General features: G+C 39.1%; 4 protein-coding genes across 7 annotated transcripts in view; 1 reads left to right on the top strand and 3 right to left on the bottom strand.

Annotated features, from left to right (window-relative positions):
* Positions 1-14,968, top strand: part of LOC133450946 (golgin subfamily A member 7-like) — a 24,763-nt gene extending 9,795 nt beyond the window's left edge. The window contains exons 3-6 of the mRNA XM_061729847.1: positions 3,080-3,232; positions 4,586-4,687; positions 6,145-6,197; positions 13,290-14,968. Coding sequence (XP_061585831.1) covers positions 3,080-3,232; positions 4,586-4,687; positions 6,145-6,186 — 297 coding nt within the window. The 3' untranslated portion in view covers positions 6,187-6,197; positions 13,290-14,968. The remainder of the gene's footprint in view (positions 1-3,079; positions 3,233-4,585; positions 4,688-6,144; positions 6,198-13,289) is intronic.
* A 14,830-nt stretch (positions 14,969-29,798) lies between these two features.
* On the bottom strand, positions 29,799-82,194 carry loxl2b (lysyl oxidase-like 2b). The gene is made up of 14 exons (XM_061730508.1): positions 82,107-82,194; positions 77,458-77,814; positions 74,784-74,959; positions 56,154-56,365; positions 50,501-50,717; positions 46,158-46,341; positions 42,579-42,730; positions 40,086-40,253; positions 38,893-39,058; positions 37,606-37,846; positions 36,026-36,141; positions 34,397-34,533; positions 34,194-34,305; positions 29,799-32,026 (listed from the first exon to the last, which is right to left on the bottom strand). Exons 2-14 carry the CDS (start codon positions 77,801-77,803, stop codon positions 31,956-31,958), a joined length of 2,298 nt encoding a protein of 765 aa, XP_061586492.1. The 5' UTR covers positions 77,804-77,814; positions 82,107-82,194; the 3' UTR covers positions 29,799-31,955.
* Positions 82,195-91,066: 8,872 nt separating this feature from the next.
* LOC133450947 (lysosomal membrane ascorbate-dependent ferrireductase CYB561A3) lies at positions 91,067-101,046 on the bottom strand. Of its 2 annotated transcripts, XM_061729848.1 has the most exons (7): positions 100,935-101,046; positions 99,322-99,412; positions 98,761-98,968; positions 92,418-92,626; positions 91,617-91,771; positions 91,369-91,525; positions 91,067-91,279 (listed from the first exon to the last, which is right to left on the bottom strand). In XM_061729848.1, the coding sequence occupies exons 1-7, from the start codon at positions 100,937-100,939 to the stop codon at positions 91,256-91,258; spliced, it is 849 nt and encodes a 282-aa protein (XP_061585832.1). In that variant the 5' UTR covers positions 100,940-101,046; the 3' UTR covers positions 91,067-91,255. The 2 variants fall into 2 exon arrangements, with proteins under 2 accessions (XP_061585832.1, XP_061585833.1); XM_061729849.1 differs by lacking the exons at positions 99,322-99,412; positions 100,935-101,046 and adding an exon at positions 99,171-99,278.
* A 21,745-nt stretch (positions 101,047-122,791) lies between these two features.
* On the bottom strand, positions 122,792-133,410 carry hdr (hematopoietic death receptor). Of its 3 annotated transcripts, none has more exons than XM_061730510.1 (9): positions 133,177-133,404; positions 131,911-132,039; positions 128,002-128,113; positions 127,788-127,873; positions 127,544-127,639; positions 126,036-126,076; positions 125,550-125,705; positions 124,513-124,549; positions 122,793-124,402 (listed from the first exon to the last, which is right to left on the bottom strand). In XM_061730510.1, exons 1-9 carry the CDS (start codon positions 133,295-133,297, stop codon positions 124,113-124,115), a joined length of 1,068 nt encoding a protein of 355 aa, XP_061586494.1. In that variant the 5' UTR covers positions 133,298-133,404; the 3' UTR covers positions 122,793-124,112. The 3 variants fall into 3 exon arrangements, with proteins under 3 accessions (XP_061586495.1, XP_061586494.1, XP_061586493.1); XM_061730509.1 differs by having other exon boundaries at positions 125,550-125,708; XM_061730511.1 differs by lacking the exon at positions 125,550-125,705 and having other exon boundaries at positions 122,792-124,402; positions 133,177-133,410.
* Between the last annotated feature and the right edge of the window lie 10,769 nt (positions 133,411-144,179).

Below are 144,179 nucleotides of genomic sequence, written 5' to 3' on the forward strand. Positions count from 1 at the left end.
TATTCAATAAATAATTCAGTTAGGCAGATTTGTGCATCATTTGTCATCTGTTTGGGAAGGGTTGACTCAAGATATCAGGCAATAAAATCAGCGTCAGTTGTTGGCCATCAGCTGCCCAGGCAATAAAAGACTTGTATTGGTCAGTGACCAGTCAGTTCCCAAATATTGTCCTTTTAAAATTCCTTATGACATCCTTGAATGTCTAACAAAGAAAATGGTAGCATGAGCAAGCTGAACAGTAAATGGAGGTAAATTCTACTCTCGTTAAGGTTTTGTAAAAGTTCTCGATAATGCTGTGGAGGTACATTCACCCTAGCAAAAATATTCTCATATGAAAAGAGATGGGCTCTATTTTGGCGATTAAAAACAAACAAAAAGGAAATTCCTAATTTAAACTGGTGACAACATGGAGCTAACAGTAAAACCCAGTGAGAGCATCTGCAGAGGAACCCTGCTGGCTGGACTTGTCCTGATCTGAGTCCTGACCTGAAAGGGAGGAAGAGCAGGTTACTGGGACGGAACAGACTCCACGCCACATTAAAGCCAGTGTCAGCCAAACAATTCGAGTTTTCAGGACAGAGCTGTGATTTTGAAATGCTCACACCACATGAAAAGAGCTGCTTCAGAACGTTTTAAGTGCTCAGTGGTGGTTTATTGGCACTTCCCTCTTTTATTGGGTGGTCTTCGTGTTTTTCCGGTAGGATGCAGTTCATGCACAGTCAGGGACGCAGAACTGCTTTACAAAGTACAAAGACATAAATGTTCGTAGCATGTCGTAAAAAAAAATTTCCCAACACACTTTTTAGCGTAGAGCTACAGTGATTTTTTTTTTTTTTTTTTTTTCCTTGAATAAATAATGTTAACAGAACTTAGTTATTTTCTTTATTTGTTTATTTTATTGTGAGAGCCAACTGTTATTTGTCCACAGTTGATTTTTGTGCCATACAGCTGGGTTTGTTTTGCAGGTCTGAGTATTGTAATATTCCATTCCTGTAGATTAGTTTTCTACGGCTGCAGAATGTTGTTTTTCTTTTTCTTTTAAATCTTCTGCAGATATAAAGTTGCTTTATGTTTCAAATGTATTTTGTCGGTCTCTTGTCAAATCAGTAAATGGGGTTTCATTAACTGACTGCTTTCTCCAAAATGTATCTTAATTTAGCAAAATTCACGCCATACAGTTTATATGAAAAAGTGTGAATTAACTAGTGAACTTAATCTGACAGCAGACACTAATTTCTTACATCTTTATCAAACACACTTTTCCACATTAATAGAGCTGGAGGGAAAAGTAAGTGAATTCGTAGACTATTTACTAAAGCTAAAGCTAATTGGGGTCCGTTTTTGACACTCCTGGAGTCCTACTTTTGAAATGAGTTTGGAAGTGTAATTTAGAGCTTCTCTAATTGATAAATGGTACTCAAATGTGTTAAGTTTGTTTTTCATGAGAAGTATTTGCTAATGTACAGCATGCGCCACAAAAATATAATTGAAGACATGGGATGACCTACATGGCAGTGGGAAGGGATATAAAGCCATCTCTAAGAGTTTAGGCATTCATCATCCTCAGCTAGACAAAATATCTGTGACTGGAGACAGTTTATTACTGTGGCTACTCATTATGGGAGTGAGTGGTGAGCCAAGATAACTCCAAAGACCTGCAGAATCCTCAGTGAGGCGAAGAAGAATCCACAACCAACAGCTAAAGACCTAGAGACTTCATTGGAACCGCAAAACATCTCTATTCATGAGTTTATCTACCGTACATCATACTGCGAATCAATAGATGAAGTGTGATGGATAAGTCATGGAGGTGTGAGATGCAGCAGGGCAGTGACCCAAAGCATCAACATAAATCCCCAGCATAATTACTTCAGAAAAATAAAATCCACAAAATGAATCTTTTGGAGCGACACAGAGTCCAGACCTGAACCCCATGATGATGTTGCAGATTGATCTCAAGAGAGCTGTTCACACCAGCCATCCTTCACACGTGTCTGAGCTGAAGCAGAGCTGTAAAAAGAAATGATTCCTCCTGAACAGTCTGCATTTCAGATGCACAGCTACATAGAGCACTTTTTTAAAGTATTTGCCTCCACAGGAGGATCAGTTATCAAACACATGGGTGAATGGGTAATAGCTCTGATCAATAAAAACAAGAAATAGTTTATCAGCTTAAGAACATTGTCATTGTGACTTGAAGTGAAGACCAGATAACATTTTATGGCAAATTAATGAAGCAAATCAGTACATTCCAAAGGGTTCACATGCTTTTTTTGCCACTATATTTAGTATCTGTTAAATTTAGGGAATGTTGTCTTTAAAGAGTCTCTTTGTAAGCCTGCACTCTCATTTAATTTTTAAAAATGTCTGCGTCAGATGCAATGTCAAGACACTCAGGTGATGTGTTTTGAATTGCAGCCACAGAAAGGGAAAATTAGAGGGAGCACAAAGGGTCTTGATGTCAAGTGCCAAATATGTCTAAGACCACTGGAGCTTTTTGTTGCATTCCTCGGACACAAGGGAGCAGAACTTTGGAGCGTTTTCAATTAGGCATTAGGCCGCTGGCAAGCAACCCGTATCCTCTGCTTGGAGACTCATTCTTTTTCCCCTACTCCCTCACAGATCATCTGAAATGTTCTAAACACCAGTGTGGGGCTACTGTCGACACTCCAGTCTAAATAACCCAGAACCTAATCCTCCTCCACCTCCCGTTAAAATCCCAAAAGCCGAGGCACATCTTTACAGAAAACAAAAGTGCATTTGTGCTTTTGGAGAAGCAGAAAAACCATCCAGGTTGCCAATGTGCGTGTCCAACTTTCACCGTGTCCTGGCGGTTAAGTGCATCCTAATCATTTAGAGAGGAGTGACCAAAGTACGGGAAAGATTCCCAGTATTCCCTTGATATATGACCAGTACAAGAAAACCCAGACTTGAATTTATCTAGAGGGGGAGGGGAATTGCTAAAGAGACAGCATTTCCACTCAGAAATCCTGCAGACACACTGCTGTTCCAGCATACACCTGTCTCCATGGCCTGGTGTTCACTGTGTGGCGTTTCCTTTTGTTTCTATGTTTGTTAGATCGACAAACAGCAATTCGAGGAGACGGTGCGGACACTGAACAACCTTTATGCCGAGGCAGAGAAGCTGGGAAGCCAGTCCTACATTGAAGGATGTCTGGCGTGCCTCACAGCTTACACCATCTTCCTGTGTATGGAGACTCACTACGAGAAGGTGGGGCATCATTTTAGCTGTGCAGAATAATAAATGGATGAGTTTTAAACCTTTTACCATCTTGGTAGCATAAAAAAAAACAATGCTCTTGATTGACTTTGTGAACTGTTTTTTGATTTTTACTCATTTTGAAATCAGACATGAAAGCTGCGTGTTTTAACCAATATATTGAATTATTTATATTTTTATCTATTTCAATTGAAGAAATCTGTCCTAACTTAATTTTGTTTTGCATTTTAATTGAACGTTGGTACAAACTCTAGCCATGAAATCTCATCTAAAAACCGAATGCAGCTTACAACTTGAGCTGCGCGAGGGACAGTGATGCACGGGCTGATGCAAACTGAGCGGTCAGCTGGGGTCGACTGGGGTCAGCCGCGGTGGAGAGTCAGGCAGAAATGTGCATAATGATATGTTGGGGTTGGGGTTTGGTCGGGCTGGTCGGAATCATTATTGCACTTTGGAAATTAATGTTTAAACATCATTTTACAAAAGGAGGCCTCGCTCACAAGTGCAAAGGCAATATATGACTGGGAGGCCCAGGCAGTGTTCGCTAACAAACGCGTGTCTGGATATCTGAATATTTGGGTCAAACTAGTTTGAAATAATGGTGGGAAGTGTCATACTCTGGGAGTATGACACTTAATTTTCACACAGAGATTTGGCTACCACAGAGTCCAGACCAACTCTCCCATCAGTATATGTAAAAATAAAGGCAGTTCTGGACCAAAAGGTATACAGGACTGTCTCAGAAAATTAGAATATTGTGATTTTCTGTAATGCAATTACAAAAACAAAAATGTCATACATTCTGGATTCATTACAAATCAACTGAAATATTGCAAGCCTTTTATTATTTTAATATTCCTGATCATGGCTTACAGCTTAAGAAAACTAAAATATCCTATCTCAAAAAATTTGAATATTCTGGGAATCTTAATCTTAAACTGTAAACCATAATCGGCAATATTAAAATAATAAAAGGCTTGCAATATTTCAGTTGATTTGTAATGAATCCAGAATGTTTGATATTTTTGTTTTTTTTTAATTGCATTACAGAAAATAAAGAACTTTATCACAATATTCAAATTTTCTGAGACAGTACTGTAGATGCACTGACATAAAGGTGTTGCGACTTCTTTTCGATGAGTCTGTATTTCGCAACAGTGACATCAACTAAAATAGAAATGCAGTTTCATTTCCACAGATATATTTGAGATGTTCTGAGGTTTCTATTGATGCCTGTTGCATTCTCATACTGGATGTATTTATGACGGGCTCTTTATACAAAAGTCAAAACGGTGCGTGTTGAGAAAGAAAATGTGAAACGTGATGGCTCTTCCCTTGTCTTAGGTTTTGAAGAAGATTGCAAAGTATATACAGGAACAGAATGACAAGATCTACGCACCACGAGGCCTCCTGCTGACCGACCCCATCGAGAGAGGCCTGCGAGTCGTATCCTTCCTTCCACAAGCCTTTATCCAGCGTTGTTCTCTGCAGCAGAGCAGTATTGTAATCAGGCAGAGCGAACGCCGCAATGTTTTTAAATTGAACAACCAGCTTGTCAGACAAGAAGATGTATGGAAAACAGGAAGTGGTATTTTGGTGAACTTATTAAACTTAGCAAGAGACCAGGAAATGTAAACGTAACTGGGTGCTAGTTTTCAGTAGAAACAAGGTTTCACAATGACCTAATGGCTGTAGGGATTTACTGGCCTGCTGCCCCCACTAACTGCTGGTGCATGAATATGTCAATATTGGAGGCAGCAGTTTCTGCAGTTTACAGGAAATCTGAATCTATGAAGGGAAACTGTAGAAAAAGAAAGAAAAGTTAAAAGTTGTATGTAATCCATAGCATCTGCATAAAATCAGCGGGTGAACTTGCAGTCTGGTTTTCTCAGTATGCAAAGGGGGGTGACTTAAAGTACGTCCCAATAAATTTCAACTGGGTGGCAATAGGAGATTAGGGCTAACAAAATATGACTGAAATTGTTCACAGCTGAGCTTTGTTCCCGCTCCGCCTTTGATTTTATAGAACTGACAGAGATCTGGATTATTTCTCCGACACTGTGGAGCAGCCGGGTTTGGCACAGGAGCCCTGCCCCCGGGGGAGGGGGGGTGCCACCTGAACTGTTACCATGCATTTGAGCCAAGAAAAACTGATCTTATTTGTTTTTGTCTGATCACGTAGATGCTCTCTATTTGGTGCAAATAAATAAGATGTGGACTAGATGCTCCCATCTTCACTAATGCACTCTTTTTGTCTTATTATTGTTATTAAGGTGAACTCCCCACAAGGAAACGTTTTACTGTTGTAGAACAACTTTATTTCACTTTCTGGGAAAATTGTTAGTGTCAACATGCTGTTTCCATCAACTTTTTTTTTTAATCTATGTAGTTTTAAGATCAGCTTCACTTCTGTGGGACACCTAGATCCAGGAATGGTTCATCCAAGCCAGACGTCCTGATTTTGGTGAAGTCTGAGGATGTTCTTTATGGTTACTAGCTTCCATAGATAGATAGATGTTGGTCCACAAATCCCTCATGGGTGGGCGTGGCCGTGCTGGACAGATACTTGATAGAATAGTGAGATTTCATCACAGGAATTCGTCGATGAAATGCCATCCATCCCTTCATCACTAATAAGGTAGAGGTCTTGGGTTTTTACAATGATTTGTAGCTTTGTGGTTTTCTTTTGTTTCAGACAAGGATCCAAGTTCTTACCTTCAAACTTTTGTGACAGTTTCGGCAGAACTTCCGCCTTCTTCAGAGAGTGATTTGTAGTTTGTATGATTTGTAGTTTTGCACTTTCACATTAGCATTTGTTCTGATAATGTTGAAAAAAGAGAACTAAAGAGTGCTTGAATTGAATTTGAACCTTTCTGTAGCTGCCTTTCCTTGACTTCTACAAGATTGAGGTGACCATCTTTGAAGACAGAAGCCTGACGAGATAAAAGCTCACGAGGTGAGTCCCACAATTGATATTTAAAACTAAGTAAACATTTAAATGCAGCATCCACATTCGTTTTCTTTTTGGATTGGGAGGCTGCTCAAAGAAATGGGGTTGAGATAAAGAGTAGCAATGAAAGCAGCTTCTCTCTCGGCTGTTCTCAGGCAGAAGGCCCCCCCCCCCCCCCCCTGCTATAAAGACAAATCCCACATCAAAGTTTTAAGCTTTTTTTTCCTTCCTTTTTATCTGTGAATAATATCAGCCAGTTGCCTTCCCACCAGGGGGGCTGTTTCATAAAGCTTTTAAAGGATTATTTAACTTTATTTTTAACTTCACGTGGTACGATTCCCAGCATTTTGACACGTATTCAAGGACATTTATGCAAATAGTTTGCTGTGTCTTACCCACACAACAAGCACTCGGTCTGTTTATCACAGTAGCACTTTTCACTTCGTTTTACTTGAGGAACTCAAGTAAATTCTACATCACATGTATTTGTGTAGCTGTTTCCTTACTGACTTTGATGAGAACCGGGTCATTTGATGTTGAAGATGCAATAGAGATTTAAAGCTTCAGTTTGACAATGTTGCTGGTCCATCAACGATCTAGTCATGTGACTAAGAATCAGTGGTGGACAGTAACGGAGTAAATTTACTTGAGTACTGTACTTAAGTACATATCCAGAGGATTTGTACTTTACTTGAGTATTAGATTTCTTTGGTACTTATTACTCTTACTTGAATACATTTCCAAGACAAATATTTTTACTTTTACTCGAGTAAATTTCTAGGAAGGCTGAAAAGTACTCGTTACTTTCAGGTCTGCTCTTTTTTCTTCTTCCCTAAAATTCTATTTTTAGACGGATATTGGGAGACAGGCACAGAGACAGACAAGACAGCCATGGGGAGACAGTTTGTTATGCTCTATATTGCTATATTGTACTGGTACATGTCCTTCCTGTAAAGTTAAGTGACTTCAACATTGAGTTATTGAAAGCAGAGATGTAGTTTTTTGTAAAGCAGTATCTTTGAGGGGGATCCAGACTTAGTTGGATGGTGCAGGTTCATTTTGTTTCAGTTCATGATTGTTAATAAACTCTGCATCATCTGCTGTCCTCTTATGATCCCATTTAATTGATTTGTTTTTGGTGTTTCTGCAGGTTTTATATAACATTGTGGTTCTAAAAGCAGCTCATCAGTGCAGCTGGTTTCAAAGAGTTAATTCTCAGAAACAAGAGTTAAAAGATCCTTACATTAATTAAGAAAAAATATAGTAATTTACTGATTTGGAAAATAAGAAATTTACTCTTACTCTTACTTTTACTTAAAGTAAATTTAAAAGCATTTACTTTTGGATACTTAAGTACCTTCAAAAGCAAGTACTTTTCTACTCTTACTCGAGTAATATTTTGACTGAGCTACTTTTACTTGTAACGGAGTAAATTTTGACCAGTAGTATTTGTACTCTTACTCAAGTACTGGGGTCGAGTACTCTGTCCACCTCTGCTAAGAATGGAACAAACCATTAACGCATAGAGCAGGAATACGAAACAGTTTCAGGAAAAATAGCCACAGTGACTTATTTTAGCCCAGTTCACTTGAGGGTGTGCAAATATATCTTTAATCTATTAATTTATTTTATTCATGTATGTATTCTTACCAGAGAGATTTGTTAACTTGCACTGACACACACTGTGTTCCCATGTGTTTCCACGTTATACAACAACATCTTACCAGTGGCTGCATGCGCTCAGTTTCAAACGAGCCTGAAGCCTTTCTTTTCTTTTCTTTTCTTTTCTTTTTTTGAGCTTTTTATTTCAAGTACAGTTGCTGTCTGTCAGCAGCAGCTCTGTGCTGCTTCACTTGCTTTTTCATGCATAACAAAAAGTAAGGAATGCTCATTATGATTATCTTTGATCCATAAATGGACTGTATCTTCATTTTGATTAGCTGTGAAAGAGGGAAACATAACAGGTCTAAAAAACCGAGAGCGTGACTGGTTGCTGAACGGCCTCCAGTACGCGTTGGGAGGACTGATGAAAGCCAGCTTCACTTACAAGTACAAAGAAATGGAATTCAGGATTTAAGAAATTCTGGCATAAATGCAGAAACACATCCTGCATCAGCTCATCTTTGTTCTTATGAGTTGAAAGATGTATGAAATGAAAGTGATTGAAAATCATATATGATATTCTTGTGAGTAGATTTGCGTGGGTGGGGGGCATCTTTCAGCACTTTGCTTTTATGCTTTTATTTAGCACGCTATAGAAAAAGGCATCTGCTCCTCATGAAGTCTTAAATTGTGCCTATTCATCCTCTGATAACAAAGATCCATCATGCATTACTGACTTCTAATTGATCAGAAAAGCAGCATGTAAAAACTCGGTTGCCCTTTTTCTGCTTTCATAGGAATTAAAGGGCAGCAGCCAAGAGCTGGGAATTAAATGCACTTGATTAACTGATCACCAGCAGGTCTCGCCACATCTGGAGAGGCTGAGATGTGCCAAGGAGGGAAGATGAGGGCAATGATCTTAGAGAAGCAGTGGTTGCTGTCATCCATTTAGAAAATGATAATGGTTTGGGACATTTCCAATCTGAAGTTTAAAGTTATATTGAGAAATATTGTTCGCAAGAGGAAATCTCTGAAGAAATTTGCCAACATTCAATACAAGGAGGGAATGACCATCAACTTTACTCCAAGCTCAGACCATATAGTGCCCAAAAGAAGAAAAACAAAGCACCGTACTGGCCTTTTTGAGTTAAAAATCCATTAAAGCACATTTAGACGTCCAGTTTAAAAGAAATACATTTGTCTTTCTCAAAAGTAGAAAACAGTGGGGTCTCCTTGGGTGAGGAAACAGGACGACGATGCAAACACCAGCAAATCCATATCAGCGTCTCCACAGAGAGAAGATTCAAATCAATGCAGCGAACTGACTGAAATGCTATAGCAGGACAAAAAACAGACCTGTGGATGAACAAATGCTCCAAAAAGCAGACGTGTGGGGTAAAATTAGTCCGAGATGTGAGCGGTTGACCAGATCATACAGAAAATCTAGGGCTGTTGAATCATGAGACGCATTAAGGTTTTCACACACACGCTACTTTCCCTTAGTTTCTACAATCTTTATCTTATTTGCCTAGATTTAAAGTTGGGGGTTCGCCAGCTGTTTTTTTTTTTAATGTATATGTCTGTTCTTTGAAAAGAGATGAACTCTTGAAGGAGAAGTTACTTCCTTTATAGAAAGGTCCTGACAGCTCGATGCTTCCAGAGGAAAGGAGACATATATTCAAGGAAACGTGTTCCAAAAGACACGTTTTTCTCATGACAAACCATAATCAAACGCGTCCTCAGTGACATCCCAGAGAACCATATATTTCCTTAAAATTCTGGAAAGCCTTTGAGACGGCGTAGATCGTAAGCCACAGATGGCTTTTAAATAGCCATTCATCTTCCACACTTGCAGAAGCCTCCAGCGCACAACTAATCCCATAAGTTGTTTCCTTCTCCGTTACAATAAATCACATTCTTTTCCTCTTGTGTCCGTAATAAGACAAGGAGGCTCGTTCAGGATGTGCTGGGTCCAGATCTTACTGAAAAGCACTTTGTGCAGAACCTGGACCGAACCTGGAGTTCAGTGAAAAATAAAGACACCCATCAGGCAGACTAAGACATTCCCTATAAACATACGAGCTGGAGTGTGTTGTGTTTGGCAGCATTGTTAGTCTGCAGACCCCGCGGATGCGTATACCATGTGCCTGCCGCCACGCAGACGCACTCGGAGATGCATGCGTTCATTGGAAATGGCTGCTGAGGACCTCGACACGTATACATGTTGTGCTGAGGAATGTAGAGCCGGAACTTTTCTAATGACGCTTTTCCACTAGTACCTACTCAGCCCGACTCCACTCGCCTCAGTTTTGCGCTTTTCCACTAGCGGTCGAGGCGTGTCGAGTAGATACTTTCCTGTAACTACTCTGCCGAGGTTCTAAGCGTACTGAGTCAGCTGTATCTGACATCATCACACTACAGGCCGACGATTGGTCGGGGGGCGGGGCCGTCAACGTCTGAGTCAGGAGGTGGAAATCAGCGAAAGAGCGACTCGCTGCCAGAGGTGTCAAGTAACGAATTACAAATACTTTGTTACCTTACTTAAGTAGAAATTTTGGTTATCTATACTTCACTGGAGTAATTATTTTTCAGATGACTTTTTACTTTTACTCCTTACATTTTCACACAATTATCTGTACTTTTTACTCCTTACATTTTAAAAACAGCCTTGTTACTCTATTTCATTTCGGCCTTTAAAAAAGAATATCCAGTTAAATTGCTCCATCCGGATAGAGTGGATTTGGTTGTGGTTGTTTCAGATGTTCTTGTCCAGTTTTGTTCTTACATCCGTTCCCTCAGATTCCTGACACTAAACTTGGATGTACATTCCAATAAAGGTTAGGATAAATGATAACATGCCTCTGAAGTTTGACATTTTTCACCATTACAATACTTATAGGCAACTAGTCATCATATCTCCTGCTCTCTGAAACACATGGCCCAGCAGCACATCTATCATCTCCTCCAGGTTCTACATCTTTAGTGTTGTTGTCGTCTTCGTTTAGATCACACAATCAAATACGTCACAGCAGCTTCACTCCAACCTCCCACTTCTGCTCTAGCTGCTGAATAGTTATGGAAAAGAAACTTGGCCGAGTTGAATAGAGCCGAGTAGGTACTAGTGGAAAAGCGCCATAAGTGGCTGCTGATAGAAGAGCGATTTGGATGCTCACCATCGCCCACAATCCGATGTAGAGGACATGTGGAACGTTCTTCCTCCATAGTTTGTAAGTCTCTCTAATCCGGCCAGCATCTCTCCTCTTCTGTCTCCTGCAGGCCTTCACTGATACATTCATGTACGATGTGGAGACTATTAGCCGCTCTAATGCAGTGTTTATAACTCTGCCAGGAGATCACCTTAAATGTTCCACACTTGAGCATTTGTAGATTTAACTAGATAAATGTATTATTGGTCTGCGACTGCTCCAGAACACATAGAGCTTTCCACTCCATCTTCCTGGCGGCTGAAGGCCCAGCAGGCCGCAGACAGGGTTTTTGGTTGCAGAGCATCTGCCAGGCGAAGGGGTGAACGATGTTGATGGATCGGTCTTTGGAGGGTGACTATGCAGTAGAGAAAAACACAAAGTCTGACTGCCCAGCATCTATTCAGGGCAGATGACACCGAGTCGGTGTCCTGGCATCTCTGCCCTTCATATGGTGTTATATGACTCCCTGCACAAACCGGCTCCCTGCACTGTTCCCCAGTAACCCGGTCACATTATGCTGCACACATGAGAAGAGAACGCTGAGCTAGCTGAGGCCAGAAATGATTTCCATCCTTCGTCTGGAGTTGCTTTCTTTGACTTCTTTTTTTTTTTTTTTTTTTTAACTTCTCAACTGTCAGGATTGTTTTTTTTACACACCAATCTAAAAGATGAATTTCACCTTCAAGTGTCACTTTTCTGATTCCTATTATTACAGAGGATTGTAAATCATCCTGAAAACCATTTGCTCAGCACTTTGTTCAAAACATCTTTAAGTATACGCTTTTACTTGCATAAAATACCGAGGTATTTGAGATTTGCTTAACTAAATATTTGTGTTGGCTGTTCCAACTCACTAAACACCTACTGGTGAATCAACAAACAGAGGTGTCAAGTCAGGTCAGGCCTGGCGCAGAGATTACACCAGGTATGGTATTTGTAAAATAACTGAGTAAACTAATCAAACTAAAGCTGTTAGAATGTGTTTTTAAGAAGTGTGAATAGCTGCACGTAGCTTGTACAAGCTAGTGCTTTGGGCTGATCTGTTCACTACATTCATAGACCTTCATGAACCAACCAACATTTCAGATATTTATTTTTTATTTATTTCAGGTCATATTAAAAATGATCAGCGTTAGCAACATATTGTGTTTTATTGATTCATTGATTTATACCATGAGTGGCCACTCACCTGACTGAACCGACAAGCCCACAGCTGCTCCCTCAAGTCAGCAGTTTTTCTTTGTTGCCACCGTGTAAAATTGACATTGGCAGTTTCTCATCCCTCTGAAAAGATCCAACTAGAAATTCTCATTAATTTTTTTTAATTTTTCATATGAAATGATTTATCAGAGTAAATGGAGCTGTTGTGAAGGTGACTGATGGGTTCTGTACCGTTTCCTTGGGCCGTGACTAATCCACCCGATGCAGTTTTGAGCCCATGAAGAGAAGGGTGCACTTGTAGACTGTAGTCGTCCTGGAAACGGGGAAACTGTGTTGTGATGCTGTTGGTCTTTAAGTGCAACTCCTAAATTGGGACGCAGCATTTGTGCACAATGTTTTTTCAGATGATTGGCTAGAACAGGGGTCGGCAACCCGTGGCTCCAGAGCCGCATGCGGCTCTTTAGCGCCGCCCTAGTGGCTCCTGGAGCTTTTTCAAAAATGTTTGACTTTTTTTTTCCTTTTTTTTGTCTTTTTTCCATTTTCTCTCTTTTCCTTTTTTTCTTCTTTTTTCTTCTTTTCTTCTTTTTTTTCTTCCTTTTTCCTTTCCTTTTTAATCTCGAAATTTTGACTTTTTTTCTCGAAATTTTGACTTTTTTTCTCAAAATTTTGACTTTTTTCTCAACATTTCGACTTTTTTCACGAAATGTTGACTTTTTTCTCAACATTACGACTTTCTCCTCGACATTTCGACTTTTTCCTCGACATTTCAACTTTTTTCTCGGAGTGCATAATGAAAAAAACAATCTTCCCCCAGTTATAACTAATATAGATACATGCAGCATGTTTTGCCTTCATTCTAAGGCATTCTAAGACTTCATTTTTGGCGGCTCGAGACATATTTGTTTTTTGTGTTTTTGGTCCAATATGGCTCTTTCAACATTTTGGGTTACCGACCCCTGGGCTAGAAGGTTCAGTCCAGTATAACTGTATTTACCTTGTAGCGACATACTGAAGGCAGTTGCAACGTTTTTAGTTTTCCTCATTTTTGTCATTAGTTCACTTTTCTCACCAGGACTGGGCCACTGCTTGTCTGTCATGTCACTGACTGGTCTCCCTGCTTCTCCTGCAGCGCTAGAGTTTCCCTCCCCGAGGACCCGCCGGACCCGCCGGACCTGCGACCTTAACACTGCGTCTCTACAATCGATCCCTTTCCAGCTCCTGCTGCATCATGTGCATGTCTCCTTCACATCATCCTTTATGACCAAGTTTCAGGTTCCGTTCGTGACTCCACAACATGTTGGAACATTATTTGTGATTTTATTTTTTATTTTTGTGCCCATTTGACTTGGGGGGTGGGGGGGGGGTCATACAGTATATTTATATTTAGCCAAAACATATGTAGAATGACCTGGAAGGTTTTTCTCAGAGTTAATACGTATTGTTAAAGCCATTTTCTTTCAGAGTAAAAAGAAACCTTTTGAATAGTAGAATTTGTGGATTTATGTGAACTTTTATATATTTCTTTGAGTACTAAAGCTGAGGCCCAGGTCAGCTTGGTGAGGTGTAATGTTGATGTGACAGAGGAATAGATTCAGTCATGTAAAGAAGCCACTGGTTTTGAGCAGCATTAGTTGCATATACTGTAACGTCACATTTTCTTAAATGTATTGATCTGTTTTTCACAAAGGTGCTCGGACATTTGTAACTTCTCTTAAAGTTTCACTGTGAAGGTTTAACCTCATGTCTACAGTTCCCAAGAGCCCCGGCATGGATTTTATCGTTGATGTACATATTGATTTGAAATATTGAGTTAGTGTTTATTTTTGGCATGTCATACTGTAAAATACGGCACCTTAAGTATTTGTTATTATTGGAACTCACTATATCTAATATTTGGTGACTAATGTTGATTTTTCTTTCGGACTCATGTCTCATAGTCATTTATTCTTTTATTGTGAGATTGCCTTTGAGTGAAGTGTTATAAGTGCTCTTTAGCTGACAGTGCCTGGAGTGTCCTTGAATGTTGCCTTTATGTAAGTGTGAAGGCCCGGTCACACCGCCGTTAAAAAACGAATACATCGAACTGTGATTATCGCCGCGTCAGCGCAGACGTTTCACACCAGGTCCAACCTCAGCTGTCTCCAAAAGTTTGACATGAAATTATTCAAAACAGTTGCCTGGTCTGGAAAGTATCAGGACTCAAAAGTCTGAAGAATGATAGCGTGCCTCATCCAGAAGTCTGGACGGATCCTGGGAGATGTTCGCAATTTGGCTGTTGTAAAAATGTTCAATGAAACCTGAAGTTTGCTGGCGAACGATGCGAGATTACTGCAGCCGTACTCCCTGCAGTGTTTGCTGACGGTGTCAATGCTGTGAACCGTCCGTGATCCGTGGAGTTTACTATCGAGACTCAGACTCCCAGCGTGTCCAGAGACGTGGCGTTTGTCCCGGCACACGTAGCAGGACCAACGGTGTGACTGGGCTGAGGCGCAGAGATCACGTCAGATTTATTCTGTTGGGTTTTATTCCACAGTAAAGCTTCAGGTTGTCATGGTAAAGCTGCTAACGCCAGCTGTGTTCAGTGTCCTGAATGTGGTCAGAACGAAGCATCTTCAAATGTTTCATGTTGAGGTCTGAATTTTAGAATTTGCAGTTAAAGAAGCAACAATGATCTTACTGTGTAAATAAAGTATTGTTTAATATTTTGGATGTACTCACTAACTGTACATTGTTTATCTTGAGTCCAGCTAATTGAATGTTTCTGTTATTTGTAATGTATTGTTACACTTAAAGGTTGTATGCTAATAAAACATGTACATGTTTGAGACGGTGCCGTGGAGGTGTTTGCCCCAGGTCTCCACAGGGAGCACCTGCAGAAAACTGGACTTTATTTATTAATCAATTTTGTGATACATTTTTTATTAAGAACCTCATGGAAACAGGATGATCATAGTACTGTCATAAATGGCATAGAGCAGTGGTTCCCAAACTTTCTGTGCCCAAGGCACACCAAAGGACAAATAAAAATTTCAAGGCACACCTATTGTGCAAAATAGCCTTATAACACGTGTTATCACTAATATCATCTGTTTATCTGTTAAGTTTATTATTTACTAATGCCAAATAAGATATGACAAAGACAACTATTCTACTCATGAAATATTTATTAACAAAATACTTCACAAAAATATTTAAACTTTATCAAATTGGGCTTCATCAAACACACCCATTTCAGGAGGATTTTTTAAAATAGTTTTTAGATAAAGAGTTTGCCTCTGTATTATGGAATGAGTGCATTCAAAGTAGTATATAGTAAATTAAAACAATTTTTTTTGTCTAGTTGTATACTATATTGCAGTAGGCTATGGTTGTCACAAAATCCCACGGCACACTTGGACTTGCCTCAAGGCACACAGTTTGGGAACCACTGACATAGAGAATGGAAGGAGTGCGGCCAGAGATTCTCTCTTTTTCCTCATACTAAAGAAAACAAAAAAAAAAGAAATAAAAAATAAAACAGAAGAACTGCAACAACATTACTAAAACAGGAAAAAAAACTAAACAGCAAAAACAAAACACAGCAGAAGAGAATTTATGACTAGCCCAACCCTTCCCCCGATTACCCAGGAATCCCAGTATCTCTGCAAACCATCAACATTAAGATATCCAATGACACATAACAATACTAATTTTCTCCACCATTTACGATGATATCCACAGAAAGTATATGTATCCACTAGAGGATAAACAAAGAGTACTCATAATGTATATACAAAGTATTCCAAACATACAAGCGAAATAAAAAAAACACCTAGAACCAGAGGCAAAAGACAGTTGATGAGGGATGGTTATGATAATGCACTGATTTTCTTCAGTAAATTGGATCAACAAATATAATCAGACTAGACTTTCGAGGGCCCTGTTTGTCTCAAAGAGCCGTCATGGACCTCAGTCTTTGCTGTGGAGCGTTTCAGCTCTTTCACTTACTTCTAGCCTTTTTTTTCCTGAAAGGCAGCTGGCTTTATTAAAAAAAAAAAAGGAAAAACACTTAAGTGAGGGAATACGTAGGGGACTATAAAACACCATAACACTCATATTAGATGGGACAGCAGTAGTTTGGGAGCGTCGGGGCTAATGCGGCCCCCCAGTCTTCCTCCAGAGGAAACCTTTAGCGCTCTGGAGATCCAACTGTGCTCTTACAGTAACTGAATTTCTCCTGATCTTGGCACTTGTACATCCCTTTCCACCGTTTGTTCCTCGCTTCCTTGTTTTTTTAACATGAGCAGAAAAAAGAGAAAAAAAAAAGGTCAAACTCCCAGACCCTGAACCTGGAGATGCATTTTTCTGGATGTGAGGGATTCTGAGCGTTCGTGTTTCAGAAGAGGTTCCATCCGTGTCAAAGACGGACACAAATCAAACTTTCCACTGTGCTTAAATATTGCCAGACTATGAATCCACAAAGTTCACATGGTCCCCCGAGGGTTCTCATGGGAAAATATAACCATCTGATAAATCATCCTGCAAAAGATTTATATCACAATGAATACACAATATGGATTTTCTGCAATAAACTGTGGTTTCTCAGCTGTTTACATCCACACAAACACTGACTTAGAACACGAGGTACATTTGTTACTTTGCAGAGATTGACATACATTTAGGGCTCAGACTGGACACAGAGATATGTGAGCCGCCCCCATTTGTTTTCTGTTGAACAGAAACAATATAAGAGATAATCGCAGGTCCCAAAAAACTTGACCTTAAATCATCTGGTCTGACATTTTTCTTTTGTAACACAAAAAACTGACTTTTTAATTTCATGAATCAAGATACACATAAATATCAACATTTGTTAGCTTGCTAACACATGCGATAAATGTACCATCATTGATTTACTTTACAAAACTGAAATGTAGTTACCTACAAGAAAAGAATAAGCCTACATAACTTCAGGGAATGTGTGATTTGTCTTTTCAGGCTGAAACAGTCGCAGTTCTTCGGTAAAAATAGGTAGCGTTAGCTAAAAGTACTGGATAAACTATTTAAACTGCTTTTTAAAAAGTAAGAAATGGCTAAACAACTGAAAGATGTTCATTGAAAATTAGATGATGAATGCTAATTTAATTATTAGCTGCAGCTTTTGTTACAATTTTTGTTACAATTGTTACAATTCAATTTGTAGCATCTATGACAACACAAGTTGTCTTGCCAGAGACCCAGAACATGCAACAACCTCGAGCAATTATTACATAAACATTATGCTATTCTAGTGTGCTAAAAGGAGTGAGGTAGCAAAAGAGAAGAAAACTATTTGCTGTCTTAAATAAGTAAGTATGCAAATATCTCCTGATTAATAAAAACAAAATTTTCTGAAAAGCAGAGGTGTCAAGTAATGAAGTACAAATACTTAGTTACCTTACTTAAGTAGAAATTTTGGTTATCTATACTTCACTGGAGTAATTATTTTTCAGACGACTTTTTACTTTTACTCCTTACATTTTCACGCAATTATCTGTACTTTTTACTCCTTACATTTTAAAAACAGCCTTGTTACTCTATTTCATTTCGGCCTTTAAAAAAAAACTATCCAGTTAAATTGCTCCATCCGGATAGAGTGAATTTGGTTGTGGTTGTTTCAGATGTTCTTGTCCAGTTTTGTTCTTACATCCGTTCCCTCAGATTCCTGCAGCTAAACTTGGATGTACATTCCAATAAAGGTTAGGATAAATGATAACATGCCTCTGAAGTTTGACTTTTTGAACCATTACAATACTTATAGGCAACTAGTCATCATATCTGCTGCTCTCTGAAACACATGTTAATGCTCAATAGTACACATATATGGTTCTTTAATATATTTGCATTATACAAAGATGCATTCATTTTCAATGGCTTTTGTCCTTAGTGGCTTTTTTCCCCTTACATTACATTTACTTTTATACTTTAAGCAGTTTTGAAACCAGTACTTTTATACTTTTACTTGAGTAAAAAACTTGAGTTGATACTTCAACTTCTACAGGAGTATTTTTAAACTCTAGTATCTATACTTCTACCTGAGTAATGAATGTGAATACTTTTGACACCTTTGCTGAAAAGTCAATTGAAGAAGCAGCAGGTTGAAAGAAATGTGATGTTAAACGAATCAGTGGCCCCGTGTGGTTGGAAAAGGACAGTGCTGACAGTTAGGTGAACTGAACTGTTCAAAATGTACAATACATGTAATAGACATCGTCCATGACAGCTTGAAAAATAAGTGCTTGATTTAAAAAAAAAAAAAAAAAAGCATTGTCCTGTTTAACATCTCAATCGGCTTGTTTCTTTAAATAATGATACATTTGCTGCTCATCCCATCAGTATCTCCTGGGAAATGTGATCATTTCTCACAGTAACCTCTTGTTGCAGTCCGAAGCTCATGAAAACGTATAAATGCAGCGTAGCCGACCATGTGACTGTGGCCGGCTTTGCTTACACAAACCTACTCGAAAATAAACACACACGACCGCAGAAGGGTATACTGTACATCAGCCGTGCCTGCATTCATCCCAGTTCAGCCTTTGCAGGCGACTGAGCATTTGAATAAATCTGTTATATACGCTCTGCGGCCATTCCTCCGTGTTTAAGATGCAGCTCCACAAACAGAAATGTCTGGCTTCGCTCCATCATGTGCAGTTTGTACACTCCTGCACACAAAACAGCCCCTAGTTTACAAAGTTTACAGCCTCAACTCCAAATGACTGTACTTATGACAGCTCTAATTCGTCGGCTTTGTGGTTTTATTCCACACTCTGGCAGAGAAAGAATAATTGTTGCTTAAAGTAAATATCCCTCCCCTTTGCCCACGGGCTTTGAAATGAGATCTGTCTGTGACAGACGGAGAAACGAGATTGTTTGGTATGTAGATGCTCCATCCCATTGTTTCAGCGAGCAGCCTGGCTCAGTGTTTGGGCCTCCCAGCCCACTGCACAGACATCAACATCCTCAAATCTAAAAATATGAAAATGCATTACAAAAATCAATCAATAAATAAAAATGAACTGCAGAGAGTTTGAAGTCAGCACTTGACGACCAGTGTTTATTCATTAGATTTTTCACATTGGGATGGAATGAACTGTAATATCCTTCATACCAAACACCCCTCGTCAGAGCTAATGTACTTTCCTGTGATTGCAACATTAAAACAGACATGCACACTGAGGCAGAGCAATAAATGTTAACTTAAGGACAACATCTTTACAACAAGATTCTTAACACTTTATAAAAAGCAAAACTGGGGGGAAAATAGTACTAAAATAACGTGTTTGTAGTCTTAAACTGTCTCCATCACGGGTTGTTGAAAATTTATAAGTTAGACGTTTCACAGTTTGGCACAGCGAGATTTATTTGCAGTAAAAAAATAAAAAAAAAGAGAGAGAAAACAACAGTTGAGACGTTTTTTTAGTGTGTGTGAGAGTGTTGTGAGACAGAAGTGCATAACAGAGGTTTAAAAGCTTTTCTGTAACATCGGTTTGTTCTTCTTCAGGCAAATAAAATGCAGGATTAGATTATTTAAAAAATTGGTGAAGTAAAATAGTAAATATATTGTAGGTTCATGTTACTTAAAAAAGAATCATTAATTTTTTTAGAAACCACATGTGAGCAAAGCTCTGAAATGAATGATGTAAACATGGATTTGTGGGACTCATTCAGACCATCAGTGACTGGTGACTGTTACTGGATGAACTAGTAGTGTCAGCTTCAGGCCACCAGAGGGCAGTGTTGCTCCTGTTGTCCAGTTTGACTGGGTTTCCTGGGACGTCTTGCGTCTGCGTGTGATTGTAGTTTATCCACCACTGTTTAAACTCTTCTCCATCCATAGAAAATGTTAATCTCAAACATGTTTAATCTTCATTAATTATGCTTTTGGGAACAGCTCATAGATGACTTATTGTTTTTTTTACGCTGAAAATAACTTTCTGTGTTGATTTCCCCCTCTTTGCGTCATTGAATTATAATATGTTGGATATTATCAGCTAAGCGAGTGTCATTTATTCATCAGTAAGTACTTGTTTCTAAGACTGAACTACTTTGAGCTGACATTTTAGTCACCCCACCCCATGGCACAGCCATGTATCTTTAATAAATAAATGAATAAGACAAATAAATGAAATACAGTGTGTATAAAAAACCTGTGTGTAAATTACACTAATCCTTCACACATTCAAATGTATAACTAATGAATAAAATAAAATGAATAACTAAAAAAAAAATACAATTATGCTTATTCACCTAATCTGAATTGAGTGCTCAGACTGTAGCAGATTTTTTAACCTGGCTCTTTCACCCTTTCACAACAGGTGTAAAGTGGTAAAGTGCAATCTAGAACTTGACTTTTCTAGCCTTCTTTGCAGCAAAATCATCAATTACATTATCATACGAAATCTGTTGTGCAACTGTATGATTGATGCTGATGATGGCAAGTCCAGAGAGACGCTCCTGTGACATAGTGGACCTCAAGTATGTTTTAATAAGCTTCAGCTTGGAAAACTCCTTTCTGCTTCCACTACTGTCACTGGAAGGTCAGACCAATTCTGAGTGCAGTCCACAGATTGGGGTAGATTTCTGCGAGCTCTTTCTCATGGATGAAAGTAAGCAGCTCAAGCAGAGTAATGGACTTGGATGGGAGGTCAGGGAAGTTCTTCTACATCCACTCCAACGTAGTGGGTGCACTGTCCGTTTTTTATTTTTTTTTTTATTTGTGTAAATGTTTCGCATAACCCATTTCATTACATGTGGTTAGATATTATAATTTTTATGAATGAAATGCAATTTATTTGGAAGCAGTTGTGTGTGGCCTTGGAATCATCCCTCACCCCCCGCCTCTCTCTCGCCTGGAGGAGGGGGTTAAAGTGATAACGAGACTTTTGTCTTCAGTTAACTTGGTTTTAATAGTAGTATAACAGGTTTATTGTGTGAGTAAGAAAATAAACAAATCTATTGGCATAATAAGGAAAGTTAGACACCTCGTTTCTAAGCAGTGTCTACTTAACTCTTTATTATAGTCTAATCTATCCTCACCTTTCATATCGTAATATTGTTTGGGGGAGTACATTTACAACTACTCTCCATAAAATCTTAATTCTCCAGAACCGTTTTGTAAGACTTGCATCTCGATCTGTCTGGGATGCTACTGCTGCTCCTTTATTTAAAAATCTACAGATCCTTACTATTTATGACATCAACAGTTACCAAATATGCATTTTTCTTTACAAGATATTTTCCTCAGAAGGAAATGTTCCTGAGCACTTTAGGTCATACTTTGCCACAAACTCTCAATTTCATTCTTACTCAACTCGGCAGGCCCTCGCCCTACATCCGCCGAAATGTCTGGAATCTAGAAGCCAATTTTTGTTTAGGTTTAGAGGTGTCAAAGTCTGGAATAGTTGGTACCATATTGAAAACAATTGTAGGTCTCTATCCATTTTCAAAAGTCGCTCAAGAGAGCATTTAATTCAACAATGTAGTCAAGAAAGCTCTTGCTTTTCCCACTGTTAATGTTCTTTTGCACTTCATATTCTGTGTTGCCATTTGTTCAGCATAATATTCATATTTTTCATGATCATGTCTACAGTAATTTTTTATTTTCTTTTTTTTATTTTATTTTCATTCATGTTCTGCATGCAATTTTTATGATATATTATTTATTTTTATTTTTAGGATTTTGTATCCTCATAACTATTTTGTTAAATGTTATTAGGTGGGGGCTCCTCATAAGCCTACTGGCTTGCTCGCTCCTCCCTGCACAGTTTCTTTTAACTGCACTTCTTTGTGTAATGTTATTTTTTTATGTTATGTGCTAAATAAACTAAACTAAAACTAAAAAATAGTCATATTAATATTTGATGTTACAATAACAGCCCATTGAATAGATTTGAGATGGAATTGTCAGAGCAATTTTTTTTTTTTTTTTTTTTTTTTGAGAGCGCTCGTGCGCCCCCATCCGGATTGCGCCCTGGGCAGTCGCCCATATTGCCCATAGCAAAAACCGGCCCTGCACTCTTAGGAGGATTTTGCTCTGCTAGTAAAATACACTCCTTGATGGCCAGCGCTCAGTCATCTCTGATCCTCTCCTCAATCCTGTTCAGGGACTTGGGGGTCTGGAAACTACCACCGCTATCACAGTTTCTGCTGCAGCGTCTCCTCACCAGGGAGCCTAACATGCAAGTTTTTAAACTGTGGGAGGAAGTAATCAGAGAGAAGACCCACAGCGCCAGGGAAAGAAGGTTGAAAGTAGCCAGCACTGATCTGGACCAGGACACCATGTTGCCATGGGCAGCAGCGTTTGTGATTATCTGTTAAAAGAGAGTGTTACTTTCAGCAATATTGTAGTGATTACTGTGCCATAATTACATTAGTTGAAATGGATGAGGCGTGGGCCATAGAAAAGTCCCACTGCTCTGTTCACAGCTGAGGGGACTTTTAGCAACGCACGCGTCTCTCAAGTCACTATATCAGACGTTCCACCTGCTGTAGGTGTGGAAAACTGCAGGCTCAGGTAGATAAACATGATTGTTTTGCGTTCTTTTGGAAGTAAAAGGTCTGTTCACCACAGATATTCAGACCTGCTTTCCATAACCTAAGCATGACATTACATTACATTACATTTAGCAGATATTTTTCACCGAAGCGACTGACAACAAAGGAAAACTATGAGCTACAGTAAGCACGGTAAATTGCAGAGCAATTGCAGTTAAGAGAGCATTCGGGTGTGGGTTAAGAAGTCAGGAAGATAAAGCAGTTTAGGACAAGAGATGCTCTGGTAACAACTGGTAACAACTGAGATCTCCTTGTGTGAAGGGAGGAAAAGACCCGTCCATGATTTTCTGAAGAGCAGGACCAGGAACACAAGCCGTAACAATTAAGCCTAAATAAGCAGAACACGTAAAACATGTCATGCCTTTTGCACATTTTTTGTTGTTTAAGTTATGTGTTTAAGTTAATGTTTAAGTTTATATATTTAGGTCGGTACTTGCAACATTTCCATTGTTGCTAGACTTGCTGCAGACTCCTAAGGGGTGGATGATGCTGACATCTGTCTGCTGGAGAGCAGAGAGCAGCTGTTGACTCCAGATGGAGGGCCCTGGCGAGCCCATCACCATCATGGATGAGGAGGTTGAGATAGTCGAGTACTACCAGGTACTCAGGTGTACACTTGAACAACAGAACCAACACCAATGTTGTCTTGCAGAACAGGAAGACCACACCCACCATGGTGAGTGCGGTGAAGTGAACATTGAGTTATTTCCAATCCAATAATATCTGGCCCGCCAGATGACATTGAAAATCTGATATATATATTATAATTTACAATCACAAAAACGACAATTTCATAGAGAATTCAAAGCCTTTATTTAGAAAATATAAAATAAAATAAAAGTAGAATCTTCATGATTCCGGATGCACACAATTCTGTATAGTTCCCTGTCACCTGTAGCATAGGGGGGGCTTAATTAGAGGTGCACACAAATATTCAGGAGTGACGTAGGCACAGACTCCCGGCAAAACTCCTGAAGCTGTTGAAATGGTAAGACGTGTGTGTCGGTGCTCTTCGTTTTATGCAAGCTAGCTTGCTTTAAAGTGATTTGTTGTGGTTTAAACTATGAAAAATACAACTGATAACTTACCTTGAGTTTTGATGTTGGTCTTTTAAATGGTAAAATGTCCATGTGTAAAAATACGTCGGAAAATCTGCCTCATTTGCATATCCTCTCACTCGCTTCAGGAGACACAGAGAGCTGCTGCTCCGTGTGCAGGTGCTGACTGTCCCCTGTGCTACTGTTCATAGGTGCGTCATGGGTTTTTCATGTTTAATGTCGTTCTGTGTATTTTAAAGAAGGACTGCATTTGTTAGTAGCTTGTCAGAAAATAATATTATCACCAAGTTACTTATAAGCGGTTTCATAACGCAGCGCAGTGCTAAAGCAGTAATAACACACTAATAACAGTCTGTAGCAAATTCAAGTTACTTTATTTAAACTAATGACTTTCTTAAATTACTTTTTTGTACAAGATATAATAGTATAATAATACTAGTAGCCTATAGATAAAGGGAAAAAAAAGTTTTGTTTAGTAGAAAAAAAAACATGTTTCGCCTGATTGATGTGATGTTCTGCTCCACCATTCAGTTGCTCCGAATAAATTTGGCCCGAGGCCAAACTTACTTGCCGACCCCTGATCTAAAACGTGCAGTAGACTGGCCCTCGAGTACCGGCTTGTGTGCACCCCTGTTAATACATCACTCAAGCACCTGTAAACTTTCACTTTCCTATTGTTTTGTTTGTTTATTTTCTTTTTCTTCTCACCGCAAACACTAACCATTTATATTTTTTGCCTTTTGGACTTCTCCTCGTTCTCATGCTTTTATGGATGGACCATCACACGGATATACACATACTGTTGTGAGATGGAATCAATATGACCGATCATTTTTGGAGGAAATGGGCACCATGAGCTTCAGATTAAGCGTGACCCTTAATATGAAAAGGACCTGGTCAGCATGCAGCTCCTAAAGCTCTGGCCTGCAAACATGCACAAAAGAGAAAAAGAGGGGGCAGCACAACAAACTACAAGAACAATGGAGAACAATGATGCTATGAGATACTTTCTAATATTGTTGTTCTAATGTAGTAACAGTAACAATTCCTAAATCAAAGATCTGGGATGGGGTTGTATGGCAGCTTTGATGGAAAAAATACACTGCCTTCGTGACTATAGACCCGTTACTTGAAATCTTTGTCCATTGGAGAGTAAATTTATAGGGGGAATAAAGGAATAAAAACATTTTAAACTCAGTAAAAGAGGTAACCTTGGCGCAGGCCGAGAAAGAGACAACTTAAATTTCAGGACTGTGGAGAATGTGTACGCCTCTTAATACCTGATTTTTTTTTAAGATGGACACAAGTGTGGGATAACATGACTTTTACTAATTTGGTTGGGTTTGAAGAAAAGTCACATTTTGAACTGCTTCCATATAATAGTGTTCTGCAAGTTTGGAACACTATTATTAGTTGAATAAAGAGACTTGGGTATTATACCTCAATGCAACAGACGGATATCATTAAAAGGAACCTTGGCTATTAAGACATGTAGGTCTTAAAAGATAAATGTTGGTATCAATTATAACAATGTGATATAAAAAACCTTGTTGATGTCTTCGTTTTTATAAAATTTGAAAATATAATTTAACATGTAGGTCGCCTTTGTTGTTTACATTCTGGGTAGTGACGTCAGACGGTGGCTCCTGCTGGCCCCCGTACACTGTTTTGACACCCAGAAACAGGTGAAAACACACCTAAACAGGTGATGGCACACCAGAAACACAGATCAAAACACAGCTTTATTAAAGGGAACCCTGCATATTAAGACATGTAGTCCCTAATTAGCCACAATTGTTCTCTTGTACTAAAATATGTTGTTAGAAACACATAAAATAATCTAATTGCTTTAAAAATCTACAATGTTTATTACATATTTTGACCTGCGGGAGGCGCCATGTTTTACCTGCGCAATGTATTCTGGGGGCGATGACGTACGACGGTGGCTCTGGGAAGATAAGCCGCGTTAGTTTAACTGGGACAGGTATCTAAAACATAGATGAGCAGCTCTCTCCCGGCCGTGGAGGCTGACGAGGGAGCCCATAAGACGTCTCGGTTCAGGCAAACTGGATCAAAGTTCTGTGATGCACGGGAGATCTGCAAAAATGATCAATGTTGTGCGCATCTTACCAGTGCATTAGGCTCCTGCGTAGACGCCGTAGCCTGCGTAGGCTACGCCGTAGCCTGCGTAGCCGGGGCTCTACAGCCCGCAGCGCTCCGCCACCCGCTCTCCGCTCTCGCTGCCGCCGCCGGGATGGAGACGCCGGTGGGCAATATGCACGTTTGAGTGGGCATAGCCCCCCCCTCTCCCCCCTAAAACCGGCCTCGGTGCTGTGTGATGACAGACCGGAGGCTGAGGGGACTGGCCCGGGACTTTGACGAAACGGGAGGCGCAGACTTCGCTTCAAATAGGCAAGAACATCTTTATTTAATTTAATGACGCCAGATCTGGCTGGGGTTTTTATTGTAGCATCGGTTATCTGCTAATTGAAACGTGTGGTCTGTTAGTCTATCTGAGTTTTATGGTGTTTTTATAGTTCATGCTGTATGGGGCTGCACTTTTTTTTTATTTTATTTAACTTTTTTGTAGGTGTGCCGTCACCTTAATGTTCAGCTGTGTTTTCATCTGTGTTTCTGGTGCGCCGTCATCTGTTTAGCTGTGTTTTCATCTGTTTCTGGGTGTCAGAACAGTGGACGGGGGCCAGCAGGTGCCACCGTGTGACGTACTACCCAGAATGTAAAAAACAATGGCGACCTACATGTTAAATTATATTTTCAAATTTTATAAAAACGAAGACATCAACAAGGTTTTTTATATCACATTGTTATAATTGATACCAACATTTATCTTTTAAGACCTACATGTCTTAATATGCAGGGTTCCTTTTAAGGTGATGGCGCACCTACAAAAAAGTAAAAAAAAAAAAAAAAGTACAGCACCATAAAGCATGAACTATAAAAACACCATAAAACTCAGACAGACTAACAGACCACACGTTTCAACTAGCAGATAGCCGATGCTACAATAAAAACCCCAGCCAGATCTGGCGTCATTAAATTAAATAAAGATGTTCTTGCCTATTTGACGCGAAGTCTGCGCCTCCCGTTTCGTCAAAGTCCCGGGCCAGTCCCCTCAGCCTCTGGTCTGTCATCAAACGGTGGACCCAGCCCCGAGGCCGGTTTTAGGGGGGGGCAGGGGTGGGCTATGCCCACCCAAACGTGCCTGCCGACCGGCGTCTCCATCCCGGCGGCGGCGAGAGCAGATGGCGGAGCGCTGCGAGCTCTAGAGCCACAGCTACGCCGGCTACGCAGGAGCCCACGCCGTAGACGGCGTAGCTGGGTCCAGCGTTTGATGACAGACCAGAGGCTGAGGGGACTGGCCCGGGACTTTGATGAAACGGGAGGCGCAGACTTCGCGTCAAATAGGCAAGAACATCTTTATTTAATTTAATGACGCCAGATCTGGCTGGGGTTTTTATTGTAGCATCGGCTATCTGCTAGTTAAAACGTGTGGTCTGTTAGTCTATCTGAGTTTTATGGTGTTTTTATAGTTCATGCTTTATGGTGCTGTACTTTTTTTTTTTTTTTTACTTTTTTGTAGGTGCGCCGTCACCTTAATGTTTAGCTGTGTTTTGATCTGTGTTTCTGTTGCGCCGTCACCTGTTTAGGTGTGTTTTCACCTGTTTCTGGGTGTCAAAACAGTGTACGGGGGCCAGCAGGAGCCACCGTCTGACGTCACTACCCAGAATGTAAACAACAATGGCGACCTACATGTTAAATTATATTTTCAAATTTTATAAAAACGAAGACATCAACAAGGTTTTTTATATCACATTGTTATAATTGATACCAACATTTATCTTTTAAGACCTACATGTCTTAATAGCCAGGGTTCCTTTTAACACATCAAGGCTTCTGTTGGGAGACATGGGAAAAAGAAAATCCCTATTTTCATATAAAAGCAATACTTTTTCATGATGGTGAGTAGGGAGGTGTTGGTGTAATTAAAGATGCTTTCAAAATAATGTTTTAAAGCACAAGACCTGAAGGTAGACACCTGTGTGAGGGAAATGTGGACAAAGAAGACACATGTTCTGTTGCTTCATAACTCTGACCTTTATTATAGTTTAACACACAAAGCACATTGTTTTGTACGCTCAGTTCAAGTATACTGTTAGTATACATAATGTAGCTGTTCAACATGTACTGTGCCCTCAGAAAATAGAGGACCAGTTTGATAGCACCATTACAAATAGTACAATAAAATTCACACATTAAGATACAAAAGAATAAATCAGAGAATAAAACTGTAAAAACCTAACATTAAAAGATGAATACTGACGTGCTAATTTTATAGCTGTTGAAAAAAGAAAAACACTGAGAGGACGTGTCCTCTGTGAAGCTCTGAGAGGATGGGATCTGGGCTACAAGATGGAAACTAGTTCTTCAACCAGCCGGTGAATTTATCTCAAGATCATGTGGGCGGGCAAATGGGCCATGGATGTGGGATGGTCTCCAGGTCCCACGATGCCCCGGTAATTCATCTCATTTCAGTTACTTAACCCAACTGAGGTCCATTTGCCACTTCAGGCCAAGGTCCACATTTAAGAGTTGTGATCCAGCTGGGACTCAGATGAAGTACCGTATTTTCCGCACTATAAGGCGCACCGCAAGTATTTAATTGAAGTGTATTTTATTTGTGTTAGTTCTTTAATATTTTAGTTCTAAATTGGAAGATTATTGTGATCTTGACATATTAGAATAAATATATTTTATTGTTTTTCGTCCCTCAAAATAAACGTCATACTCGCGAAAGCCGGTATACCCGCCAAAACGCCATCCATTCGTCGCGACTTTCAACCCCAGCAAGGCATGGAGAAATGTAAGAAAAGAAAAATATCTGAAGAAAATCGAACATTCAATGATGCCTGGGCAGATTCATTTGCATTTACCTCTGATGAGAGCGGCCTACCACTATGCCTAATTTGTGGAGAAAAACTGTCTAACAATAAACAGTCAAATGTCGCAATGACATTTCAACAATACACGCAGAGCCTTTGCTGGAAAATATCCAGAGGGAGAAGAGAAAAAAAGCTGTTTCGGAACTGATGCGGAAGGCTGATCTGATGAAAAATCACTTCAAGAAGTGGGTGAAGTTGCGGCTCAATATTGATCCATATATAAGGCGCACCGGATTATAAGGCGCATGGTCAGCTTTTGAAAAAATTGAAGGCTTTTAGGTGCGCCTTATAGTGCGGAAAATACGGTACCCTTCGTGGGTGTGTCCAAGTGGGCCACAGAAAACGTACATTTCGGACCCCCTGTTGACGTACCTGAGCATTAGCCATGTGTGGCTAACTTAAACACGCTAACTGGTGGTGAGGGCAACGTGAAGGAGGGAGGTGACCTTTACTTCTGCACTTTAACCCAATCAAACGTCTAAAAGCAAATCTTCAAGTGGTCTTTTTTTAATTTGAGCCTGAACTCAATATTTTTGCTCTAAATAAAAATCAGATGTGTATATTAGCCTAAAGGGCAGAGAAAAGGTGGTCAGCATATTCTAAGCAGTGCTGTTTAATCTGAGAACGTGTGCTGCAGCCGTAGCTTGCAGATAAACATGCCGCCGGAATAGTCTTGTAACTGTCTGAAAGCCATCTTGCTGGGGAGTTTTATGTTTATCAGAGGAAGTTAAATGTAAAACGGGTGGGTTTTTGCAGCTAATTAGCAATAATTGCTTCCTCCATTTTAAGACCCAGCACTTCAGTCTCTCAACTAAAATAATCAACAGACATGTCGAGAACTCCCAGTTCTCCGTTTATTGCAACGTTCAGTTTGCTGTCAAATTGAGTGACATCACCGAATCTCCGGGGATTAAATGTGGCGTGACCGAGACTTTATCCGTTTTAAAATAACATCGGTCATGATTATATAGGGAGGAAAACACAAAGCACAATGTTCATGCTTCCTTGTTTGTCTCCCCCTCCTGAAAATCATTCCCGTGGGCATCCTTGAGGACTTACATATCACTTTATTATCATTACATATCAAGGAGGGAGGTGAGAGGAAGCTTGTGGAGGAGCTCGGACTGAGGAAATTTATGTATGTCCTACGGAAAAGTCTTAATAAGTGGTCATTAAGTGGCATAACATCAGTCCTACAACCATCCATCTAGTGCTGGGCGGTATACCGGTTCATAACGAATACCGGTGTTTATTTTTCTTATGATATGAATTTTTCATATACCGTCATACCGGTGAGTATGTAAAGTAGCGTACACAACGTTGGGAACGTTGGGAAAGCCGTTCCGCCGCCCGCCGCTGGACACTGTTTGTGAGGGGACTGTTTATTAGTAGTGATTCACCGATTGTTCGGTAACCAAAATTGTTCGGTCGAAAATGGCAAAAAATACACTTTCGGTGTTTGGTGGAATAAGTGGGAAAAAAACCGAACACTTAATAACGGCGTTGTAATATAAGGAAATAGACTGGCCGCTCCCGTACCGGTTGCGCACCACAAACATAAATCGTTGGCCAACCAAAAAGAAACCGCATAAGAATTTTACCTAACATTCACCAGGAAGTGGAACCAAAACAACATAATGCTGGAAATTAAAAAATGTTCAGTTTTTTATGTTCAATAAATATTTTCTACCTTGTAATTTTGTAAAAGATTTTTTTCTTTGAAAAGCATGCCTAAATCAAATGTATTTGATTTATGCATCCTCCTCATGACAGTAAAATAGGCCATTCTAAGGCAATTTACTGCAGCAATTCCTTTCCAAATAATTAAAAAATGTGGTTAACACCCAGTTTTGCATGAAAAAAAAAAATACCGTGATATACCGTGAAACCGATATCATTTTGAAAAATACCGTGATATATATTTTTGGTCTTACCACCCAGCACTACAACCATCCATCCATCCATCCATTTTTCTATACCCACATTATCCTGAAACAGGGCCCCAGAGGTCTCAGCTCATCACCCAAACATGGTTCAATCATTACAACCTAAACATGTTAAACACATTTTCTTGTCAATAAAACTAAGACTATTCATTCTCGGCTCTTCCATCCTCACATCTCTCATATTATAGAGTATCTATTATAGAGTTAAAGAGGCCAGGCAGCACATAAGTATGATGAAAAGCACTGTACGATGTTTCAAGGTTCAGCTCTCCCTGCAGCGCGGTAGGAAGTCACACCACTAGAGAGCAGCAGAGCCAGCCTTTTCAAAGAGCGTTCAGTCGCTCTTATCAGGAGTATCTTTAAAGAAATGAGGCCATTTCCAACAACACTTTGATGAAACTGACCCACCAACAGGAAAATAGTGCAATTCTTCTTTGAAATGTCCCTAAAGACTATTCCTTTGGTGTGCGGAGCAGATCGGAGGATAAATGCTGCAGTATTTTCGGCACAGGTCTCTCGTTAAGACGCTTTATCACATCACATTTTAGCTGCAGGAGATCAGATCAGTCTTATGGCTGAAGCTGGGAGTCATCGCTTACGACTGGTGACAAATCTTCTTTTTGAGGGACCTGCTTCTACTGCAGCTTAATCGCATCACACTCCTAAAAAGCAATTCAGAGGATTCTGACGTGCCCCTGAAATGCTTTTTTAATGCAGTCTGGGTTTATATGGCCTTGTGTTACAACTCTGGCGCTGGTGAAAAGGGAGGAAACACAAGCAGCCATCATTTCCCAACGCAGGCTGCTATTATCAGTGATTTTTTTCTGTCTTAAAGTGATCTAGCAGAGACATTCCGACTCAGGAACACAGGAAAAGCTTTCAAAAGGGGGGGAGGGTTCTTTTAAAATGCTGCATTTCTGTGACTTGACATTCATAATGCTACATGTAGATTAGAAACGTTGATGCATTCCAGAGAAAGGCGGCCTCTCAGTCGCAGGGCTGGTATAGAGCTTCACCGTTCCCTTGGTTTTCATAGGGACTTGGATGTGTGGGTAGAGCTGCCTCAGCTCGGCCAGAGGGAATCAGATATGCTTTCAGCTGGAGGGGGAGAAGGGCGTGGAGGGACGAAGGAGGCGGATGCTTTTGGTCAGGGCCGGGCTGGAAACCCAGCTCAGATGGAATGATGTAGTGGTCGCTTCAGATTGGTCTTCCTACGTGAGAGGGAATGGCCAGTTGACTCCACTCCTCTTCTTTGAATTTACCTGTGGGTCACCTGGTTGTTGAGGAGACCCGGGAACGTCTCCTCCGTTTCACTGCTTAATGAGCCGCCTGGAAACGGAAAAAACAGACTTTTAGAACCTTCGCTTCACATGAGACATCAGTAGTTGCAGTCAGATAGACAGTTAAAAAAGAGAGGCCTGCACGATACGTAGGTGGTTATGTGTGCAGAGATAAGCTAGCAGGGATTCCTCTCCGGGTTTAAATGAGACCCAGTTTTCTTGCCGTTTGTGGAGAGATTAATCCAACTCTTTTCAAAAATAGTCTGACAACAAAAGTCATTTTAATAGTTGAATAATCTGCATTTCAGTCAGAGTTTGAAAATAATCTTTGCTTAATTTGCTTTAATGACCTAAAATCAACTGTTAGCTGAACGCAATAGCGTGTATTACTATTTAACCCTTATGCTGTCTTCGGGTCAAGGAAGGAGGAAGGGAAGAAGGGAGGAAGGAAGGAAGAATGAAAAGAAGGAAGGAAGGGAAAAAAGAAGGAAGGAAGGGAGAAAAGAAGGAAGGAAGGAAGAAAAGAAGGAAGGAAGGAAGGAAGGAAGGAAGGAAGAAAAGAAGGAAGGAAGGAAGGAAGGAAGGAAGGAAGGAAGGAAGAAAAGAAGGAAGGAAGGGAGAAAAGAAGGAAGGAAGGAAGGAAGGAAGAAAAGAAGGAAGGAAGGGAGAAAAGAAGGAAGGAAGGGAGAAAAGAAGGAAGGAAGGAAGGAAGGAAGGAAGGAAGGAAGGAAGGAAGGAAGGAAGGAAGGAAGGAAGGAAGGAAGGAAGGAAGGGAGAAAAGAAGGAAGGGAGAAAAGAAGAAAGGAAGGAAAGAAGGGAGGAAGGAAGGAAGAATGAAAAGAAGGAAGGAAGGGAAAAAAGAAGGAAGGAAGGGAGAAAAGAAGGAAGGAAGGAAGAAAAGAAGGAAGGAAGGAAGGAAGGAAGGAAGGAAGGAAGAAAAGAAGGAAGGAAGGAAGGAAGGAAGGAAGGAAGGAAGGAAGGAAGGAAGGAAGGAAGGAAGGAAGAAAAGAAGGAAGGAAGGGAGAAAAGAAGGAAGGAAGGAAGGAAGGAAGAAAAGAAGGAAGGAAGGGAGAAAAGAAGGAAGGAAGGGAGAAAAGAAGGAAGGAAGGAAGGAAGGAAGGAAGGAAGGAAGGAAGGAAGGAAGGAAGGGAGGAAGGAAGGGAGAAAAGAAGGAAGGGAGAAAAGAAGAAAGGAAGGAAAGAAGGGAGGAAGGAAGGAAGAAAGAAAAGAAGGAAGGAAGGAAGGAGGGAAGGAAGGAAGGAAAGAAGGGATGAAAGAAGGGAGGAAGGAAGGAAGGAAGGAAGGAAGGAAGGAAGGAAGGAAGGAAGGAAGGAAGGAAGGAAGGAAGGAAGGAAGGAAGGAAGGAAGGAAGGAAGGAAGAAAAAAAGAAAGGAAGGAAAGAAGGGAGGAAAGAAGAGAGGAAGGAAGGAAGGAAGAAAAGAAGGGAGGAAGAAAAGAAGGGAGGAAGAAAAGAAGGGAGGAAGGAAGGAAGGAAGGGAGAAAAAAAGAAAGGAAGGAAAGAAGGGAGGAAGAAAAGAAGAGAGGAAGGAAGGAAGAAAAGAAGGGAGGAATGAAGGAAGGAAGGAAGAAAGAAAAAAAGGAAGGAAGGGAGAAACGAAGAAAGGAAGGAAAGAAGGAATGAAGGAAGAAAGAAAAAAGGAAGAACGGAAAGAAGGAAGGAAGGAAGGAAGGAAGGGAGAAAGAAGGAGAGGAGAATTAGGTCATTTTGACCCAGAGACAGTACCAGGGTTAAAGACGATGATTTAAGCTTAAACTAGATCTAGTAAAACATTTATTGCTGTGGTAAAAGATTTTAGCAGAGAAACTGTACTGTAATCTGATTTTTTTCACTTTACTTTTAGATTGTTGCAAATGTATTCTTGTGTTTAAGACGCTTTTTTAAAAGGTGTCAACACATTGTGAAAATTACCGTTCTTATAACACCCTAACGTTGTAAACTCTGATAATGAGCCGTATCACGTGATATGAGTCAGTAGATTTTGTTCAAACAGGTGGGAACTACTAACGTTTTCATGCCAAAACGTGTCAACTTCACTCAGTGAACAGTTTATGCACACATAAACTGTGAGAACTGTGTTCTGTTCCTGTTTCATGAGGGAGGTCCAGTATACATCAAATACTGTGTTGGATTGTAGCGTGCAAAAGTATGCAATCATTAACAAGAAACTGGAAGTCAGATTCAGGCATAGTCTCACCGTTGTGGCAGCTGTACATCCAGACACGATGGCCGTCGTATCTGCATCTGCATTTCATGATGTTATTGCTGTAGTCCGTCTCTGGTACTTCGTAGTTTGGGTTAATTTTAATCTGGTGAAGAAAGTAAGCCAATGAGCTGAACCGTGCAGAGTGAGAATGCCGTGGCAAAAGATAACTATTGTTGCAGAGCTACAATAGTCACCTGGAAGATGTAGTCCCCGGGTTTGAGATCAGTGATGTCGATCCACTGGCAGTCGATGTCGTGCCTGTACGTGTCCCAGCAGCCCACGGTGATGCCCTGATCTCCAAAGTTGGCACATTCATACCTCTTTTCAATTCCTGAAAGAACAGAATAAGATCGTTTTACCACATTAAGCTTCAAAGGATACCTTATTGTTAGAGGTGGGTAGTAACGAGTTACTTTTACTCCGTTACATTTACTTGAGTAAGTTTTGGGAAATTTTGTACTTTTAGGAGTAGTTTTGAATCACTATACTTTTTACTTTTACTTGAGTAGATTTGTGAAGAAGAAACTGTTACTCTTACTCCGCTACATTAGGCTACGTTGAGCTGTTACTTTTGTTTTATCCCTTTTATCTGCGTACGCGTCAATCTCATGACATCACTCATTGATTCTTTGGGAAAAATGTTTGTTTTTGCATGTTTTGTCACATTTACACAGACACACACACACAGACACACACACACACACACACACACAGACACACACACACAGACACACACACACACAGACACACACACACACACACACACACACAGACACACACACACACACACACACACACACACACACACACACACACACACACACACACACACACACACACACACACACACACACACACACACACACACACACACACACACACACACACACACACACACACACACACACACACACACACACACACAGAGAGAGTTTATATGAGTTCATGGGCTTGTTCTAGTTCTGCCTGGTTAAAAAAGAAAAATACAAAGGCTTGAAATTTTGTGCTTAATTTACTTTTTTATTCTGTTATTATTTTATTTATTTTATAATTTATTAAAGTACTTGAATTTACTTTATGATTATTTTAATTTAAGCTATTTTTTATTCATTTTAATTTATTGTATTGATTTAATTTGCATGAAAATTATTATTTTGTACTTTTGTCTGTTTGAATGGTTGTGTTAAAAAAATAAATCAGACGTTTCTCAACAGTTACTCAGTACTTGAGTAGTTTTTTCACCAAGTACTTTTTTACTTTTACTAAGTTTACTTAAGTTTAAGTAATTATTTGGATGACTACTTTTTACTTCTACTTGAGTCATATTATTCTGAAGTAACAGTACTTTTACTTGAGTACAATTTTTGGCTACTCTACCCAGCTCTGCTTATTGTGTACTTGAGCAGTGTCATAAACATATTCTCTCTCTCTTGAAATTCCATTTTAACTTCTCCTCTGGTTCTGTTTTGGTTCCCCCAGCTTCTGAGAGCAATGCAGGCCCTTCAGCTATAAATGCTTCACAAGTTCAATCAGTTAGTATTTAGTTGGTGCTTTTACAGCTGAATCTCGTGTCTTGGAGTGACCTTAATGTGGCCGCAGAGTAAACCAAAGCAGGAACGCTGTGGTCTGTGAGACCAAAGCATTGATGTGTAAGACAATGAAAACCTCCTGACATCACAAGGAGAAGATGGAGCTGGTATGTTACAACCTGCCCTTTGCAGGGAACATCGTTTTACCTGAGTTTAAAAGCTTGTTACTTCATTGTCAGGTTGTTTTTTTTCTAAATCTTGAAAGAGAAGTGGGGAAATCTGCTTGATTCCTACCTTCATCACACTCCGAGTCTTCCAGGCAGAAACTGGCTTTGTGCCCCTCGGCCACTTTGGTTCCATTTAAGCTGAACAGGTCGTAGGTGGTGAACACCTCCATGCTGTGATAATGCCTTCACACACAGACAGAAAGGTTTTACACACATGATTCTTCCTGCCAAGTAAGCCTTTGACCTAAACCAGTTTAGTGCAGCACCTCGGATCCCCACCATCTTCTGGTGCCTGGACATCAAAACCCTGTGTTATACTGTTTCCAATGTTGCCGTTAAATCCAGCAGGACAAGGATCACATCATCTCCAGCATCAGCGGCCAAAAGGATGTCATTACTGACCCTCAGTAACGCTGACTCTGCTGTGAAGGATTTCCAAAATGTTATGGTGGAGCAAGAATGACTTTATTACGGAAGAGTATTAGGGCCAGGCAGGAGAAAAATAAAAATAATATTTTAGAGGAGGAAGATTTTTTTTTTTCATTATGCACTTTGAGAAAAAAGTCGAAATGTCGAGAAAAAAGTTGAAATATCAAGATTAATGTTGAAGTACAATTTCGAGAAAAAAATCGAAATGTTGAGAAAAAAGTCAACATTTTGTGAATAAAGTTGAAATAAAGGCGAAATTTAGACTTTATTCTTGAAATTTTATTTCAACATTAATCTCAACATTTCGACTTTTTTCTTGAAATTGTATTTCAACATTATTCTCGACATTTCGACTTTTTTCTTGACAGTTCGACTTTTTTCTCGAAGTGCACAATAAAAAAGAAAATCTTCCCCCCCTATTTTTTCTCTGGCATGGCCCTAATACTCTTCCGTACTTTAGTTGCAAGTACACCAATCTCTCCAAGATTTTTGATGTTAAAGGCATTTTGAGATGGGTCGAAAATTAGCCAACACAGTGTCATCAAGGCTGGCTTTTTTAAGCAGGGGTTTTTTTATGTATAAAAGTGTCAGGGACAACACCAGCATCCAGGCTGCTGTTAATAATAGCAAGGATCATCTGAGCATCTGATCATCTGATGCCTTCATTTATCTGACCAACTCATCCAAGCATGACAGAGATGCAGGCCATAACTTTTCAAGAACGGCTGAGCAAAGGACAGAGATTGAAGGGTCAGAAGAAAGAGGATGTAATGATAGCCCTTATGTCTGTAATCCTGTCAATAGAAATGTTTTGTGTTTTATGCTTCCAAGGATGCTGCCTGTGGAGCATTAAGGACAGACTCTAGTGTTTAAAAACAGCACCCATAATTAGATTAGAGACGCTGATTAGAGACAATTTTTAAAGTCTCATTCTGATATTTTACTAATAATTTCAGGAATCCTAACTGAGCAACAGAGAAGGTTTCCTCAGCTTTACTCTAAGAAATTAGAAGATTTACTTTTCTAAACTGTATGCATATTTCTGGTTGCATCTGTAAACATAAGTAAACGTATAACATGATTGATACAAAAGTCCAGTACTGATAAAGGGGGACTTGTAAGGAAGCTCTGGCTCTTTGCTCTTTAACCGTAAAAGTAACAAAACTGCTACGGCAAACTTATAATGTGATAAACACCAACTTAAAACCAGAAACCAACCTGTGGCAGTCGTGCCACACCCACGAGTGTCTGTCAGCTTTGGGGCGGAAGTCGGACTGGCCGTTGTTGTGGATCTGGGAGGAGAAGCGCAGCAGGCGGCGGTAGGAGTTGGCCGGGACCTGGCCGGAGTTTGTGGACAGACAGTTCTCCTCGTACGCACACTGCAGCATAAACATGGGCCGATCCTCCATGTAGGTGGTCTGCTCCACCACCTGAGGGTTCAGCACCAGATCGGGGGCCGCTACATGTGGGAGGTAAAAGGGGAAGATGGAGGCGAAGCACATTTAGAAACATCAAGTTCAGGCCTGGTTCGTTGTCCAGACAATAGACAATGTGTCTTGTGAGCAGGAATATTAGTAGACTGATAGATCAGACCAGGGGTGGGCAAACTTTTTGACTCACGGGCCACAATGCGTTCTAACATTTGACAGAGGCCAGGAGCATTTGGATGGAGTGTTTGGGCTGGATATACTAAAGCATTGCATGTAGTGTGAGCGAACCTCATAGCACAGTAAGAACGCGCAAATAAATGTACAACCCGATTTATTAACAGATTTGCACTGAGGATTGTCTTTCAAATGTGCAAAATAGCCCTTATTAGTTAATCATTTTGTCTCAAGGAATATGCAAGATATGGCGTTTACACACTATTTTGCACAATACTGGAAGGAAGAAAATGCAAATAGATTAAAATAGCATAGCGTACGCATTTGGATTTATCCAACCTGGAGATTACTTCTGCTTTTAATACGTTTCAATCGAAGGTACAAAGTTAAAGAAATCAACATTTATTAAAAAATGAATGGAATCACTTTCAACATTGACAACATATCATTACTCAACGAAATACTCAAGCTCAATAATATTTAATTGTGTTAAACCCCGCAAAATCATGGATTGATTATCATGACTGCGCTCTCTCTGAGTCAGGCGATTTTTTACAGAAGGGGCTCGAATGGCGACATGAAACTAAATGAAATACGCGCCGCCACTCCAACATCGGTCAATGTGTTCGAGTGTGCATGCGCCACCTATTGGGGAAATGTGGGCATTGCAGGGAAAGGTGGAAAATGAACATGGTTTTTATTATAATTTGGACGAGTCTGGCGGGCATGATTAAAAGGCGTAATGGGCCGTATGTGGCCCGGGGGCCGTAGTTTGCCCATGTCTGGATCAGACCCTATCTAAAAAGATGTAGTACCTGCAAAGCTGATTTAAATCCACCAGCATTACATGTAGATTTCTGGGCTACAATGTTAGAGATTTAACCCTTTTCATGTGCCTTACTCTCAGAGCAGGAGACTCCAGCCGCGTTGCGTCCGCCTCCCTTGGAGCAGCTGACGTGGCTTCCATGGTGCAGGCAGTGGGACAGAGACATCTCAGTTCCAGAGCAGCGGACGCCGCTCATCACCACGTCGTCGGCGCCTACTTCCCCTGGCCAATACCACGTCTCCTGCAGAAGAATCACCGTTCACACCGGACACAAGGGCAGCGCCATCTTTGGCGTAAGGCTGCTATGACGTTTTATAAAGTATCATTAATTCATCTTAAGACACGTACAAGTTTATAATATTTTAAATTCAAATAGACTGGTGCCGTGTGCATCAGTGTGAGTGTTTTGTTCATAGCAGACTTGACAGATTTTTAAATATTTTTTGAGGGGGAGCGAAGCAACTACGGAAGAGTAGGCTATTAGGGCCAGACAGGAGAAAAATAAAAAATAATATTTTAGAGGAGGAAGATTTTTTTTACATGATGCACTTCGAGAAAAAAGTGGAAATGTCGAGAAAAAAGTGGAAATGTCGAGAAAAAAGTGGAAATGTCGAGAAAAAAGTTAAAATTTTTGTGAATAAATTTGAAATGTTGAGAAAAAAGGCAAAATTTGTACTTTATTCTTGAAATTGTATTTCAAAATTAACCTCGACATTGCGACTTTTTTCTCAAAATTGTATTTCAACATTATTCTCGACATTTCGACTTTTTCTCAACATTTCGACTTTTTTCTCGAAAATGTACTTCAACATTAATCTCGACATTTCAACTTTTTTCTCAACATTTCAACTTTTTTCTCAAAGTGCATAATGAAAAAAAAATCTTCCTCCTCTAAAATATTATTTTTATTTTTCTCCTGCCTGGCCCTAATACTCTTCCGTAAGCAACAGATTCCCTCCGTTACCTAATTCTCAGTAATGACATAGAGAGGTCATCTAAGGAACACTGAGCAAAACAGAGTGAAGACTATGCTGTTTCTGCATGATTTTGGACTGCATACTTTACATATTGGCAGAAATTTGTTGAACGGTGACAAGTACTGTCATCATTTCTCCCTGACCGCTGGAATAACCTTGACTCCTGCTTATCTGGCACACAGCAGGTCAGCTGACTTCCAGTAATAACCTCACCTTATACTGGTAAGGCTTTAGATGAAGCTGTTCTTTCAGAAATCAGCATGGCCACCCCACTGCTGCAAGGACACATACCTGGAAAGCACTCTTGGCGAAGCCCAGGCCCAGTTGTCTGCAGACCACCATGGCCTCCATGGTTCCCCAGCCCTCGCTGCACACCGTCCCCCACACCAGAGAGCCATTCTTCTCCACCAGCACCTCCAAACGGCCTTCGTACGGGTTACGACCTCCACTCAGACGCAGCTGTGGGGATTAAGAAAGCACAAGTTTGCCGTCACAAATTGGTTAAATGACCATATTTTTTTTGTTGTTTTTTTTATTCCTAGTACATAAACTTTGTAACGGCCAGTAAGGGCCTGATTAGGTAATGATTAATAATTTAGTTAAAACAGTTAAAAATGGGTGATGATAATTTCATTAGAATTCATAAGGTTTACATTCGACTAAAATTCATAATTTAGCAATGTGTACATGATAAAGTCTTTTCTATGTTTTCTATATTTTGTATTTTAGGTTGTGATGTCACTGCAATTTTGTGACTTTGGTTTGATGTAAGGAGAAGTTAAGTTTCACTTGCAGTTTGAGTCAGAAAATGCTGGAAGGAACACAGTCTTTTGACTAAATGTAGTGGCACTCTGTTCTCTCATATTTTTACCACCTTTTGAATCAGTCCACAAAAACACTATTTTGGATGCGTGCGTTGGACTTGTAATTTACTTTAATCTTGTAATTTACTTGGACTGACTCAAAAGGTGGTAAAAATATGAGTGAACAGAGTGCCACTACAAACTTGTTAAATGCATTAACAAGAAATGGTAGAGTTGATATAAAAGGAAGTAGCAGTAGGTTTTTGAAATACTGTGTAAAGATAGAAAAAACATAAATATCAGACGCGTTACATCTTCAATGCATTATTCTAACAAACAGAAATTCAAAAAGAAAGAGGTTCTATTTATTTATTGGGAATATGTAGGGTATGATGAGGTGAGGGATTAAACCGCTATCCTTAGGGTTGGAAGACAACCAACTCTACCCATCCCCATGTGCTAGTCCTCCTGCAAACACCCCCTCAAGTGTGAAACAGCTTTGTAAAGGGTTTCTGTCACAGTTTTAGTTTAGAGAAGACATTGGCGACAGGTCGACACAGCAGTGGGTCCAGTCCCGTACCTGTGTCTTCTCTCTAACCCTAACCCAGCCACAACCTGTAATTTGTGCAGAATTTGGTTTTGCTTTGTTTTGTTGAAAAATGCTGTTCCATGAAAAGAGACAGCAGTTGTCTATTTCGGACTTCTTTTTTTCCTAAATATTGGTATCCCAAGATTTCTTCACCATTTTCTTTTTTTCACCCAGTGCTGCTACCTAAGTCAGTCCTGGGCATCGCTCGCCCTCTGCCAACCCCGGGACAGCCCACACTGAGCTCAAGTCTACTTCTTTTCACCCGATAGGGTGGGGCATTTCTGGCAGGACGTACAGTAGTGCGTGGAAGGATCACGAAGAGAGCATGCCTTCCACCAACCCCACCCAGGGTGTGGGTGCTGAAGTCATTTGGAAGTAAACACGCCCCCAGCACCCACAGCGTCCCCCGCGATAATTTAATCCAGGACCATCTAGGACAGGGGTCGGCAACCTGCAGCTCTAGAGCCGCATGCGGCTCTTTAGCGCCACCCTAGTGGCTCCCTGGAGCTTCTTCAAAAATGTTTGACCTTTTTTTTTCTTTTTTTTCTTCTTTTTTTCCTTTTTTTCTTCTTTTTTTCCTTCATTTTTCCTTTCCTTTTTAATCTTGACATTTCGAGTTTTTTCTCGAGATTGTAGTTCAACTTTAATTTCGACATTTCAACTTTTTTCTGTAGATTTTGACTTTTTTCACAAAATTTGGACTATTTCCTTGACATTTCGACTTTTTTCTCAACATTTCAACTTTTTTTCTCAACATTTCGACTCTTTTCTCGACATTTCGACTTTTTTCTCAACATTTCGACTCTTTTCTCGACATTTCGACTTTTTTCTCAACATTTCGACTCTTTTCTCGACATTTCGACTTTTTTCTCAACATTTCGACTCTTTTCTCAAGATTGTACTTCAACATTAATCTTGACATTTCGACTTTTTACTCGAAATTTTGACTTTTTTCTCGAAATACTGACTTTTTTCTTGAAGTGCATAATGAAAAAAAAAATCTTCCCCCAGTGATAACTAATATAAATACATGCAGCATGTGTTGTCTTCATTCTAAGGCTTATACAAGACTTTTCATTTTTTGCAGCTCCAGACATATTTGTTTTTTGTGTTTTTGGTCCAATATGGCTCTTTCAACATTTTGGGTTGCCGACCCCTGATCTAGGACTTCTAAGTGATTTTCAAATAATTTCCAATCTTTGACTAAGGAAAATGTCCCTGATTTTAGTTTGTATTTGTTGACAAAGTTGACAAAGACATCTTCTGTCTTCCCCTTTGGGAATTAGTAACCTGTGTAACTCAGTTCACTTGTCGCCTAACTTCTTTAGTGCTGCATTTTGATCACATTTGCTAGTGGGAATCCCAGGTGTGTGAGGTGGCGCAGACACTGACCCGCTCCTGGAAGCCCATAGCGGGGACGTTACATCTGACAGATGCATCCTCCTCGTGGCTGCAACCAAGACTCTCCTTGTTGAAGAGACACTCGGTGATGGACTTCTCAAATCCTGAGCACTGCACCTCGTTCATGTGCACGGGACCCATACCTGAAAAATACACAACCAGTGAACACTTGTCACTTTCTGAAGGAAATGCACATGACCCCTAGTGCCTCATACTGTTTCAAGCGGAAACCGCAGGGAATGTTGAATTTGGTGTACAATGATCAGAGAAGTCGGGTACATGGTCGGGGAACTAGCAGGGCCTTTAAAGCTGCAGACACAAATCATCATTGGTGTCTATATACTGTACAAGCAGTTAACACCAAAGGGGATGTTTTTACTGGTTCACGCCACTCACACATCAACAGAGACAACAAACGATCCCGAAAATGCTGATTATATGTTTTGGGATAAGTAAAAAGAGAAAGTATAGGTGTGACAGTATAACAAAATTAGCCTTATGACAATAAAAGACCCTAAACAAGACTCCTTAACTTTTAGAACCAACTGGCTCAAAAGACACCAAAGCCTCAACGATCACTCGTGTATGTATCATTGATGCTCCACATGTCTTAAGATCTTTTACATGTTCTCTCTGTGATATTGTTCTGTTATTATCTGGATTGTTTTACTATTATTATTATTTTGATTTGACTTTTTCTCTTTCTCAAAGTTACAGAGAGACAGTAAAATACGGAAGAGTATTAGGGCCATGCAAGAGAAAAAATGTTTGAGAGCGGAAGATTTTTTTTTTATTGTGCACTTCAAGAAAAAAGTTGAAATGTTGAGAAAAAAGTCAAAATATCGAGAAAAAAGTCGAAATGTCAAGATTATTGTTGAAATACAATTTTGAGAAAAAAGTCGAAATTTCGTGAATAAAGTCGAAATTTCGCCTTTTTTTTCAACATTTCAACTTTATTCACAAAATTTTGACTTTTTTCTCTCAACATTTCGACTTTTTCCTCGAAATTCTACTTCAACAATATTCGACATTTCGACTTTTTTCTCAACATTTCGACTTTTTTCTCAAAATTCTACTTCAACATTAATCTCGACTTTTCGACTTTTTTCTCAACATTTCGACTTTATTCACGAAATTTCGACTTTATTCACGAAATTTTGACTTTATTCACGAAATTTTGACTTTTTTCTCAACATTTCAACTTTTTTCTTAACATTTCGACTTTTTTCTCAAAATTCTACTTCAACATTAATCTCGACTTTTCGACTTTTTTCTCAACATTTCGACTTTATTCACGAAATTTCGACTTTATTCACGAAATTTTGACTTTATTCACGAAATTTTGACTTTTTTCTCAACATTTCAACTTTTTTCTTAACATTTCGACTTTTTTCTCGAAATTCTACTTCAACATTAATCTCAACTTTTTTCTCGACATTTCGAATTTTTTCTCGAAGTGCTTAATAAAAAAAATATTATTTTTATTTTTTCTCCTGCCTGGCCCTAATACTCTTCCGTAGTAAAAGGAACATTCCGTTTGCCTCAACATTTTCCATGTCTGACAGGACTATGCTGACTAAATATTCAGCATAGTCCTGTGATGTCACTGTCCATCCCAGGGACACCTTTGGAACATGATGGGAGTCTGACAGTAGCCCCTTTCACACAGCCAGTTCGAGGCGGGAACGTTGCACCTTTAAGCCGCCTCGCTGTTCTGTGTGAAAGTCACGGAGGCGGAATGGGGGGGCCAAGTGGCCCCACCAATAAGCCGGCAGCGGAGGTAGTCACAGAGCCGAAACGGGGTCTGTGTGAATGACACAGCCGGCATGCCGGCATGCCACTAGACGCTGACGCTGTCGTCACGCCTCTGATTGCGGAACGCCGGCATGCTGTGTGAATTTACAGACGGGAGCGGCGTTATGCCGGCGTTGTATGGTTCTGTGTGAACCAACAAAGGCGGCGTATTGGCAGGACTTCTTTACACCAATATTGCGGAATCTCTGTGTGAAAGGGGCTAGTGTCTGCTTGGAGGAGAACCATCACTTTGGGGACGTGTAAGTATCATTCTCGTGTGAAGACATGAGGACGGAGCACTTAAACGTTACCGCTGTTACACGCTGCCTTAACAACTACATTAAGTTGAAAAGATTTATGGTTTAAACTCATTTTATTGGACTGAAGTAAAGGTTCAGTGCTGCCTAAAGTCGTGACCACGACACGTCTCTTTGGTAATGTACACAGGATGGGAGGGAGAAAGTTGAAGGAGTACAATAACTTTCTGAAATTTCTCCCAAATGTGGTTTCAGTCCACAGGAATAACATGTCATCTGGTGGCATGTAGTAAATATAGTCGGACACTTGTTCCAGCAGTAAAAATGGTAATTCTGAGGTTACCGTCACGGGACAGATGCAGGGGAACGTTGTAATTAGTCCGGGTGGTTTTTACTTGTTTGTTTAGAATTTCTAAGCACTCGCTGGTCACTGAGGCTCCTCCAACAGGAGCTGCTCCATCAGGAGGAGGAATAAGGACGGAAGCTGAATTTTGAAATAAGGAAATTCTTTTTGAACCTTTAAAATGCTAATTTTACAATGTAACTTTATAATATGGAAAAAAAGATACAGGAACAAAAGGACAACAATGTTGTTCTCCTTTATTGCTGGATTTTTTCACAGATTTTTTTCTCATTAACGCCACCTGTCATCTTTGACTTGCTAAAGTGGTTTATGTAATGGCTCATTAAATACGTAGTAATCATGTTATTTTTAGCAACATTTGTGTCTCGTCAGTAAAACACAGCCTTGAGCATATATGTATGTGTATACAGGACTGTCTCAGAAAATTAGAATATTGTGATAAAGTCCTTTATTATCTGTAATGCAAAAATGTCATACATTCTGGATTCATTACAAATCAACTGAAATATTGCAAGCCTTTTATTATTTTAATATTGCTGATCATGTCTTACAGCTTAAGAAAACTCAAATATCCTATCTCAAAAAATTAGAATATTCTGGGAATCTTAATCTTAAACTGTAAGCCATAATCAGCAATATTAAAATAATAAAAGGCTTGCAATATTTCAGTTGATTTGTAATGAATCCAGAATGTATGACATTTTTGTTTTTTTAATTGCATAACAGAAAATAAAGAACGTTATCACAATATTCTAATTTTCTGAGACAGTCCTGTATATACATAAAATAATGAATGAAATAAAAACGGTCTTATATGTTTTAGTGAACTTTTACAATATATGTCTCAAAGGTCCTCAACACAACATCAACATTTTGCTGTAAGTTTATAGAGAACAAACTGAAGTCGAGAAGCGCTAACTGAATATAAGCTGAGTACTAGGTCCAGTTAATTGAATACAAGACAAATCATGTGGATCTTTGTAATGGTTGGGATCCACACTTCACATTTGAGATGAGATTAATTGCACAGCCCTGATTACCCATTGTTGATGATATTCTCAGTAATTGAGAGAGCAACACTCTGAATAGAAGCCAAGAGTGGAAAATAGTTGTTGAGAAGTAAATAAATACTTTATAAGTCGTTAGGATGCGTACCTTGTCCGAGCCGACCTCCGGACATGGCTTCCTTGGCGGTGCCGAAGCCCAGCTCTCGACACACCACGGTTGCAGACTGCAGGTTCCATTTATCATCACATATGGTTCCCCACTCTCCATTCTTCAACACCTCCACCCGGCCCTCACCGACAATGGCCCCACCACGTAGACGGACCAACGTTTGCTGCAGACAACAGACACACAGATTCACTGTAAAGATCATAGTCAGTAAAAGCTTCAACATCCTCTTCAAGAGGAAACCACATCTACTGTACTTATTGTGGTTCTTTTTGAAATAGCGGACTAGGCTGAAAGTATAGATGCATCATCTTTTCCCTGTCTGCGATGAGAAAGCCGAGGCACCAGGCTGGGACAGAACCTCCACTTCTCCCATCAGGTGTTGAGATAAAGTATTTGGGTTTAACCTTACAAGGAATCAAATTATTCCTTATGTATAAATATAATACATCTGACTTGTGTGATCAGAAAGTAAATCCAATCATCTTAATGTGTGAGTGCCAGATTATCCCTTTACACTCGCTGTTTTTAACATACTATAAGATTTCATAATTTATTAATGCATAAATCCTGCAAAACAAGCCTAGACAATAACAATGCTAAGATCTTGGACATATCAGATGGCAGACTCGGCTGTTATGGCCAGTTTAGACGAATGCCCTGAAAATTCACAGAGCTGTCAAAAGAACATGGGTATCACCAATTTTATTCACGGTTGATATGCTAAATATCAAACAATGTGCTTCAAACATCATTAAAAATCTCATTAAATGACCATTTAAATGACCTTTTACTGAATTCATGGCTCTAAACCCCAGCTTCAGATTATAGTCACATCATATGAATAAGTAGGAGAGATTAAGAAATTAAAATACAGAATGCATGCAGCATAAGGAAGGGTGAAGTAGATTTTCACCAAAGAATTAAAGAAAAAAGGGCAGCGGTAACCTCTCCAAAGCTCAGTAGTTTCAGATCTCTCATGATGTTTAAGGTAAACTTGCTGAAGCCTTATACATTCCTTGACACCTGATTCAAGAAGTACGTCATCACCAGGTCAGCTCCCTCAGCAGTTACTATGTTGGCTTGAATCAATTTTATTTGTTGTTGTTTTTCAATTTTAGTGTTTTTGTGTACATTTCCACATATTTATGTTGAAATTGATAACTACAGCAAAAAGGACAGTCATTTTCAGGTCTAACACAATATACTGTACTTCAATGTATTAAGCACAGAATGCTCCTGCACTTCCTCGATCCGAGAAAGAATAGGTGGAAACTGTCTTGGTACCTTTCTTTAAGGGTAAGACAAGTCAAACACAAGATATGCAACTGCAACTACACGTTCTTTCCGATGCATCACAGAAAATGTGGGTGTTCTGAATACAGGTGCTAGCATCTATATGTCGATGGAGGTGTAACATCTTGACAATGTAATGCTGGAAATCTGGATGAGCTCTCATACCTATGACAGACCTTTTTACAGAAGGTCTAGATGTAGACGTGGATCATCCCTGGATCATCATGCTTCTTGTTGTTTGTGCATAACTGGTGAGGTGTTGGACAATAGGTGGCTTGTAGCCAAGTTTATCGCTTTACTGTGCCATACAGGACTGTCTCAGAAAATTTGAATATTGTGATAAAGTCCTTTATTTTCTGTAATGCAAAAATGTCATACATTCTGGATTCATTACAAATCAACTGAAATATTGCAAGCCTTTTATTATTTTAATATTGCTGATCATGGCTTACAGCTTAAGAAAACTCAAATATCCTATCTCAAAAAATTAGAATATTCTGGGAATCTTAAACCTAAACTGTAAGCCATAATCAGCAATATTTAAATAATAAAAGGCTTGCAATATTTCAGTTGATGGTAATGAATCCAGAATGTATGACATTTTTGTTTCTTTAATTGCATTACAGAAAATAAAGAACTTTGTCACAATATTCTAATTTTCTGAGACAGTCCTGTATAGAAGAAATTCAAAATCGGGTTCTTTATATAGAAATTAAAGTTTCTATGACATCCAAAAAAAGATTTGTTTTATATCTTCCGGTAGTAAAAAGGGAAGTCAACTGACAAGCTAAACTCATGAGCTACGCTATCATAGCTTCCTTGTTACACCATTAAAGAAAAATGTATTTGTATTTAAAATCTTATCTCATTGTCTATTTTAGAAAAAAAGGCAAATTAATGTTTTCTTGCTTTGTTATAATGTGAAGTTCTGTTTTTATACTTTCTTTTGGTACTTTTTTCACGTTAAATATGATGAAAACCACGGGCAAATGATAAGGAACATAATCTTCGAAAGTGTGTCTCACTCTTTCAATGAAACACTAAACCTGTACATTCATCCACTCCGCCCTGCTGACTCCCAGAAGCCGCTACTGGCTCGGCACTCAGCTGTGGAACGTGACGGGGCGCATGCAAAGCCTGGAGCGCACAGAGGAGCATGAATGAAATCACATGGACAAAAGTTCATGTCAGCTCTGTGGAAATCAACTTGAACAGTGGCATGCTAAGCAAACTTCATGACCCCTGAAGAGTTTAAGACTGATAGACAAAATGTTAACTCTTTTTCTCTCTTGTGGGATCAGAGGTTAAAGCAGGGGAGAGGACGGCTGGCGGCGCTTCAAGTAAACACTTACATAACCGAAACCTTTCCATATAGTACAACACACAACGTCTGGGCAAAATAAACCTTAATTATAGTTTCTGACCCGTGTGCAGCAATTCAGATCTAAATGTAAATGTAATCATTTTGAGGTATACACTACATAACCAGAACTATGAACACCCATGAATTACACCCACATGTGACTGCTGAATAGCTCAAAAAGCATGGACACTAACGTGTGTGGTTTCACGTTTTCCACCAGATGTTGGACCAGCAGGGCTGCAGGGATTGGCTGCTACAAAGAAACATTACAAAACAGCTTGGGGGAAGTCTGGCTTGGATTACTCACAGTTCGGTATTGTATTTCATCCCAAAGGTCTCTGTTGGGGTTAAACTCAGGGGCTGACTTTGACAGAAGACTCACGTTTCCTCATACTAACAGACAACACATACATGTGCATAATTCTTTAATTTTTATTTATTTATTCAGATTTGGTCAATGTTCACCGATGGGAGCTAGTCCCTGCACCCCTGCTGATTCAACATCTGGTGGAAAACGTGAAAGCACGCACGTTCATGTCCATGCTTTCTGGAATATCCATCAGTTACGTGTCAGGACAACTGGGATGAACAATAGTGGGTACAGCGTTTACTTTCTTTCTGCATAAATTTCTATGGCCTCCCTGGGGAACTGAGAGGATGATGATTCATTTAGAAGGAAATGTTTCAAAAGCAACTCCAGCTGAAGTTTCACTCATAAATACCATAATGTCCAAAGTCCCCAATGATGGCCGAAGGTCCGAGCTAGAAATGATCCTCTCCCCTTACGTTGTAGCCCGTGTTGAGCTGCACTGGGGCAAATGCTTTTCTTTTCACTTAGTTCAAATTAGGGGTGGGTATTATTACCAAGGACCTCACAATAAGATACACATCACGCTACCTGAGTCACGATACGATACGGTATTGCGATATCCAAATATTGCGATATATTGCGATGTTGTACGTAGTTCGCTGAAAACTGTAAAAGGCATTATGCATCTTAAGATCTTTAGAAGAGTTGTACGTACATCAGATTATAGTGATAATTCATGGGAAAAACAATGTAATTCAAATTATCCATGCTGTTTTATTGGAACTATATTAGCTAAAGTTACAACATATTTGCATATGTTTTTCATATTATTTACATAATATGAAATTAACATTAACAATAATATTTAAGCTTGTGTATACAACGAAGTGGCACTGGATTTACAACCCATCTGAGACATGATTTATTATTTAAAAAAATAAAAAAATAAATAAAAAAGTTTAATAAATAAAAAAAATAAATCTATCGAATTGGCCGGCAAAGAATCGCAATATACAGGACTGTCTCAGAAAATTTGAATATTGTGATAAAGTTCTTTATTTTCTGTAATGCAATTAAAAAGGATATTTGAGTTTTCTTAAGCTGTAAGCCATGATCAGCAATATTAAAATAATAAAAGGCTTTCAATATTTCAGTTGATTTGTAATGAATCCATAATGTATGACATTTTTGTTTGTTTAATTGCATTACAGAAAATCCCAATATTCTAATTTTCTGAGACAGTCCTGTATAGCCATGATCGATATATTTGCCCACGCCTAGTTCATATCATTGATTTAATAACCGCTTAATGTTCCAGTGGTATAAGTTGCTTTATTAAGGCAACGTCTTAGTTACCTCTTGTTTGAAAGCCTTCCTGAATCCTGTCATGGGGGTTGGGGAGAAGGCTCTTCCAGCCACGCAGCTCACGACCACCGGCAAACCTTCAGCACACGAGCCGTTGGACTTCACCAGCGTGGACTGGCCCAGTCTGCAGCTGGACAAGTGGGCTTCGTTGCCAGTGCAGTTCACAGAGAAGTCCCAGTAAAATGGTTTCCTCCTGCGGGCAAACATCCTGGACACACGGGGAAGAACAGAGAAGATTTGTAGTGAAACACGGGTCACATAATAAACAAGCTCTTGTCTGGTGCTGGGATCACACACAGCCTTTGTATCATAGTTTAGCTATAGTTTATATAGTTACTTACAAAAAGTAAAACATATACCAACATAAAATGTTTAATGATTGACTGAGAAATATACGTATTCCTTGCACTGTTGCACATTGACACCATATTTGGTACTCAATGATATTTGAATATTGTAAAAATAATAACATAAAAGTTTCATCTAAGCTTGTCAAACGCTGCATATTTGATGATGAACCTGTGTATCTCATGTGTAACTAGGACATGCAGCATTTGTCTTTGATTTGAAAGCTGTCCAGAGGAGACGATGTGGACTGGAAACCCTCCAGGATTCAGGTTTGAAGCTGCAGCCCGAGCTTTGTTCTGTTGTTTCCTCAAATGCAGTTTCAACACAACCATGATGAATGTTACTGCTGTCCAATCGCTCAGTCCTCTTACACAAAGCTCAGTCTGAAGTCATTGTTTCCAGACTGTAACCGCCTTGAATATTACTAGCCTCTATAAAATAATACCATAACTTATTTACAGTAAATAGAAATCAAAAGAAACCATCTGTTGTTTGTCACTATTTTCCATCATCAAAAAAAACGGGGCAGTTAAGCAGTAATGTTTTCTTCTTTGTTAGGAAGCATTTTCAGCTCTTAGAAAATCCCATTCGCTAATCCATCTCGAGCACCAGTTCCAGTTTTACAGCGCGTCTTAGCTGTACAATATTTCAAAAAGAGAAACCAAAGCTATTACATTTGGGAAGACCAAGCACACACAGTGCAAGGGAAGATGCCGCTGTGTTTGATTTCAGATCAGGTCTCATCTTCTCTCCGTTGCTGATGTGATTACTCAGGTACTTTCCTGTCTAATTCAGCTGCTAACAGAGGAATCCACCGGGGGCAAGACACAGGACCCAAACCCGGTTATACTTTTAATTCACATGATGAAAACTGAGACAGTGGAGGAGGTTAGTGTTCATGTTCACAGCACGACGAGCAACAGATGTGCTAATGTAGCTGGTATTTAAAGCCTCTAGATTGGGATGGGCAATCCTAGTCCTCGAGGGCGTGTTTTAGATGTTTTAGATTTCCAATGTCGTCGAGGTCTGCACAAGTCTGATAAGTATGATAAGACATTTGTATCAGATTGCATCTAAAACCTGCAGGGCAGTGACCCTGGAGGACTAGGAATATACACCCCTGCTCTGACTGAAAGACCTGATCCGTCTCTGTCCTCGCATCAAACCACGTGTGGCTTTGATTTCTCATGAACTCTGATGTGGTGATTTCTGCAGCTGCTAGGCAATAACATAACCCTTCAATAAGCTGCAAAATGACAGCTTTGATTGAGTTGATTCAGTTCATTTTTTTACAACCACTGCAAACAAAAGCCCATGTCGGCATATTTAACCGATAAAAAGAGAGACAAATCCAAAGGCTTTTTATCTTGAAATTTTCAAAATTGTTAAAAACAAAGAATTTAAGACATTAGTCTTATGATGGAGTTTTGGCAAGTTTCTTGACTAAACCCTATACCCTCCTTCACTATCATTGTGAAGGAAAATCAAATTTTTCTGGTTTTCTGTTTTTTTACAGTTTGATCTTGAGTGATATTCTGGTTAAAGCATTGAATATCTACATTTTTGTAATCTGAAAGTGAAAATCTCAGTGTTCAATGTGTGGATTAGTTTAGTTTAGTTTATTTATTTATTTAGCAATATAAGACAAATTGAACAAAAAATGAAAAAACATTGAAATAATATGCAAGGAAAGGAAGAAGCCTGGTGGCTTCTATAGAATCATTTCCATATATGAATAAAAAACAAAACAAAAGCTACGCAAGGGGGAGTAAAAAAAACAAAAAACACAAAAGAAAATGTAACTCAGATTAAATAATAAACACTACAAAGATGAAACAATAAGAACGTTTTTTAAATGTTTTTTGAATATCGGCAAGGATGGTGATGATTTAAGAGATTTATTGAGTGAATTCCACAAGTGGGGGCGTCTGAAAGTGATGAAAGATTGATGTTAACATGTTCTACAAAACGGTAAATTAAAATCAGCTTCGGAATTAACACAAAAGAAATTGTGAAAAGAAGAAGGAAGATCTTGTATATAATTTTTAAATTTGAATATAAATAAACATGTTTGAAAAATGTTAATTTTATTGACGGATAATAATGAATATTTAATGAAAAGGGGAGCAGATGGCTCATATCTGTTTGCATGTGACATCATTCTGAGAAACCTTTTTTGAATTATCAATGATGGATCATGAATTCTTTAATATTTTCTAAAGAAATCTTTATTTGAATCTCAATTTCTCACTGACCAAAAACTAAAACTCAACTGGAAGCTTGTGCAGAGGATTATGGAACGCGGGATTGTGAAACACTCCTGGCTCTGTTTTATAACGGCAGCCTGTAAAAGCACACTGGCTGTTTCATAAGGCTGATGCAGAAGCAGGCTGACACGTGGATGGAAAGTTGAGGAGCAGTTGTGCCGCTGTGGTTACCTAGGAGGAGACTCCCTGCTCGGGCAGACAGAAAGTCCAAGGTCATCTTCAGTTCTGGAAGTTTTATGGTAAGGCCATGATTAGCCGGCGGCTGGTGAGATTTAAACTTCCTTATGCAAGCGAGTTCTGGACCACTCAGCAGTTCCTTACACATTACCTCATCTAAGTGGAATACAAAACCAAGACTCAGGTATAGCTTTTGATGTGTAATAACTGACTTTAAGCACATAATCCACACTAGCTGTTTACCAGTGGGGTTGTCTTCTTGAACAACAAATGTTCTGGCGCCTTTGAATATTACATTTTTGACAATAATCGTACTATAACAAGCTATGATCACACCTTGCTACTTTCATAGCAGCTTAAAGTTCAGCAGAAGCACTAGTAGAAACCAAGTTAGCCGTATACTCATCAACATTTTGTATATACGAGTTTTATCCAAGAACTGGAGGCTTTTAAGGCTCCTTTCCTCAACCACCTCCATTTCAACAGATCAAACCGGGAGCTAATGAGTTCAAGGGAAGAGACGTTATCTTGATGACACAACGTTGGGAGGTATTAGGGCTGGGCGATTTTAGACAAAAATAAAATCCAGATTTTTTTCTCTGAAAACCCGATTTTCGATTTCGATTTTTTTGGTAAAACTACAAAAGACAATGGAATAAATTGTTTCAAATATTTGATCTTTATTTTTAAAGAAAAATAGCAAACAAATTTCCCTATTGGGAATGAAGTGCAATTGAAAGATACTGTAAATCCTCCTTGAGTTTAGTAAAGTGACAACATTTACAATTTTCTTGACCAAACAAAGATGACTAGACGCATGCAGCCAGCTGCAAAAAAGGAAAATCGATTTTCCGATTTTCCTTTTTTTAACATCGTCTTGATTAATAAATCCGATTTAGATTTAAAATCGATTAATCGCACAGCCCTAGGAGGTAGTACTTCTGAGATCACCCAAAACATTTCGGAGTGGACCTTGCCGTTAACAACATCAGTAGTGTGGACAGCAGATGAATCTGGCGACTTTGAAAGTTGTGCAGCCGTAAGTGACTGGCCTATAATGATCAGTTCTGAGGTGTTGGATAAAGTTATTCAAAAGGCAAAGCAGCTGTAATGAAGGGAATCCGTTGTTGCTATTGTGATGTTTCCATAAGGCAACATCTGATTATTAAAAGAAAGTAAGTAGTTTCAGACGGATAGGAGATCATGGTGGAAAAATTTAATAAGTAAGATTGCACACTTATTTCAAATTACAAGTCTGAATCCAGCCTCAAACCACGGCTGTGGGAGATTTAAGTGTGTCTGAGTCCAAGAAGCACATTTGATCTGCATCTTTGCATCTACACTGCTCGGCTGTTTTGACCCTCAAAAAGTGTTTTTTTGTAGTCTTTCTCATCCATAGATGGCTCTGTTTTAGTTTATAAACCTAGGTGTTGTGGTTCAATGTGGATGGAAAAAACTGAACGCTTTTGGAAATTACAATGTACCTCTACATATATTCCCTTCACAACCTTTTCCTCTTTTCCTCTGGGTCGCTTCATATCCCTCCCTGATTTGGTAACCCTATACAGTACATTCTGGCCATTACTGGAAGATACCAAAAACAGATGTGCCGTAACAACAGAAAAAACAAGCAGGACAGCAACGGTAACAGCAAGTGCTGCTGGCTTTATTTTCCTTGGTGTCAGTGTTAGGCAGCTTCAGATTGCAATGAATAACACTGAAGGATATTTCTAGAAGAGCTACCATGCCCAACGATTATGGATGGTCCTGTGTTATAGGCAGGCCAGCTGACAGTCTTGCCGGGGCCCCGGACAAAATAATCTAAGATGGGCCCCCCTGCGCCCAGATCTCTCCTTCTCCCTCTTCCTCTCCTCTCCCTCTGCTCTAATGGACGTTAACGTTAGAGCTAGCCAGTTAGGTTAAGTTACAAGGTTGGTAAACGTTGGCTGCGCTGTTTCTTACCTTGCTCTACGCTGACTTTATTCATTCCAGCTTCACCATCACCACCTTTTTAAAATATTCGTCTACAGAATCTCTGAGGCCTCTATTTTCTTCTTCTCTTTTTCTCTTTTCTCTTCTTTTCTGAGCACCGGACTTGTGCTGACCGGACACTTTGACCATTCTAATGGTTGAATTAAATGATAACATCAAATTTTGATCAGTGGCCAAACCATTTTTGTGTTGGGGGTTCTTGACCACAAGGACAATTAGGAAGAAAACAAATGAGCTTTTATGTAACTCAAATACTACATATTTTTTCCACAAATAGGCATATTTTGAAACATTTTGAAAAATGACTCCATAATTTAATGAGAATAATTTTTTATTTTTTTTTTTCAGTTCTGGCACCCCCCCCTACCCTGGGCCCGGGACAACAGACCCGTTTGTCCCCCCCTGTCGGCGGGCGTGGTTATAGGTAATGGTGTTGTATTATGGACAAAGATCTTATCTGAAATGGAGTTGAAACATTATTCTGATGTTGATTTGCTTCGTCTACTCTGCACCTCTGACCTCACTAGAACTGTAAAAGACTCAGGGAAGAATATTTATTCAGCTCCATCAAGAGTCTGCCAGGGTTTTTAAGTTAGGGGTGCTGTTAACGTCAATCTCAATCAAGCTGAGTGATGACATCCCCCCGGTGTGAATATCCCGGTTCTGTGGAACCAACAGCTATGTGGCGTAAAGACCCTGGAAAAGTGACAAATAATCATATAGTTCTATGCCTGTGCTTGAGCTGTTGAAATGTGTGACAACACTGAAGTGCTGGAAACCCTGGTGTAAAAGTAGATTTGTATGCCAGAACTTTCTATGCAGATGCTCTTTATGAAACACCGAGGATCACGCATACTCACTTGTAGACTCGGGCGTTGTACTTTCTCTCTCCCGGGAAACCGAACATGCCACAGATGACTCTGCTGTTGAACTGGGTCCACTCTGCGTTGCAGATTTGCTTCCACTTGCCACCGTCCTTCACCTCCACATAGCCCTCTGTTACAGGGATCCGCTTACGGAATGATGATAAGATGGCTCGTATCCGTACGTCCTCCACATGAATATCAAGGTTCTGTGTAAAAAATGAGAAATACGTAAAAAAAAAAAAATCAGTTTAATCTCAGAAACAAAAATGTAAACCCATTATTTACAAATCAGCTGTATGCTTAAGATTCTTCAGGAGAACAAGGAAATGCATCACATGTAGCAAAGAGAGTTTAAATGATGACTTAACGGATATATAATTTTGCACGTGAGGTATTAAGTACTTTGTGTTTTTGTTTTATTGCACAATGAACCTTTCCAAGAACGTAAACAGTCTGTGTTTCACATGTGTCCAACACGGCATTTCCTACGTTGCATAACATGGAATCATAAACCTCGCACCCCCATGATGCCCAGTAACAGCAGCTCAATGTTTGCTGCTTGTAAAGCTTCTCCAGACTGCATAAATATTTTTACAGTGAGTTACCTCGTTAATGCTAAACACCATGACTTATTTTTTACTCTTCAGGCTTCCGCTGAAAAAGGCTACTACCGCAGTAATGTGACTGCACGTGCACTAAAAGGGCCATTAAGAAACCACATCTTTCCAGATGCCTCATATCTGCATTGCGACTGACCCAAACCTGTGTTTGTGTCCCTCCAGGTGAAATTTCACCTTTCAACTCTTATGACCAAAGTTCTTCTGATGCTGTATGTTCCAAGTGCTGCGTTAACTCCTGTCTTGAAAAGCACGGACATGTGGATGCCATATGTTGGGTTACATCACATTTAGCAGACTATTTTATCCAAAGCCACAAAACAATCAAGACAATACATCAATCAATCAAAACAATCAAACAACAGTAAAGTTATGAAAATATTAAATAAAGATGAGGCAGCAGAGTATACGCATGTTTGGTATGTTTGGTTTAAAACTGCTATCCATCATTTGCACACTGAGACTCCTGTTCACTCAACTTATCCCTTAAGTCCTGGGCGACATTAGTTCCTGATAACTGAGTACTACAGAGTATACTGTATACTCTGTAGTACTCAGTTATCATGTATACTGTATACATGCTCCCTCTCATCAAACAACAACATCAGAATATCACAATGAGCGGCTATGCATACAAAGCACTGTCCTCCGTTTGAGCAATTACTGATGCAACAATGATTTAGATGTTAGCTAATGTGAAGTTAAAATACAGAAAATTACAGTCATCAGCTACTTTTTGCCTTGTCTTGCTTAATACAGTAGGTGTGACAGATAAAATGACTGGTGTATGTTCACTTGAACACCAATGAAAGGTGAATTTGAGTTGTTTCATGAAAATGTGTTTCCTTTATGGCCCTCGGTGTTAGCGGCTGTTAGCTTGCCCCAGCTAGAACTGCTCGCTGATCTGGTGTCATTACAGACACCAACTTCTTAAGTAGTACTTACAATTATGTCTCACAACATAACTTCAAAAGCTTTGGTAAATTGTTCCCGAATGCTTGGCAGGTCAATATAATCTCAAAAGCTGTTATGTCCTAGAGATCAACATACTGTGAGATAAACACGGACAAGCTAACTCCTGCTCAAAACCACACAACAAAAACAGCTTTGTCTTGCTATTTAATTCCCCAAAGTTTCAGTAAATGTAATATTGTGGAATATTATACAGCATCATATGTACATCAGAGAGATATTTACTTGGTCAATAATATTTTTTTTTACTGTAAAATTGTTTCATGAATGTTCTTGAACCCAGTTCTACTCTGTGTTGAACCTATCCATAACACGTCTGCATATTACTGTATGCTGCTGCCATGTGGAGGGAGTTTCAGATGGAGAACAGAGACGGCTTACGGGCTGCCCTCGGCTGTGTTGGTGTACAGACGTTGAGTTTTACTACGTGGGAAAGACAGAAGACGGTGTGAACTTGGTAAACATCTGCTTTGAGGTGATGATGAAAATTGTGCAGTTCAGGCTTTGTCTGTGCTTTTTACCTGTGCTTTTTCAGGCACAATCAATCAAGATTTGATGTTTTGTAAATCCATCCATTATAACTTTTTTGTGCTTTGACACTGTATATATATATATACATATATATATATATATATATATATATATATATATATATATATATATATATATATATATGTTTGTGTGCAACTATCTGAGGCAGCAACAACAAGGAATACATTTTCCTCTTAAACCCTCAGGTCTGTGAGGTCTTTGAGGACCGACTGGGGAACACTGCCTGTGATGCTGAAAACTTTTCTCGTTGAGTGGCCACGTTCGGCTATCTTTATTTCTTAGTTCTCCCAGCTGAGAGTGCTGTGAATGTTTGCTAAGTTCTCCAAAATAATGCACCAACCCTATCTCGTAAAAAAATGAGCATTGCTTTATTTATTACATATAGATTATAGAATATAGAACAATATAAGTGAATATAGAACAAGTGGTATATAAGTGGTAATGTAGATATTTTTTAGAATACACTGATTGAATGCAAATAGAATAAATAACACAGATTTAATCAAATCATTTCAAAGCAATCTTAAAATTGACAAATTATGTCATATAAATAATGAATTGAGGGATTGAAAGGCGTTCACAGAGTTTTTTTTAAAGACGTATGTTTTTTCAACATCTTCTGTTGGAAACATTGGAAACTGAAGGAAGAAGCCAAGTCCGGCTGGAGGCGGATCCTCTTTGGATCGTTCAGCAGATGGGTTCATGATAGACTCTGCTCATGCAGAGCCAAAATAACCTTTTTCATGAAATAATGAGAGAGGAAGGTTTCCTCAAGTGGCATTTGTCTTCAGGGAAGGGCAGATTGAAGTGAAACCTACAAATTATCAGTTTTTTTCTGTCCTTTGCTATTTCAATGATTACATCAGTCTTTCTTGACCAAGGTTTGGTCTGCAGGGGTTTAAAAGTGCATTAAGGCTGGAATAAAGGAACAGATGACTGACTGGAAGTGTGCTGGTGGCCTTGTCAGAATTTGCAAGTAAAGTAGTAAAGTAAAGTAAAGTAAAGTAAAAGAGAGACTGAGACACTCATAAATTTGACTCTGAACTCGGGTAACCAGACAGGACATCTGCAATAAAAAGTCATGTCAAAAATATTTGAAGAACAGTAATTTATATTTTATTTGAGCTGGCTTTGATGGCTTTTCCTTGGTCTGGTCCCTGTGTTAGCTTCCCCTACCGACCCTTTTGATTTCTCCAGATGAATTCCCTGTTTGATGTTCCAACATGGAGTTTGCATGTTCTCCTGCATGAGTTACTTCCAAGTGGATAAAAAAAAAACCCTGTTATCCTGATGTGTGATTCTGAACTGGGATTGGGGGTGAGTGAGCATGCACGTTTGTCTCTATTTGGCCCTGTGATGAACTGGTGAACTGTCCAGATCCGTCCAGAGAGAGTATCATCATCGCCTCTCACTCAATGACAGCTGGAACGAGGCTCCAGCGCCCCGCGACCTTGAACGGGATGAGGTGAGTACAAAGAAACCGATGGAAGGAGTTTTGAAGCTCCCCACATTTATACATGCAGACAAAAAGACAAGAAAAACCTCAAACAGGTGTGTCTTGTTTCATTGGACTCCGGGGAGTGGAGCTTTCCCCAAGTCTTTCCTTGTCTGAGAGGGAAAGTGGCACAGAGGGAAAAACCATTGGGGAAATGACTTGTACAGGGGAAGTGAAGGAGGCTCAGTTTGTTGCAACACCGCTCTGACTCAACAGGGCCAGTTTGAGGTGAACAGTATGTTTTCCTACTTTAAATTCCTTTTCCTGTCAAATAAAGCATAAACTTAAAATACTTTTACCTCTAGCAGAGGTAAAAGTGTGTATTTTGTCTGCCAGCACTTCCATGTCTAGGTAGGCTGCCCATTCTCAAGGCATTATTTCCTTTATATATCTGTCACATAACGTTAAAATAGACAGGAAAAGGTAACAGAGAGTCCATGGGAAGCTCTTGAATCCTGTGTAATCTGGTCACAGAAACTCTAGTCACGCTAACTGTATGTAAAACCTAGTTTTCACAAGTTGACATGATTTCCTGAGGCCTTTATTAAATATCTGTCTAAAAGTCCCGGTATTCACCGCTGCTCCACTCTGTTTTCAGTGGCTAGCATTAAAAGAATGTTGCTTATTTTGACTAATGTTCACAAATGTATGCCAGTAAAAGTAAGACTGCTGCTAAAACTGGGTTCATGATAAAAGGGTAAAAATTGTTTCTAACAGGGAGAAGACAAGAAAAAGCAATAAGTTCACAAAAATTGGCCGCGTTTCGGAATTTGGTCGAAATACGAAAGAACGACTACATTTATAAACATGTTTTAATAGTTGTGTTCATAGTAGGCGGTTTTAGGGGGTTGAGTCAACCATTTGATTCAGCTCCACATTAAATTGAATTAAATAAGTAGAAACTGGGAAAGTCTAATCTGATTTAAATTGGTGAGAAACAGTTTGTTGCAAAGGAAATGGATCACTAAATGACATTTTCTTCATAGGAAATAAACTTAGCACAAAAAGTAAGGACATTAGTGTTTGGTAGATTATTTCTTTGTTGTAACAATGCTTCTTGGCAATAAATCTTATGCCCGTTTATTTTTTCTTTCAAACGGCAACACATTTGTAGGAGCATGCATTTGTGGGATGAGCAGCAGAGCTGAGTTTGTGGGTTTGCCATGAAAAATTAGCCAAATCTCTGCCAGTGCCAAAGAGCTTATAATGCTGTTGCTGTTGACTCTTGGTTTTAGCTTCTGGGCCCCTCAATTGCTGCCAAATGGAAGTTTCCTTATTCTATAGATTTGCAGTCTAAGTTTATTTGGAAAATATTTGCTGTGAAGAACAAAAGTATTTTTTTACATAACATGTCAAAGCTGCATAACTGTATTCTTTTAATGAAAGACACACTTTGTATCTACCATATCTATAAAACAGGTTTTGTTCCAGCCTTGGCTGGAAATTGAACTAAATCGACTGCAGAGACTAAATCAAAACAAAAACTATTTCAGGCTTCACAACCAAAGCAACATGCTCAAAAAGGCTAAAATCTCTTGTGGTTCTCAAGGCAGCTGCAGATGTTTATCAGTACAAACAGATACTTTTCCCATTACGTGCTGTAATGTGACCTTTCTGATAAAATGTTTGCAAAACTATTTATGAACAAAAAAATGCATTTTCAACATATTGTACACACTGCACCAGTTCCTTTACGTCTGTTTAGATTTTGGATATTATAAAGAGAAAGTCCTTTGCTATGACTTATGGGTAAATACTGGATACAGTTTGGGTGAGTGCATACCCATCAGGATCATCAGAAGTCTGTGTTTACTTCAGTGGAACAGGCTTGTGTGTATCTGACTGGTCTATAAGAACCAAAACATGGGTTGTGATGCGCAGCAGCAGCGAGGGTACTCTGAGCTGATGTAGTGCCCACTTCTCTGAGGAGCACGTGGTAGAAATAACCAAGGAAAACAAGATATAGACCCCATCAAAGTAGGAGAGGCTCAACTCTCACACCGCCGTTACGGGGTGGCGTCATCACCGCTGAACAGTAGGGGGGGTTAGGGGTGCTGGACTCCCTTAACAGGCTGTTCGGTCCCTCTACATCCGGTGTCAGAGAGAAGAGTGGACTGCCTTCTCCGGGTTGGGGATCTGATACTGCCCCTAGTGGAGGAATTCAAGTATCTCAGAGTCTTGTTCACGAGTGAGGGAAGAATGGAGTGGGAGATCAATAGGCGGACTGGTGCATCATCTGAAGTGATGCGGAGTCTGCATCGGTCTGTACCCACAACATGTGGGTAGCGACTGAAAGAATGAGACAATCGGCAGATAATGAGTGTCCTCTGCAGGATTGCAGTAGAAAGCCGGAAACCAGAGCAATGACAGACAAAACTGTGGTATTCATCGCCCTGTTGAGTGTTGAAAATGCTGCATAATTGAACATGTGGTCAAAAATACAAAAACTGCTCCATTCAAATGGAATGAAGGGGACTAACCATACTGCATGTCATCTCACAGACATGCAGACTTGTCAGCTTCGCATTTAGGCCCCGTTTACACGTAGCAAAAACGGTGGTGTTTTCATGCGTTTTGGCCGTTTGTTTTCACGAAAACGAAGCTCAAAGTCACCAAAAACGATATTTTCTGAAAACTCCGACTTCACGTTTCCTTGTAAACAGAGGGAACATTTTTAGGCTTCAGAACGTCACATTATGCGACAGAAACGTCACCAGCGTCATGTGTGCGACCTGTGTTTACAATTTGTTTGGCCACCGTCAATATTTTCTTGTATTTTACCTGTTTTATATTCTAAAGTCACACTTAAAAGTAACTCCACTTCTCTGTCACTCCAAACGAAAGACTCGTTCATCTTGGAAGTAACTGGAAGTTACACGTGTCATTTGTTGACGTTTTTTTCCAGGACTTTATGCTTCTCGTCACACTGCCCCCTGTAGGTTTGGCTGCTCGTAGCACCGTAACAGCGTATTTATGCGGTTTTGTGTAAATTATGGTATTTTTCAAAACGTATAGGGGGAAATATCCGTTTTTGTAAATACGGCTATGCGTAAACGTGGCCTTATGCTTGTGGTACGCATCGACGCAGACCACACGCCATCACTGACGCCGTCACTGACGTGCACCTCCCGAAAATTGTAACTACGCGTCGAGGCGACGCAGACCACACGCAGACAGAGAGGGCTGTGATTGGTTCGCTTGGTAGCAACGCATTTCCGGTTTCCGGTTTGAAGCAGTCGTGAACTTTCAGCGCTCTTTTATTCGTGTATGTGTGATTTTTTTTGTTTTGGTTTTTTGCACAATTGTTGTCCTTATCTCTTTGATTGACTGTTGCCGGAAAAAGTCGGATAAACCATTCAGGAAAAGATCGCTAACTAGCGGTCGTGGAGGATATTGCACCGCGGCGAAATGGAGTGGCGGAGAAGTCCGAAGGGTTCACGACGGCGTCACGGCGACGGCGTGTGCTCTTCGTTGGTTTGACGCAGAACCATAATTCAGGCCTTAGACCTCCAAATTTGTTCAAATTTCAAAATGAGAATGCCTTTTTATTTATTACTGCAAGCTGAACTTTTTTATTCTTTAATAGATATTGTTACTTGATTAACTTACAAACATAAAAAAAACTTTAGAATTCGATCATTACTCAGTATCTAGCAAAATCCAAAGCCCAGGTGTCAGACTAGATATCGGAAAAAGAATAATGCTATCGGAAGAAATCTACCACATACAGCAGCTCAACGGGACCATGAACAGCCAGAATTGGGCTTTAGAGGATGGATTTAAAGAAGCTAAGTGCTAACATTATATTGCATGTCGGTGTGTTTGGTCTTGATAGCTGCACTTTTGTTTTATTCTAAACCATTGTTTTAAGATATAGTCTTTTCAAAAGATATAGCCTATGTGAAAACGAGAAGAGACGGAAAGACAGGATACGATCCAGTTTTTATTACTTTGGTATGTAACCCCCACTACAGTCTACGGTGAAACATTTAGCAAACATGTCAAGAACATGTGGTTCCAATAGAGGTTTTCCGCAGCTTACCGCCAGCAAAGGTCACTTCATATCTACAGTACCAAGAGGCTGGGTGCACGTGCAACGAGATCTGGTTGCATGTCTGCTTGTGGGAATGTTACGCTTCATATACTTGAAGAAATCAAAACGACAATGTCCGGTGAGAACTCATCAATGAAACCCCATGCTGAAGGTGGATTGTGTTTTTGCAGTGTGCAGAATGCAGAGAATCTTGCCTCACAGTGTGCACTTCCCCTTTTATAAGCCATTAAAAGAGCAGATAAACTGGAAGCAGATGTTTCACAAAGCCGTGATAACTGAGTGTACACTGGAGCATAAATTACAGAGACAATGACTGGATGAGAGGAAGCAAGTTAACATGGCAGCGGAACTGACACGAAATAAAGAAACTAAAAGATAACTGCAGATGACAAGCATCTGCAGATGAAAATGTGCAGATTTTAGCCCAGCTTTCAGGAGACTGCAAAACAATGACAAAATTTAAAGCTGACAGTTTCAGGTCCAACTCAACACCTGAAAATAATACACCAATATTTAAAAATTATCTTGTTCTGTGTTTTTGTCACACCCTCTCTACACTGTGTTTTACAGTAATTCATTAACCCCACGAACCACCCATGAACATCAGGCTTTGGCCTTCAAAGGAATTGCCAATGGTCGGTATTTCGTCTCACGTCAAATGACTTTAATTCTGTTTAATTATTGAATGCATCACCAATGTCCTGCATTTTAAATAAGGACTTGGGTTTGACTTCAATGCCGTGTACCTGACTGCAGGAACGAGCGCTGAATTGGAAAGATTTTCTAAATATTTCCTAAAACTCGAGACTCTGATTTTCTCAAGTGGCTCCATTGCGGCTCTGAAACTAGAGCCAACAAGTAAATCACATGCAACGGATCCACTGTCTTCTATCAAATAGACACTCTTGAAATGCACACAATGAATGCATGGTGGTAGTAATATATTGATTTGTTTTTTTGCCAAATGATGCTGCGCATGCGGACATTGTGAAAGCAAAACATATTGTACAGCTATACAATTCAAAGTGTCCTGAGATGAGTTTAGCACAACACTAGTAAAGCGAATTGAGAAAAAAACAAAAACAAACTGTGATCACAGTGTCAAACTAACCTACGGTTTTCAAAGATCAAGGAATAAACAACAAAGATGACATCAGAGGTGTCAAGTAACGAAGTACAAATACTTCGTTACCTTACTTAAGTAGAAATGTTGGTTATCTATACTTCACTGGAGTAATTATTTTTCAGACGACTTTATACTTTTACTCCTTACATTTTCACGCAATTATCTGTACTTTTTACTCCTTACATTTTAAAAACAGCCTCGTTACTGTATTTCATTTCGGCCTTTAAAAAAAACTATCCAGTTAAATTGCGCCATCCGGATAGAGTGAATTTGGTTGTGGTTGTTTCAGATGTTCTTGTCCAGTTTTGTTCTTACATCCGTTCCCTCAGATTCCTGCAACTAAACTTGGATGTACATTCCAATAAAGGTTAGGATAAATGATAACATGCCTCTGAACTTTTTGCACCATTACAATACTTATAGGCAACTAGTCATCATATCTCCTGCTCTCTGAAACACATGTTAATGCTCAATAGTACACATATATGGTTCTTTAATATATTTGCATTATACTAAGATGCATTCATTTTCAATGGCTTTTGTCCTTAAGGGCTTTTTCCCCCTTACATTACTTTTACTTTTATACTTTAAATACGGTAGTTTTGAAACCAGTACTTTTATACTTTTATTTGAGTAAAAAACTTGAGTTGATACTTCAACTTCTACAGGAGTATTTTTAAACTCTAGTATCTATACTTCTACCTGAGTAATGAATGTGAATACTTTTGACACCTCTGGACGACATTTAATGACGATCATGTGACGGCAGAGAGCTCCAGGAGCTGCAGGTCAGTGCACCTCCAGACTGGATTCCCAAACGCCTCCACTCACATTTCGTAAGCGGATGTGGCGCTTACGCAATAAGAATAACTGTCTAACTCCTAAATCAAGCCAACAAAGAGTTTTCTTCCCTCACCACATCTGGAACACACATTTTACAATGTGACAGCGAAGGGAAACAGAAAAACAAGTATTGTGAATCCTGAAATCCCTGCATGCATCTTTTATCAATAGCAGTTGGGCAGTAAAATTCAAAAGTAATGTAAGCTATTTGTTCTTTTCACTCCAGTAAAATATTCATCAGTCTTCAGAGACTGAAGACAGAGAGTAAAGCAGGCAGATGTGAAACCAACGACACTCTTCCTTCAAACCGATGTCTATGTGATCAAAACCTTCAGATTTGCAAAGGTTCACCATGTATTCATACACTTCATAAATATGATGAACAGTTTGATGAGACGAGCTGACTTTAGACCTCAGAGGGGAGAAAAAAGATTAAACGGAGGAAAAGGAGACATGTGAACTGTGCTTGAGCTGACTTCACGGCTGCTTGTAATCTTCATGTGAGTACAAAAGCAGCAGAGAGACGATACAAGTTATAAAGAAATGTATGAGATGGAGACAAAAATGCAAATAAAGAAATGAGAACGGCTTCAATTCGTGCCACATGTTTGATGTAACTTGTTTTAGAAGGATGCCCATGGAGGATTTGTCAGAACACGACATCATACTGAGAGAGAGAAAAAAAAAGAGCCAAACATCGTCAAACCAGGCTGTTTTTCTGCCAAACTGATCAAAAACTCCATGGTGCCCGGGATTAAACTCAAATATTGAGGTTAAACCAAAAATGTGTTTACCAAAAGCACTTTAGAGCAGAAAAACACTTAAATCAGAACCAGATTCCTATTATTCATAATAAACCAAAAACTATAGAAAAATCAAAAAATTATGAATCCATAAAAAGTCATCATATCAATAAATTTAAAGCCTTAATTGTTTACTTCTGTTAAAAAAATGAAATTGCCAAAGTTCTGGCAAATTTTTGGGAATTGGAGGGGCATATTATTGATTCATGTGTTAGCTGAAAGCATGGGGAGCAAAGCTGTGTTCAGTGTCCCACCGTGATGTCACTAAAACCTTCCAAGCCAACTTTACACCCTCCTGTTCACGCTTTTCAAAAGCTTTTAATGACTCATAATTTGGTGCAATGCACCATAAACTTTTGCAATTACAGTACTCAGCCCCTAATTACACATCTCCATGCTACCTCAACAACTGACACAAAGTTCCCTTCTGACGTCCCTTTTGAACCTTTTTGGCGCTGACTTGAATAAATGAAGTTTAGAGATCTGAATGCATCACTGTTGAACTCCTTTGGATAAACAAGGATGCCCCGACTGCTGCCGCCAACATAAACCCTGGAACTCCTCGGGTTTTTGCTGTGGAACGAAGCAGAAGCGGATAATTGCAGGTCAGACCTCCGAAGGCCTCTACATCCACTTCAGCATAAACTGATGGGCAGCAGTCGACCTCGAAGCCAGACAGGAACTGTCTAAATATACACTGGAAAAATGCCACAGTAAATATTTCAGATGCAGAGCTGAACACCGACCGTCAGGGTGTGCTTGTTCCAGTCCAGCGAGACAATGCTACATAAAACTGCTGAAGGCTAGGGATGGGCGGTATGGACTAAAAAATGTATCACGATAATTTCTGGCATTTATCCCGATAACGATAAGAAAAATACCAATTCAACTCCACCTTTTTAACTATAAATCTATCTCGCTCTCAGATCCACCATGTTTGTTACACAAAAACGTCATCAACGGGAATGTACGGTATCTTTCTTTCTTTCTTTCTTTCTTTCTTTCTTTCTTTCTTTCTTTCTTTCTTTCTTTCTTTCTTTCTTTCTTTCTTTCTTTCTTTCTTTCTTTCTTTCTTTCTTTCTTTCTTTCTTTCTTTCTTTCTCTTTCTTTCTTTCTTTCAGGCTAATTTCTTTCTTTCATTCTTTCTTTCAGGCTCATTTCTTTCTTTCTTTCTTTCTTTCTTTCTATCTTTCTTTCAGGCTCATTTCATTCTTTCTTTCTTTCTTTATTTCAGGCTCATTTCTTTCTTTCTTTCAGGCTCATTTCTTTCTTTCTTTCTTTCTTTCAGGCTCATTTCTTTCTTTCTCTCTTTCTTTCTTTCTTTCTTTCTTTCAGGATCAATTCTTTCTTTCTTTCAGGCTCATTTCATTCTTTCTTTCTTTCTTTCTTTCTTTCTTTCAGGCTCATTTCTTTCTTTCTTTCTTTCTTTCTTTCTTTTAGGATCAATTCTTTCTTTCTTTCAGGCTCATTTCTTTCTTTCTTTCTTTCTTTCTTTCTTTCTTTCTTTCTTTCTCTTTCTTTCTTTCTTTCAGGATCAATTCTTTCTTTCTTTCTTTCTTTCTTTCTTTCAGGCTCATTTCTTTCTTTATTTCTTTCTTTCAGGCTCATTTCTTTCTTTCTTTCTTTCTTTCTTTCTCTCTGGCTCATTTCTTTCTTTCTTTCTTTCTCTCTGGCTCATTTCTTTCTTTCATTCTTTCTTTCAGGCTCATTTCTTTCTTTCTTTCTTTCTTTCTTTATTTCAGGCTCATTTCTTTCTTTCTTTCTTTCTTTATTTCAGGCTCATTTCTTTCTTTCTTTCTTTCTTTATTTCAGGCTCATTTCTTTCTTTCTTTCTTTCTTTCTTTCTTTCTTTATTTCAGGCTCATTTCTTTCTTTCTTTCTTTATTTCAGGCTCCTTCCTTCCTTCCTTCCTTCCTTCCTTCCTTCCTTCCTTCCTTCCTTCCTTCCTTCCTTCCTTCCTTCCTTCCTTCCTTCCTTCCTTCCTTCCTTCCTTCCTTCCTTCCTTCCTTCCTTCCTTCCTTCCTTCCTTCCTTCCTTCCTTCCTTCCTTCCTTCCTTCCTTCCTTCCTTCCTTCCTTCCTTCCTTCCTTCCTTCCTTCCTTCCTTCCTTCCTTCCTTCCTTCCTTCCTTCCTTCCTTCCTTCCTTCCTTCCTTCCTTCCTTCCTTCCTTCCTTCCTTCCTTCCTTCCTTCCTTCCTTCCTTCCTTCCTTCCTTCCTTCCTTCCTTCCTTCCTTCCTTCACGTACGTTGTGTGTGGATTTAACACAGAACCATAAATCAGCTTTACACAAAAATGTCATTTGAGTGCCCTGAAAAGCGCTATATAAATAAAATGTATTATTATTATTATCATCAACGGGAATTTATCGTTTTTACCGCGAGATGTCAAATTCTTACCGTGGGGAATTTTTTTTAACGGTATATCGCCCATTCCTACTGGAAACTCCACAAAAGAACAAACTCAGGACATTGGATGCTTGCCTTCTGCATATCTCTTAAGAAAGGCTAAAAAAAGCAGCCTCCACTTTATGAAAATGAAGAGCACATGAGAGGCAAAAACATGTTAGGGACCTTTGGTTCATGCTTCACCTCTATCTTAGCTCACTCTCTGGCTATTTCCTTTGTGGGTTTTTGGATTAAGCCAATGTACCAAGCTTCCCACCACCTGATAGGTTCTCTTCCTGCAGCCTACTAATCATTCCAACCCACAAAAACCCCCCGCGACATGCCGTCATCGCTGCCATTAGCCGCCAGTGCGTGTGTCTGGGTGCACCGTCACATGGTGAGGCCAGGCCTCTGCGGCAGAGTGGGGCTCCCAGCTGCATGTGTTTTACAAGCCGGGGAAGGGATGGGGGGGGTGGGGACGTGTGACTTATTTCAGTAAATGGAAAAGCTGAATCAGTTTCTTTTTTTCCTAGCTGCGATCCCAGCCAGACTCCAGACGGCTAGACCTGTCCAGCTGCACGTACTGGAGATCTAAATCTTTACCTTGCGTCTCTGTGAGCCTTTTTATTTGGAAACCAAGTATATCTGATCCCATCAAACATCTTTATACCTAAATACTTTTGAGTTAAAAGAGGGGCCATTTTAGAAACTACACATAATTCTACTATTTTATACAATTTTGGCGGAAATGAGGTATGTAGAATGCAAGCAATTGCATCATTTTCAGTATGCAAAAAAAAAAAAAAAAAAAAAAATGGTGTGCAACTACTGAAAAACATTTCCATATGGCAACATTAGTCCAAAGGTGTCAAAAGTATTCACATTCCTTACTCAGGTAGAAGAATAGATACTAGAGTTTAAAAATACTCCTGCAGAAGTTGAAGTATCAACTCAAGTTTTTTACTCAAGTAAAAGTATAAAAGTACTGGTTTCAAAACTACTTAAAGTATAAAAGTAAAAGTAATGTAAGGGGGAAGAAAGCCATTAAGGACAAAAGCCATTGAAAATGAATGCCGCTTAGTATAATGCAAATATATCAAAGAACCATATATGTGTACTATTGAGCATTAACATGTGTTTCAGAGAGCAGAAGATATGATGACTAGTTGCCTATAAGTATTGTAATGGTGCAAAAAGTCAAACTTCAGAGGCATGTTATCATTTATCCTAACCTTTATTGGAATGTACATCCAAGTTTAGTTGCAGGAATCTGAGGGAACGGATGTAAGAACAAAACTGGACAAGAACATCTGAAACAACCACAACCAAATTCACTCTATCCGGATGGAGCAATTTAACTGGATAGTTTTTGTTTAAAGGCCGAAATGAAATAGAGTAACAAGGCTGTTTTTAAAATGTAAGGAGTAAAAAGTACAGATAATTGTGTGAAAATGTAAGGATTAAAAGTAAAAAGTCTTCTGAAAAATAATTATTCCAGTGAAATATAGAAAACCAAAATTTCTACTTAAGTAAGGTAACAAAGTATTTGTACTTTGTTACTTGACACCTCTGCATTAGTCTACCTCGCATACTGTATACCATAATGCAATGGGCTATTATGATGGAAGCCAGTCACAGTGGTCACATAGCCAGTTTCTGGTTATACAGTAGCCTTTACAGCCACAAAAGTACTAATGATGACTGCCGTAGCACTACCCAGAGCTGCTGCACACTGTCTTGTATTCTCAGTAGCTAGCATGCAGTTTTGAAAATTACCCAGGTGTTGGACCGTTCTTATGGAGCACGTTTGCAGAATATGGAGTAGCACAGAACTTCCCTGCAGAGGGAGCTCTGCCTATTCTGATAAAAATGCTCCTGAGTGATGTTTTTTTGGGTTCGAGTCAGTAGTGTCCCAGTATCAAGGACGGAAGTCTGAAAACAGAGGATGTGTTGAAGCTGATGATGCTTTTGACAGAATATGTGAAGGAACACAGTTCTCTAAATGTCTGTCTGGGAAATCACGGCCGTGCATCTTTCAGAGTAAATGCAACAACAATAGGGTTCAACTTCAGAATGATTTATGGTTCAGGTTAATAGCAGATAAAGATAAACTCAGCTAAATCATATGTTGTGTTCAAAGAGTTAAATTTATGTCAGTAAATTGAAATATGACAAAATAAGGCTTAATGAGATGTCTGTGTCATTCCTAAGTCAAAATATCAAAGCGGTACAGTCCAACAACTCCCTTCTAAACAATACCTTTACAGTCGGTTTACAGCAACATATTGCATAGCAGGGAGAAAATGACCCACAATCCATGACGTGTTCCTCACCACGCATCTCAAATTAGGCCACAATATGCAACGAGTGTCAAAACATTACACCAACCACTTCTAAGCAACGGAAAAATGGAAAATTGGGTGGAGATACATTTGAAAAAGCAGTAAAATTCTTATTGGTCAGAATATATTACTTTTAATATTATGTTTCCCCTGCTGTTGCATTTTTAAAAACAACCTCTTGTGAGTTAATTATTTATGTAGGAAAACAGTCATCCTCTGAAAGCACACAAACCTGGCTACAGCCCAATGAAGAGTTTCCAGATCACATAAGACCCAAAATGGTCCATAAAAGCAGTTCTTAGCAGTTTGTTCTTCCTTGACATCCTCTTAAAAGATTGTCGTAGGGATTGAGAAAGTATAGTAAGGCTTACTCTTTATTGTTTTACCTTCTTTTCTCATAATTTTATTTCATTTTATTTGTTATTTACTGTCTAATTATGTCTTGCCGCTTTTAATGTTGATGTAAAGCACTTTGAATTACCTTCTGTTGAATCGTGCTATATATATATAAACTTGCCTCCAAACATATGACTAAAATCCATATCTATTGTCTATACCTGCTTATTAATATCTTATTTAGTGTCACAGAGATTTACTGGAGCCTATCCCAGCTCCTTTTAGGTGAAAGGCAGGGATCCACCCTGAACAGCGCCACATCTACACATTCCCTCCCATCACCAATCCAGAATCTGCAAATGACCTGATGTTTTTTGCATTGTGGGAGGAAATCAGAAGCTAATGACACCAACTGAAGACATCTTGGCACGATAATTAGATTGTTCTTTTGTTGTGTGTGAGATACATTTAAGTGAACTGATTTATTTTGTTTCTTTTATCTAGCATGATACAGAATAAAAGCATGAGGGAAAGCGCTCTATTAAGAGTAAATGACAGCTCCTGTGCCAAATTAAACATAATACAATTCAAGATCCTACATCGCATGCATTTTTCCAATGCAAGATTGGCTAAAATATATTCTAACACAGATGCGAGTTGTGACATGTGTCGAAACTCTCCTGCTGATTTAAGGCATATGTTTTGGTCGTGTCCTGCCCTGGTAAATTATTGGTCCACCATCTTTCAAACATTGTCAGAAGCACCGAAAATTGATTTTCAACCCGATGCTGCTGTGGCCATATTCGGTACTACAGGTATTAGACATACAACATTAAAGAAAAGCTATAAGAATATTATTACATTTACAACTCTGGTTGCAAGAAGAAGAATATCATTGCATTGGAAGTCAAAAAATCCACCCAAAGTATTTTTATGGTTTAGTGATCTGACTCAATTCATACAGTTGGAGAAGATAAAATATACTCTCAGGGGGTCCAGGGACAAATCTTTCTCTGTCTGGGATCCAGTGTTACTGTATATCAGTGTGTTATCGCAGCAGATCCTTTGTGTGCATTTGTTCCTGCAGTTATATTCCTTGTTCTTACAGTTAGCTATTTGGAGTTAACAACAGTAACACGTATGTTGCAGTACCTAATAGTCCCACCAGCAGGGGGCGTACTGAGTATGTTACAGAAAACGTTGTTAGCAGAAGAAGAAGCCTGTAAACAGATAAAGCCGTGTATGTTGAAAGCTGGTTCAGTAAACATCACAAACCGAGTTTCCTGTGTGGACAGTGACTTATTTTGGGAAGATGCAACAATCAGTAAACTTAGAATTGTGCCCACTTAGATACCGCATAGCAGCCACTTACACTGGTGAATGTGAATCGTATTTTGTTTAGTGCACAGCTTCAATGTTGATAGGCCTTATTTTACTTTTTATTTATGTGCATGTTAACTTGCTCTCTTCATCATTGGTCTATGTTGTTTTATTTCATTCAATTTTACAATTCTGTTGGTTAGGTGTCCAACCTGTTCAGGGGATGGGAGTAGGGTTGCCACTTTTCAGAAATAGAAATAAGGGACGCCCTGATTTCAGCAGCACAGGAGCCAAAAAAAAAGCCCCAAAACTTCTAAACTTAAAAAAAAAAGGGGTTTATTTTATATGAAAAAACAAAATGCTTTGATTTAAAGTTTAAAGTGCTTTAATAGCATTGAACTTGCATGACTGTACAGACAGACAACCATACTAGCAACTGAAATATCCTCCTACTCTATGTATGTCAATATCAGCCCAGATGTAATATAGCCTACAGGTGAAGAATATGGTGTAAAAGTTAACTTATTTCAATAATTCAACTAGAATATGGTGTAAAAGTTAATTTATTTCAATAATTCAACTAGAATATGGTTTAAAAGTTAATTTATTTCAATAATTCAACTAGAATATGGTGTAAAAGTTAATTTATTTCAATAATTCAACTAGAATATGGTGTAAAAGTAAATTTATTTCAATAATTCAACTAGAATATGGTGTAAAAGTAAATTTATTTCAATAATTCAACTAGAATATGGTATAAAAGTTAAGGAAAATACAGTACAAATCGTGTCCCGTATTAGTTCAATACGGGACGCAACATTTTTTTCTCAAATAAAGGACAATTCCGTATTTTACGGGACGGGTGGCAACCCTAGATGGGAGGGCAAGGGTGTTAAAATATAAAAATGAGCATTATAATCCTTTTGTGTCTGTATCCATGTGCTGTGTTATTAATGCTCAATAATAAATAAAATAATTAAAATAAAAGAATAAAAGCGTGAGTTTGCACTGAAATGCACAGAAACAGCTGGTGCCTAAACAACAGAGTTTGTGACTCACTGGAGAAGCCGCGACCTATCAGCTGTGGCCTTTCTGCACATACAACCATTCTTTGTGAAGTGATTCACAAAGGAAAGATACAATTACTCTGTTTGTCAACCAACGCCCTGGACAAGTGCGGATCGTTCTTGAAAACAAAATTCTTAGTTAATAATTCATCACAACTCTTTAACCTATCACATGAACACTGAACACTCCGAACGGAGGCATAATAGTGAGTGACAGAGACTCCGAAGCAGAGTGCTCGCTACGGTTTGCAGTTTGCTCATAACATTGGAATGTGCGAGGCCTGCACAGTGTGCACAAGCACAACTTCTGCTTATGTTGGTCATTAGCTCTGAACTCACTGGTCAGCAAGGAATTAATGTTAAGCCGGGCTTTTAAACAATCAGCTAAATGACTGACAGTTATGAATGCAGCGCCTTAAAATGACCTGTTAAACATCAAGTGAACTGACAGACTTTCACTGCAGGCTATTTAGAAAGGATTGCTTTTTAGGAGACCTGGGACAGGCTATTAATTGAGTGCACAGAGCTGTTTCCAGCCAGGAAACCAAGATTTATTTCTAAAAGGGTTAGGAGTTAGGAGTACAACTATGTGTGACGTTTTGTGAGTCCAAAGGGTGCCTTATCAAGTATGAAAGAAAAGAAAAGCCAGCGAGGAAATGTCTCCTGGAAACGCACCAAATGCCAGGAAATAGGGCCGTTTTTCTACAAGCTTACCTCCACATGGTTGGGCAGTGTGTTGACGAATTTAAATCCCGGGATCCTCCTGTCGCTGCACACCACGCCTACATCTTCACTGTGCTTGCAGTCCGAAACGCCGATCCCATTCGACTGACACACCGCCAAAGTACTTTCTTTGCCGCCACAGTGGAGATTGTCAAACCAGATGGGTCCTTCCAGGATAAAAGAGACATTACTCAATACTTTCCTTTAGGATACTTTTCCTTTTAGTAATGGAAAAGGATGGAAAGATAAAGTTAATATTTCAGCGTAACATTGACCACAAATGAAAAGTGCTAAAAGTTGGAACTGTAGGGAAATACACAGAAACAAAACCCTGAGATTCTTACATTTACTTTGACTTTTATTTCTTAAGGACAATTTAAGTTATATCATGTTTTTTGTAGTCAACACCATTTAATTTGTTACTATACAGCAATCTTTGCATGTGACGGCTGTAACACATTCCAGTAAAAGTTGATACTGACCACTTTAGTGCTGGTAAGGAGATGAAATAAAACAAATAAAAACGTTCTTTTTACCACGTCATGTTAAGAGAAGTTGGTAGTAAAGGGGGAGTCTGAGAGGACCAAACGTGCACAGAGGATCTCCACATTGTCAGCAAATGTGGTACAAATCATTCATCTCCTTGTATAGTCTGTACAACGATGAGATGTCGCGTTTGTGACAGAAAAGTATAAGAATGAACAGATTTGAATGTGGTCAAATCATATTTGATTGTTTTTAAAGAGCACTGGGTCTTCTTGTTTTTCGGTCTCAGTGAGATCTTATCCATCCGTGCATCACAAATATCTATAATACCTCGGGTTATTTATCATATAAGCCGATATTTACTTGCAAATGTCAGTTATTGATAATGACGTAGATACTGAACATACTCTATTCTGTTAAAGTAAAAAGAGAACAATGCAGAACTGCAAGAAAAGTAACAAACTTACATCCCCCAGACACACACACAAACACACACACACGAACGTTCCAGTTTTATTTGTTTTCCAGTAGCCACAAAGTCATGAATTAGCCTAATTGACATGATTTAAAAGTTAACATTAATTGCTCAAAATAATTAGTTTCCTGCTCAGACTTGCGTGAGTAAAGAAATGTCCCTTTGGCATTATGATCCACTCATCCAAACGTCTTAATGTGAATACAACTGCCTGTTACATTTGAGTTTGAAATATGTTTCAGCCTTCCCTTCTGTTCAACCGTTTTGGGGTTTTTTCCACCACTAGGATTGCGCCTACATTGAATTGAGAATAATATATTACAGTCATTAAATACACATTCTCCCTTCCCACTCTTTTTTTTCCTTTGTTGCAGTCTTTTAGTCTGAACACATGCATATATTTATAACATTTATGCACGTATACTTTCCGTTCTAGCGAACTAAAATAGGAAGATCGCCTCCGCTTACTACTGTATGCATTGCCATAGTGAATCCCAGAACCTGACCGCCGTTGATGAGTTTGTTAACTTTGAGTTCGTTTTTTGACTTGGAGTTTGTTGAACCTCCTTTGTGAAACCGGGTCTATCAAAATGAAGAGCAGTGAGAAAAGAGAAAGACAGGAGGAGCAAAAAACGCATCAAGAAAAGTGGTGAGTAATGCAGATAATATAAGCTAGCGGCGCTCAGAGCAGCTCAGTCTGTCCTGCTAATGGTCATTTTCACAATAAAGAAACCTGCTATCAGCTTTAGCAGGGTGAAAACCAAATGGACAAAACTCGTTCAGCTATCAAATCAAAGCGCTAAGCTAAGAATGTTAAGTTAGAAGATTCTGTCACGAGTTGGTTGAGTCGGACCCAAACGCAGGAGAGACCAGGAGGCAGGAGGTCCAAAAGATGGTGATTTATTAATCTAAAAACAAAACCAAAAGCGCTGCAGAGCAGGGTTAACAAAAGACACAAGAGCTTACAAAACCCTGACAGGACACCAGTAGGATGGAAACCGCACGGACCAACAGGGAGCAAAGGAAAGACAAGCATACACAGCAGGGTTGACGAGACACAGGTGCAGACAATCAAGGCAGAAACTGAAACACAGACAGGGATTTCAAAATAAAACAGGAACTGAAAACAAACTGTGACAGATTCATTGGGAGGAAATTCAGAGAATGTGCATGGATGGAAATAATTGTGCATTTGTGCCAGTGGGGTTTATATTTTATTTTGAAACAATACAAATGAGCACAATTCAAACTTTATTCAAATTTTTGTTGGAGGGGCCCCTTGTGAATTTTTAGCCTGGGGCCCCAAGAGACTCTAGACTTGCCTCTGGCGGGCATGATGGTTATGGGGTTGTATCAAGGTCATTTACTCCCCAATTATGGCAACATGCAGAGAAGTACAGAGATTTCAGAGCAACATCTTTTCCAAATACATGCATTCTTTTTTTTTTTCTATTTTCACTAAGACGATAAATATCCACACTTTTTTGGAAAGCGTTGCAGCCATGGAAACAAATAAAATTATTTATATCTACCGGTACATGAAATACAGTTTATTCGTATTATGGCAGAAAAATGAAAGTCAAAGCACATGTAAGAATCGTTGCTTTTTATTTTTACATCTTCCCATTTTCCATATCATTCCAACCTTTTCCTGGTCTGGAGTTATGAAGTTTTTTCATCTGATAATAGGAAAAAATTAATTACCTTCTCCTTTTCCGTATTTTGCAGACGGCAACCACGAGACGGCTTCCAGGTATCCCAGTTCCCGGCACACCACCTGGGCAGCGTGGATGTTGAAGTCGTCGTCGCAGACCGTCCCCCACTCACCTTTGTAGTAAACCTCCACCCGGCCCTCGTTGTGCTTCCTCTTATCCCCCGCCAGCCGGAGCTGGATCCTGGGAGTGTCTGGTGGGAGCACCGGGGGGGTGTACTGCTCCTCCGGCTGGTCCGGGTAGCCCGGAGGGTAACCGAGCTGCTCAAACTGGGCACTGGCCAGCTTTAATACCAACAGTATTATGGCAGTGAAGCATGGAAGCCTCTGGATCACCATTTTGACTGGATCTGTTCAAAACAAGAAGGACGGAGAGCAATCATTGCAAAAAGAAAAGAAAAAAAAACGTTTGGCACATGTAGGGTTGCCACCCGTCCCGTAAAATACGGAATTGTCCTTTATTTGAGAAAAAAATGTTGCGTCCCGTATTGAACTAATACGGGACACGATTTGTACCGTATTTTCATTAACTTTTACACCATATTCTAGTTGAATTATTGAAATAAATTAACTTTTACACCATATTCTAGTTGAATTATTGAAATAAATTAACCTTTACACCATATTCTAGTTGAATTATTGAAATAAATTAACTTTTACACCATTTTCTAGTTGAATTATTGAAATAAATTAGTTTTTACACCATATTCTAGTTGAATTATTGAAATAAATTAACTTTTACACCATATTCTAGTTGAATTATTGAAATAAATTAACTTTTACACCATTTTCTAGTTGAATTATTGAAATAAATTAACTTTTACACCATATTCTAGTTGAATTATTGAAATAAATTGACTTTTACACCATATTCTAGTTGAATTATTGAAATATGTTAACTTTTACACCATATTCTAGTTGAATTATTGAAATAAATTTACTTTTACACCATATTCTAGTTGAATTATTGAAATAAATTAACTTTTACACCATATTCTAGTTGAATTATTGAAATAAATTAACTTTTACACCATTTTCTAGTTGAATTATTGAAATAAATTAACTTTTACACCATATTCTAGTTGAATTATTGAAATAAATTAACTTTTACACCATATTCTAGTTGAATTATTGAAATAAATTAACTTTTACACCATATTCTAGTTGAATTATTGAAATAAGTTAACTTTTACACCATATTCTTCACCTGTAAGCTATATTACATCTGGGCTGATATGGACATACGTAGCATAGGAGGCTATTTCAGCTGCTATATGGTTGGCTGTCTGTACAGTCATGCAAGTTCAATGCTATTAAAGCACTTTAAACTTTAAATCAAAGCATTTTGTTTTTTCATATAAAATAAACACATTTTTATTCAGTTTAGAAGTTTTGGGGCTTTTTTTTGGCTCCTGCGCTGCTGAAATCAGGGGGCGTCCCTTATTTCTATTTCTGAAAGGTGGCAACCCTAGGCACATGTCTCACACAGTGTCATTTAGGGTCGGTGACATAGATCAAACAAAACGAATGGCAAGGAGCATTTCCAGCCCAGAAGATTAAAGTTTACTCAATGAAAGTCTGCTTGATAAACTGGGCAGGAAGCTTCAAACGATAGCAGCTATGATGCTGCACTACGGGGAAGGAATTTAAACCAGACATGACTGAAAAAATCTGACGTCTAGGCTTCCTGACCAAAGTAAAACCGTGGTGTAGAAGTGCATGTTTCCTCTTTAGCATGTTGAGAATACATCAAAACTCTGTGGGCTGCCGAAGCATTCACACAAGATGATAACAAATTCTCGTTGTAGTGTGGATTTTTGAAGTTGAGAGTTTCCACTGGAAGGTCGGAAAAATCTTACATCTCCTAACTTCAGAATCGCGCTGAGCACTGAGCTAATCCTGCTCATAACAGCTCTGACCTGTTATTCATATTGAGTCAAACATATGATGTTGTTCGCTTTTCATCCCTAGACGTTTTGCTCCAGTGTTTGATTACAGTACTGATATGAATGATTGCTAACGTCTAGTGGATAGCAGCAGCACAGCTAGTCAGACATTTTAAAAGTTTCCTGGCATTTGAGTGTCCATCAGTCTTTTAGACTTTTTTAGTCTTTAGGATGGTCATATGAGCAGCTGCATTATGGGATACAGTATGTGATGAAGCTGGTAGTGGTCACATGATCACGTGGTGCACAAAAGACGGTAGAAATCAATAGACTCTTATTTTTCAGTCATGCATACGCCCATCTTTATAATATTTCTCCTTGTGTTTATCTATCCTGTACGACGGAGTATTAGGGTCAAACTAAGAAAAAAAAAAAAAAAGGAAATTACGAAAATAAAGTCATAATAATATGAGAATAAAGTTGTAAAATTACGAGAATAAAGTCGTAATATTTTGAGAATAAAGTCGTAATATTACAAGAATAAAGTCGTAATATTTTGAGAATAAAGTCGTCATATTACGAGAATAAAGTCGTAATATTAAATATATTATAAAATATAAATATAACTTCACAAGATGCTATATATTCAACATTTTAACACACTCTTCCTGTTAGAGTTCTCATAAATTAACACTTTATTCTTGTAATATTACGACTTTATTCTCATAAATTATGACTTTATTCTCGTAATGTTATGACTTTATTCTCGTAATGTTACGACTTTATTCTCGTAATATTACGACTTTATTCTCGTAAATTAGACGTTATTCTCGTAATGTTACGACTTTATTTTCGCAACATTATGACTTTATTCTTGTAATTTTACGACTTTATTCTCATTATATTATGACTTTATTCTCGTAATTTCCAAATTTTTTTTGTCTTAGTTTGGCCCTAATACTCCGTCGTAATCCTGCAACTGTTGTTTGATTAAATCTTTGAATCAGTGAACATTATAGTGCACCTAACCCTGATCAGTGCAGAGGAATTTCTTTCCAGTTAAACTCTGAATGTATTTGTTGTGTTAAGAGTTTAGTCGCAGCTTGTCAGGCCGCTCGTGTGTTAGCCTGCTCACTCAGTTATCTTCCTGGCACACAGTGTGGTCTCTCTCTGAAATCCACCACATTAAGTTATAACTTCTCATTCTACTTGAGACAAGCAAAAGAGTGTGGAAAACACGGCTTAATGAAAAACAAATGGAAAAGGGATGACTGAGATTCCTGACTAACAGATTTCTCATGAATTCACACTGAAGAAACAGAAGAGTGCTGCTGCTTCAGCCAGGTACTGTACGTGTACGTTGTCCCACAAACTGCCCTACAGCCAAACCACCGCGGCTACTTTGCTTCCAAGAGAAAGAATAGCATTTAATTCCACGATAAAGACTCGTACAGCCATAAGCTGTACGAGTCTCATGGCTGAATGAACCTGGAAAACAGGCACACTAGTGATATCATCTACTGACTCTCCAGCAGATGTGCGGCTCAGTGTGAAAACATCTGGCAGCGCAGGGATGGGCCATCAACTGCAGGGTTTCTACTTTCCTCGCTGTAACGTGGCAGCAGTTACACAAGCTCGGGTCAACACACACATTATACAATGAGCAGGAGGAATGAAAGCCCACGGCGTCGATGGTCTGCTCACAATGTGGCAATCCAAACAGCGATGCTGTCATCACACCGGCGGGGTCTACGTGTGGAAGGGAGGGGGGTTTCCACGGCAACCCCTGCTCCCACCGTGAGTTTCAGGAAGACTGACCACTGTCAGTTTAGAGGGGACAGAATGAGGGCTGGACAACAGCTTCAGCCAACATAAGCTCACGCTGCACATCCACGATGTTCTTGCATATTCTTGCATATTAACACTACATGTCAGGAACATCATTGAACCAGTAACCAAGAAATACGAGGCCTCTGCGGCGTTTACCCTCAACAACTGAAACGGACATGTCCATATAAAGAAAACATTCACTGTAAGTATCTCCTCAAGAGCTCAACTGTATGTCTAGCTGTAGGGAAAAACCTTCCTTGTCTTCTATATCATCTCTCGCCCTCCCCCTTGTGTCGGCCATGAGTCCCACCTGCTGCTGACGGCCATCCATGCATCGCTGCAAAGGTCACAATGTCAGTTCCTAAGAATGTCAGAAACTCTGCTGGCCCCAGCTTTATCACAGCAAGCACACATGAAGGAAAAACCGTCAGCACGATTTAAATTCAAGTTTAATCCTATCTTGGACGCAGGACGATTGAATTTAAGGACATTTGTTTGGATAAATCAAGTAAATTAAACACCGATAACAGTTCCTAAAGGGAGTGGTGATGACTTCACGTTTCCTTAAAAGCCCAAGTGTATTCTGCAAACGCAGCTGACATTCACAACTCAGAAAGCTCCAAGCCAAAAGTGTTGACTAACTTTCACATGTTGCATAAAGTTAACCAACACAGACTGAATTAAATGATAACAACGGGGTACAGATTTGGATCTGATTAGACCAAACTGGCTCTATGACCAAATTTAGGAAGAAAAAGTTTTGCAACGAAAGATAAGCACTTTGTGATGAAAATCTTTTAAAAGCATCTCAGGCCTGAAGAATGTCATTACAAACGGTCCGTATAAAGTCACAAAGTCTCAATATCCATAAATCAGCTCGTTGTCTTGGCTGAAAGATGTCTTTTTCAGGGTTGAGTTGAACTTACTGCTCTGTGGAGATGAAGCTGCAGGAACACGCGCGTGCACACACCAGCCCGGAGTCTGAAGTCAGCTGCTCCCTCTTCCACTGCGTTGTGAACTTTCACTGCCCCTCCTGCAGATGCAGGCGGAGCTGCTGCCGGGGGCCCGGGGCCACCCCGCCCACTGACGCCCACCCTCCCGGGAGCCGGGCCGAGCCGGACCGGAGCACAGCACAGCCGAGGAAGTCACGTGTCAAAGGTTACTTTCAGAGACAGCAACATTCTCAAAGTAAATAAACAGCTTGAAAAGCAAACAGAAGTGAAATAAACAGCCTTGTGTGTTCTCTCGTCCACATACTTGATCACTTAGCAGTTTATTCAGTGGACTAATCAGGAAAAAGCTTCAGCAATCGTGATAGAATGATTTTTTTTCAGAATGGTTTTATTGGCTCTTTTGATTTCACAGATGTGTCTTTTAGAGAATACTCATAAAAACTGTCATATGTCTAATGCTTAATGGAACGGTGAGGTGTTGGAGAAAGCCTAAGGATTTAATTAGACTGTAAACTTTTTTATGGAGCTAATCAAAGTGAAGACGTTTTAAGTCAGAACACCATGTGTGTTTGCAGTAAAATGACAATTAATAATAGTCCTGGATGGAATAGACTTAACATAAGAATAAAGGACCCTTTTAAGCCTCTGAAAAGAACTCAAGTAATAGTGTGGACAGGGTCACTACCGCAAAACCGGGGTAATCGTAACTTTCTATGTGTACAAAAAGTACACATAGAAACACATATACTGTCTCCTAATAGTATATGTGTGACATCTGTAATCAACTTATACAGTTTTATAACAAGACACCAGCGACCTGCCTGGCCAGTAAAAGAAAAAATGAGGTTTTTAAGCACTTTTCTGTACACGTACAAAGTTAAACTTTCCTCCATTATTTTGTAGTGGCCCCGCCCACTCTGTTGCTAAGGATGAAGGACATTGAGTCATGAGTTCTGTCAGAGGAATAACAAAGGAATTGACACAATGCCAATTTTCACATGAAACATTGTACTGTGATCACAGCCAAAGATGATGTCTTAGACCAGGGGTTCCCAACCTTTTGTCCTTGGAGCCCCCCTACTTGTGTCTAAGACCAGCCGGGCCCCCCGACCCGTACATACTAGCACCAAAAGAGTAAAGTGATTTGTTACAAATCTTTAATTGAAAAAATGAACATTAATTATGTTTTTGTGATACATTTCTCTTTGGTTTACCCTGTATACATATGACTTTGTCTTTCTCACCTTCATTTTGTGTCACCAATGTATAAAATACTCACAGAAAATAATTGCAAGGACATAAAATAATTTCAGAAAAATGTCTCTTTTAATATGAGCGCAAACATTTTTAACATTTTTCCTTTAATAACCTGTCGGAGTAGTAGTATGATTAAATGTTGAATAATGATATAATAATAAGTTATTAAGTTTTTATCCTGCTAAATAACTTAGAAATATATTTTGGTCATTTTAAAATACTACGTGGGTTTATACAGACTTGGATTACAGTATTCCATTAGGTGCGTTATTGTTTTTTATTTATTTAACATGCGCAAATATAATTTTTTACACACAAAGTTTCGCGCCCCCCCAGAGATCTCAGGCGCCCCCCCAGGGGGGGCCCGGACCCCAGGATGGGAGACACTGTCTTAAACTATATAATAACTAGGATGACTATATGCTAACTTTAATGATTATATGCTAACTTTGATGACTATATGATAACTATGTTCTGTTTGCACTTATGAACAGTGAAAGAACACTTAACACATACACACACATAAATATATATATATATATATATATATATATATATATATATATATATATATATATATATATATATATATATATATATATATATATATATATATATATATACACACACACATACGTACTTGTGTATATGTGTGTGTGCATATATGTGACCACGGGGGACAGAGTGTTTTCAGTTTTAGGCCAACGCTCTGGAGCGGCCTCCCTCGTTCTGTGAGGGTTGCCAGCACGCTCCACGATTTTAAATCTCAATTTTTACTCTGGCTTGTAACTCCAGCGAGTGTGATCAGTCGGCCCTTGCATTGTCTTTTGCTTTTTATTTTTGATTTTGCTAACTGCTTTTATTTGTATTTCATGGTATTTTTGTTCACCTGTACAACACGTTGGCTGCTTCGTGGCTTGTTAAAATACTTTATAAATGAAGTTTTGATTGATTCACTATAGCTCTTTACAGAGTGGTAAAAGAGCTTAACTTTGTGAGATTTTTATTTCCTTTATTTCCTAGTAGTAAGTACTTAGACGGGATTGTGAACATTTTCATTTGGAGCAGAGCACCTCTAAAGGTCTCAGCCTAGAATAGTTGTGTGTAAACGCATTAAACTGTGTTACATATATTAGAATTACTCCAATAAAAACCATCTTGTGATTTTGGATAATTTGGTGATTTCCAAAGCCCTTGTACAATCAGGACAATTCATTGGTTTTCTTTGTCAAAACACCTCCATTCTTCATGATGTAATCACTCAACACACTGTATAAGTGCCCTGACTGTGCTGGAAAGTTAGTCCGCAAAACTGCTCATGGCAATAACATTGACTTTTTGTTCTTTTTGGTTTGAACTTTCAGGTGCACTAACTAAACCTGACAAGGACAAGAGCAGAGCAGAATAAAACTAGACTCTGCTGCCACCTGGTGCAGCTCCATCGTCTGTATGGTTAAACAATGACTTTTAAGGCAACCATCTATTTATCTGTAAAACAATGCTCTGCAGTCTCATTACTCCGGCAGGTTGTTTGTTGAGCAGGAGGAAAGGGTAAAATTAAAGAGTCGTATCACTCACTTATGCACTCAGAAGTTGATGAGGTAAACAGGACTGATCCCACGATTGAGCTTTTCTTTTTACTTATGTGTGACTTCAGTCACCTTTTTTCATCTGTGGCTTTCATTGTACACTACGACGATCATAGGCATCACTACTCTCACTCTCTCATTGAAGATATTGAAGACACTTTCCTCACAGAAGTTTCAATTTTGAGAAAATGTGACGGCACATCAAGCAGAGGCTGATCATGATTGCTGTTTCATGAACTCGCTTCATCTTCCCGTCTTCCGCTTCTGTGCAGTGACGGTTGTAGTTACGGGAACTGTCACTCTGGGTGTCGCTGTCGGTGATCACTGGATGTTATCAGGAGTGGCAGCAGCATCGATGAGCTTGGTTTGATCACCTGTCCAGCTTCTCTCCATGCATTTTTCCCTGAATAGCAGCATTTTCTGACTCTCGCAAGAAAGCCACAATGAACAAATAAAGGCCTAGAAGTTGATGCAAAGGCTGGTGGAAAAAAATCTAAATACATAAAAGTGAGACTTACTAATAAAGCTCATAATATACCCATCCATTTTCTATAGCATTGCAGGGTCACAGGGGTCTGCTGGAGCCTATCCCAGCTCATTACAGGAGAGAGGCAGGGGAACACCCTGGACAGGGCACCAGTCCATCGCAGGGCCACATATACAGACAGACAACCAGGCATAATCACACTCACAGCTACGGGTAATTTTGAGACATCAATTAACCTACGATGCATGTTTTTGGACTGTGGGAGGAAGCCGGAGGGAACCCCCGCAAGCACGGGGAGAACATGTAAACTCCACACAGAAAGACTCCCGCCGGGCCAGGGAGTTGAACTAGGAACCTTCTTGCTGTGAGGCAACAATGGTAACCACTTAGCCACGTGCTGTCGCTCATAATATACTGTATATTAAAGCAAAATAATAAATAATAATAATAATAATAATAATAATAATAATTAAAGCTGAAAGCAGCGATGAACGGGCCCCTTGCGCATGCAGTTTTCACCAATAAAGGTCAAGGACTCAAAACCGGGTCAGATGACACCACCCACGACTCTCTATGTCAAACCATTCAAAAGTTATGGCAGAAAATAGGAACTATCAAATATGGACCAATCAGAAGAAGGGGCGGGGCTAATTTGCACCAATTATGTTCAAGGACTCAAAACCGAGTCCGAAGACACCACCCACGAGTCTTTATGTCAAACCATTCAAAAGTTATTGCAGACAGTGGGAACTATCAAATATGGACCAATCAGATGAAGGGGGGGGGGGGCGTTTTTTGGCGTCTATCGTTGCCACGGTAATGCTTTTGACTGAGAAAACTAATGCCCATCGTCGTAGGATCGTGACGCACATTTTGATGTACAACACACCTGGGTGCACGTTACGGTTCGGGCCGCATTAACGGCCGAAGAAATGGCATAAATTGCGCCAAAATTACACAATTAATTCAAAATGGCCGACTTCCTGTTCGGTTTCGGCCATGGCGCCAAGAGACTTTTCTTTAAGTTGTGACATGATACAGGTGTGTACTGATTTTCGTGCATGTACGTCAAACCGTATTGTGGGGCTTGAGGCACGAAGTTTTCTAGGGGGCGCTGTTGAGCCATTAGGCCACGCCCATTAATGCAAACCATTAAATATCCAATTTTTCGCCAGGCCTGGCTTGCGTGCAAAATTTGGTGACTTTTGGGGCACGTTTAGGGGGGCAAAAAGGCCCTCATTTCGTCAGAAAAATAAAAACGGGGATAAAAACAATTCCTACAGATACAATAGGGCCTTCGCACTGTCAGTGCTCCAGGCCTAATAATGACAAAGCAAAATCAACAAACAGCAGACCTACCTCAAACATAAGAAACCAGGATAGAATCAAGCAAAAAAAGTAAAGCAAGTAAAGCAGAAAAGAGAATTTGATTGAAGAACGGTTCAGATAAGAAGTCAAAAACATCCTCAGTGGCATCTAAGGTAGAAAAAGAGGACTAGTTTCTGCTGCCATCCCTCCTTGACATTGAACTTTACCAATCCCCTGACTGGTTTGTGCTCCTCAAACCGGTGGACCATGTGCAGCCTGATGGAGATGGAAAAAGGAGACCAAAAGTAAACCTGGATTAGGCCCTGCTGCGACTGTGTTTCATACCTGTGCTCTTTTGTTTCCATGGAAACGGACAGAAATAAGGGGTGACTGTTAATGGTTGAACAAGGCTGACTCTGATCCAAAGGTTGATCATCATGTGCGTGTCTTAAACGGGGAAACTGCAACTTGATGTTTTCTGATGAGATTTTTTGTCATTCTGAAAGAAATGCAGGTCTGACTTTGAAAATGTATGGACTACAAGCTACCGTAGTGCTAAAGGGCAGATGCTCTTGTGCAGTCACCTTCTTGTCTTGCAAACAGGACCGATAACTGAGTGTAAATATGATGATGTGACCATACAGACGTGAACGTTTGTAAATGAAGAACTGCTAGCAGCACTTCTATGACAAAGTTCCTGTTCAGACGACCACATTGTTTCTTCTTCACAGGTCTGTGTTGGGTCCTTTGTTTTCATAGTTCAGACTTCCTCTGGGGTTTCTCTACTTCTGTATTTTGTGGCTTTTTCAGATAATATATTTCTGGCACATAAAAAACAAACCTTGAAGCAGCTGTTCCTTGAACCTGATTAAAAGGTGTTTTGACAGGATTTTTCACCTGGATAAAGATCATTTCATCATTCAAGAACACAAACAACTGTAAGACAACCAGGGAGGTACTTCTCAGTTGTCATGTTTCCACATTTGTTAAGGAAATTTGAACCTTATTTCAGAAATCTAAATAAATACTAAGTGCAGTGTGTTGATTTTTATTCCTGTTAGCATATGAATGAACCCCTGCAGAGGCATTTACTTTGAAAATGATCAAAGTTTTGATCACATGACGAGGTTGTCACGTCTCTCTGCTCTGTGCCAAGCAGGACAGGATGAGTACGCAAACCACAGAAGCATATTTACAACCCTGTCACAGACTTGAAATGTGTCAGCTCTCTCACGCTCTGCTCCCGACGACGACCCAGCAGTTTGACGTCTGTTTGGAAATTTGCTAAATGCAAATTCAGATAATACAGGACTGTCTCAGAAAATTAGAATATTGTGATTTTCTGTAATGCAAGTACAAAAACAAAAATGTCATACATTCTGGATTCATTACAAATCAACTGAAATAATGCAAGCCTTTTATTATTTTAATATTGCTGATCATGGCTTACAACTTAAGAAAACTCAAATATCCTATCTCAAAAAATTTGAATATTCTGGGAATCTTAATCTTAAACTGTAAACCATAATCAGCAATATTAAAATAATAGAAGGCTTGCAATATTTCAGTTGATTTGTAATGAATCCAGAATATATGACATTTTTGTTTTTGTAATTGCATTACAGAAAATCACAATATTCTAATTTTCTGAGACAGTCCTGTGCACACACAGTATATATAATCACTCAGAAAAACCTTCTGCAAATACTTGCATGGGTTCACCTTATGTCAGCTAACATAAAGGATTCTGTTTAAATCTATATTTGTCTGTTTAAAGTGACGAGGTCTCTAGGACTTGACAACACCGACTGAATTTGAATGAATCCAACTAACCCTGAATTTCTTATTTTATTTTTCCACTTGCCTGCACCAACCAATCTGAAAGTGCTTCCATTTAAAGGAGAAGTGGCGATTACTGTACTCTCCACAGACTGTTGTGATTTGAGAATGTCCCCGATTTTGCATTACAGAAAATAAAGAACTTTATCACAATATTCATTTTCTGAGACAGTCCTGTATATACAACAATGGCAATGCAGAGTTAAAAGCTGTTACTCATTCCTGTAATCACATGATCACAGGTGTTGGTTAAAGAGAACCCCTGACCTTGGTTAAAGATCAGAGACAATGACTTTTACTGTTCAGGCTTCTGAGGAATCACTGCATTTATGATGAGCTCTTCCATAAATATCCAAGCCTTTCCCTCTGAGCTGCAGACGCTCCTTCGCTTGGTGAACGACTGTGTCCACGACACTTGACACAGCAGTTGTGGAGACGCCGCAGTAAAACCATCCCACGGGCGTGATCTCCACACCTGCAGAAACAACCTTTACGTCTCTGCAGCGCACGTGATTTAACCACCAACTCATGCCAACAGAAGCACAGCAGTCAGTCAGCATCGACCCACCGTTAACCTGGAGAAATGGCCATTTCTTTGAATTCTGATAACGAATGATCAAATGATTAGTGAATTGTGCAGAAAAACTTTTGCAATCTTCAGAGGCTGACGCACAGATTAAAATAACACACGATTCAAAGCATGTGCCAAAGATTACTTTTATCTTATTTTCTGCCAGTCAACAAAAACGTTTTGCTTGTTTCCATGGTTATTATGCAGACTCAATTAGATCAATTTATTTAGTTTGGGGCTGCAGAAAGAAATGAGTATGGAAGAGTGTTAGGGCCTGGCAGGAGAAAAATAAAAATAGTATTTTTTTTTTTCATTTTATTTTCATTATACACTTGTACCAGTTGATCTGGCCAAGCCAGTGACTTCCGGGAATAGGACGGATGACGACCATGAAAGTATGGCGACTGTTGGAGAGACAGTTGACTACTGGAAAGACAGTAACCGGGGAAGAGAGGGCCAGCAACCCAAACTGCAGCTCCCGTGAGGGTGCACCCACAAGCATGTGGCAAAGTCCGCGAGAACCCGCGTGGTCTGAAGATCCACCAGACCAAAATGAAATGTTTGACGCAGGTGGTGCAACGCACAGGTCAAGTACCTGGTGAGACGCAGGAGGAGCCAGGCCGGGAGTCAACCCACAGTGCCCGGACCCTCCACGCTCCACAGGCAGTCAGGCAGTCCCATCATCGCCGGGTCATGTGGCCTTACCACAAAAGCTACCTAGACACAAGCCGGGACTTGATCACCCCGGCTGGGTCGCCTGGGCGAGGGCGTCTGTTGTGAGACCCCAAACACCCCGTGACCCCAGGAAGCCAGGATACAACACTGATGATGTGTCTAGGTTGCACCAGAAGGTGTATATCAAAACCAAATGCAATTATAACTGAAAACTAACTGAAAAAATGTTTTCATACTTTTAACCCTTGTACTGTCTTTGGGTCAAAATGATCTAATTCTCCTGTCCTTCTTTCCTCCTGCTCTCTCCTTCCTTCTTCCCTTCCTCTTTTCTCCCTTCCTTCCTTCCTCCTACTCTCTCCTTCCTTCTCCCTCCCTTCCCCTTCTTTCCTTTCTTCTTTTCTCCCTTCCTTCCTTATTTCCTCTTTTCTTTCCTTCCTTCCTTCTTTTCTCCCTTCCTCCCTCCCTTTCTCCCTTCTTTCTTTTCTCCCTTCCTTCCTTCTTTTTTTCCTCCCTTCTTTCCTTCCTTCCTTCTTTTCTCCCTTCCTTCCTTCTTCCCTCCCTTCCTTCCTTCTTTCCTCACTTCTTTTCTTTCTTCCTTCCCTTCTTTCCTTTCTTTCTTCCTTCCTTCCTTCCTCGACCCAAAGACAGCACAAGGGTTAAACATATTTAAAGGCAAAAAAATGGCAACAGTTATTCTCATGTACAACCAAACATTCCTTTTTTGGGCATAAACAAAAAAATACCAAAAGTTGTAATGTAATGATGAAGAAAAAAAATAAAATAAATAAAAATCGATCTTTAGACATATGAATCGAAATCGGAAAAATTTATTTTTTTCAACACAGGCCTACCTTTAAGGATCAAAAACGTAGATTTTTCCAGCTTGTTCATAGTGCTGCATGTGGATATTGCAGCTTGCTGTGTGAGTAAACAGTCTCATCCCCGGAGTCTCATCAGCAGCAACAGCAGCCTCTCATGACAGCTCCTTCTTCTCTGGTGAGCGTCTGAAGGCTTGTTATCGGCGGAGGTTCGAGGGAGGACGCAGAGCTTTTTCTTTGTATATTTTCAAAATGAATCTAATTCCAGCAATTTTTCAACGGATCAACTACTCCACTTTTAGCTGTCAAGGCTGTGTTTGTTTTAGACGTTGAGTCGAAAACAAACACACATCGGTACCTGCTCACTGACATTCAGACAAACTGCTAGACCCAGTTAAAGTTTCAGCTTTACTTCAGAGGTCGACAGCTTCAGTGCATCAAGGCATGTTATATGAACATCTTACAGCTTTGACAAAGCAAAAAAAAACAAAAAAAAAAAACATTAAATATTATTTCTTATAAATATTTACAACAACCCGGATTTTGCGGCGAGCAGGCTTGAAGTCCATCATCAGTCATCAATTTTCTTCTTGAAGTAACGGCTGTAAAATAAAATAAAATAGATTAGGTTGTTGTTTTTTTAATTCAATAGGATGACATGCTCTGATTTCAACAACCGTGATATCCTCACCGTGTAGGCCATGTCCTCAGGCCTGGAGTCTGGCCTCTGCCATTCAGTGCTGGACAAAATCTTAAGGACAACCAGGCCAAAGGCTACGATTAAGACTCCTAATGTGTTTGCTAAGACGGCCTCCGGTGGAAGGTCAGAGTACGGCGTATCTCCTCTCCTGTGGGAAGGAAAAACACACGTTAGGGGAGTAGCAGCAGCATTCTGTATTAAACTAAAGAATCGGGAGGGCTAGGGCAACAAACGCTCACAGGACAAAGAAGAGCTTCTCATTGATGCCGGAGAGGCAGGCGGCGACACTCAGCAGCATGATGCCGCCTCCCAACCACACGTGGGCTGGTTTCAGGAGTTTACGCAGCGATGTCGGGGTCCAGGGCAGGAGGAAGCCGGCCATGCCCACCACCCACTGCACGACGACAGGCAACAGAAAAACGACATATCAGGAGACTGACTAAGAGCATAAAATGACAGTTTCCTATGCGCAGAAATATGTGCCACTAGAAACTGAATTTGAATAATTTATATTTGAATTTGAATTGCTCAACTTGAATAATTGCATTGAAAAACTGAATCTACATTCAGTTTTCACAATTCAAATTCAGTTCTTGCAATTCAATTTCAATTTTACTGTGCCAGACATCCGGGTCTTCCGGAGGAACAGCAATCGAGTGCAGATACAAAGAACTCCTTTTCACGTAGCCTACTATAACCTTTTTCTACAAAACGGCAAGATATAAATCTACACTTTTTACACAGAATGGAGAAAACACAATAGGTTTCGAAATATCTAGCTCCCATTGGTCGTTTATATCATTGAAAGAAAATAGAGGTTTTTCTAGATTCAGGTTTCTAGATTCAGAGGTTTTTTAGATTCAGTTTTTCAATGCAATGATTCAAATTAAACAATACAAATTCAAATTATGTGATTCAGATTCAATTTTTTAATGCAATTATTCAAGTTGAGCAATTCAAATTCAAATATAAATGATTCAAATTCAGTTTCTAGTGGCACATATTTCTGCCCATAGTTTCCCTTTCTTCATCTCGGGTACCTGTAAGGCAAACAGAGCTACAGCAGCAATTCCAATCCAGCTGTGTAAAGAGTAGAGGTTGGGAGTGTTCCCGGCGTTGTGCACCTGGAAGACGGCAGAGAGCCCGACGATGGACAGGATCAGGGCGAGGAGCATCAGTGCTGCATGGAGGAGCTTCCAGGGGAGTTTATTCTGACCCCAGGTGAGAGGGATGCGGTACAACACTGCTCCTGCAGAGATAAAGTCACAACAGAAAAGGTAATACACCCATTTGTGAGGGGATATATTAGGGCTGGGCGATATGGACCAAAAGTCATATCTCGATATTTTCGAGCTGAATGGCGATACTCGATATATATATCAATATTTTTTCTGTGACATAATTGGGGTTTCCCCCAAAGCATTATAGCAAAGCATCTCTGTTAGCTTCATTTTTTTCTGAGGCAAACCCTTAAAAAAAACAGTCAGTTTTAATGCCTTGTGCCAAATGTCACACAGGTACCTTGTCTGCACAATATCAAAATGTATAAAATAAATGAAATAAAAATAAACTGCCTGCATATATAGAATAAAAATGCCCCTTTCCTGCATAACAATTAAATTAAAATACACTGTGCAATTAATACAATGTAGACAGTAACAGGCAGACTTTTCCACTGAGGTTCCAGTTGTGCAAATAACAAAACATTTGTGCAAATCTCAAATAAAACATTCAAGTCAATTTGTCACAAAATAAGCTATATCAAAATCATTTAAAAAAAAAGCTATATCGATATAAACGATATTGTCTCGTACCATATCGCGTTTGAAAATATATCGATATATATTAAAATCTCGATATATCGCCCAGCCCTAGGATATATGAACATTTTAGGGCTTCGAGTGTAAAAATGTGCAACCTAGGAAGAGATTGGGCTTTGCAGGGAACACAGACACAGATCAGAGTAGAACTCCGTAGCTACCTGAAACCAGCCTGCTCAAACGTACATCTACTGTAATGATGCTGACGCAGCTGTAACACCCATTTCAAAGGATGCACACTTTCCAGAGGAGAAGAGGGTGAAAGAGAGTTGAGTGTCTGACTCCCCCCCCTTAAGCTACAAAGCAGCTGTCGAACCATATCTCTCTGGTATGTCATCTAAAGTATGTCCCAGACATTTCATTAAGACCTCAAACACCTGTGTCAACTTTTGAAATGAGGTTACTTTAGGTCTCCTTTAACATGCTTAATGTCTGCTGGCACCCAGGAACTCAGAAAGACCAACCAGTTGTAGCTGCTAGATTAATTTAATCTTTGTATAATACTCACTGATACTGGAGATTCAGCTGAAATAAAGTGCCTCCAAAAAAGTAAGCCAACCCTTTGAATTGATACCTGCATACCTAAAGTTCAGTGAATGAGGGGGTTCAGAGCTATTTGGATTGATAAATGACATCCAGTTTAAGCTTTTAGGTATCCTGTTCAACAGAAACATCTGCTTTTGTGAACCATGCCTCATGGAAATGAGATCTCTGAAGTGTTCCAGGTATCCATTTGTCCACAGTTAAGTGGCCGAGCCGCTGAGGTTTTAAATTAAAAAAAAAAAAACTAATAAATCACGAGCAGAGCTGGGTAGAGTAGCCAAAAATTGTACTTGAGTAAAAGTACTGTTACTTCAGAATAATATGACTCAAGTACAAGTAAAAAGTAGTCATCCAAATAATTACTTGAGTAAAAGTAAAAAAGTACTTGGTGAAAAAACTACTCAAGTACTGAGTAACTGTTGAGTAACGTCTGATTTATTTTTTCAACAACCATTCAAAACAGAAAAAAGTAAAAAAAATAATAATCTTCAGGCAAATTAAATTCAATAAAATAATAAAATAAATTAAAATTAATAAAAAATAGCTTAAATTAAAATAATCTTAAAGTAAATGCAAGTACTTTAATACATAATAAAATAAATAAAATAATAACAGAATAAAAAATAAATAAATTAAGCACAAGTTGTACAAAATGTCAAGCCTTTGTACTTTTCTTTTTAAACCAGGCAGAACTAGAACAAACATGAACTCATAGAAACTCTGTGTGTGTTTGAGTCTGTGTAAATGTGACAAAACATGCAGAAACAAACATTTTTCCCAAAGAATCACCCAGTGATGTCATGAGATTGATGCGTACGCGGATAAAAGGGATAAAAGAAAAGTAACAGCTCAACGTAGCCTAATGTAGCGGAGTAAGAGTAATAGTTTCTTCTTCACAAATCTACTCAAGTAAAAGTAAAAAGTATAGTGATTCAAAACTACTCCTAAAAGTACAAAATTTCCCAAAACTTACTCAAGTAAATGTAACGGAGTAAATGTAACTGGTTACTACCCAGCTCTGATCATGAGTAACAGTTCAATACATCACTGGGGCTGACAAACATCTCTACAGAACAGGGGGGGGGGGGCTGTCCGGGGCAGATTACCAGGCAGGAAGCCACTAAACTATTAAAATCACTGCTTTGTGGCTGAACTTTGCCAAAGAGCACCATGGCAGCTAAGCAGCATGACCCCAACAGGGAAGCAGGTGGAGGCTGCATCGCGTTTCGGGTTTGCTTTGCTGCTCACCGCCTGGAGGAAAATAAAATTCCAGGTTTTCTCCAGGGTGGCTGAAGGTTCGTAGATGCTGGAGATGCGGACGGGCAGAAACTCTAACCATCAGAGAAAACCACTGACATCATGGCTTTAAGAAGGACCTTGAGGGAGGGATTCACACCAGACATCCAACTCATGGAGAGTAAAGAAGGAAAAGAGAAAGTTCAGCAATTCCTCCAAATGAGTGCTGAAAATAATATTCTCTAAGGCCGCGTTCAGACTGCAGGCAAATCTGATATATATCTGATTCCTTCTCATATCCGATTTTCAGGGCTGACTGTCCACGCTGTTTTTAGCAAGTGTCCATATCGGATCTGGCTCTGTTCAGACTGGGCCACATCATTGACTGATCTGACGGGTTGCCTAGCAACAACGTCGGAGCGGAGGCGTCACCCAGCGCGTGTATTGTGTGAAGTCATGTAATTGCGACATCAAAAACAATACCACTCTCATACCAGCTCACATGCTGTTCCATACCTGTAAAGCTGGGCATACACTGTGCAATATTTTAAATCGTTTGACACTGCCCCATCTCACTCTAATCCTCCCGTCGGACCTCTGTTACTGGAACTCGAGGCTGGTTTTGGGGCAAAACGTGCGTCCTGCCCACCCGATCAAAGGTTATGAGGATCCTTTATTTTTTTATAATTTTATTTTTATATATATATATATATATATATATATATATATATATATATATATATAAATATATATCTGTACCGTTTCTGATTGGGTCGGCACTGCGCATCATTTTTAGACACAATGAACGCATACCGCAAAAGTTGTGTCTCGGCAGAGGGACCCGACGTCCCAGCAAAATGAGAAACAGAAAGGTGTTCAGAACAAAACCACCAGCAAACTAACAAACCAACCAACAAAGCTCAGAGTTAACAAAACGAACCAGCAATGCAACAAATGAGCTGACGGGCTGCAGGTTCAGGCTCACAGCGCGACTGAAGGCTGATTTATGGTTCCGCGTTACACCAACGCAGACCTATGGCGTAGGGTACGCGGGGACCCGCACCGTACGTGGAAATGCAGTCTTTTTTCTGCTATTAAAACATGATTTGTAATGTGAATTTGCAACACTTAAACTACAAATAATAGTTTTTGACGTGACATCAGAGATTGTACATGCTCTCTGCGAAAGGATGAGTAGCTCCACAACTGGAAATGGGCGGGTGGTTTGGAGCGTCTGGGACAGTCATATCCGATCTGAGTGTTTGGAGCTGTTCAGACTGACACGCATCTGCCCAAATGAGATATGGATCGGATATGAAACTACCTCCTGGAGGTGGTTTCCATCTGGTTTGCAAAAATTGGATCTCATGCGGTTTGGGACTGTTCAGACTTCAAAAGAGTCATCCAGTTTCAATCTGGATGGGCTAAAAATCGGATATTTGCCTGCAGTCTGAACGCGGCCTAAAGGGCTTCACATACTTTTTTTCCCCAACTATGATAAAGACCTTTAACCAAAATGCTCAACTAGACCTAAAAGGAAAATATTAGATAGTAATCTAGTATTTTAGAGTGAACAATGATTCAGAATATAAAAAATATTCAGCTATCTTGGTTTCCTTTGTTTGCTCTGGTAGGCCCGCTCCGTATACACTCCCAACTTATAAAGTAAAATCATGTATTTTTGAAATGTCGTTCTATCGTAAAACTTTTTAAATGTATGCAGACAGAATTAATAACATTCCTGGAGAGCCTTGGTTGTCAAACCACAGAAATCCTCTGACAGCACGTCAGATTGTAAGACAACGGTCCAGTATGATCATAACGGCTCCACCTGCAGGTTTGTGTTCATGAACATCCGCCAGAGGATATTCTTGTGAATGAATGCAGATGGGAAACCCCGGCAGCCTCTGCCTGACGCTGACACTGAACCGCCGCGTGTACAGTATGATAGTTGTGGTGACGATGTCAGCTACCGCTTTGACTTGTTATGGTTTCGAGGTTCAGCACAAGAGAGGGGGGTGAATACTACCCACATGAAAGAAGATACTATGTGTGCGAGCTGAAATATTTGAGGGGTTTTTTTACCTCCAGATTGTCTTGTAGATTGTCTTGTATTGATACTCCAAGCTGGGACACAAACACGCAGGTTTTTTTAAATACATTATGCTAAAACTGAATAAAGTCTGAATGAAAGTCCAAGAAAATCGGGGGAATTCTCAAATCACAACAGTCTGTGGAGAGTACAGTAATCGCCACTTCTCCTTTAAATGGAAACACTTTCAGATCCCAGTGGTTGCTGCAGGCAAGTAGAAAAATAAAATAAAATAAAATAAAATAAGAAATTCAGGGTTAGTTGGATTCATTCAAATTCAGTCGGGGTTGTCAAGTCCTGGAGACCTCGTCACTTTAAACAGACAAATATAGATTTAAACAGAATTCTTTATGTTAGCTGACATAAGGTGAACCCATGCAAGTATTTGCAGAAGGTTTTTCTGAGTGATTATATATACTGTGTGTGCGCACACACACAGAGATTTGTTTTTGTGTGTGTGTGTGTGTGTGTGTGTGTGTGTGTGTGTGTGTGTGTGTGTGTGCGTGCGCACACAAAGAGAGAGAGAAAGAGAGAAAGAGAGAGAGAGAGACTGTCCTTCATCACATCTGCAGGAAATGTTACTTTGGCTTTTGACAAACATAAACTCCCCTTCAAGAGTCAGTCTTTGGTTTGTCCCCTTTGTAATAACGCTGTAATGAAACCTACAACATTTTCTCGTAAAACTGCCTCTTTTACTACTTTTACTATAAAGTATCTATCTATCTATCTATCTATCTATCTATCTATCTATCTATCTATCTATCTATCTATCTATTATTTTTTTCTTTTAATTGATGCATTTGGGAGGTTTACTTTGCCAAGTATGAGAGCTGTGCCAGTACTGTGCAGGTGTGCAGAGCCACCTGCACACCTCTGTGCAGGAAGTGCACATTAGATCAAGGCTGGGCTATTTTTCACTTGAACTGCACAGTTTCAAACCACTAACTTAGTCATGCATGTCCCTGAAACTTTGTTTGGAAATAACAGCATCCAACTAAACTTCATGACTTAATTAACTTTAAAACCCTTATTTTCTTACCCTAATGTCATATCAGTTACAATAGTTGGATTTGGAGAGAAAAGAGAAATCATGTTTACGTGTAACGCAAGACTTAGAATGAAAGAATCTATTTTCTGATGAGTTAAACATTTAAAACACTGCAGGTCTATTAGGACTACTGTCTATATGTTATGTGATGATATTTATTTTCACTACAATTGACTTTGTGACGTTAATAACAAAAATGTAACCCAAAAAAACTTCGGCCCTACATTCATTCACCATCACATACCGTGCATGTGCAGATTGAGTGGGATCACCAAAGGCAAAGATTACTACCAAACACAACGCTGAAAGCCAGGTTTGAACAACTTACTATGACAGAATACTTCCTTAAAACACACTGGTGAATAGAAGACATGATGACAATAAAATGTGAAGAACATCATGTAACAAAGTTGAACTTCATAGATTCTGTCTTGAAGCCCTTTTACTTATTTGAAAACATAAAAATGTACTTTTCTTGTAACCCAAAACAATAATTCTCAGTCATGCTACTGAGATGGCACACATGGACTCACACACTGGGTCTGTGAAGCCTACACTGTCATGCTACCTTAACACACACCTGTCTGTTACAAGGACTGAGTAGGGAAACAGAAATGAAACTAGATGTGGGAGAAATCACCCACCGTTGCCATAGAGCACCACCAGCCCTGTGACCATCAGCACGGGGTGCCAGTTGAACTGAAGGCCAGATCGGTCCCAGGCGAAGCCGCCGCGCCACCGGCTGTTCCACACGCACACACACACCACGCAGGCGACGCCCAGCCCCAGGCACAGCAGGTAGCACAAGTAGAAGATGACGAGGGACCTCATCCTGCAGGAACCTGAAGAAAGCTGAAGAAAAAAAGAAATGAATCACAAATTAAATGCAAGGAGGGCAGTATAGAAGGTATAAAAGCAGATATACAATCCATCCATCCAATCCACAATGTACAAGTTGTCATGGATGCAACAAACAGTTGGATCCTTCAACAGCAGCTACTTCTTCCAGCATTACATGAAAGAAAAATAAACCATTGTGACATTTTTTTTTTACCTTGTCCACGGCAGCTGAGACTTATGACAACACCGTCTACACTAATCGCACTGGACCAAACTCCACATCATGCAGGAGTAATGTCATTGTCCCGTGACTTCTCCTGGACCAATCATTGACAGACTCTCACATCCTCGCGTGTGCTACTCACTTCGTGTTTCTGTGGTTGAGGCAAAGTCTCACTTCCACCTGCAGCTGCGTTGAGGCGGCTGAGGGGGAGGCAGCCGGGAGCCGGGGAGGAGCTGGGAGGGGAAGGAGGTGAAGCAGAATTGGAAATCACATATACATTATACAGAGATAAAAATATCAAAAACAATTGCTCTGTTACACAAAGTAAAGGATTCATTGGATTTTTTTATTATTATATATTATTATTTTTATTTATTATTTTCTGTAATGCAAAAATGTCATACATTCTGGATTCATTACAAATCAACTGAAATATTGCAAGCCTTTTATTATTTTAATATTGCTGATTATGGCTTACAGTTTAAGATTAAGATTCCCAGAATATTCTAATTTTTTGAGATAGGATATTTGAGTTTTCTTAAACTGTAAGCCATGATCAGCAATATAAAAATAAAAAAGGCTTGCAATATTTCAGTTGATTTGTAATGAATCCAGAATGTATGACATTTTTGCATTACAGAAAATAAAGGACTTTATCACAATATTCTAATTTTCTGAGACAGTCCTGTATGATTGTTCCATATCTGACCTACTGTGTTGAAATGTGGGGAAATGCCTGTAAAACATATATTCAGTCAATTTTCATTTTGCAAAAAAGAGCCATAAGAATAATCAGTAGAAAACGATATAGAGATCCAACAAATCCATTATTCCTTCAGTTAAAATTGTTGAAATTTTATGAATTAGTAGATTATAGTATTCTGCAAATTATGTTTAAATCTAATCAGAAAACTTTACCAATCAACATTCAGAAAAGATTTGAAAAAAGAGAAAGCAAGTACAACTTAAAAGGAGATCTTTAAAAAAAAACAAGATTCAGGACCAAATTGATGGAAGGTTGTGTTTCTGTGAAAGGAATCGGTTTATGGAACAATCTGAATAAAGAAACCAAAGAATCCAAATCAAACATTACATTCAAAAGAACAATTAAAGCCAGTATGTTAAGGAAATAAAATGAAATATGTTAGTTACATTTGATTGACATACCCATTGTCATGAAAGGTATAAACATTGTTTGTTGTTGTTGAATGGTATTAACAGAATTGTAACTTGGGAACTAAAAAGGAATGTGGCTGTCTGTGTTGGCCGGCAGCTATTTTATTTTAGTTTTTTGTTTACTTTGTTGTTGTTTTTTTTTAATTCAGGTTCTTTGTAAATTGATTTCTTGGGAAAAAGGGGCAGATCAAATAAGATTCTTCTTATTCTGCTTCCTTTCATCCAGAATTTAGGAACGTTTGTGTTTATAAACTGTTTGTTGCCAACTTCAGTGAAGGAGACAGGAACTTCCTGGTGGACAAATCTGTCACCTCTACATTTAAATGTCCGCTACATTTCATATGTAACTACGGTAGATCTGTCTATTCAAAATATAGTATTTAGATATACCGAATAAAAGACTATCAATGATAAACGGTGTATTATGAAATGTGTGTAATATCAGGTGCAGGTCAGTCTCCTTCAGACAAGGCGACGTGAGATTATTAAGGTCGCCTGGCAAAAAAACGTTTCGCACCGTCACTCGCACATGTTTTCAGTCCGAAATTGTACTTCGTTATACAGCTTAATAAAGTGTACCTCATGTAAAGACAATCCACACACAGCTAGACGTATGGAGACTTGCAAAAAGTTAATACCAAGGTTACTTTTACAGGTGCAACGCTTTCATTGTAAAGAGAATATATTTACCTGTCCCATTTCCGTCTTGGTAGCGCAAGGGTTTGTGGGAAACGGAGTTTTATTTGTTTTCAGCCTATGCCGCGTTCCATTTGATCTCGGAAGTCGAAATTTCCTAGTTCCTAGTCGGAATTTTCAACTGGAACGCCCCTCGAAGTGGGATTTCCTACTGGGAAAGTGGGAAAAGCTTCACCACCCCCGAGTTACCATTCCAAGAAGGCTGACATTCCCAGTTTCCAGTTCCGATTTCCGAGGTAAATGGAACGTGGCAATAACCACAAGTCTATATTTATGTTAATTAATTAAATTATCCGAGGCGTTGGCTGCAAAACTGGAGAATTACCTCTCCAGTTATTCTGCGACTGCTCTGATAATGAAACGAAATCAACATAACTTTATTGATACTGTAACAGACTGTATGATGTGTGTTGGTTACAATACTAAAACATATTATAAGATATTGCAGCGATAAAAAGAGGAATACAAAAAAAAACAATTTATACACATGCAACAAATAAAAAAATGGGAAAAAAAATAACATAAAAATTAAAAAAAAAAAAAGCCAAAATATAGCAGTGTGAGGTCAAAGCCCTAACCAGAAATGGTCTCTTTACCTTTCTGCCTGGTTGGTGTCGGATCTCAGTGGCATCTTATGGAGGGAACCGTGCTGTCTGTTGCCTTCCAGCTCCACCTGCAGGCCCCATCACTCAGCATCACTCAGCATCACTCAGCATCACTCAGCATCTATCTGCTTCTCTCTGCAGCAGTCTGCCTGCTGCAGGTGAGTGGTGAACCTTCTCACATGATGTTGGCTATTAAAGTAAGAATCTGCCCCTTACCTTATGAATATCTATACTTGTGTTGTGTGTATGACACCCTCACTGTAACAAAAGAAAAGAAAAGAAAAATACTACATATCGTTAAATAGTGTCTCATTTTTAAAGTTATAAAACAGAAATAAAAGATAAAGGCAGATCATTTATAGTATTTTCTTTTCCATGAAATGGAAATGTTGTTTTGACCATGCTGCATCAGCGGTAAACATTTGCAAATTAATATTCATGTTATCTTGATTTATTAGCAATTCCATTGAGTAGCTGGTGTGCACCGGTAGGCAGGAAAACCCTTTAAAGAGCCTCTGATGCAAAATTAGAAGCTAACTGTGGGTCTCTGATGACCCCTTATCTTTCTCCTCGCTGTATGTCTTGTATCCCCTCATTAATAACTTGTTTAGGGTAGCTGGATCTAAAAAATGTTTCTCTTATGAAATGTATATGTAGTAAAACTCAGGGGCCTCTGACTCCATGTTAAGAGAGTTTTAAAAACTTTTAATGCAGTTGCTTGACCATGCTGTACTTTAATCCAGTGGTTCTCAAATGGGGGTACGCGTACCCCTGGGGGTATGTGAGATTTTAAAATAAACATATATTTAAAAAGTAGCATCCATGCAAACATCCTTTAAAAATAAATATTTCATAAATAATTGAGGAAAATATAAGTCTAAATTAATAAAATAAATTCTATCTTCAGGAGTAAGCTATTCAACTTATTATCCTAAAACCGCAGAGTATCCCCCACACCAGGATGGTTCCACCTAACCTGTCAAATGCCACCTGGCTTCACCTGTCAATCACTTGGACCAATGATGGAGTCGTGGTTGAAGCATAGCAGCAATATTTTTATGTTTAATAAATCAGTTACTGATGGCACAGTGCTCTGTTTTAGGTCTTTTTTTTTACAACCAAAAGTGCTTTGCGCTGGTTAGGGGGTACTTGGCTGAAAAAATATTTCAGAGGGGGTACGTCACTGAAAAAAGGTTGAGGACCACTGCTTTAATCAGACCAGTGTACACAGATAATCAACGGGAGAGGATTGTAACACTTTTACATACAGGAGACCACAATTGAGAATAATTTGATCTGTAGCTCAATAATAATGATAACTAGAAAATTTCATGAAATTTTGATATGGGCATGCCCTACGGCCCATTCGACCCCTCTCGCTGCTTTGGTTTGGGGCTGTAGTGGTTGTGTTCGGGGTGGTTCTATGTCAGTTTGAGGTGTTTACAGTTGTATTGCATTCATTCCTGTGCTCCCAATAGTTATTAAAGGCGTGCGCTTTTTGGCGTCTAGCGCCCCCCACGGTTACACTTTTGACTGAAAAAAGTAATGCCCATCGAGGCAACATGGAGACGCATCTAACGATGTATGCCATGCATGGGTGCATGTTGCGGTTCAGGCTACATTAATGGATAGGTTTTTGTTTCACCGTGGTAAAAAAACCCATCCGAATGAATGGGGCCATTTGGCATGGATTTTGACATAAAATTTCCTTAAATAACAGCTTCATGAAATTTGAATATGTTGAAGTCCACAGCGTGCCGAGTCGGGGAACATTTGTAGGATGTCTCTATGATAATCTGTTGCCTAGCAACAAGCGTCCAAAGTCAAACGGAAATAAAAAAAAAAATGAAAGGTCATTATCGCAAAAAGTGTAATAATTGGCATAATGAGCTTGTACGGTGCGTTAGTGCCAATCGGGCCGAGTGTTTGAAAGTTTGAACGATGTCTCTACGATAAAGTCTGGCCGAGCAATAAACGTTCGAATTTTTGCCTTTTTTTTTGCTTTTTGGCATCTAGCGTTGCCACGGTAACACTTTTGACTGAGAAAAGTAATGCCCATCGAGGCACGATCGAGACGCATCCAACGATGTATGCCATGCATGGGTGCACGTTCCGGTCTGGGCAGCATTAACAGATGTTTTATTCACATGCTCCCCCATACAAATGCATAGGTTTTTGTTGCCATGGTAACAAGCTCCATAGGATAGAATGGGACAATTAGGCTTCAATATCTCAAAAGCTGTAAACGACAGCGTAATGAGACCTTAGTATGTTGTAGTCCACAGCAACCCGAGTCTTTTAACGTTAAATTAAAGTCTCTACGATATCGCGTTGCCGCGCAACAAGCGTCCGAAATTCCGTTAGCATCAAAATTCGCAAAGTGGAATACCTCAAAAACCGTAATAGCAAGCTTGACGAGACTAAAATATGTTGCAGTACAAAGCGTCCCGGGTTTGTCAATGTTGTAATGATGTCTGTACGATAAACCGTTGCCTAGCAACAAACGTCCAAAATAAAAGGGATTTTTTTTTTAAATTGAAGGTTAAATATTGCAAAAACCGTAATAACTAGAATGATGAAGTGTATGGTCCTTTAAAGACTATCGGGCCGAGTGTTTCAAAGTTTGAACGATGTCTCTACGATAAAGTTCGGCCGAGCAATAAGCGCAGGAATTTTCGCCTTTTTTTTTGCTTTTTGGCAACTAGCGTTGGCACGGTAACCCCTATTACTGAGAAAAGTAATACCCATCGAATCACGATGGAGACGCATCCAACGATGTATGCCATGCATGGGTGCACGTTGCGGTTCGGGCCGTATTAACGGACGAAAAAAGAGTGCGGAATAATAATAAAAAAAGGGAAACCTTTTCTGTATACTAATATATCGCCTTCATTTTCATGTTTTTCCTCATTTCTTCGGGCGTGTTTTATTTTTTCGGGATTTTTTTTTCCCACATCAGAGCGGGGTCATGCTGTACACCCGCTGGTGTGACGTGGGACTTTTGCGACTTTAGCTTGTTAGCAAAATGCTAGCAACATTGCCATTTGGGCCATTCTGGACGATTGCAATATGGTCATGCCACTACTTGGCATGCCCATAATAATAAGATATGTTAGCATTAATTGTAATGATTTCTTCTTTCATTGTCTCTCCGTTCTGCTCTTGTTCTCGCAGCCCACAATGCCAAAGAGATATTATGTGGGAGTGCAACTCAGTATCTCAGCCCCATCTGAATTGGTTACCTTCAGGACCTGTCAGGGTCTGCAGGGAAATTCGATATATTTTCATTTTTCATATATTCAGCTTGCCTCATGTGGCCACATCTCTGATTTTTTTTCCTGCACCATTTTGAAATAGACCACAGGTCACCCGTGGATATGCCCTGTTGTCTGCTGCACATTTGTTAAAGTCAAAATTTTACAAAGTGACAAGAGCAATTTATATACACCATGCATAGCTTTCTATTCATATGTTTATGCTGCAAGTGTCTTTCAGATCTTACATGTGTCAGCTTGTGCAACCTGCAGGGCGTCAGAGATGATGCTGTACTTTCCATTAAAAAGTAGCTTGCCTCAGAGAGGAGAACACTTTGCTTTTAATTTTGTGCAGTAATCAATTGCTTTGAGTTTTCAAGCTCAGACACAGGTTGAAGCATTCAAGGTAAACATCAAAGTTCAGCAATTGGAAGGTGCCTGACTGCGTCTCTCAGATTAGAGTGTCTGAGTGCCTGTTAAACTGATAACTGGACTAAGCAGCCTGTTAACTACAAAGCAGTTTGCAGTACAAACAACATTCACTAATGCACACAGTGTGTCTTTCTGTGATATGAACACACATTGAAGCACGTAAGGGCATTGTTAAAGTTGTTTTATCATACCGACGCACGTTTGAACATGAGGAAAAGCAAAGCCGGGTGGAGTTGGAAGAATTAGCTGTGTAGCACGGCGGAGCAGCTTGTATCTCCTTTGCTCCTCCCTGGATTCTGCTTCCTGCATGGACTTTGATTTGTCCTCTCAGTGCTGCGGGTTCTGGAGCCTGAGGCACACAACTCATGTTTTCAGTGGTAGCAAGTATTAATCCTCAGGACAGACTTTGAAACAATTTGTCTGAGAGTTGAAAAGAAAAAGAAAATGGTGCAGTTTCTCATGACTTCCTCAGGTCCAAATAGTGTTAATTGCGGTTTATCTATGCTTTTATTGTAGCACATCTCTGAATGACAAATTGAACCACAGGATTAGTAAGGGTTCAAATATTACTACAGAGCTTGCACAAGTAGGTGAATTGGTAAAAAAAAATAAAACCTTTAATTTTCCATCATCACATCTTCTACTATTGAGCTGAAACATACAAAGATCTCTGTGTTTATCATTATCACACTGCAGAATAGTAGGAGAATATGATCGTGTCCTGAAGTGAGGAGTCAACACTGGGATCTGTGATGTTGTATTGATGTACGGTGTTGGCTGTGATCAGAAGACGAACTTGATGATTCAGAAATCCTACCCACCCCTTCTTCCCTCAATACTGAGAAAGTCACTGTGAATTCTGTCACAGTGACCTTTCTATCTTTTGTAATTTATTCTCCGTGGAGTTTCACATCACTGCAACTAATTTCAAATTGAAGAACGGGGACAAATCTCTTACTTTAAGAATAAAAGGTCTATTAGATACATTACTCTTCATGCTATATTGTCATACTGCACCTCTATTGTCCCTTAAGTTCACGGCTGAAGCCAGAGAAAAAAAAAATACTGAATGCCTGTATGGCCCCCTCTCATCACTGATTAACAGAGCTCTCAGTCTGAAAACTGGCAAGCAACTTTTTTCTCATTATTATTTAGCCTGAGTAGAGCTATCATGACAGCTTCCATCAAAATCAGTTCCTATTCAAGCAGTACTGCACCCAGCGGCTCCCAGCAGTCTGTGAATAGCACTCACATGGCTGCAGAGTGATTATGTGAGGTCGTTTTGGAGCAATTCAAATTTATTCATCCTGTAAGTACGATGGTTGTGAATGTGTGATTAGAAATTGCAGGCTTTCTAATTCAGCTCTACTGTGCTTTGTCCTGCTGCAAATAGGATCGGCTCCCCTTTAAGAGAACCAATAGCACTATTGGCGCTGGATGCGATTCCAAATGCCCCTTTGGTTCTCATTCACACGTCCTAAGGGTTCTGGGCGCCTGCCCTCTGCTCCGTGCAGCTGTGCAGGTCCTTTGGAGCTTCTCCTAATCATTTAGGAATCATGAGATGGCAGCTGGCCTTCTTCAAGTCCACTAATCAAAGGAAACAGGAAGCAGCTGATCACGCTGCTGATGAGAGCAACGGAATAGCGGCATTCATTCATGGTGAAAGCTCAGTAAAACTGGATCTTACATCTGAATCAGTGAAACTTCGACCACTTGGGGGCACTATAACCGGCTATTAACGTCACCAAGGATGAATATTCCTTAGTTTTATTGACAATGAGCGTAAACTTTGGTTAGGGAGCAGCATAATAACCGTTCACATTAGCCCAAAGGACAAGTAGCTACCCCAGAATGACCTGCTATTCTAGCCCTCTGGTGGGGCTCAAAACATCATTCCAGTTAAGAGATAGTGTGAATAGACTCCCTACAGATCAGCCAAGGTAGTTTTAACTTTGTATGTGTTCAAGAAATGCATTAAAAATGATGTTTGTGCAGGAGTGTCTTTCCATTTGCCTTGCCGGGAACTTAAAGCCATACCATTAGACCAACAAATGCTGGATATACTGCCAACAGATGCAACATGAGAACAGTTCATAGCTAATTAACAAATTACCTAGGGTTCAGAATTTCCACACTGGGCAGACATGTGCAACAAATGTGTATTTTGAATACTGTTTCTTTTAAAAACCTCAATTTACACTGTACTTTAGGCAGTCTGTGTCTCTCCTCTCTCTGTTCTTCATCCTCTCTTTCCTGCTCTACCCAGTCTGGCCTCCAGCAGGAGGGTTCCCTGTTATGATCCAGATCCTGCTCAAGGTTTCTTCCCTCCTAAAGGGGAGTTTTTCTTTACACTGTTTGGCTTAAGGTTTTTCTCCCACAAAGGGAGTTTTTACCTGCCATTGTTTATGTAATAGTTGCTCGGGGATCATGTTCTGTGTCTCTGAAAGCGCCTGGAAACAACTTGTATTGTAATAGATCAATAAAACTGAAATTGATTTACATAATTTTGTGAAACTACTACAGAGATACAATACAGCAGTTCCTAATTTCCACCACGTCTTTTCCAAACTCTAGATTAGTGGTCTTCATTCTTGGTCCTCCAGAGCCGTTGTCCTGCATGTTTTTGATGTTTCCCTGCTTCAACTCACCTCATTCTAATTAGTGTTCATCACCAGCTTGTTATCGGCCTGCACAACTCTGTTGATCATTTGTATCAGTGTGTTGAAGCGTGCACAAATCCATCCGTTGGCTCTCAATCTTTACAAGTTTTGTATCAACCAGAATAGAATGTTGGTTCAAGGATTTCAGACAACCTTGCATCTTTGTTTAGTGTCACACAGCTCTAAAAGGCCTAAATCATTCAGTGAGATGTTTTGGTTTACAGGCACTGTGACATGACAAACCCAGTTCATTTGAATTAATCATCTTCATCATCTTTATTTTCACACAAATTCCCACTACGCTGCATTTGCTGTACCTCAGAAGTGGGCAGTGGAAAGACTTATTTCAGGGGGAAATAGAGTTCAGTGATTGACTCCACCCCAGTACAAAGGCAGCTTTTGTGCTGAATCTTTGTGCTATTTTACTGAGGGATGCCACTGATGTTTTATTAAGAACTCAGATAAACAAAAAACACTTTGTATGCCACCTTTTAAAGGCATGTGCTACGGCTGTTGCCGTGTTCTGGGGATTTGGCCTCCCTTTGAGTGTCTTATCTGTGTGAATGTTGAGTGCAACAGTTCGCAGGTTGCCCTGCAGCAGGACCTGCCTGCCGGATGCCATTCACCTGAGCTGGAGAAGGCTGATTGATGCAGGACGGTTCGTCAGCCAATCAGCTACCAGAGGTGTTAAGTAACAATGTACAAATACTTCGTTACCTTACTTAAGTAGAAATTTTGGTTATCTATACTTCACTGGAGTAATTATTTTTCAGAAGACTTTTTACTTTTACTCCTTACATTTTCACGCAATTATCTGTACTTTTTACTCCTTACATTTTAAAAACAGCCTCGTTACTCTATTTCATTTCGGCCTTTAAAAAAAAAAACTATCCAGTTAAATTGCTCCATCCGGATAGAGTGAATTTGGTTGTGGTTGTTTCAGATGTTCTTGTCCAGTTTTGTTCTTACATCCGTTCCCTCAGATTCCTGCAACTAAACTTGGATGTACATTCCAATAAAGGTTAGGATAAATGATAACATGCCTCTGAAGTTTGACTTTTTGCACCATTACAATACTTATAGGCAACTAGTCATCATATCTCCTGCTCTCTGAAACACATGTTAATGCTCAATAGTACACATATATGGTTCTTTAATATATTTGCATTATACTAAGATGCATTCCTTTTCAATGGCTTTTGTGCTTAATGGCTTTTTCCCCCCTTACATTACTTTTACTTTTATACTTTAAGTAGTTTTGAAAACAGTACTTTTATACTTTTACTTGAGTAAAAAGCTTTAGTTGATACTTCAACTTCTACAGGAGTATTTTTAAACTCTAGTATCTATACTTTTACCTGAGTAATGAATGTGAATACTTTTGACACCTCTGTCAGCTCCCACATCTGGAACGTAAGGAGTCAGCAGACCAGAACTCAGGGGGCAACGGAGAAATCGGTGCACTAGACCCTGTCATGTGTAATGGTGCTTTGTTATTGTTTCAGTTAACCAGCACTTGTTTAGTCCTTAGTTGGCTTATGATTATTAACACTATACTTTTTGTTAATAAATAGCTTTTAATGACCCTAAAACATTGTGTATTTATGTTACTTCCCTTTTCCATGAGCCGGTCGTAACAGCACGCTACTTAAAAATACTGCTCAAGACCAAGGCCCCATCCATACGAAAACATGCTCGGGCCTAAACACAAAGTATTCCATAAAACCAGCATATCATCCAAACAAGCCGAGTTTTCAGAATAGAATGATTTGAAAATGCTGTTTACGTGGCTCCGTTGTTACTGCAACCTTTCTGAAATGCTTGCATCATACATGTCTCATGTACATCTCTGTTGAACAGATTTCTGCGCATGTATCCATGCCCAATGTTTTGCCACCTGTGTCCGTCATAGCATCACAACACCACTAACAGGCCTGGCATGTATTTAACAGTGTTTTCAGGCCTATTGAGCTCATTATTTACTGACACATCTCTCTTTACAAAGAATGTTTCTGAAATCGTGTGAATATGGCCCAAATGACAAGAAGGTTTATTTGTCAGGCCCTGGTGTTAGACACTGCCAAGTGCCCAGTATTCCCTTCATCACAGAGACATCAACCTGTTCTTTACTTAAATAGTCATTCCTCCAGTGGCTCCACATACTTGGCATGCAAAGATATCCATTGGCAGTCAGAGATTGCTGATTGAATTTGAATAATTCACACATAATGATTGTCTGTGGACAGGACACCTTTTGACTACTTACTTGATTTGCCCCCCAGCCACTTTGTAATCTTGGCCTAAAAGGCCTAACCCACTAGGTGCTTTCAACATTACTGATGTGTGATTAGAATACTCCTTCAGCCAGGTTGTGTTCTTTATTTAAATGTGGCTCAAACAATACACTGATTTACATCAACTCTGGATAGGTAAAGTAGTATAAGGGTTGCAAGGCCATCCCTACTTATCACAGTATTTTCAATATTGTTTATTTGGCTCTTATATCAGAGGTACGAGAAATGTGATAATTTGAATAGGTGCAGGGAGCTGATTGATTGATGGGAACACAGATTTCCTACTGCAGCCATGGCTGTAAGACCAAATAAATCAATATTATGATCAGAAATCAAATCATTAACTAACAGAGATTCAGACATAATTTAATTGGCTTATAATTATGCACAAGTTTTTTTTTTTTAACCTGGATTTCAGTTAGGTTTTTGTGATTTGCACCTTGGATTTGTTGAATCGTTTAATTTTATTCAAATTAAAAGTAAAATTACTGTATGTATAATACAAAACCTGGATTTCTTGAAAAAAAAAAGTGAAAAAGAGATACAAATTATTTATTATTTTTACTGGAATAGAACTTCAAGTCTGAATATTCAAAGTCAAATGCATTTGTGTATCCGTGTGATGAGGTCTAAGTGCGCTGCCAAGTTCTCAGATCTTTATTAGACGCGTAGCTTCAAATCACCTTTCCCGAGCGGTAACTTGGCTGGTACACTAGACGACCGTGACAGAATGGTTAATAATATTCTCAGTGAACATTAGTTTGATGAATGAGGTTCAGGAAGATGATTTGTTACAGAAGAGGTATCATATAGCAGAAGGATTCTGTGACACCTTTATTAAACGTTCTTGCACACTGTACGGCTGTCGTGTGAACCGCCGGACACGGTAAGGCCATCGACATTCATTATAATAATGTAAGAAAAAGACGCTTGAGATGAACTGCAACTGCGGCACACTGCTGAATAAAGAAGGAGGGAGAAAATGAGGCGGCAAACTGCTGACACGATCAGGGAGGGAAGCAAAGTCAGTGGAACTCTTTAGGGGGGATTAATCCATCCAAGTAGGATTTATGTTTACCAGTTTAATTACAGCTACCGGATTAAAAAGAGGAAAAAAATGCCCACTAATTGAAATGTTTAGAGTGTGCTGTAGACACCATGGAATACTGTACAGTCTGTTCTGGCAATGAAAATCCATCCATCAGTCTTTTACAGAAAGAGTTACGGACACTTCCTCAATGTGGAAAAATTAACTTTAATTTTTATTCAGTGGTTTGTTAACTTTGTTTTTGGTAACTGACAACCATTTATTCAGAGCTACACTCAAGTCAAGTCAAGTCAATTTTATTTATAAAGCACATTTCACATTACAAGCATGGGCTCAATGTGCTCAAGAGGGAGGGGCTAACACAAGTGGCAAAGAAAAGCTTCTTAATATTCATTAATTAAATCCAAAATAGGTGGCAAATGTATTCCAATGCCAGCAGGGAAAAAAAGAAAAGTAGGAATGGGATGATAGTCAGCTAACCCCAAGGTTTAGGATATATCATGGAGTCATTAAGAGGTCCCTGTGCACGGCTGCTCCCAACGTGACCCCTGTCATATAGTGAGATTCACAGCCGGCTAAACTCTCCCTCTTATTGCATCCTCCAAGGAACAGACAGGTGGAGTACTTGGACTGGATGGAATACAGGGAAGCTGAAACTGAAATAGGCATGTAGAGAAAAATACAGAAACGCATTAGTTTATAAGTAAGACAATACCTTTTCATATAAATGAATTAGCAGGATGATCAGTGTGGACTGTGGACAATGTCTATCTACATATATTCACAAGTAGTATTATTTAAGTAAAGCAAACTATATATATATATATATATATATATATATATATACATATATATATATATATATACAGTATATATATATATATATATATATATATATATATATATATATATATATATATATATATATATATATATATATATATATATATATATATATATACAGTATATTATGGCATGCCGTTCAGGAAATTAATATTTGAATATATTGAATGAAACCCCGAATATATTGAACGAACCTTGAATATATTGGATGAAACCCCGAATATATTGAATGAAACTCCGAATATATTGAATGAACCTTGAATATATTGAATGAAACCCCGAATATATTGAATGAAACTCCGAATATATTGAATGAACCTTGAATATATTGAATGAACCTTGAATATATTGAATGAAACTCTGAATATATTGAATGAAACCCCGAATATATTGAATGAAACCCCGAATATATTGAATGAACCTTGAATATATTGAATGAAACCCCGAATATATTGAATGGAACCCCGAATATATTGAATGGAACTCCGAATATATTGAACGAACCTTGAATATATGGAATGAACGAACCTTGAATATATGGAATGAATGAACCTTGAATATATTGAATGAACTTTGAATATATATATATACCTTGACTGACGTCATCATTAACGCCATCTTGAACATCATATTTGCTGCTGCTGCAAATATGAGCCAGTCAGCTCCAATCTAGCCACAGAAACCAGAGAAAAAAATATCAGTATCATGTTATAACATGAAACGTTTATTGTTATAACAATAAACGTTTCACGTTTATGTACTATTCATCACGTGATAGTTTGTTGTTGTGGCTGGAGTCGGGCCGGGCTGAGTCTCATGTGTTCCGGTTGTGAACTGGCATCACCACGACCCAAAACATGGATAAAGTTACTCCACTGTTGAGCTTTCTACGAAATCGCGGTGTACCAGAAGAGTTCCTCTCACGCATGGAACAAGAACATGTAAGTGTATAAAACTTCTTGTGAAAACTTTATTTCACTGCTGTCAAGGCTCAGTCATGCAGCTAGTATAACCTAACTTAGTCAGCCAGCCAGGGTTACCAGGTAACACCGGTACTATGCACAGTTTTGCATCCCTGCCCTGAATTACCATGTGATTTCTATCAAACTTTGATTTTAAAGTGTCATTACTGAGTGTTAAGGGGTTGGGTTGCCGCGCGGTGACGCAATTCTAGCAGGGATGCAAAACTTGGCATAACATCGGTGCAGTTACAACAATTACCAGGAGAAAGAGATGCTGGTTCTTCAGGTCCTCTGTATGAACCGAACTGAACCTACATTCAACCAGAATGACCCCATTTATACAAGAAACCACATTTAACGTTACGTCAAAACAATCAACAGTTATTGGGCTACTTATAAACTGTTTATCCCATACATACAGCCCAACATCTGCCAAGTAATCTGTATTACATCTACATCTGTATTACAAAGTGCACCGATTTAAGCTTCAGGCCCCAGTATAGTTGTTAAAGGTAGCTGTGTATGTATGTGTGTGTGTGTGTGTGTGTGTGTGTGTGTGTGTGTGTGTGTGTGTGTGTGTGTGTGTGTGTGTGTGTGTGTCCGTAAGAGAGCATATCTGCATGTATCATATTAACTCATAACAGGAAGCATTACATTAATCTTTGTTCTTACTGGTATTTTCTTGTACAGGAAGAGCTGCAGCAAGGTGCGCATTTATGGAATACCCACATTATCCGCAACAGCAGAAATGCAGTAGCTCCAAATGGACGTCCAATTCTTATGTACACCATCCCTCGTCTATTTGGAGGACAAGATCACCTGAAAGAGGTCTCTCAGGAAGCAGTGGGCTTGTAAACAAGAATGCCAACAAAGAGGACCTTATCCTTGTGATGAAACTATATTCAGCTTGTGTTGCCTTATAATGGCAGAGAAATTCTTACACCCTTCCTGAGAACATACATACTTAAAGCCTTATAAATTTGTCTGGAAATCACAGACAAGCATTCTGACCTGCTGACTGAAATGAAGTGTACTGGTTGTGCGGGAGCGTGTCTACATGTTCCCACAGCCCTATATTCTATATATCCTATATTCATTTTTTAAAGACATCTGTTTCTGCACCGTCACTCACAGTGCAATAAACACCACTGGTAATGAAAAAGACACAAATTCCAGTTAAATTCAAAGAAATTATCAACTTTAAATAACCATGGACATTTGTTTGTTTACAAATATTTGCATTAAGTAGGAAAAAATAATAATTGGGTGACAACACATTTGCTGTCATATGCAACAACTTGCTGATAAACAGTTTGGCAGATGGAAAATGTATAAGACCAGTTTGCATGTCTTAATCTGTGCAGAAAAAGAGAATATCTAAATGGGTTTAACAAATTATTTTGCCTGCACTGCACATCTGCTCACTTAAAACAAAAAAAGGGGCCAGGCTCCTGAGTCCCACGTGGCAGTAGAGTTCATCCAGAGCTGTGTCCTGCTCATCATGAGAAGAGGTTCTTCCTGCCCAAACTCTGAGACTGTTGTGTTGTTTGTATCCCTTTATTTTTGTTTTCATGGTATAAAACAGACATTTTTCACTGTTGATACCAAAAACATTTGTCAATCTTCATGTTTCCAATGTGGATTTGTTTTAAATCTTATTTGGATGAAAATAATCAGTGAAACTACTAACACTCACTTACTGACAGATTTCTGTCAAATGCCAAAATATGAAAAATGTCAAAATCATTTAAGAATAAATAAAACATGTACATTTGTCATGCACTTGTCATTATTTTCGTTCATATAGAACGAGAGAGGTCTTAATTTGATATGGTTTCTATGAATACACATAAGAGAAAAAAATGAAATTTTATGAAAGACCAAAAATGACAGTGAACATTCACTTTGAAAGCTGAAACTATTCATTTATTTTCATTTAAGCATTGTAGCAACATGCATCTTATATCATATATAATATCACAAAATGACGTGTCTAAAACATAGACTTAACCATATTGATTCATTCCGCCATTCTTAGTACCATGCACAGTTCCCCAACTGTGATATTTTCATCAAATACAGCTTCCTCCTGATAGTTTAATATGTCATGACTAAATGTCTCAAATTTTCCAAATTTATTTTTTCCGTGTGGGGAAAAAAGGTCTTTAGCATACTGTAACATGTCAGCTTTTATTGATTCTTTGGGTACATCAATGGCCCTTGTTCCGCCTCTTTTACATTTCCTCACTTGTTTACCTTCATAAATCCACCCTAACTCAACTTTTCTGGTCTTTCTTTTCAGCCGATCTGTTGTTTTTTCGATAACGTATTTTCTGCTTTGGAGAAGAAGTCTCCTCCTGATCAGATTTCTTATCATCATTCCCATCAATGCCCATCTTTTTCTTTAGTTTTTCAAGCAGTGAATGTTATTTTGGTTCTCTTGCACTTGCACCTTGATTTTCCATACAGAAGCGTCTTCCTGATATCTGATCTCCATATGTTGGGATGTTCCAGCCAGAGTGTCATCATCCATACAGTCAATGACTGTGGCACCAATCTGTCAAGACAGACAGAATTATTACAACTCAAAGACAAGACAACATCCTCCCACCACAGTTCCCACAGTTTTATCAATTAATTTGCTAAACTTTTCCATAATATTTGACGCAATTTCCATGACTTTAATAGTAGTTTAAAATAAGCAGAACAATATATAGATCATAGGGCGCAATAATGAGGCTCTTACTCCAGGAGGAGGAGGAGGAGGAGAGGAAGAGAAGGAGTGATGCGGAGGAGGAGGAGGAAGAGAAGAAGAGAAGGAGTGATGGGGAGGAGGAGGAGGAAGAGAAGAAGAGAAGGAGTGATGGGGAGAGGAGGAGAGGAAGAGAAGAAGAGAAGGAGTGATGGGGAGAGGAGGAGGAGAGGAAGAGAAGAAGAGAAGGAGTGATGGGGAGAGGAGGAGAGGAAGAGAAGAAGAGAAGGAGTGATGGGGAGAGGAGGAGGAGAGGAAGAGAAGAAGAGAAGGAGTGATGGGGAGAGGAGGAGGAGAGGAAGAGAAGAAGAGAAGGAGTGATGGGGAGAGGAGGAGGAGAGGAAGAGAAGAAGAGAAGGAGTGATGGGGAGAGGAGGAGGAGCAAGAGAGTACAAGGAGAGGAGGAGAAAATGAGGGGACACTGTGGGAACCCTGCCATGTGCATGCTCTCTCACACACACACACACACACACACACACACACACACACACACACACACACACACACACACACACACACACCTACCTTTAACCTTTACCTTTTACCTTTACCTGTAACTATACACAACTATACTGGGGCCTGAAGCTTAAATCGGTGCACTTTGTAATACTGTTTTAAAAGTGCTAAATAGTTGACAGATTACTTGATTACTTTGACGTAACGTTAAATGTGGTTTCTTGTATAAATGGGGTCATTCTGGTTGAATGTAGGTTCAGTTCGGTTCATACAGAGGACCTGAAGAACCAGCATCTCTTTCTCCTGGTAATTGTTGTAACTGCACCGATGTTATGCCAAGTTTTGCATCCCTGCTAGAATTGCGTCACCGCGCGGCAACCCAACCCCTTAACACTCAGTAATGACACTTTAAAATCAAAGTTTGATAGAAATCACATGGTAATTCAGGGCAGGGATGCAAAACTGTGCATAGTACCGGTGTTACCTGGTAACCCTGGCTGGCTGACTAAGTTAGGTTATACTAGCTGCATGACTGAGCCTTGACAGCAGTGAAATAAAGTTTTCACAAGAAGTTTTATACACTTACATGTTCTTGTTCCATGCGTGAGAGGAACTCTTCTGGTACACCGCGATTTCGTAGAAAGCTCAACAGTGGAGTAACTTTATCCATGTTTTGGGTCGTGGTGATGCCAGTTCACAACCGGAACACATGAGACTCAGCCCGGCCCGACTCCAGCCACAACAACAAACTATCACGTGATGAATAGTACATAAACGTGAAACGTTTATTGTTATAACAATAAACGTTTCATGTTATAACATGATACTGATATTTTTTTCTCTGGTTTCTGTGGCTAGATTGGAGCTGACTGGCTCATATTTGCAGCAGCAGCAAATATGATGTTCAAGATGGCGTTAATGATGACGTCAGTCAAGGTATATATATATATTCAAAGTTCATTCAATATATTCAAGGTTCATTCATTCCATATATTCAAGGTTCGTTCATTCCATATATTCAAGGTTCGTTCAATATATTCGGAGTTCCATTCAATATATTCAGGGTTCCATTCAATATATTCTGGGTTTCATTCAATATATTCAAGGTTCATTCAATATATTCGGGGTTTCATTCAATATATTCGGGGTTTCATTCAATATATTCAGGGTTTCATTCAATATATTCAAGGTTCATTCAATATATTCAAGGTTCATTCAATATATTCGGAGTTTCATTCAATATATTCGGGGTTTCATTCAATATATTCAAGGTTCATTCAATATATTCAAGGTTCATTCAATATATTCAAGGTTCATTCAATATATTCGGAGTTTCATTCAATATATTCAAGGTTCATTCAATATATTCGGAGTTTCATTCAATATATTCGGGGTTTCATTCAATATATTCAAGGTTCATTCAATATATTCAAGGTTCATTCAATATATTCGGGGTTTCATTCAATATATTCAAGGTTCATTCAATATATTCGGGGTTTCATTCAATATATTCGGAGTTTCATTCAATATATTCAATGTTCATTCAATATATTCAAATATTAATTTCCTGAACGGCATGCCATAGTATATATATATATATATATATATATATATATATATATATATATATATATATATATATATATATATATATATATATATATATATATATATATATATATAAAACAGATGTAATGAAGAACATAATATGGCTAGCATGTAAAAGAAATATGCTGTGATAAGTATCAATTGGGTAAATAAAACATGTCCCAAATACATCACAAGTTTGAGCAACATTCTATTCTAACAATTGTTTATAACATGCCAATTTATATTGACACTCTAAGGGCTGGAACCAAACAGATGGATTGAGATTAAAAAATCAGCACATTTGCAGAGTCACTTGTTCTCAGCTGATCTGAATAAAGTTAGAAATCTGCACTGGTACTTTTAGGCTTGAGTTTCAAAACTTGATCATATGTTAACAACTGTTTTTATCTATTGGTCTTTATTTCTTTTTTGTTAAAATTTTAAATTGTGCTTTCTATATTCTGCTACGTAAACATGTTTTCATGTCTCTGTATAGCATTTTGAATCACCTTGTTTTTGAATTACTGTAAGTCATACAGATGAATTTGCCTTGCCTTACCGCCTACTTAAGAATTTCTGTTCGAGTATTTATGTTTTTGTTTTGATTTGTTTTTTTTTTTCTAATTTGTGTCTGTGTTATTCTAGGATGGACTGACATCCTGTCCACGATGTAAGTACCTCTTGTCCCCTGAAAGCTTGAATAGGCTCCACCAATGTGAGTCTAAATAAGATGAAGCAGATTAAAAGGGTGGATAGGAGGACTGTATCAGTCCTGCAGATAAACTGATCCCAGTATCGTATTATTATCAGGCAGTCCCAGAAACTCTTTGAACAGCCTTCATCTGATCAAAACTGATACCTGAGGAGAACTTAAACTTTCACAAATAAAGAGGCCGTACCAAGCCATTATGGAGAGTGTGGGAGGTTTTCATTTAACAGAGGTTATCAAAATTAGATTTATACATTTACAAAATTATACAGATTTACCGGATTATTGAAAGTCAGTGTGCGGATTAATCCTGACATACACAGGCCCAGTTCTACGAGGATGCATAAGGATGCATTGCACCCTCAGTTTGCATGCTCAGTTGAAAAGACGAAAAAAAAACTGACAAGTGTTAAGGCGTTAAGGCTGATTTATGTTTCCGCGTTACACCAACGCAGAGCCTACGGCGAGTGTACATCACTCATCTGCGTTACCTGCACCAGCAAGACGCTGCTCTCTGCTGCACTGTTAACACGTTAAATGTAGCATTTTCTTTGTTCTGCAGCGATATTACTGCAAAAATGCACTTGAAAGACACTTTAAATATTATTGTTTGACTGGTACCCTCTCCACTTGATATGACTGTCATGTTTAGTGATGGTTTCGAGCTGTATAGATAAAATGAGTTTGAATTTCTATGTTTTATTTTCATGGTAAAAACAATCTGTTGCTAGATTGTCTGATGGGTGAGGTAGCCCAGACTAAATGTAGCATTTTTTTTTGTTCTGCAGCAATATTGCTGCAATAAAGCATTTGAAATACACTTTAAATATTCTTGTTTTGCTAGTATCATTCCGCTTGAAATGATGGGAAAATGCATAATTTAGTGTTGAATAACGTGCCAGGCATGTGCAACCCCCTCTGATCTGAGATGCACTAGTCATCATTTTCTAGAACCGGCCCCGGTCCAACAGGGCTTTACAGACACGCCCAAGACATCCGGTATGATGCTTGTTACAGCCTGTTACAGGAATTGCTTTGCTTTATTTCAGGGGGTTCTGAAGGCTAGCAGTAACAGGTTTACAGAAATACGGTGGGAAATTTCCCACGCAACAGTGTGCTTGGCTGGTCTGAACCAGAAAGCTTCACCAGAAAGCATTTTCAAGTGAGTCACACAGAAACGGTGTAATCTCGTCGTCACTGCTTCTGTCAGATTCTAGTTGCTTGGAATTGAAAATGTAGAAGCCAAACACTTGTAATTTCCCTGAGAATTTCACAGCGCTGCAGAATACGTTATTGAGGGACATGAAAGACAATAGTAGCATGAACGATTTAAAAATCGCAATCTGCCACTGTTTTAAGCAGCTGGCTGATGCTTTTGGCAAACTTCGACTCTCTGCAGTATAACCAACGAGACCGTGCTGCTTCCTGAATCGAATACCATCCGCTGCAAAGATGCTTCTCATGCATAAACTAGAGTACAGAGTTGAAAGAAAATTGAAAACCACAAGTGTTTCCTCTGCAGGTGTGCACAGGTACCATTCCTGCAAATTTAATTGCTCATTGTACTGTGATACATTACCTCATGTCATCAGTATTAATATCTTACTTCTCTACTGTACTTACTTCAGGTGGAGCTTTGATAGGATTATTACACACACACACTCATACCCACACACATACATACACATAGCCACATAGACATATACACACACACACACTGACGCACACACACACACATATGTATATATATTCATACATGCACACATACACACACACACAAACATATACTGTACATACACACACATACATATACACGCTGACACACAAACACACACACACACACACACACACACACACACACACACACACACACACACACACACACACACACACACATACAGCCACTCAGACATATACATACACACGCACGTATAAACACACAAACACACACACACACACATAGCCACACAGACATGTACATACATACACACACACACACCCACGCACACAAAAAAAAAAAAATGAAATAAAAAAAAAATATATATATATATATGCGTATATATATTAAATATAGTAATAACGCACATATATATGCCTTAGGTTTTTACCGGCATGGTATCAACCATTAATATGTGTGCAGACAAGGTACAAAAAAAAAAAAAAAAAAGTATTAATATCTTAGTTTCTGATTTTGACAACTTATTTCACTTTGTCACTAAATTTATAAATGTGTGTCAGCTGAACAGGAGATGTCGGAAATGGAGGGAATGAGAAAAGGCTACAGGTAAGGAAGAGTAGGTGTAAAAACCATCTCTTTATGGTTGTTGTGAATGTAAGCTCACAGGCTGATAAAAGGGACAACTTGGAACGCTGAGAAAGACAGAGATATACAATTTATTAGATGACCTGAGGGCAGCTGAGAGCGTGAAGGCTTCTAAAAGCACAACAAAACTGTGTTACATTACACAACAAGTGTCCTATTTCAACCTCATAGTTACTGAGATCTCTTTTCTCACTGCTTGTTGATACAAAAAGCATTCTGGGATACTCTTGCACTTGAAGTCTCCACATGTCTCCTGCATTCTTGATTTAAAAGACAGTGACAGAGGATGAATACTGATCTTAGAGTCATCTTTGGCAAGAGTTTTGCGGAAAAAAAGAGGTTAATTCGCATTCCATTGAAGTCCATTATTACTAACCAAGACCTTTATGAGTTATTTACATGCCATATTTGTTTCCCAGCTCATACTATGTTATTTTATCTCATTACACTTATACAGTCTGCACAAGTTACCCCTTGGTATAGCAGTAATTCATGAAAAATGATGTTATTCTTTAGGTTTTTTTTTGCAAAATGTTATTACAATGAATGAAAATATGCAAATTCCAATGGTAGGAAATCTTCCCTGCAGAGTCAGGACGCATTGGCAGTCATTACTGTAGTTTCACGGTAATTCAATATTGGTTTCACATTTAGCAGTCACAAACCTACACTTGCCTTACGGCACTGCTCACAATGCTGCTAATCAGATCGGCAAATCGACCTGGGTTTCATATTCATGTCATTAAACAGCTGTGGATAATTTAACCCCTTGATTCAATTCAGTTTCATTTATATAACATATATTACGATCCAAAACGTCTCTATGTGCTTTTCAGAGATCCACGACATGATTCCAAAGCAAATATTCCAAGAAACAATGGCAAGTGAAAAAATCCTCTAGCAGGACAGATATTAAAAAAGTCCCAATGAAAATCTCTCCTTTAAGAGGGAAGAAACCTTGAGCGGGGCCTGGATCAGCAGGGAGGCTATAGCTGAGGAGGACAAAAAGGATGAAGAACAGAGAGGAGAGGCACAGATACAGTATATCGTCAGCATTACTTGAGAAAAATGATATTGGTAGTACAACAGTGTTAGCTGGAGAAATAAGAGCTATACTATGACTGATACAAGGTTACAGTAGTTCATGTACTCCGGAGATGACTGTCCTGTAGCTGCGTCTACGGCTACCGGCCCCAACACACTACAGTTTAGACTGTAGGCTGTATAGACAAACAGGTAGAGGTGGTGTCAGCCTCCTTAGAGACCATCCTCCAAATCTACATTTGAATATTGTAGGAACTAAAAGGCAAGGCAAGTGTATTTGTATAGCACTATTCAACACAAGGTAATTCAAAGTGCTTTACATCAACATTAAAAGCGACAAGACATAATTAATCAGTAAATAACAAATAACATGAAATAAAATGATGAGAAAAGAGGTCAAATAATAAGAAGCACAAGTTGTTAAAAAGTAAGGGCAGTAGAGTACAGCAGGTACACATCTCATTCTTACAATGGCAAGTATTACATTTCTATACGGTCAAAACGTCCAAAGACCGGGTCAAATAGAGTATTACAAAAGTAATCTGTAACAATTCGTACGGTAAATTAAACCAATTTGACAACAACCTACAAAGACCGTAAAAAGAAAGTAAACCTGCACTGAGAGCAGAGAGCGTTATTAAGGCCCCGAACCATCAATAGATTCTGTTGAACGATCATTTTTCTCTTGTGACCGTGTAGGATGCAAGTCAATTTCAAGATATAGGACAGGCATGGACGCATAAATATTATTCACATAAGTCAGCATTCATCTTTATTAATGCCATGGATTAAGACAAGAAGAAAACACATTAGATTAAGAAAAAAATACACCATATCAAGTTTTGTCAAATTCAGGTATTTTTAATACATTTATAAAAACATGGTCTCTTTAATGGCTGACTCACATGAAAAATAAATACATTAAATAATAATCAGCCAGTCAATGCATTTACTTTGATAGATGGCTCTGAAAACACCAGAGCCCATTTTGTAGAATGATCCTCTCTTCTCTTGTTCTCACCCATCGTTGTACGAGTGAACAGTCCTGTAACTGAAGTGTCAACACAACACAGGGGGCATGGTTACATGGTAAGGCAGTTTCTTATTAATGCTTCATGCCCTCCATAAAAGTGATAACAAGGGTTTATTTGACAGTGAACTGACTCGCTTGTGTAAACAGACGTGGGAAAAAAAGAAGGGGTGGGGCAGAGCAAAGCTTTTTGTCCTAATTTATTTCCATATTAGGAAACAATTTGGCACTGTGAAACATTGCAGACAAACAAAAGTCACACCTTCTATCCATTCATGAAAAACAGGCAAAGGCCTGCGTCACCTCAGGGGAACTTAGGGCAGAACATTTCACAACCCCCGGAAAACACCTGCATCTTGTTAAATTATTGTTTGTAACAATTAGGGCTGGATTTAAGAGTAGAGTCATCATATCCAGGATCTTTTCAGAAAAGAAAAACAAAAAAACTAACTCAGTGCAAGTGTTGGATAACACTGGATCTGGACCTACATTCAGTCGTTGGTGATCACATCAAGCGCTACCACTGAATTTGTCATAAATCTTAACACATTTCTGGAACCAGTCCAAATCAAATACAATTGTTCTTGACAACATACATTTGATAAAAAAATAATTTACAGTTCAACAAACATCAGAAACAGCTCATCTGTTAAATTCAGACAAACTTTGTGGAAAAGGTTCAAACAAAGCTTTTTGGTTTATTTTAAATATATTGACATAATACCTCCTTTAACGGGCAAAGCTAAGTAATGTTTTCTCCTTTCGCAAAACCTCTGCTGCACTGGCAGATCAGGTTGAGAAACAAATTCCCTGTAAGGTCCAGTTTAAGGCGAAGCTCTAACTGGTACCTGTGTTTCCTTCAACGAAGCTGGATACCATAAGGGACATGAGATTACTTCTCACGTCCATCACTTCGTCTATTAATGCTAGAAGACGGCTACAGATACGAGTCTTCTGCAACGGCTCCTACATAAGTGATCAGTGACGGGAAACTCTAACCATGTGTGAAATTGATTAGAGTCCCTCTCTCCATACCTTTTAATAGGAAACCTGCCAACATCAACCATCACAAGTGTAGTAGCCAGATGAAATAGCTTCATTCTTGATGTCCTCAGCTGTTTTTCTTTGGTTTAAGTTAAGTAGCGTTTCCAGGAGGTCATTTAAGCTCGCCCTCCGGCCCACTCTCTCCACCCAGATGTTCAGCAGCTCATGGATTCGGTCTTCGTAGGGAAGGCTCTCTTTGCTTTTGATCACATTGTCATCGAGGCCGAGGTGGCGGAAGAACCGCTTGTGTTGATCTATATCCACTTTTTCAAAAAAGTCAAAGCTTCTCCGAAGGGATTCTTCACCTGCAAATTGAGAACAAGGCATGCATTCAAACTTCGTTCTGGCATGGATACACACGTGCATCAAAACGGTACGAAAGGATAAAGAGAGGATAAAGAGGAAAGAATTTTACCGTTCACGGGTTCAAGAGGGGGAAATGGCTCATGCTCCTAAAACAGAAAAAAAAAGGAGTGTTCATTTAAGATGTTCATGCATTTTGTTTTTAAACCCAGGAAGCTCACAGCTTGTTCATTAGCATGCTCATCACGAGAGCGCGTCCACAACTACAGACTACTGGGAAAGCAGATGTCAAAAGTGCTGTTAAACTGTTAAATTTATTCCAACTAAAAAGGTGAATCCTGTGAGATGGCCACCTTAAATGTTGAATTTTTCACCCCCCGTTATTGAAACTAAGAAGAAAACTACAAGACAACTGTTTTTTCTTCAGTCGTCCAGGAGTCAGTGCTCCCTCTAGAATTTAACGCAATAACGAAATGAATGTTGATCTTTATTAATCTTGGGCTATTTTTTTTGTCTACCTTGTACATGAAATGACTTGCTCCAAATGAATAGAGTATATCTTCATGTGTACCAGAGATGCACGTGCTCACGTAATCAGCAGAATCTCTGCTTCCACATGAATGGTGTTTGTGTGATTTGCTTGAAGTGGTGAAACTAAAGTGATATGTGCCATTTTGCTACTGCATGTGGTTTGAGTTGTGTTTCATTTGGGTGACAATGCTTGGTAGAGGCTTTTATCTGTTTCTCCACATCATTTTGTGATGCTACATGTTAGCATTGGTGCTTTCAAGGGTGCACATAGATTGTCGGTGCCACACAGGTTTAACATACCATCAACTGTTGTTTTCTCTTTATGTTCCACATAAGCTTCATGAAAATGTGGTCTGACCAAAAAAAATAAATAAATAAACTACCGGTAATCGTGAACCAAACTCCTATCACAGAAACCTTCAGGGACCTGGGCCCACTGGAGCAATTGCTGACTTAAATTTTAAAAAGCGCGACATGAAAATGATAGTTGGAGGAGTAGGAAGTCAGCTGGGGGCATAAATCATTAAAGGTGCAGAAGCATTACAGGAGGAAACAAGCAAGCAACTAAAGTCAAGCAGCAAGATTGCGTCAGCCATGAAGATTAGCGATTAATCTCACCCTCCTTGTTGGCTCCATGGAGACCGTGAAGGTTGGTTGTTGAGACAACAGAGGAGCGCTTTGCGGGCCGGTTAGGCTGTGCTGGGAGTTACTGGCAGAGCTGTTGAGGCTGTTGTACAGCGGTGCACCTTCGTTGCAAGCTGAGGATCCCCCCACCTGCTGGGGCAGGATCCAACCAGGGCAACGCTTTAGTGCATGAGCAACATGTTGGAAACAGAAAACACTTTGCATCCAAGCAATTTTTTTTTTTTTTTTTTTTTTTTAAACGGTAAGAATACATTTAAGCAGTATTCTTATTCCTCTCTAGTGTAATAACCCTTGGTCTATCCATCAAAATAGCAATAGTATTTAAAGAGGAACGTTTTGCAGCTTTTTTTTCATAAACTACTAATTTAGTGAATTTCCCAAGTGAATTTCCCCACTGAGGAAGAAATAAAGAATTATCTTATGTGCTAAATGTAAAAAAAACAACAAAAAAAAACTCACCTGTCCACCTTTTCTCATGTTACGAAGGCGGCTTTGAGAGTCTGAAGAGAGGATGTAAAGACAGAATTATTCAACTGGTCTTTGTTTGATCCACCTTAATATACTTTGATCATACAAGTATTTTATTTATGAATAATCAAAAGGGGAGAAAAGTTCTGACTGAATTTTTAATTGGGATATTTCGGGGTCAACGCAAATAAAATGAATGAAAAATCTCTCATTCATTGATGATTCACCGAGATAAACACATCCGTGCAAAAAAGCTAAACTGTTACACCCACTTTCCCTCTGCATACGGCCTGCTCTCTCTCTCCTATCTCTGCTCGCCCTTTGCCCACAACAAGTCTGGGCTTGTCCGCTCTCTGCACTCCGCCTTTGCTGGATTTCAGGAGAAGCAGCAGACGGACTGAAACAGTTACCCCAGATATACTTGCAGTTCAGAACACGTACGCGTCATGGCCGTGTCCTGCGTTCATTTGACGCGTCGATGTGCACGTTCTCAAAAAGACACTGAATGCGTACACGACCTGCAGTTCTCGCTCTGGCCGCGAGTGGTGCTGGTCCCGGTCAGATACTGTACCAGCTGGTCCCGGTCAGAAACCAGCTGGTCCCGGTCTGATCCCAGCTGGCCACAAGTGATGACGCAGAGGTCGCCGTTTCCTTTGCCGAGATCGCAACCAAAGCAATGTTATAATCTCCTCTTCATCCAATATTGTCATGTTAACTTGTTTGTTGTTCTAATCTGCTACTACCGCTACTACTAAATATTTAATCACTTTTCCAACTGTTGCTCTGCTTACTGCCCCCTATCGGTCACCGCTGGTACGGCGCGCTCTCCTCGTGTACTACGCGAGCGACGTTGCGGTTGGTGGTGCACACGAACGGACGCGAACGCAAGTTCAAACAGCAAGTATATCTGGGAGTTAATCATTTAGTTGAGTTGGTCCTCAGTTTGTGTGCGTCCATGACCACAAGTAAGTGTTTTATTGTTTATAGCTAAGACATTTAGTGACTGTTAGTGATTATATGGTGTTGTTGTAAGTCTAAAGCTATTTATGTGATAATTTAACACTAGTTTGTGTCGAGTGATTATTTCGTTTATCTGTCCCTTTTATTTAGCCTTTAATCATTATTCTTGCCGTAAATTATCATTAGTAATTATTTACACTATTTAAATTGTGTAACGGTAGAGTTTATAGTCTATTTAGTACTATAATGTTTATTTCCTTTATTCTTTCATTTAGAACCACTCACTCACACAGCGTGAAGTTGCCTGTGCATCTGTTCTACGCCATGAAGCCGCAATAAACCGTTTAAAGGTTATTCCTGCCTCCCGTGTCCCGACTAGACACCCCATATCGTTGACTACTTTATCGCCAATATCGCAATACAGTTTGTCACCTCCACGACACGTATCGTGCCGTTTTTGTATCGCGAAATTTCGTGGCACGATATATTGTTACAAGCCTATTATACAATGACAAACTTGATCCCCATTTCCACTTTACCTGGTCTGTATTTCTTCACCACCCATATGCCAATTGGAACAATAACCAGCAACAGGAACAGCACCAGAACAACTGGAACAATCACCTCTGCATGACCTGATTTAAAAAAAAGAAAATACAAAAAAATGCAACTACAACTTGGATCGATAACAAATAGAAAAAAGGATGGTGTGCATTTTTCGCCAGTTTAAGATAATAATGTGACATTTCTCTCAGAAGCAGCAGTTTCATCAGAGCACGATACCTGAGCCTGACGTGGGATGCATTTTCTTGCACTCTGCATTACTGGTAGATGTACAGTTCCTCACTTTAACCTCATCGAGGTTACACCTAGTTTGGAGATTGGAAAACATGATTAAATCCATGACCAAATTAAATACAAGATGACATTGAAACCAAAACATCATCCTCCGATTACTAGTGTGGGGGGAAAACTAGTGTGGTTTACATAAACTCACCTTTTACACAGGTTGCAGTGTTCACAAGCCTCGTGAGGATCACAGAATCTCCCTGGTCTGCATTGGCAACCAGTATTCTTAGTTGGAATGCATGGTCTGGTCATTATTTGATCTAGTTCATAGGAGAAAAAAAAAAACAAAGAGAGGAAAAAGCAGCATTAAAACACAGTTGTGTGAAAAGAGACTACAAGATTGAGAGGTCTTAATGTGAGGTTGATGCACACTCAAACAGCACGTGTCATACTCTACAGTAGGGCTGGGCGATATATCGAGATTTTAATATATACCGATATATTTTCAAACGCGATATGGTACGAGACAATATCGTTTATATCTATTTAAAAAAAATATATATATATATATTTTTTTTAATGATTTTGATATAGGTTATTTTGTGACAAATTGACTTGAATGTTTTATTTGAGATTTGCACAAATGTTTTGTTATTTGCACTGTCAACCTCAGTGGAAAAGTCTGCCTGTTACTGTCTACATTGTATTAATTGCACAGTGTATTTGAATGTAATTTTTATGCAGGAAAGGGATATTTGTTTTATTTTATTCAAGAAGCATTTTTATTCTATATATGCAGGCAGTTTATTTTTATTTCATTTGTTTTATACATTTTGATATTGTGCAGACCTCTGTTGATAAAGGTACCTGTGTGACATTTGGCACGAGGCTTTGTATTAAAACTGACTGTTTTTTTAAGGGTTTGCCTCAGAAAAAAATGAAGCTAACAGAGATGCTATGCTATAATGCTTTGGGGGAAACCCCAATTACGTCACAGAAAAAATATCGATATATATCGAGTATCGCCATTCAGCTAGAAAATATCGAGATATGACTTTTGGTCCATATCACCCAGCCCTACTCTACAGCATGCTAAAGTTTAACGAGGACACAATCCAGACATACATAAGCTGTTTAAAAAAACGGAAGCACGCTTTGAGGAATCAAGAGAGCGAGAAGCAGCCAGGTGAAGCACTTGATTCCTTATCTTGATCAGAAGTTTTCAGGTGTATGTTAACACAATCCAATGGAGGAAAGACATCATCCCTGATCTTACAGAACCAATTGTTTGGCTTCTTTTGGAAAGGTTACAAGACCATTTCCAAACATACGATTTAATAAATCTACTGTGAGAAAAAAATAATTTCACAATAATTTTACATGTGGAAAAGATTCAAAAAAGTTCCCAATCTTTCCAAGACCACATTTTAGTCAACTATAATCTGTATCTCATTCGTTTATATATACAAACACACTTAAGTATCCCAAAATCGAAAAGTGAGGCCATCTGTTTGAAAACTACACCGTGCAAAAGGACAATGATCCCAAAGAGAAAAAGAGAAAATAAAAAAAGCAACGGTCTAGTCCAGGTCAAAACCTGGACCCGTTTGAAATGTTGAAGCGGGACTTTAACATATCCGTCCATAAATTAATGCCTGCAGAACTAGGAAAAGGGTAAAATTTATTTTACAGGAAATAATAGATAACTTTATACAGACTATTATTCAAATTATTGTTCCTAAAGATCCGCTCTGTGAATGTTTGGCTTTTAGGATGTACTTTATTTGAACAAGGCAGCGAAGTGCGTGCGTGCGACAGCGCGCATGAGAAAGTTTGTGAACATTCAATGTTCTCCAGAATGCAGGAGAATAAATTGAGCTGAGACCATTCGTGTCTCTGTTCCTACTGCAAAACACAACGCAGAATTAGACCCACTACACTACAAGAAACCCAGATAAGGAATTATGCGAGGAAGGGTCAGTTATTCTGGCTGAACTTGGCCTGCGGTCAGTTGGGGGATTTATTCTTTGCAGCTTGCCTGGTCGAGAACACATTTATTGACCAGGATTTCTTAATTCTGCTGTTCAGCTGTCACTTTAGTCAGAAGTACATTTAATTGACAATTTCTCCTGATCCAAGTATACAGTCACATTTTCATTAGCCATTTTACAGGTTTGGTGTTAGGACTATTACAGTCCCTGACAAAAGCCTTGCCAGGTATCCATTTTGTAGAAAACAATTCATAACCTGACTTTGAATTAATCCATTGGTTGTAGACAGGGCCGTTCCTGACCCATTTGGCGCCCTAGGCAAAATATTTGCTGACGCCCCCCCACCCCGTTCCCGTCCTGTCCCGTCCCGTCCCGTCCACTACTACCACCACACACACACACACACACACACACACACACACACACACACACACACACACACACACACACACACACACACACACACACACAAACACACACACTCACACACACACACAAAGGCAATTTCTTTAGGATGTAATAAATAATTAAATATATAATATGTAATAAATAAGTAATACAACAACTCAGAGCAGCAATTCAATAAAGAAACATAATCGCAAAAAAAATGCCACAGATCAGCCCCTCTGACACACAACCACAGCAGCAGCACACGGTCAGAACTATTCAAATGAGGTTTCAGCACCAGGGATTTACCGGTCATTATGTCAAACCTAACTATTACCCTAATGCAGACTTTAAAATATAAGTATCAAACTGGAGATAAAAATCTAATGACATCCAGTGATGTCTATGGAAGCTCATTTCCACCAGTAAAAGAAAAAAATAAGATGAAATCTTAGCCTTAAAAATAAAAATATCCCCACGGTAAGTCATAATAATGACATAAAAAGTCATAATTTCAACTTTTTATCTCATAATTATGACTTTCTATCTCATAATTTCGACTTTATATCTCATAATTTCGACTTTATATCTCATAATTATGACTTATCGTGAGGATATTTTTATTTTTAAGGCTAAGTTTTCATCTTAGCCATAGATGTCGGATTCACTGAGTAGATCAATTCAGACACACGTGTTCAACCTACACAACAGTTTACAATGTGCAACGACATGTATTTAACACAATCAGACACAGCGGTCAAACAGCAACAAACAAAGCTTACCAATGATGGTTTCATCCAGGGTTGGGCAGAAAACAACATCAAAACATATTTCCATCCACATCAAAACATATTTCCTGTTTTAAGGCTCCTTCTGATGCGACAACTGGCTAAAGGCTGATTTATGGTTCTGCGTTACAGCAACGCAGAGATACGCCGTAGTGGGTGGGGGAGGGGGCGCCGCACGCGAGTGTGCTGAGGTGAGGGACCGCAGCAAAATTAATTGTGGCTGCCAGAGAATCAGAACGATGCAGCCAGGCAGAAATTAAAATTAGAAAAACTATTTCATTATTATTTAAAGACTTTTGGCTATATATGTACTGTTGTTGTTTTTAGTGTATTCATTTCTAATTTTTCAAAAGTTTATTAAAAAAAAAAAAAAACAGCTGGTTGCATGGCGCCCCCTGGCATGCTGGCGCCCCTAGCATTTGCCTAACCTGCCCTATGGGCGGAACGGCCCTGGTTGTAGAAATGGTGCATATGAAAGCTAAAACCCTCCCAAATGATATTTCATATACTAAAATAAATTTGCCTCACTGAAGAAAAATTGATCATTTAATGAATACAGAAAGGTCAGATTTTAGCAGAACAAAAGTTTTGTTGCCTGCAGAATAATGTGAAAATTGAATAAATAATCTACTTCAAATACAAAAATGTGGCAACGAAGGCAGTCTGACATGCCTCCCGGAGGAATGTAAGACGGATCAATCTTTCTTTTGTCAGGCCTGTACTTGGAGTTCAGTGGAATGCGTCACGTCCTGCTTTCTCAGGCGTGGAACAGGCGCACATGAACTCTCTAATGCCCTGATGAATGAATACTTTGAGATCAAAGAAGTTGCTGGTCTTTCATAAGCTTCCCTGCCTTGTTTAGTCTGGTTTAATGCACAAACCACTATGAAAATCTTAAACCTTTTTTCTCCTACATTCATCCGATCAATAGTACAAAGCTGTCAGAGTTACCTGGGCGACACGGGGTGCATGTTAAGCACCGATGCAGGTTATTGGAGAACTCGGTGTATGTCCCGAAGTTACATTCTTCACATGTCCCCTTCTCTCCTGTTTTTGTGCAGGGCGATGTCAGATGTGTCCCTAAAACACAAAGCATATAAGCACACAGTTGTGATTTCAGAACAAATGTATTTAAAATGCATAGAAATCTCAGCCAGTTAATGGTAAGAGAAAGATTACTTTATTCTTCATTAATATTTGTAAGAAATGTATCCATATCAAAACCCTGCAAGTTCTATACAAAAAAATGATGTGACGGTTCAGAAAATCATAGCTACAGCACAAGACAGGCTCTCAGAGGTCACTTTTCACTGCCAAAAATAAAGACAAACTATGGTAAAAGAACGGTGATGTACATAGCTACGTCTGCATGGAACCCACTTACCAAACACTTTAAGCAAACTATTAACATAAAATAATTAAAATTGTTAGTAAAGAAACATCTCTTGGATACATATAAAACGTATTTAATTATTATTAAATAAATAAATAAATAAATAATGTAGATAGCATTTGGGTATGTGTACATCTATATATATATATATATATATATATATATATATATATATATATATATGTACATTATGTTGTATGTATATTTTTTTTCAAGCAAAATTGAAATAGAAACAAGGGGTAGGACCTCATAAGTTTTTCTACTTCCTCCTACTCCTTTTCGAGCATGACGGTTTATTTCCCTTTGATTTTATTTAAATGACTGTTTATTTATATATTTTTTTTGTTGTTGTTTTGTGTAAGTGTTTTTTTTTTAATGTGTGCCCGAAACAAAGATTTCAATCAATGTATATATATAATATAAATAAATGAATATGTATTAAAAAATGGTTATTGGTGCAAACTATAATAACTATACATTGTTTGAATTTGTTGGATGTTATAAAATGTATGAATATGTATTGTTTTTTTTATTTATAACTAAATGTTAAACGGAATGACTTTTTTTTCCTTTATTTTCTGTTTTTCCTTTCTTTTTTTTTTTTAATATGCTACCTCTTTAGGTTGGCTTTAAATGTTTTGTTGTAATGTACTGTGTATTATGTGTGGGACCCCAGGAAGAACAGCTGCAGTTTTGCTGTAGCTAATGGGGATCCAAATAAAACTATAAAACTATGAACACAGAGTCCAGTCAGGTTATTTCATCAGTTCATCAGAGATTCAGCGTGTGTCGTGTAAAACCATGTGTGGCTGCAGGTATCTTACCAGCTGGACACTTTACACAGCAAATGCTGCCATGTTGGTATTCCAGGTCCTCTTTGCAGTACCTGGGCTTGTCCACCTCCCTAATCTCTCTGACAACGCCAGGCCCTGGGGCTGCTGCCATGGGTTGGAACACCAAGACTAAAACCTTTGGAAAGAAGATAACAGTAGTCAAAGTGCAGCTGGGAAATATTAACCAAAAACTATTTCTTTTATGCCAGTGCTAATGTTCAAGGGTTTGTTTTTTTTGTTCCCCAAAACAACACTACCACTGGCACTTATTTAACCAGATGGCATGGATTTTAGTGCATAGTTGAACACACTATTCTTACTGAACTTCATGATGCCTTTTTCAATCCCAGAGTCATGTTCCGACTCTGTTGGAAGTAAAAACTGGGACTTTTTTACAGCAACATTCTTCTGCTGCTGCTCATTTAACCCTTCAAACAAACGCCAAATGTCTAAACCTTTTATTTTCTTTTTTAACCAACTCGATCTGCTTTGATATAGGGCTGGGGATCGATTCAAATGTCAAGAATCGATTCAATTCTGATTTTTAAGATTCAGAATCAATTATCACGCTTTGATTCGATCTGATTTTGATATTGATTTGGGTTATGAATGAAATGAAAGAATGAATGAAAAAAATGTATTGGTCACCACCAAGCATGTACACTTAGGTCACGACCAAAGGGTCAGGGCTGAAGCCTCGGCTTATGAATGCCCCCCCTTCTTACATTTCAAAATGTCCTTTGTCTGACATGTTTGATACATTTTCCTTATAATAAATACAACAAATGAATAATAGCTAACAACAACAAAAAACATATGCACATTTACATGCATACCTATCTACTTATGACGTACCTACACCCATACATGTACATACATATATACACACACATTACATATCCACATACATATGTACACTACACATGCTTACACTTACATACATGCCTGTATCTGTACACACATATGTTAAAAAAAGGATTATTTAAATGATTATAAAAATAATACTCCATGTACCCATCCTTTTGTTTCCTTTCTTTATGACATCATTCCATTACCGGGAACAAGTCTGTACTTATCCATCATCATGTCTTTATACGTTTTTTTCAAATTCAATACGTTTTTGCTATATTTGAATTCTTCCGGTAATGCATTCCATACCCTCACGCCACTGACAGAAATGCACCTACTTTTCACGACTGTATTCCAGATCGGTTGTTTCCAGTTGAATTGGCCTCTGAGGGCGTAACTCCCCTCTCTCTCTCTGAACATTTCATTTCATTTCATTTCATTTATTCCGTTCATGGTATATCTTCTTACAATGTTGTACATAATTCCAAGAAGTACACATTATCACCATGACGAAAAGGAGCAGGAAGAAGAAAACTTATGTTACCTGCCCCTCTCTGTAAATACAATTACATTTACTTGCTGAACACCTATCTATCTATACATATATAAACAAGAAAACAAACAAAAATACCACTCTTCTATTTATTTTTTTCCTCTTTCTCCTTCTTCTTTTTTGTAGGCACTTATCTTTTCCTTTTTAAACATTTTCTTAAGCTGACCCAAACTTGTGCAGCTTTTCAGTTCCTTGCTTTGTCTATGCCATATTTTTACACCTGTAACAGAAATACACATTTGTTTTATGTTTAGCCTTGCAAAAGTATGTTTGAAATCAAATTTATGTCTGTTATCCTCATCCTCCAATCTAAACAAATTTTGTAACTGTTCTGGTAATGATCTTGTTTTTGCTTTAAACATTATTTTTAAGGTTTGAAGTTCAACTATATCCACTATTTTCAATAAACCTGCCAAAATAAATAATCTGTTTGATGGTTCTCTGAAGCCGACCCTGTGAATGACTCTCACTGCTCTTTTCTGTAGCACAAACAGAGGAGAGATGTTACTTGCATAGGTATTACCCCACACTTCCACACAATAATTTAGATATGGCAAAATAAATGTACAATACAGAGTTCTTAGTGTGTTAGTATTCAAAATAAACTTAACCTTATTCAAAATATATATATACTCTTCGCCACCTTGGCTTTTACATATGCTATATGGTTTTTCCATGTCAGCTTGTCGTCTAAAATAATACCCAAAAACCTAAACACAGACACTCTCTCAATGCTCTCTCCTGCAAATGAAAGTGAAATTTCATCCTTTTTTCGATTTGTAAAAACCATAAATTTAGTTTTTTCCAGATTTAACAAAAGCTTATTTTTATCAAACCAACTTTTAAGTTTAACCATTTCATTGGTGATATTTTCAGCGATAAGCCCCAAATCATCCCCAGAACAAAAAAAATTCGTATCATCTGCAAATAAAACAAACTGTAGAGTTTTTGAAACTTCACAAATATCATTAATGTATAAAATAAAAAGTTTAGGTCCCAAAACGGATCCTTGTGGGACTCCACATACTGTCCTCAGACATTCAGATTTATAACCCTCCAGCTGAACATATTGTTTTCTATTTTGTAAATAACTACTTAACCAATCCAAAGCAATTCCTCTCACACCATAATTATGTAGTTTTGAAATTAAAATGTCATGATTTATTGTATCAAACGCCTTTTTTAAATCGATAAAAACCCCAATTGTATATTTTTTGTTATCAAATGCTGTTGTTATTTCTTCCATTATTTTCGTTAGTGCCATTGCTGTGGATCGGTTAGTTCGAAACCCATACTGACTCTCATTCCAACCACTCAACATGGTTTGTATGTTGGGAGGAAGTAGATTTTTTCTGGCATTAAACATAAGCAAAGCTGTTTTCTGATCTACCAGGTCCATGAATTTGAGTGCTTTTGACTTGATGAATAATAAATTGGTGTGATCATAAAAACCAACATTATTCACCACTTGTATTGCTTTTTTTTGTATTGTGCAAACTGTCTGTAGTGTGGACTTGCAGACATTACCTCAGATTTCAACACAGTAAGTCAAGTAAGGTAGAATAAGCATGCAGTATAGAGCATTTATAGATCTAAAGTTTAAAAAATGTCTGACTTTGCTCAATACTCCGATACTTCTGGAAATTTTTAATCTTACCTGGCTTACCTGAATTTATGGTCTATTATTATCCCCAAAAAGGTGCTCTCATATACTCTTTCTAAATCAAATGTTTCTATTCTTAAACCTACCTGAGTTGTTAAATGTGTTTTACGGTTTCCAAAAATCATAAATTTGGTTTTGTTTAAATTCAAAGATATTTTGTTGACATCAAACCACATTTTCAGTTTGCCTAGTTCAGCTGTCGCCTTCTCCATTAGCCTCTGTAACAGGTTAGAGGTGGGTGCAATTCATCGATGTGTCGATGCATCGCTATGCATCACGTGACGATTTGGAATCGATTAATTAATTATTTATTTATTTTTTTAAGTTATCCTATCCAGATTCCAGACTGAATAAGCTGCTGAATCATTTCATTTTCAAGAATGCACATTTCTTATTGTTCACTTGAAATATGGCAGATATGCTTACACTAAATACATTTGATGGAAGTACATATCTTGTTTACTTGAATTAATGAACTCATTAAATCCAGGGCTTGACCGTTTTCAGTGTTTTCCGTCAATAGAGGGCGCTCTCATGCAAGTGCAGCTTTCCCTGGTCAAAGTTAAGTAAGTAAAAGAGCAAATGTTTACATAGTCATAAAATACATTATTTTGTGTCTTTGAAAAATACATGTCAAATGTTCAAAAAACCTTGTTATTTACTTAATGAGTGTTGTTAGAGGAACTGAGTTAATTGATTGGCTATTTATTTACAAATGTAGCCACAGATGAAGACAAAATGAATCTTGTATGGAAAAAAGCATTAAAAATCACAATAATCGAAGAATCGTGGCACCAATAATCGAAATCGAATCGTGAGGTACCCTTGTTTGCACACCCCTATAACAGGTTAGTTATTAAAACAGTTTTTGAGCTGTTGCATGAATGATATGACTGTGTAGCTATGCAACATATTAATACTAGTATTACTATTATTATATTGAGATTAAACAGCAAGTATTGTGCAGCTAATGATGCTGTAAGGACCAATCAGCTCCCAGAATGCTGATAGAACTGCTTTCAGAAACATCATGTGGGTCAGAATTACCAAACATATCCAGGGCAGCAAACAGAGGCACAATTTATGCAATTATAACTGAAAACTTTAATGTTTTCATACCTCTAAACATATTTAAAGGCAAAAACATGGCATTAGGTATGCTCGTGTCCAATAAAACATTCCTTTTTTGGGCATAAACAAAAAAAATACCAAAAGTTGTAATGTAATGAGGAAAAAAAAAAATCGATCTTTAGACATATGAATCAACTTAGAATCGGAAAATAATTTTTTTTCAACACAGGCCTACTTTGATAGGCTAGTATCTTACATGTCCCAACATGCCAAACAGCGTGGGCAGCTTCCATTAGGAGAGGGTTGAGGTGGTGCAGCCTGGCTGGCAGTAACTAATGAATGACTGGTGTCTTCACAAGTATCTTTTCAACCCCAACATAAATTATACTGAAAGCGTCTTTCTGTAGTGCTTTAAAAAAAAATAATTGTGAAACACGTTTCCTTAACCTTTATCACAATCTCCTGTTTGAGAGTCCATTACAATCATTCAGCACACCTGCTTTCATTAACCTCAAGAGTAACCATGAAGATAAATAAAGCAGAGCTTACTGAATCCAGCAAAAGTGTCACATTTTCATCCATTAGTTAATTAGTTTCAATTTATTGTCCTTTCGGAAATTCTTTTTGCATCTGTGGCAGTCAGAATACATGGTCAAAAACAGAACAATATACAAGACAATTCGACATAGAATGATTAACAGTATAGTATGGTGCTATACAATAACATAACTTAACACAATGATCCTAAAGTGCTTCACACCAAACCTAGTGGATTATGAAATTAATAATGCATCTTTAATTTATCCATGTTCATTTTCACCATGTGCAGCGCTCTTCATAAGTTTATCACTTAGTTTTCAACAACTTGTGCTTTTTATTATTTTACTTTATTTATTTCTCAGGACAATGCACATTGATGAACATATATACATATGTAAATGTGCCAGATTGTAGCACAAGGCTAGTTTCCATCTGTAGTCCAATATAGGCAGGTAAGGTGTTAAAAGCAGAGAAGATAAAAATGCAATAAGAAAAAGAAAACAGAAACAAAGACAAGTACAATTAGTAAAGACAAGTACAATTGGTAAAATGAGAATGATAAAAAAAAGTTAGTAGGTAGGAGGAGGCCCAAGCACACATTAGGTGTGTGTACACATTTGTTGACCTCTGAGCCATATTTTTATCTGGTTTTTAAAAGTTGTTAAAGAGGGGCATTCCCTTATAGAGTTCCATAACGTACTACCCTTTATGGATAGTGCGTTATGGCTAAAAGCAGTTTTTCTGAACGGAACCTCTACGACTCTGTTGGACACTGCTCGAGTGACCCGCGACTGTCGGTATTTAAAAAAATTCCTTTTACCTTCTTTTCTCATAATTTTATTTAATTTATTTGTTATTTACTGTCTAATTATGTCCTGCTGCTTTTAATGTTGATGTAAAGCACTTTGAATTACCTTGTGTAGAATTGTGCTATATAAATAAACTTGCCTAGCCTTCATAAACAAAAGGCCCATTTTCTAATGTCATGCCACTAACCTAAAAGCATGAGTGGCATGATTGAACAGGAGTGGGAGGGGGAATGATGCAATGTTGCAGTTTATGTGGACACGCATTTGATACTCAGGAAAATTGTTTCTTTTTCTTACTTTAATTCGGCATACATAGCCTACTAACTACACCCAGTCCACAAAACACTGATAAGATTCAAGATATGGGGCAGGCAGAGCTTTGAACGAGCCTACAGTACTTGCTGATATTCACACACAGGTTGCGTCTGGAAGACGTCATGCAGTTTAGTGGTTTACAACTACGCTGAATTAAATGGCTGCTCTGGAAGGAGAGAAACAAACACAAAACATCCCTGCGATTACAAATGAGAAGCATTTTCAAAGTGGCTTGTAAATGGATGAAACCCGGCGTCCCTGAACGCAACGCAAACCTTGGAGCCGCGCTGGAATATCCGAGTGGGGTAAAAAAAAAAAAAAAAAAGTTTTAATAAATGAATGAAGTCTCTTATTTACACAAGGCGAGGAATTTCGTACCCGAGTCTTAACAGTCACGCGTTGGTTTTGTCAAACACTCGTGAAAAAGCTCTCAAAGGAACTGGAAAATCCCTGGTCTCGTTCATTTCATCAGACGCGTTCTTTCGGGCAAACACTGGTCTAGATTAAACTTCCAGCCACCTCCATGAACTCCAAAAAAACAGCTTTTACCAACTTTTAAACAACTTTCGGATGACCTTAAGACTTTAAAAAGCTGAAAGCTTCTTTCTCGTCATAACAATATGTCTTTCAGGAAGCGTTAGTTAGTCCCAGGAGCCGCAGTCACCTGTGTGCGCCGGGGCCGCGAGGAAACAAGTCAAAACTCACCACGAACGAAACGATGCCCTTCATCGTCCGACCAGGAAACGGCGTCCAGATACATAGATTGAAACTTCTTTTGAGTTGTGCCCGTTTTCTGTCCGGCATAAACTTGGCTCAGGTGGCTCCCAGGTTCACACTGCGACTGACGCATCACGGGGCGGAGTTAAAGAGGTCCCTGATCAACAACCTGCACACTTTCCTCTGGGGAGGAGACTTTTACTGTTACCAAATAACTGTAGGTATGGCAAGCCGTTTTAACATTTAAAGGCTGAGTTTGACTATCCAGAATTAACAATGCAGATATCTACAACTGCATTTTGACTAGTCAGAATCAGAATGTCATTTTGACTAGTCAAAACTCTAACTCAAGATATCTGTAATTACATTTTGACGAGGCAGAATGGAAGTTAAAGATATCTCCAAGTTGAAATATCTCTAATTAAAATTAATTTCAAGATATCTATAACTTGATTATTATATTAATTTTCCTTTTTTCTTTGTTCCTAGAATTTCAAAAGAGGTTGGTAAAAGATCATTTCATTTTAAAGGAGGACGAGGACCGAGGACCTCTCCTGGGCCACCAACTCTGCATCACTGGCAAAGAAAGCCCAGCGGCGCCTTTACTTCATCCGCAAGCTCAAGAGAGCGAGAGCTCCCACACCCATCCTGAAATTTTTTTACCAGGGCACCATTGAGAGCATCCTGTCCAGCTGCATCACTGTGTGGGGCGGTAGCTGTACTGAATACAGCAGGAAAGCACTGCAACGCATAGTGAACACAGCTGGGAAGATCATAGGTGCCCCACTCCGCTCCTTGAAGGACATTTACACCACCCGCCTCACCCGGAAAGCTATCGCGATTGCGAGCGACACCAGCCACCCCGCACACAGTCTGTTCAGCCTCCTACCCTCAGGTAGAAGGTACAGGAGCCTCCGTTGCCGCACCACCAGACTCAGTAACAGCTTCGCATACCAAGCTGTCAGGATGCTAAATTCTCTCCCCTCATTCCCCCCAGCCAGATCCTCCAGACTGACAGGGAACTGAACTGAAATCCCCCCAAAAGCCCCCCTCCCATGAACACTTAGGACTACAAAACAACTGCCTCTTTTAATATCACCACTGTGTCACTTTAAATTCACTTTAAATTCACTTAATTTACTGCTCACTGTTTTTAATATATATTTATAAAACTGTTTTACATACTGCACAAAAAAAAAAAAATGCCTTTTGCACTCAGGTCAGTTCCAGTAAATGTCTGTGTTGTGTTGTATTTATTTATGTGAACTCTTTTTTAAATCTTAAATCTTTTTAAATCTTTATCTTTATCCTTTTTAAATTTTTATCTGTTGTGCCTGTGCCTGCGCACTTTATATGTTCCACCGAGGGAAGTGGGAAACGTCCTCTCGATTCTTTGTATGTCTGACATGTGAAGAAACGATAATAAAGCTACTTTGACTTTGACTTTTGACTTGACTAAAGCTCCATCAGATTGGAATGATCTTCCTCTCTTTTTGCCTCTTTTCATTGTTTTAAGTTGTCATTATACTCTCATCTTAAAACAATTGCCTATGTTTTTAATTTATTTATGTATTTTTTGTCCTTTTTCTTTTTATTTATTTTATCTCTGTTATGTTATATTCATTTTATTGTTCCGGTTATTCAATTAGTCTATTTTGTAACTAGACTTATGTGGGTAGGGGTTTGCGTGTGGGAGGGGGTCTAGACTGTAATGTGATGTATTGTAATGTTGTATGTTTTCTTGGGACCCCCCTGAAAATGAGGTGGCACATCTCAAGGGGCTATCCTTTAATAAATTCTGATATCAGTTAAATTATGACTATCCGTAATTCCAGTTCAAGATACCTACAACTTTGTTCTGACTAGTCAAAACTTAATTTAAGATGTCTAAAAAGGACAATGTAGATATCTTGAATTGAGGGGAATTAAAAATATCTTGAACTGGAATTAGGAATAGTCAGAATTAAACTGTAGATATCTGAAACTGGAATTACAACTCGTCGCAATTCAGTTGCAGATATCTGCAATTCACATCTGCAACTGAATTATAGATATCTGTAATTAGAAACCCCACACACATGAATGGCAAAAGTGACGTCATTTGAATGCAGAATGACGTTGTGGATATCTGAAATGACAATTGTGGATAGGAAAAATGTAATTGTAGATATCTGAAATTATATCTTTGACTAGGAAGAATTGAATTGTGGCTATCTGCAACACATATCCAGTCTAGCTGTTAAATATTAAAACGGCTTGCCATATGTGGGTAGGGTGAAAGTACCGGTAGTTTAATCAGATAAAAAAAAAAAAAAGTTTCTCAAAGGAGCTGACTTCCATCGGGCCGCCACCTCCTTATGGGTCTGATGGCCCAAAGTAAGGGACAGCTGGAAGGAAGGGGAGGGGGGAACTGAGAACTTATAATAAAAGGAAAAGAAGAAAATGCAAGAATATGAAACATACCAGATTAAAAACTAAATTGAAGGGGAAAATGAAACAAAAAAATCCCTTCACTCTCATTTCTTCCTGCATTAGGCCTAATGACTCCCCCCTGTAAACCCTGTTTATTTATTTAGCTTTATTTACTTTTGGCTGCATTCCTCTCCTTAAAAAAAACATCATTGTAGAACTCCAACACACCCATACACACCACACACGTGCACACACACAGAAGCGCGAAATCTGTGCAAAAACATTGACTTTGTTGTTTTGTACCGTTGTTTGTTTTTCTAGTGTAAAAAAAATAATGATTTCTTAAAATTTAGAAATTATTTAATAAGATTCAAAAAGATGATGGAATTACTTGTGCTCGAATGAATGGGCTTTCTCTCTCTCTCACAGACACACTTACAACGATGAATTTCACACCCAAGTTAAAGTCAACCACGCGTGTTTTTATCACCAGGGAAGCCAATCCCTCAGTGGAAACCCTGTTTCTCTAAATGTGACACATTTGTGAGAGGCCAAAACAAATCTTGGTCCATGTGACACTTCGATCCTCAACAAACAGCTTTAAGTGTTGATCTTATAAATAACGCAGGGGAAGGACATATGCTTTAAAAAAAGAAGTTTGTTTACACGACCAACTCCTATGAGAATGACTCGACATTTTGCTACTTGCCCTGAAGCTTTAAAGATGAAACATCTACTTACCATAAAGACCAAGAATTCCGTCATCTTCTGCTGAAAGTACAAAAGAAAGAAAGAAAGAAAGAAATAACCAAAACACGTCGAATCGGTCATTCACAAAACAACAATGAGTCAAATATGTAGATATTTGTTGAGGAAGGGTTTGTCGTGTTGGTTCAGGTGTTCAGTCGGATGTACAGTAAGTGCATGTGGAGAGAAGCGCCTTACAAGGTATGTAGTGTAGTTTACCTGAGAGGCGGAAACACGCCCATGCACGCGCCTACGCACTCATGTTACTCATTCATAAGAGTCATTGAGTCACATGACAACTTGAGTTAAAGTGGAAAAAAGCAAAGCTGGGACTGGGGGAGACTGGGGACAGTTGCAACACTTTTGGCATTTCTTTCACTTTCTCAGAGACTGTTTATCTTTGAAAACCCCACATTCAGATAAATAATCTCACATCCCTCAGCTTCCCATACACACTGCTTCAACTGTTTTAGATCTCACAGTTTATGTATAATTTGTACTTAAACTGTTGCAACTGACCCCATAACAGGGCGACAGTTGCAACATTGATTAAAACATTGTAAAAAAATCTGTGTATCACATTATTTTGCAGTATCTTTCGATTCTTTTTTATGATAAAGATAGAATAATAATAATAGATAAAGAAAAGAATAATACAAAGATGAAAATACTGTTCAAGTAACAGCCAAACGTGTAGCTCATGGGTTTATTGCCTTTTTAAAAGTTTAATTTGCATAGAAATGCATTTTTTGTAACAGCCAACAAGTAGCCTAAATGTCAAGGTTTGACATTCCCCCCAGTTTTCAGTTTCTGTTTTGGCCCTTCTGGGGAACGCCCCTGAGACGGGGTGCCCCCCGGAGCATCCAGGCTCTGGGGCGACGCCGACGACAGCGTCGACGCCAGCCACAGCTAGCCGCTGTTCGGCGGCGGTCTCGGGCGCGTCGTCGGGGGTGGTCCCGGACGCATCGGCCCCTGCTCCGGTGATGGTCCCGGACCCCCCGCAGCCAGCGCTCCGGACCCGGCCTCCCCCGCAGCCAGCGCTCCGGACCCGGGCTCCCCCGCAGCCAGCGCCGCGGACCGGGGCACCCCCGCAGCTAGCGCCCCGGACCCGGGTTCCCCCGCAGCCAGCGCCCCGGACCCGGGTTCCCCCGCAGCCAAGCCAAGTTCCCGAGCCGAGCCAAGTTGCTGAGCCAAGTTCCCGAGCCGAGCCAAGTTCCCGAGCCGAGCCAAGTTCCCGAGCCAAGCCAAGTTCCCGAGCCGAGCCAAGTTCCCGAGCCGAGTCAAGTTCCCGAGCCGAGCCAAGTTCCTGAGCCAAGTT

Source organism: Cololabis saira, chromosome 9 (assembly GCF_033807715.1).
Source record: "Cololabis saira isolate AMF1-May2022 chromosome 9, fColSai1.1, whole genome shotgun sequence".
Classification (NCBI taxonomy): domain Eukaryota; kingdom Metazoa; phylum Chordata; class Actinopteri; order Beloniformes; family Belonidae; genus Cololabis; species Cololabis saira.

Excerpts from the sequence above, each read along its gene's own strand:
- LOC133450947 (XM_061729848.1), bottom strand. Across the intron at positions 91,526-91,616 it reads GAGAAGCTCTTCTTTGTCCT|GAGAGGAGATACGCCGTACT; the intron begins GTGAGCGTTTGT and ends TCCTTCCCACAG. Across the intron at positions 91,280-91,368 it reads CTGAGGACATGGCCTACACG|CCGTTACTTCAAGAAGAAAA; the intron begins GTGAGGATATCA and ends TTTATTTTACAG.
- hdr (XM_061730509.1), bottom strand. The coding sequence starts at position 133,297 with ATGGCAGCAGCCCCAGGGCCTGGCGTTGTCAGAGAGATTAGGGAGGTG. Across the intron at positions 125,709-126,035 it reads ACATGAGAAAAGGTGGACAG|CAGGTGGGGGGATCCTCAGC; the intron begins GTGAGTTTTTTT and ends ATCCTGCCCCAG. Across the intron at positions 124,550-125,549 it reads CCATGGAGCCAACAAGGAGG|GAGCATGAGCCATTTCCCCC; the intron begins GTGAGATTAATC and ends TTTCTGTTTTAG.
- loxl2b (XM_061730508.1), bottom strand. The coding sequence starts at position 77,803 with ATGGTGATCCAGAGGCTTCCATGCTTCACTGCCATAATACTGTTGGTA. Across the intron at positions 46,342-50,500 it reads GGAAGGCTTTCAAACAAGAG|CAAACGTTGGTCCGTCTACG; the intron begins GTAACTAAGACG and ends TGTTGTCTGCAG. Across the intron at positions 42,731-46,157 it reads CGGAGGTCGGCTCGGACAAG|GTATGGGTCCCGTGCACATG; the intron begins GTACGCATCCTA and ends TGTATTTTTCAG.